This window comes from Mesoplodon bidens (assembly GCF_964165515.1).
Source record: "Mesoplodon bidens genome assembly, chromosome: 18".
NCBI lineage: Eukaryota > Metazoa > Chordata > Mammalia > Artiodactyla > Ziphiidae > Mesoplodon > Mesoplodon bidens.
This window is the reverse complement of record NC_138175.1, coordinates 4723044-4841343: the sequence shown is the minus strand read 5'-3', so window position 1 is coordinate 4841343 and position 118300 is coordinate 4723044. Positions and strand designations below refer to the sequence as shown.

The 118300-nt window shown below is 50.3% G+C and overlaps 2 protein-coding genes and 1 pseudogene across 3 annotated transcripts; 2 read left to right on the top strand and 1 right to left on the bottom strand.

Annotated features, from left to right (window-relative positions):
* Nucleotides 1-21358: 21358 nt before the first annotated feature.
* LOC308606501 (arginine/serine-rich protein PNISR-like) lies at nucleotides 21359-24048 on the bottom strand (annotated as a pseudogene). Its single transcript has 3 exons — nucleotides 23986-24048; nucleotides 23077-23140; nucleotides 21359-21629 (listed from the first exon to the last, which is right to left on the bottom strand). The product of its transcript is annotated as an arginine/serine-rich protein PNISR-like (transcript).
* Nucleotides 24049-34955: 10907 nt separating this feature from the next.
* CRISPLD2 (cysteine rich secretory protein LCCL domain containing 2) lies at nucleotides 34956-101031 on the top strand. Its single transcript, XM_081217741.1, has 15 exons — nucleotides 34956-35070; nucleotides 51480-51785; nucleotides 55039-55157; nucleotides 57953-58085; nucleotides 58538-58653; nucleotides 62461-62561; nucleotides 67823-67963; nucleotides 70166-70226; nucleotides 74141-74207; nucleotides 74694-74824; nucleotides 77184-77227; nucleotides 79348-79420; nucleotides 81823-81898; nucleotides 88790-88923; nucleotides 98651-101031. Exons 2-15 carry the CDS (start codon nucleotides 51546-51548, stop codon nucleotides 98703-98705), a joined length of 1491 nt encoding a protein of 496 aa, XP_081073867.1. The 5' UTR covers nucleotides 34956-35070; nucleotides 51480-51545; the 3' UTR covers nucleotides 98706-101031.
* A 16437-nt stretch (nucleotides 101032-117468) lies between these two features.
* LOC308606071 (V-type proton ATPase subunit e 1-like) lies at nucleotides 117469-118074 on the top strand. The gene has a single exon (XM_081216550.1). It carries the CDS (start codon nucleotides 117623-117625, stop codon nucleotides 117866-117868), a length of 246 nt encoding a protein of 81 aa, XP_081072676.1. The 5' UTR covers nucleotides 117469-117622; the 3' UTR covers nucleotides 117869-118074.
* Nucleotides 118075-118300: the final 226 nt, after the last annotated feature.

Sequence of the window (118300 nt, the reverse complement as noted above, 5' to 3'; positions counted from 1 at the left end):
CCTGTAACGTGTGGAGGTACTGCATTCACGTTTTAAAATTTATTTTATTTTTGGCTGTGTTGGGTTTTCATTGCTGTATGTGGGCTTTCTCTAGTTGTGGTGAGCCGGGGTTACTCTTCGTTTCAGTGCACGGGCTTCTCATTGCGGTGATTTCTCTTGTTGCAGAGCACAGGCTCTAGGCGCGCGGGCTTCAGTAGTTGTGGCACAGGGCTCAGTCATTGTGGTTCGCGGGCTCTCGAGCACCGGCTCAGTAGTTGTGGCGCACGGGCTTAGTTGCTCCGAGGTGTGTGGGATCTTCCCAGGCCAGGGCTCGAACCCGTGTCCCCTGCATTGGCAGGTGGATTCTTAACCACTGCGCCACCAGGCAAGTCCTGCATTCACTCTTCAGGCTGCTGTCCCCTCTGGCACATCAGACTTTTAGATTCAGCTGTCTGGTAGCCCTCAGATGGCTTCTCTATTACCCTGTACATGAGTGTGTTGTCTGAAAGAGCATGCATAATCCCACAACCCCCTAACAGCTCGAATTGTATTTATGACAGATAACAGCTTCCCAGTTTTCCTGTGCTTAAGTGGGATCAGCATGCCCAGCTGCAGACGAAGAGCAAAGCTCATAAAGGGGCCCAATATGTAGCAAGGAGATGCTAGCCTGGAGTTCACGATTATCTGCATTTGGTCCCTGCAGTGACAGATGGCCCTTGGATAGAAAACCCGATCATTCTAGCAAATCCAGTGCTCTCTAGGGTCCCAGGTGAATTGTGGGCCTATCCATGTTGTTCTTGACATTTTGAGCTAAATGTTTAGTGTCTCCTGCTGCAATTTTTAGTATTTTTATAATTCCAAGACTATTTCGTTGGCTTTAGGGTCATTTAGACTAAGAACTTGGCCCCTTAACCTTGGTGCTGGGGATACAAATTTAGTGATTTTCCTTCATTAGCATTTGACATGTCTTTCTCAGTGGCTTTTAAACCACTGTGAATGCTAGGGTACCGTCAGAAGTACATCACAGGGAGATTTTTCTTTACTGTGTGAAATATTGCTAACAAGACTTGGAAGTTCTCTTACACGAAGAATGTAATCAGGTTTATCTGGTTGGTGTATTGTTTGCCCCAAGCCAAGAAAGTGCACGTGCCTCTTTCAGAACGAAAGAATGAAGAATGGGTTCCATTCAGAATGAAAAATGGCGGTCCTTCCATTGTCCTGTTTGTACAGCCATCCATGTTCAGCTGCCCGGTGGCTCAGAGAAACTGTTTCTTTAATTTTTCAGGTGGTCAGTCATGTAGTCATGGTCTAATGTGTGGGTCCTACGAGTAGTAACTTTGTAACCAGCAAATGCATCATTTTATGTCTTTTCCTTAGTGGAAATTTCTGGTGATTGCTCTCATAGGGTGCTTGTACTTGACCGGGCCAACTAGTTAGAAAGCTAAGATTGCAGTCAAAATCAGTTGCTTTGGATTAACCAAGTAAACCTATGAGTTCAATGCTGCACAGCTCTCAGCTAACTTTGCAGGAGTCGGCGTCCTGCCAGTGTGGCCACTTCACCCATGGTTCGTGAAGCTTCTCTTTGGAAGTGCTTAGTCCATCAAGAGAGACCAAAGACTTTTCTATTACTTCTCTGGCTCAAGAAGGAAAGATACCTTGTCGACTGGCCCTGGTGAGGACAGTACCCATTACACCAATTTCCTGAGGGTCAGTGGGCTTCGAAAACATTAGGAAAAAAATCCTAGAGTTTAAAAAAAGTCTAACAAGTCCGTGTGTTAACAGCCTGCTCTACACATAATGCTATTTTTTCTTTTTAAAATGAATCACAGCAGATTGCCAGGCAGGTGTGCTTTTTCCTCATCAGACGTTAGCTCTTGCTTCCTATGATTTTTTTTTTAATTTGTTACTATTCATGTTTTGGACTGACTGTTCCCATCTTACTTATACCTTTTGGAGACGAATGTATTTGTTTGAAAAATGAGATTCACTTTGTAGCTTGGCTTCACCCTGTGGTGATGTTCGTTCTCTTCAGAAGTAAACGAACGAACCAGTGAACGAATGCTTGGTCCCTTTTCTGATCTTTCACTCTCTTTTCTTACCTCCCCCTACCCCCCACCCCTACAAGAAAGGGTATATCATCCTAGTTAGTGAGTGTGGGCTTCTTTTAGCAGATTTACACTGTAAATTTGTTTGCCAGTTGTGCTTCCCTTTTGTTTCTCAGACTTAGTCCGGTCATAATTAGGGATGACTTGCTAAGCTCTGATTTGCTGAGCACAGTAGCTTTTTGTCAGGTGTCTTCTGTTGGAAACAGCTGTCAAGTAAGCTTTTAAATTTAGTGGGGTTTTCTAAATGTCCATCGACAGAGGAGTGGATAAAGAAGATGTTATATGTATACACACACACACACACACACACACACATATACACACAATGGAGTATTACTCAGCCATAAAAAGCATGAAATAATGGCATTTGCAGCAACATGGACGGACCCAGAGATGATTGTACTAAGTGAAGTAAGCCAGACAGAGAAAGACAAAAACATATGATATCACTTATATGTGGACTCTAAAAAGATGATACAAATTAAGTTACAAAAGAGAAACAGACTCACGGACTTTGAAAACTTATGGTTACCAAAGGAGAAGGCAGGGGTGGGGGGATAAATTAGGACTTCGGGATTAACATACACTACTATATATAAAACAGATAATGGAGAAGGACCTACCGTACAGCACAGGGAGCTCTACTCAATATTCTGTAATAACCTATATGGGAACAGAATCTGAAAAAGAATGGATATATATATGTGTATATGTATACCTGAACCACTTTGCTGTACACCTGAAACAAACGCCAGTGTAAATCAACTATATCCCAATATAAAATAAAAAGTAAATTTAAAAAAATGAGTGTTTTTTTTTTTTCAATTAAGGGGAATGTACCTGATCCTAGCTGCCGTGCGATTTAGGAAGTGTTTTGACTCTAGGACCTCACATTGATTGAGTGATACCGTCCAAGATGTTTTCATCTTCATAAACTCCATTTCCTCCCAGATCCCATTTAAGTGCACGCTCTTTGTCTTATCTGTCATGTGTTGGAAGCATTTATTGTTGGTTTTCTAACAAGTAAATATTAGGGTAGCTTTGTTCATTCTATGGTATCCATCCAGTCAGATGCGTGTGTGCGTTTGAAGGGTTCCCGATCCCTTCCTGAGAAATCCCATGTCCCTGTCAGCACGTTCAGGAATCGGGTGAACCTCAACCCCGTGGGGTTTTTTTGTCCTTTTTTGAAATTGCAGTTGGTTTTTGTTTTTCAAGCATCTTTACCCATGCAGAGTGTTTTTGGTTTCAGCTGTTGGGCCCTCTGAGAGGCTTGCGCCGTGTTCGGGGTGGCCCTGGGATGCTGGGGTTGGGTCCGGTGAACCTGACCTTGAGCTCATCTGTCCTCCAAAGAAAACAGATCTCCTCACGCATTTTATGAGCATTGGGGGATTCTCTACGTGATTTAAGAAAAAAAATAATCCCTCTGCTTTAAAAAAAAAAAAAAAAAGATGGAAGGACTATTACGTAAGCGTGGATTTCCTGCCGGATGTGAAAATGGACTCATCCTCGGTTATTCCCTGTTGTCAGCAGTGGGCTCAGCTCTGGACTCTGATACCTGTGGGGTCGGATTTGCTTTGTGCTCAGTGAGCCCTGGTCACCTCTGTCCCTTCTGGCGTCATCACAGGGCTTGGGGCCGGGCCTCATCTCTGATCATTCACCTTTTGAATTTTCCATCTTCTTCCTGCCTCGACCTTTGGCCCTGCTTGCCTGTCCCCTCATTTGAGTTCTGCTGTCCTGTCCGTTCTGGATGCTTCTGTTGAAGCCAGGCAGCTGGGCACTGTCTCCTGCCTGGTCAGGGCCCCTCCAGGATAGGGAGATGTTTGCTTCTGGCCGAGTTTCCACTAGAAATTAGTGTGAGTGTCTGGGTAGTGGGCGGCCTGTCACCAACTGCCCCTGGTGCCCCCTAAATCGCTCAGTAGAAAAGTTCATTCCTCCCTCCCTGTCTTCCTTTTATGCAGATGCCCACCCAGGGCGAGCTGCCCACACACACCCTGGAGTTTTCTGTTACCGTTCTGTACAGCTATCATGGGACTTTTTAAAGAAAGAAGTAAAATTCATCAGCACACAGAAAAAATGAACCAGAGACTGGTCCAACCTAAGATTTGCATCCAACCTAACGTTTGTTTTCAAAGAAATAAAGTTTAAAAGTTCAACTCATGGGCTTCCCTGGTGGCGCAGTGGTTAAGAGTCCGCCTGCCGATGCAGGGGACACGGGTTCGTGCCCCGGTCCGGGAAGATCCCACATGCAGCGGAGCGGCTGGGCCCGTGAGCCATGGCCGCTGAGCCTGCGCGTCCGGAGCCTGTGCTCCGCAACGGGAGAGGCCGCAACAGTGAGAGGCCCGTGTATTGCAAAAAAAAAAAAAAATTCAACTCACCCACGTTTACAACTAAGAAGAAAACGTACACTTCATTGAGTAAACAGCAAACTTGAAATCTGGTTTTATTCTGTCTGGTGACCAGTTCAGGGCAGAGAAGGGATGATACTGTGGGAGAGGCAAAGGAGATGGAGGTTAAAAGGGGGAGGAAGCATGCCGGGAGGGGGGCGCGGACCCAGGGGAGCATGTGGGTCCAGCCTGGGCCTCCTGTGGAGACGGTGCTGACAGTGAACTCAACACTAGCCCCCGGTCTCTACAGGGAAGGGCCGGTCATCATTTCTCTTCTGGAAACAGTTTACTTCGAGCTCTGAAGGTCTCAGTGTCTTCGTTTAGACCTCCCTTTTGGGTGTAGGGAGCTGTCCACCTCCTCGGCCTGTTCACTGCTCATGGCGGGTGTGTCGCCTTCTCAGGCACCCTGTTAGATCCCTGTGCCTGAGGCTGTCCTCTGAAGCCCACGTTTATTCTGACCTCTGAGTGCTTCCCTCTTGAAACCAAGTCTGTTTCAGGGTTTTTGTCCTGTTAGTCCTAATGGTGACAGTATGTAATACGATTCAAAGGGAAAATAAAAGGCACTGCAAAAAGAATAGAATAAATGGGCAGCGGCAGCCACAGAAAGACATACTCACAGGGTCCGGCCAGTGCACCCTTCAGCCCATCCTTGCCCTGGGCTGGATGGGTGACATCACAGCTCATGGTGTGAGCACAGCCAGTGGCTGAGCTCTCAGATCTGACCTCCTGGCCCACTGAGCAAGTGACCCCCGGGTCTTTACACGCCCCCAGCGCTGACACCCCAAGCAGGTTTGCAGCCAGTGGAGCAGGAAGGGGTGGGCCAGACCCTCCCTGCCCCCTTTTCACAGAACTGCTGGCTGCGTCTGGGTGGTTTGGAAAATATTATGAAAAAGAACCGAGTGGCTACCACAAGTCTGCACGTTCACATGGTTTATGTTTGACTTGGAGTGCCCACAACCAAACCCTTTAATTTCACTTGAATAAAAAGTGGTGCATTGACGAAAATGCCTTGTCCTACTTAAGTGGGGGCTGTGGCGAGGGCGGTGATGTCACACTGGAGGGGACCCAGGCTGGGCCGGGCCTCGAGCTGTGACTTCCACGCGGCCAGGCACTCATGTTGAAATGGACAGCTCAGGAGCCTTTTGCATGTTTGTGCACCCGTGTAAATGTGTAGAGCATTTCCAGGGCCCCAGGGCCCCCGAGCTCCCTAAGGGTCACCAGTACCTGGCGTCCGTCATACATCAGTTCTCACCCTCGGCACCGTGGACACCTGCGTGCGGCCAGCTGTCCTGTGCATTGTGGGATGTGAGCATCCTGGCCTCACCTACTGGATACCACCAGTTGCACTCCCCCTCCAGTTGTGACAACCAAAAACATCACCAGACATGGCCGAGTGTCCCCTGGGGACCCAAATCACCCCTAGGTGAGAACCACTGCCATAGTGAATTTGACTGCTTAGGATTTCATAGAAACAGCATCATACAACACGTACTCCGTACCTTCCTTCACCCAAGATAATCTGCAGTTATAATTGTCCCCGTAGCAGCGTTAACACAATCCCTTTGTGTTGAAATCCCCAGGGGTCTGGGGCTGGGGCCGGGGCCGGGGCCGGGGTGGGAGGCAGATTTAAGCTCGCAGAAATAAATGCAGAGTGTGCCAGTTACTAAAGTATCAGTGTATCCACTGGTAAATGATTCTCAAAATGATAAACTCTCATAGTCCAGATAGAAAACCTTTTTATTCCTGGTTACTGGTGATTGAATGGTCACCTGATAAGCAAATGCCAGGGTAACCAGGTGACCTTGAGTTTTTGCACAGCATCTTCCTAATCCTCGCCAAAATCTTAGGAAGGGGGCCAGCTAGTCCCTTTGTTAAACGAGGAAGCAAGCTTAGCTGGTGGTGGTTTGCAGTCACTGCGTTCCATCCACCCTGGAGCGCCTCCTGTCACTCCACCTTGGAGAGACGGTCAGAAAACTGTCCCTGTTCTCTGGAGGATGCATGAGTGACAGTTCCGGGATCCTGCTTTCTGGTCCCCGGGCCAGCTCACCCTGCTGCCCACAGGAGGGTGACCAGTGCATCTTGGTGGCTCCACGCTTTAGTGGAGGGGCCAATGGCTGGTTAATCACACAGCCCTGCTCCTTCATCTCACCCATGCATTTGCCACCTTGAAAGCCAGTTCCCAAAGCCCAGTGCAAAAGAAAAACAGAACAACCCCCTTCCCCAGAAAACCTGAAAGCAAATACCCTCATCCAAACATCACCAGTGCTTGTCTCTGTAGGTACCTGCCCCTAGTCTATTTGTGTATTCCAGTTTTTCTACATTGGGCATTTACTTTCTAAGTTTAGAAATATTTTCTCCTCTGTGTCTCCAAGCCTGTGTTGCCAGACCAGGTAGCTGCTGTAGCCCCCCCTCCATCCCCCACTTCTCGAAGACCAAGGGTCCGGGGTTCTCTAAGTTCTGTAGTTTGGCCATGTCGCAATGCCAGAGGCTTATCTTGATTCCAGTAATTAGAGAAACACATCTGTCAAACCAGTACCCTCTTGGAATTCAAGCACTGGCTTGAGAATTAATACGACATTCAGTTGAGTGCACTCTAATGCAAGCATCTAAGTCCACGTTTGAATAAATACAGAGAGCACAAGTTGTCTGGACACCGCGGGCCGTTCTGTTGGGATGAGTTCAGCACAAACAAATCCTCAGTCTGAGGGTTAAATTCTTATGTAAATGCTTATGGGTTTACAACTTCCGGGGGAAATAATGCCTGGGAAAATGTCTTTGGGGTTTCATCGAACACTTGGAAAATAATCTGAAAACATTCTTCCAAACCCTAGGTAGTTCCAGCCCGGTCCTAATTGATAATAACTGTGTCTACGCGGCCTTTTCTCTATCCATTCTTAGTACCGTAAATGCCAAGGAGACCTCCGCGCTGAGAATTTATGCTGGTGCCAGTGGGGTCTGGGGATCAGGCTGCTCTGGCCAGTCTGTCTCCACCATCACAAAACAGTCTCCCCCTCCCCCAGAAATGCTCATAACTATTACGAGAATCAGATCTTGGGTTAATTTTAAGTGAATGTAATTCATTCATCAGACCATTATTTGGTACCGACTCAGTGCTAGGTTTTTCTTCTTGTCGCAGGCAGCTCATAAATGCAGTGAGGCGAGAGGTTTGACAGTTCCCATCTTGAAGGGTTCACAGTCAGTGGGAGAAAGCAGGACCTAGGCAGTGGGGTGGATAAAGCAGTGAGTGCTGGTCACAGAACAGGAGTTGGGGGCTGGGAGAGCTCAGAGGAGGGGCTGTCTGGGCAATGTGAGTTCAACCCTAGGCTTTATCCTAGGTCCTTTGCCTTTCCACATGGATTTTTTTTTTTTTTTAAGATGTTGGGGGTAGGAGTTTATTAATTTATTTTCGCTGTGTTGGGTCTTTATCTCTGTGCGAGGGCTTTCTCCAGTTGTGGCAAGCAGGGGCCACTCTTCATCGTGGTGCACAGGCCTCTCACTATTGCGGCCTCTCTTGTTGCAGAGCACAGGCTCCAGACGCGCAGGCTCAGTAGTTGTGGTGCACAGGCTTAGTTGCTCTGCGGCATGTGAAATCCTCCCAGACCAGGGCTCAAACCCGTGTCCCCTGCATTAGCAGGCAGATTCTCAACCACTGCGCCACCAGGGAAGCCCTCCACATTGATTTAGTATCAGTTTGCCTCTGTCTACAAAGACTCATGGTGGAATTTTGATTGGAAATGTCTTAAGCCCTAGAGATCGATTTGGGGAGAATTTACAACCTAATTGTGTCAAGTCTTCCAACCCCTAAACATGGTATATCTCTCCATTTATTTAGGTCTTCTTTGACTTCCTTTTTTAGGATTTCTTTGATTTTTTTTCATCAGCACTTCTGATAAAACATACAAATCGTGTACAAGTTTTGTTAGATTTATACCTAATTATTTCATTCTGGGGAGCAATTGTAAATGGTATTATTTAAAAATTTTCAGTTATCATTTGTTTACTGCTGATGAATAGAAATAGGGTTGATTTTTGTACATTGACTTTGTATCCTGAGACCTTGATAAACTCACATTAGCTTTTATACATGCCTTAAGATTTTCTACATAGACAAAGATGTATGTAAACAGGGACAGTTCTGTTTCTTCCTTTCCAGTCTGTATGCCTGTGATTTCTTTTTCTTGCCATATTTCATTGGCTAAACCTTCCAGTAAGATGAGGCATAAGAATGTTAAGAATATATATTCTTGCCTTGGGACTTCCCTGGTGGTCCAGTGGTTAAGATTCCATGCTTCCACTGCAGGGAGCATGGTTTCAATCCCTGGTAGGGGAAGTTTCACATGCCATACGATGCGGCCAAAAGAAATAAAAAGAGTATATATACTTGCCTTGTGTCTGGTCCTAAGGGAAGGCAGTTCTTTCACCATTAAATATGCTAGCTGTGGGATTTTTGTATATGTCTTTTACCAGATTAAGGAAGTTCCTTTCTACTCTGAGTTTTTTGAGCATTTTTAATCATGAATGGGTGTTGAATTTTGTCAAATGTTTTTTTCTGCACCAATTCATATGATTCTGTGTTTTTTCTTCTTTAGTCTATTAATATGATGGAGTGTGTTGATTGGTTTTTTAATACTCCACCAGCCTGCATTCCTGGGATAAACACCATTTGGTCATGGTGTAGTGTATTTTTTGTACATTGCTGGACTCTATTTGCTAATATTTGTTGAAGATTTTTGTGTCTGTGTTTGTGATGCACACTGGTCCATACACATTTCTTGTATTGTCTTTGTATGGTTTGGGTGTCAGAATAGTACTGGCCTCTTAAAATGAATTGGTAAGTATTCCCTCCTTGTGTAGGACTGGTGTTATTTCTACTTGAAATGTTTGGTAGTTTTCACTAGTAAAACCATCTGGGCCTAAAGATTTCTTTTTCGGAAAGTTTTAAACTACAAGTTCAATTACTTTAATAGATATAGGACTCCTGGATAATCTCTTTCATCTTGGGTGAGTTTTGGTCATCTGTGGCTTTTCAGGAATAGTTCTAATTCATCTAAGTTGTTGAGTTTAAGTGCAAAGAGATGCTCAAGGTGTTCTCTCATTATCCTGTTAGTGTCTCTGTGGTCTATCTATGGTGTTAACTCCTTTTTATTCCGCATATTGGCCATTTGTGTGTGTCTGTCTGTCTCTCTCTTTTGTCAGCCTTGTTAGAGATTTGTCAAATTTTACCGGCCTTTTAAAAGTTTTAGCCTTTGATTTCATTGATTTTCTCATTGGTTTTCTGTTACTGATTTCAGTGTCATTAATTTTTGCTTTTCGTCTTTATTATTTTGTTTCTTCTGCTTGCTTTGGGTTTATTTTGCTCTTGTTTCCCCAGTTTCTTAGGGTGGGAGCTTAAATTGTGGATTTGAGATCTTTATTATTTTTTTCCTAGTATTTTCTAATGCTATAAATTTCCCTGTAAAGATGGCTTTAGTTGCATCCCATCAATTTTGATACTTTGTATTTTCATTTTCAGTTCAAAACATTTTCTAATATGTCTTGAGAGTTCCATGCATGTGCAGCACAGAGATGAGCCTAGGAGTTCCACTGCCACTTCATTGGGTCACTTTCTTGAGTTCCCTCCTCCTCCCACCTCCCCTGACTCCGGTTCTCCTTCCCCCTCCCATGGCCACAGAACCTGGGCCTTAGTTCCTGGCTCTGCCATGCTCTTCCTGCCCCTGTCTGCCTCCAGGACCAAGTGGCAAGAGGTCAGAGTGAGGGAAAAGCTACAGGGGTGCCCCCGCATTCTCGGGACCACAGTTTTTCTGAGTAGAGAGAAGCTTTTCAGATTTTGAAGTTCCAGGTGCCTGCCCAACCACCTCCCTGCCGCAGACTCCCTGGGGGCCGGGACAGGAGACAACGGGAAAAACAGAACAAAGGGAGAACAACTCAGGGCACTCCCCACTCTCTCTAACTCTTCCCTTAGGTGTTGCCCAGTGCAGAAACAGAAGGGTTCTCTCGGAGCTCTCTCTGCCCCGCCTGGTGCACAGTTCCCTCCCAGCGCCTATGAGCTCAGGCCAGGAGATACCAGGAGAAGCGTGGAAACTCACCGCCGCCCCAGGATGCCTTGAGTTCTGGCTCCTCTCCCAGTCTGTCTGCCTCTGTTTACTTCTGAGTTGATTTCAGTGGGAGAGACAGGAAGGACAGTGCTGGTCATCTTGATAGCCCCAACCCTCCATGCTTTTATTTTTAATAATGGTAATCACTGTGGGAGCCCATGGCAGCTGAGGGTGTCAAGGAACTCAGCACGTCCTGGCGTCGCAGGGACCCAGAAGTCAATCAGGTTTAAGCTTAGAAGGCTTTTTCCTCTACAGTAGTGTAAGGTTCACCCTGAATTCAACTCTCCTGGGCGCGTGCGCATCCATCTCCATCCTGATTGTATGTGTTGAGCTGATTTTCGTTCTGCTTTTCATTGGAAAAGTGGAGACGGTCAGAGTGGACCGGGTTCTTGAGGAGCTGGCCGAGGCCTGTCATGTTACAGATGGAGAAACTAAGCCACAGAGAGGACAGGTGTGGCAGAGTGAGGGTCCTACCTGGTCTCTGCGTCCCAGGGCCAGGCTGTGACACCACTGGAGGGTGCTTGGGGTCTCGGCTAACAGAGCACCATGCACCTAGGCAGTGGAACACTTGGGTCAAATGCACGTGGCGCAGAGTCTGTATTTTAAGTACTAATCATAAGAGCTACCACTTAGTAAGCACTTAATGCGTCCTGACCATTATGCACTTCATAATCCTCTCATTTATCTCCACAGCGGCTCTTGGAGGTAGATCATGCTTACTATCCTCGTTTACAGAGGAGAGTGAGGGCCAGAGAAGGCAGGTGACTTTCTCAAGGGCACACAGCAAGGAAGCACCATGGCAGGGATTCAAACCCAGGCCCATTTTTACGGTGCCTCTTAGCCAGGATAAACTAAAAAATCAAATTCTGAAGACACGTCTTCCCGGTAAACACAGCGGGCTGGCTGGCTTATGTTTCAAGGGCGTACTTTCATAATTTCAGCGGTCACAGCCTTTCTGATGCATAACCGGTGGATCAGCCTCTGTGTCACAGAGACCTGATAAAGCAGCTAAGTCGTTAACCTCTCAGATGAGTTTTGTTTACTGGCAGGAAATGTGGTAAGAGAAGAGTTATCCTTGAAGAGTTTGTACGTTGATGACGTTTTGTTTTGATTAAGAATTCTGGGAGGCCAGAGATGCCTTTCTGTGTAGAGAGCTGCCGTTTCCCCGCCAGAGTTGGCTCCTTCCGCGGCTGCAGCAAGATCCCGTCACTCATGGGAACTTTAAAACCTTCTCTTCCGCTGACCCATCCCTGACCCATCCCTGTCCTGCTCAGCAAGACTGACTCAGCGGCCCAAACCCCGACCCGTCCCCTAGGGCTTGTCAAGAGGTGGAAGTAGGAATTTCCCTGACTCCTCATCATTTTTTTTTTTTTTAGATTTAAACTTTTTTTTTTAATTAATTAATTATTTTTTTAATTTTTGGCTGTGTTGGGTCCTCGTTTCTGTGCGAGGGCGTTCTCTAGTTGTGGCATGTGGGATCCTCCCAGACCAGGACTCGAACCCATGTCCCCCTGCATTGGCAAGCAGACTCCCAACCACTGCGCCACCAGGGAAGCCCACTCCTCATCATTTTGATCAATCTCAGAAACAGACCACAAGTAGGGCTACCCTGGGATGCCATCCACGCACCAGAAGCACTTGATCCCCATCATTTGTGCACGCGCCTGCACAGAGGCGGGAAGTGGATTTGGTTGCTGTTCTCACTTAATAGGAAAGTAGCACCATGCCTCCAGCTGCCTTCAGTCCATACGGAGGACAGACCAGGCGGCTCCAGGTGTGAACTGTTTGACAGGCACATGTCTCCTCCACGTTGACCGGATGCCCGGGTCTTGCAGGTACCTGGCAGGTCGTCGTACACTTGATGGTGCCTTAGAGGGCGGGGAAGCCCCCCTCCAGCTGCTGTCCAAGATCCCTGGCAAAAGGTGTTGCTTTGCGCCCTCTGTTCCTCGCTCTCTCCCTTCTCTCCTTGTTTTTTCTTTCTCTTCCCTCCCTCCTCATATTTCTTTCATTTTCCTGTTTTGCACATTTCCCCCTAAGGTAATACATGCTCACTGGAAACGTGTTTGTTGGTCATTGAACAGTAAGGAAAAAAAACCCAAACCTCTGTAATCTCAACATTCATATGTGTGAATATTTCTTTTTGGCCTTTTTATATTCACACACACACACACACACACACACACACACATATATGTATGTATATATATGTTTTTAGGCTTGTACCCTTATATAATGCTCTTTTTCTCTGTTTTTGCTTAGTATGTTTTAGAAGCATTTCCTCTTGTCATGGAAAACACCATTATTTTTAATGGCTGTTCTAGGGATTTCAATATGCATCTTTAACTGATCACAGCCTACGTAGTGTTCATATTGAATTACTCCAGGAGAATACAGGACCCTTGCGACAGTATATTTTCACGTACCCCTCCCCCATACTAAATGCTACTGTAGCCACATATATCATCTCTATACACATTGTAAACCAACAACTCAGTGTCATCCCATTTATCAACTTGTTCTTTTATGGATTGTGCTTTTGATATTGTATCTAAGAAATCACCTCCTAGCCCAAGGTGTCAGAGAGTTTCTCCTATGTTTTCTTCTAGAAGTTTTATGATTTTAGGTTTTACATGTAGGTCCCTGATTTGATTGAGTTCATTTCTGTATATGGTACAAGGTATAGATCAAAGTTAATTTTCTGCATTTAGATATTTAATTCTTCCAGCACCTTTTGTTGAAGGTACTCTCCTTTCCTCATCAAATTTGCTTTTGCACTTTTGCAGACAAAAAATTGACCATACGTGTGTGGGTCTTGCTTTCTGTTTTATGTTAACAATCTTGAATAGGAATGTAAACCTTCTAACTTTTATTCTTTTTTCAAACTTGTTTTGACTATTTTATATTCTTTGTGTTTCCATGTGTATTTTAGGATCTGCTTGTTAATGTCTACCCAAAATAACTTGCTGGGATTATTATTTTTTGTTGTTATTTTATAAGTATTAGGTATACAGCATTATAGTTCAACATCTATATATACTACAGAGTCATCACCACCATGAGTCTAGTTACCACCCATCACCATACAGTGGACCCCCTTCACCCTTTGCACCCACCCTCCAGCCCCTTTCCTCTATGGTAACCACTAAACTGTTCTCTGTATCTATGAGTTTTTTTTTTAATTGAAGTATGGTTGATTTATAATGTGATAGTTTTAAGTGTACAGTCTATGAGTTTTTGTTTGTTGGTTTTGTTTTGTTTTTTAGATTCCACATACGAGTGAAATCATATGGTATTCGTTTTTCTCTGACTTATTTCACTTAGCATAATACCCTCTAAATCCATCCATGTTGTTGCAAATGTCAGGATTTCATTCTTTTTTATGGCTAATATTCCATTGTATATATACACAGCATCTTCTTTATCCATTCATCCATCAGTGGACACTTAGGTTGTTTCCATACCTTAAGCTATTGTAAATAATGCTGCAATGAACGTAAGGGTGCAGGTGTCTTTTTTTTTAATCTTTTCTTTTTAAAAAAAATTTTTTAAATTTATTTTTGGCTTTGTTGGGTCTTCGTTGCTGCATGTGGGCTTTCTCTAGTTGCGGTGAGCAGGGGCTACTCTTTGTTGCGGTGCGTGTCTCATTGCAGTGGCTTCTCTTGTGTGGAGCACGGGCTCTAGGTGCACAGGCTTCAGTAGATGCGGCGCATGGGCTCAGTAGTTGTGGCGTGCGGGCTCTAGGGTGTGCGGGCTTCAGTAGTTGTGGCATGCGGTCTCAGTAGTTGTGGCTCGTGGGCTCTAGAGTGCAGACTCAGTAGTTGTGGTGCACGGGCTTAGTTGCCCCGTGGCATATGGGATCTTCCTGGACCAGGGATCGAACCTGTGTTCCTTGCATTGGCAGGCGGATTCTTAACCACTGTGCCACCAGGAAAGTCCCCAGCACCTTGCTTTTTTATACAATCTGACAACCTCTGCCTTTTAATTGGAGTGTTGAGATCATTTATGTTTAAAATAAATAACATCGTTGGATTAAAACCTGCCATCTTGCACTTTGCTTTCCATTTGTCTTTTCTTTGTTACCGTTTTTTCTTCTCTTCTTTTAGATTAATTGAATAGCTTGTCTGATTCTAATTTATCTCTTTTATTTGCTTGTAGATATTTAGAAAGTTGAAGTTTCATTAGGGATGTACAGAAAGTAGCCATTTTCACTAAAATAATGAGACCAATCATGAGACAATTAATTGGTTACGGAAAAGGTCAGTAATAATAAAAATGCATATTTGGGTTTGCCTCTGGTTACCAGTAGGAAACAGAGTAAACCTACCCCAGAAGCCAAGTGCCTTTTATTCCCCAAGCTCACAGGTGTGGTGTCTATGGTTTGAATTGTCAGAGGAGCAAAATGGAGAGTTCTGGAAATTTGGGAGGAATGAGGTGATGGCTAAAAGCCCAGCCCTCAGCAGTGACGAGCTCACCTTGGCTCCCCTTTTCCCTGTGGTTCTCCTCCCTTCCCTTGTGCTAAGCCTCTCTCTCCTGAGCGTCTCTCTCCGGAGCTGCGTGTTCCATGCTCCAAAACGTCCCCAGCCAAAGCATACTTCTGAGTAGTGTTTCCAGTAATTGCGAAGTCCAGCTCTTGGGTTAGCTGGCGTGTCTCTCCGGTGCATTGGTTTTAGGGCATGTTTTGGTGACGGACGTGAGTGCCAGCGCACCGGGCACCACACTCAGAGCTTTGTCTGCATCAGTCCATCTGCTCCTTCCAGCAGCACTGGGAGGTCCCCGCTGTAATTAGCCCCACTTTGTGGTTGATGAAACTGAGGCTCCAGCCCTTCCAGCAGCGGCTGGAATTCATGTCTGGGCTGTCCACCCATCAGAACCCATGCTCCAAGCCCCGGAGCTGTCCCCGAGAGGGCCCGTCGTGCTTGGATCTCCTATTTTTGTCTGTTCTTCCCCACGGCTGAGATGAACAATAAAGTATTTAACAGGGCCTTCTGAAACATCTTCCTCTTCAGGAATCAGCCCCCTGCTGGTGCTGAGCAGACAGAGGGAACGAGACACGGTCTTTGTCGTAGAGATGCTGTTGCTGGCGTTACCTGGTTTCCACGTCTGCAGGTAGCTGGGGATGGGGGTGGGGATCACCCGATCTGTGCCAGGTTCCGCTGGGCTTGCCTCCAGGCTGCAGGTTGGATCCCATTCCAGCTCCCACATCTTTGTTCTGTGCCCAGTCCCCCAAGTGTGGGGGACTGTTCTCCTTGTGGCCATCATAGAAGCCCTTTGAACAAAGAAAGTGATCAAACATGGCCAAGTTCAAAGTCAGGAGATGGGGAGTACTCTCTGCCCACCAGCCACGCAAGCCCCCAGGCCGTGCGGCCGCAGAACAGTCTTCCCGCCTAGTGACGAATCAGTAATTCAGTTGATTCCATTTACTTCATCCGTTTTGACAGGTGAGTAAAGTAAATTGCATGATAAATGCAAGAAAAGAGGAAGCACAAGGTGCCGCTGAGGAAGACAGTGACCTAAGCACCTGTGACCTGCCAACCATCTGTCTTCACAGAGGAGGTGGCATTTGTGCTGGGTGATCCGAGGCGGGAGCTCCCCAGGCAGAGGGGATAGAGCATGTGCCAAGGCCCAGGGGCATGGAGGCCCCTGTGGGCTCAGCGGCAGGAGGCAGAAGCATGGGCGGCCTTGTGTGTGAGGGGAGACGCAGGGAAGTGGGTGCAGTAGCGGGAGAGGACCCCAGAAGGCAGCCAGGGACAAAGCTGGAGTGTCTTGGTCAGGCTTGAACTTTCAGATGACAGTTCTGGCCGCAAAGTGGAGAAGAGAGGAGGCACAGCCATAATGACTGTCGCTTACAGGTTTTTAAAGGAGTGCTGGGCACTTTGCGTTTAAACCTCACAACAACCTCGTGACATCCGTATTATTATTATTGGCGGGGGGGTTAGTTTTTAATATTTTATTTTTTGGCCGCTCTGCTCGGCGTGGGGGATCTTACTTCCCCAACCAGGGATGGAACCCGCGCCCCCTGCATTGGAAGTGCAGACTCTTAACCACTGGACTGCCAGGGAAGTCCCTGGTATTATTTTTTTTAGCATACAAATCAATGAGTTTTAACTTATTGTAAAGGCTTTCCTCACTGGCCAGGCTTGACGAGCTGGAGGCTTGAATGTGCTCACCTGTAGGGGAAGGGAAGGGTCATCTCTTAATGCACTATATGATCCCATTTACAGGACCTTCTGGAACAGGCAAAGCTGGGGGAGGTGGGAGGGGGGTGGGAGGTGAGGGAGGGCCCAGGGCTGACTGGGGAGGGGCATGAGGTGGTGGAAACATTCCACCTGTGATTGTGGTTGTGCGGAATAGACGTTTGTTGGAACTGGTTGAGCTCTATTTGAAGTCGACCTCCTATAGGTTTGATTTTGAAACGCCTCTGAGGCCCCCTGCTGGTGAGTTTGGGTCACTGTGGGCGCCGCTAGTCCGTGGAAGGGGATCCTGTGAGAACACGCGGATGCCCCTCCCTCTTTTGTGTTTCGGGGTACCTGGCCTTTCCCCTTCTCAGCTGAGGCTTCTGTCTGCCTCTGGGGGACCAGGGATGCTTCAGGAGCTCAGCATGAGAGAAGAGTCGGAGTCTAGCTTTTAGAGTTCTTACTGAGATCAGAGGCCTGAAAGTGGACACCGGTAAAGACAAAGGTTTTCTAAATCCCTTTAGCTCCCACTTATGTGTCAAGAGCCAGGCCTGTTATCACCAAAAGTTCTACAAATAACAAATGCTGGTGAGGGTGTGGAGAAAAAGGAACGCTCCTACACTGTTGGTGGGAATTTAAGTTGGTACAGCCACTGTGGAGAACAGTATGGAGGGTCCTTAAAAAACTGAAAATAGAGCTACCATATGACCCAGCAATCCCACTCCTGGGCATATATCCAGAAAAGGTGAAAACTCTAACTCAAAAAGATACATGCGGGCTTCCCTGGCGGCTCAGTGGTTAAGAATCCGCCTGCCAATGCAGGGGACGTGGGTTCGAGCCCTGGTCCGGGAAGATCCCACATGCCGCAGAGCAACTAAGCCACTGCGCCACAACTGAGCCTGCATGCCACAACTACTGAAGCCCGTGTGCCTAGAGCCTGTGCTGTGCAACAAGAGAAGCCACCACAATGAGAAGCCCGCGCACTGCAACGAAGAGTAGCCCCTGCTCGCCACAACTAGAGAAGGCTCGCATGCAGCAGCGAAGACCCAATGCAGCCAAAAATAAATTAAAAAAAAAAAAGATACATGCACCCCAGTGTTCATAGCAGCACTATTTACAGTAGCCAAGACATGGAAGGAACCTCAGTGTCCATCGACAGATGAATGGATAAAGGAGATGTGGTACGTATATACAATGGAGTACTACTCAGCCATAAAAAAGAATGAAATAATGCCGTTTGCTGCAACATGGATGGATCTAGAGATTATCATACAAAGTGAAGTAAGCCAGACAAAGACAAATAGCATATGATATCACTTATATGTGGCATCTAAAAAAAGTGATACAAATGAACTTATTTACAAAACAGAAACAGACTCACAGGCATAGAAAACAAACTTATGGTTACCAAAGGGGAAAGGGTAGGGGGGAGGGATAAATTAGGAGCTTAGGGTTGGCAAAGACACACTACTATATATAAAATAAACAAGAAGGACCTACCGTATAGCACAGGGAACTATGCTCAATATTTTTAAATAACCTATAATGGAAAAGAATCTAAAAAACAATATATATATAACTGAATCACTTTGCTGTACACCTGAAACTAACACAACATTGTAAATCAACTGTACTGCAATTAAAAAAAAAAAAAAACGCATTGAACTTGGCCTCCAAGCTGATTATCAGCCATAGGGGAGTAAAGTTCAGGGCTTCGTGAAAGGGGCATCCTTGCAACACAAGAAGGTGGGAAGTCCATCCTTCCCAGCTCCAGCCGGGTGAGGGGGAATGAGAAAGAAATGGGGGTGGCGAAGTGCCCTGGGATGTCCCCCTGGGTGCCCCCCCCCAGCCAGAGCTGAAGGAGGGAGGGAGATTACGGGGGAGGCTGAAAGCAGAAGGACTCAGAGCCACCCCCAGTGCGACATGGAAGGGAGACCACCGTGCACCGGGTGAGCTCCAACATGGGGCAGCGCCGTGGGCCCAGGCTGCTGCAGTGGCCTGGCTAGGAGGGAGTGGCCAGAGGTGAGCCCAAGCTTGCTGGAGTAGGTTGAAGGGGGGCTGCTAAAAAGCTGTGTCCACGCGCCAACCCCCAGCATGGCGAATGTGACCTCGTTTGGAGAAAGAGTCTGCAGATGTGATCAAGTGGTCATGTAGCAGATCTCAAGATGAGATCATCCTGGATCACCCAGGTGGGCCCTCAATGCAATGACCAGTGTCCCTCTGAGAAGGGGAGAGGCTGTGTGAGGACGGAGGCAGAGATTGGGGTGATGCAGCCACAGGGACGAACGCCTGAGCCCCCAGAAGCTGGAAAGGGCAGGAAGGATTTTCCCCAGACCCTTTGCCCACACTTTGATTTCAGACTTCTGGTCTCCAGAACTGCAAGAAAATGACCTCCTGTTGTCTTAAGTCCCCCTGTCTGTGGTCATTTATTCTGGCAGCCCCAGGACACTAATCTTGGCTCCTGTGTCTCGTAAAAGGATCTGGGGGTTGGGTGGGTTCCCCTCCCCTCCCCTCCCCCGGGAAAACCACAAAGACCCTAAACTTTCCTCCCACCCCAGGAGGCATCACAGGAAGGAGAGAGTCAAGGAAGAAGCAGCCGTGAGAGGCTCTGGGTGGCGCATCTCAGATTAGCGACCTGAGACTTTTCAAATGAGCAGAGATGCTGTCAGGTGAGAGAAACTGGGATACTGCTTTTTGTCAAGTCCAAGTACCACTTCGCACATCACCTCCAACCGCCCCGTTATAGAAAATAGAGACACACCTCTGAGCACATGTGTGAGCATAGCTGTCTGTCCCATGGGGATGAGAAGTGCGAGGGGAGACGCCGAGGATGCCTGGAGTCTCTGCCCATGGTCTCGTCCAGTCTGGTCCGAGCTTCTGCAGGCGTCCTGGGGCTCCCCCAATGGTGGAGGGTGGTTGCTGCCCACGATGATGAAGGCTGAGCTAGGCCCCTGTCCGATTTTTGCGTCTGGAAAGTGTTACTTGATTGCTAGAAAAATAACCAGGTGAACCCGGGTTGTTTTCGGTGAAGAGGCTCTAAAGAGGCACCTCTGGAGCCGGATGACTCAGGGCTGAGCCGAGTGCTGTGTGGTGTGCGAGCCGCGTTGCCTAGAAGCCGTTCCCTCCGTTGCAGCTGATTCACAGTTGTTTCCCCTTTGAGGGGCAGCACGGGAGCCTGTGGCCCAGCTTCATGACTGCCCCGATGCCCTTTTGCAGTCACAGCGAATCATGGATCAGTGTTAGTGTCCTATGGCTGCTGTAATAAGTGAACCAAACCTTAGAGACTTAAAGCAGCATAAATCAACATAAATCTATGGTCTTGCAGGCCTGGAGGTCAGAAGACCAAAATGGGTCTCACTGGGCTACAGTCAGGGTGTCTCAGGGCTGGTTCCCTCTGGAGGTTCCAGGAGAGAAGCTGTTTCCTGGCCTCTTCCTGCTTCTAGAGGCGCCCGCATCCCTTGGCTCGTGGCCCCCTCCTCCAGCCTCAGAGTGCATCCCTCCAGCCTCTGCTTCTGCATCACACCTCCTTCTTCTCCGACTCTGACCCCCACCACCCTTTTCTTTTTTTTTTCCTGTTGAATTTTTCTATTTCTGTTCAGTAACAATACCATAAAAATAATACCTTGAGATTTTTATATAATTTCTTTCTTCCGTGAACGCATTTATCCTCACAACATCCCTGTGAGGTGGGAGAAATCAGGTACTCTTTTTGCCAATTTCAGGAAGGGAAACTGAGGCACACAGAGGTTAAATCACTTGCCTGGGACACAACACCAGCAGAGTAAGGTCGGGGAAGTGGGAATGCCAGGGTGAATCACTGCTGAGCTTAGGAACCAAAACATTTTGAAATGTGGGAAAATTTGGCACAGATTCCAGAAAACTAGAAATGAACTACTTCCCAGTATTAAAGATTAGAATATTTGTTATTCTTTTAAAAGTGATATCAGAGGATTACTTCCTGAGTTTTCCATTCTTACACTGAGAAACAATAGTAAGTACTAATAAGGAAAAGGAGCTATGACTTCACTATTAGCATAATCAAAATAAGATTCACCTATAAATAATTTGAAGTGACTGTTAAAAATAATAACACAAGTCATAGAAAACTGAACTAGCATCAAGGAACCTAGTCATACTGTGAAGTAAAAAAAGCAAACAAGTGGGCCTCCCTGGTGGCGCAGTGGTGGAGAGTCCGCCTGCCGATGCAGGGGACACGGGTTCGTGCCCCGATCCGGGAAGATCCCACATGCCGCGGAGCGGCTGGGCCCATGAGCCATGGCCGCTGAGTCTGCGCATCCGGAGCCTGTGCTCCGCGACAGGAGAGGCCACAGCAGTGAGAGGCCCGCGTACCGCAAAAAAAAAAAGCAAACAAGCAAAAAAAAAAAACCAGATAAAAACTTACGGAAGATCTTCACTATCTGAAAGAAAAGGGAGGAGAAAGGTGGGTGGATGGTAGGAGCAGAGTGTCTCTGACAGACTAATGTGTCACAATTTCTCTTTAATTGGAGACCAGACATGTTTTGCCAGTGCTGCTGCTAAAAAGGCCATAGGTTGCAACAGAGAGACCTCGAATGCTGTCTTCCCGAGATGCCAGGTGGGGTTTCCAGTGTTCCCAGCCCCTGTCAGCCTGGTTGCCACATTCTGTTAAAGTTTGAATCCCCTTGGAAATTCCCATGATGGTTTGGACCAGACTCCATGGTAGACATACCTTGTCCATTTGGCATCCTTCCTGGTGGTGGTTCTACCATGCTTTGCAGTCCTGAAGCTTCTCTTTGGGCGATCCAAGCTTGAGCCAATGCAGCCCCGTCAATCTGGCTGGGATCCTGCTGGTGCTGGACTGACTGCAGCCATTGTTGTTGATGCAAAAGGGCCACTGCTGCCAGGGCTGCCCTCCTTGAATCCACGTCCTGACTTTCTCAGAGGTTCACCTTCTGCTTAACATTTAGGTTGATTCAGAACTACAGCTTGGAAGCATAGCAGCAAGATTACTTGTGCCCCACTCTGGTCCCGGAACGCCGTGTCGCCACAGTTCCTGTCATACCCCGCCTCCCTCTTCTAAGGACGCCTGTGATCACACGGGACCCACAGGATAATTCAGGATGATGTCCTCATTTCCAGATCCTTAATCCCATTAACAAAGTCCCTTTTACAATGTGTAGTGGGTTGACTAGTGTTCCCCCAAATTCCATCTCCACCCAGAAAGTGATCTTATTTGGAAATGGGGTCTTTGCACATGGAATCAAGTTGGGGTCCTACTGGAGTAGGGTGGGTCCTCACCCAGTCACTGGTGTCTTCGTACAAAGAGGGAAATTTGGACACAGGCACACAGGGAAGATGGCCGTGGGACAATGGAGTCAGAGATTGGAGGGATGTAGAGCCTAGGAACCCCAACTTGCGACCAGCGGAAGCTGCCAGAGGCGTGGAACCCATCCTCTCCCAGAGCCTCAGAGGGACCAAGGCCCTGCTGACACCTGGATTTTGGACTTCTGGCCTCCAGAACTGTGAGAGCATAAGTTTCTGTTGTTTTAAGCCTTCCCATTTTTTGGTCCTTTGTAGTAGCCCTAGGAGGTTAATGCATCTTATAAATCAGCATTGATGGGCTTCAGGAATCAGGATGTGCACATCTTGGGGGGCCGTTATTCAGCCTGTCACAGAGCCTTGGAGGTGTGGAGAAACCTCCATGCTGGGGAGGAGATGGGTTGCTGGAAACTACAGTTAACCCAGGTATGAAGTCTAGGTTTGCTACCATGGGCTTTAGCGCAAGTGACGCCATTTCGAGCCCGCGGTTTACTTTTTTTTTTTTTTTTTGCGGTACGCGGGCCTCTCCCGTTGTGGAGCACAGGCTCCGGACACGCAGGCTCAGCGGCCGTGGCTCACGGGCCCAGCCGCTCCGCGGCATGTGAGATCTTCCCGGACCAGGGCACGAACCCGTGTCCCCTGCATCGGCAGGCGGACTCTCAACCACTGCGCCACCAGGGAAGCCCTGTGGTTTTCTTTTTAACAGACTCAACATGCAGATTTGGGGGGCGGGGTACACAGTTCAGCCTATAAGAGAAATACAAAATATTCCCTGGGATTCTTCCCTGGGAAAGTTGGCTGTTTGGAGGGGAAATGTATGGCTTTCAGAACACTCTATCCTTGACCAACAAAGCATCCCGAATCATAGGGGCTTCAAACAATGCAGTGTATTATTCTCAGGTTCTGTGGGGTGGTCCTTCTGTGGTGTCACTGCAGGGGACTGACAGCTTGGCTAGGGCTGAGGGTCCAAGGCCGCTCGCTCACGTGCCTGGCAGTTGGGCCTGGCTGTCAGCTTAGGTATTGGGGTCCTCCGCCCCCGTACTCCCCATCCTCTCATCCTCCAGTGGGCTAGACTGGGCTTCTTGGTAGCACAGTTGTCTCTGGGTCTGAGGGAGTGACGGCAGAAGCTGCAGACCCTGTGGGTCCCAAGCTTGGAGCAGGTTCCCCATCACTTCCACCGTAATCTGTTGTTCAAAGTAAACCACACAGCCAAGCCAGGTATAAGGGCGGAAGAATAGACTCCACCTGGTAAGGAGCTGAGGGGCAGAGTCACAGCGGGGCGAGGACACGGGGAGGTGGGAGGTCCCTGGGAGCCGTCATGCTAACGATTGACCACATGGTCCTGACTCTCCTGAGGAGACGATTCCAGCTTTGGCTTGGGTTGGAAGCAAGACCCAGTGAGCAACAGACCCAGGTCATTCAACTGACGATTGGGAACACATGCGCGCAGGGAGAGGCCATTCTCACAATTGTCCCCGGGTCAGAGACCCGCTAGGACTTGCACATCTGCACGAATCCACTGACTCACCCTGCCACAGCCTGCCAGGGACTCCAGAAGTCTGTCTTCCATTAGGGCTAGGATTTAATAGGAACACAGAGGGCACCCCATCATTTGGAAATAAGAATCTCAATCTATCTTGGTTTAGGCAGGAAGGAAGACAGATCCCTGTCACGTTCTATTCAATAGATCACAGGGTATTAATGACTTCGGTCGCTGCCATTGTCAAGTGCTTTCTTGGGAGTCAGAGATGATTCTGTTACAGTCAGCAAACATTTGGTGACCACCTTCTGTGTGCCCGGCCCCGTGCTGTAAAAGCAAAGAGCGGATTGACCCTTCCTGTTCCTGTTACCTATTGCTGCTGTACAAGAAACCACCACCAAACCTACCACCTCAGAACAACACCAATCATTGATTTTGCTCGTGCATCAGCTGGTTCTGGACGACCCGCACTTGCAACTGCACGTTGGTGCTGGCTGCCAGCTCTCCTCCCCGGGGCAGCTTGGGCTTCCTCATGGCATGGCGGTGGGCTTCCAAGTACAAGCGTCCCATGAGGAAGAAGTGGAAGCTACCAGGTTCTTAAGGCCTGGTGCAGCGTTACTTCTGCCATATTCTTGGCCACACAGTTCAGAGTCAAGGTAATAGTGTCCTTGCAAAACTCATGTCCACTGGAACCTCAGAGTGGGGCCTCGTTCGGAAAAAGGGTCTTTGCAGATCGAATACCATGAGGTCATACTGAACTAGTGTGGCCCTAATGCACTGTGACTAGTGTCCTTATATGGAGAGGAGGGGACACGGCAGATCAGAAGCTGGAAGAGGAGAGCAAGGATCCTCCCCTCCAGGTTCCAGAGGGAGCCTGGCCCTGCCGACACCTCGATTTCAGACTCTGGCCTCGGAAAGTGTGAGAGAACAAACTTCTGTTGTTTTGAGGCACCCAGTTTGTGGTCATTTGTTCTGGCACACCTGTGACACGGATACGCTCATTTACCCTGCTTTTCAAACTCTGACCACAGACTCCATTTATCTGATAGTTTTCTGGGGTGGGGGAGATTAGGGAGGGTGTCCCATAGGCGATAGTGCTTGGGAGGGACGGTATTTATAGAAACAGAAGTGGCAGGACTTCCGTGGTTAAGAATCCAATGCAGCAGACACGGGTTCAAGCCCTGGCCTGGGAAGATCCCACATGCCGCAGAGCAACCAAGCTCACGTGCCACAACTACTGAGACTGCGCCTCTAGAGCCCATGCTCCACAGCAAGAGAAGCCACCACAATGAGAAGCCTGCGCACCGCAACGAAGAGTAGCCCCCGCTTGCCACGAGTAGAGGAAGCCTGCGCACAGCAACAAAGACCCAGTGCAGCCATAAATTAAAAAATATATTTAAAAAAAGAAACAGGAGTGTTGACGACTCAGAGGACATGGATGAGAGGGATGATACTGAGAACTCTTGACAATTAACTCGTTACTACAGCAGCTCTGTAAAGTGGGTCTGTTACTATTCCCATCTCACAGATGGAGAGATCGAGGGACGGGGAAGTCAAAGCACTTGCCCAGGGTCTCAAGCCAAGAGGGACAGAGCTTGGATTCAAGGTCCAGCAGGAGATCTAGAGGCTCAGGGCCCCTCCCTAGCAGGAGGGCGCAGTGCTGTGATTCCCTTGCTGGGGGCTGGAGGGGAGACCAGTTTTCATTCTGTTCATCCCTCTCTCCCCTGGCTGGTGTGCAGGGGTCCAGCTCACGTAAGGACCCAGCACACACACTGGGGGATGCCGTTCCTGAGAGAACAGGCAGCATCGGGATGCTTGGCTTCCCCCCAGGCTGACAGGTTTAGAATCTTCCAGAAATGCCACACCCTGGGTGTGAAACCCAGGGCCCACCGGGGAGAAAGCAATCACCGTTGTAGCGTTTGCCAAAAGAGCTGCATTTCCTGAGGCGTTCCCAGCCACAGTCATCGGTGTTCTCTGGCTCTTCTCCTTGGATATTGGAGAGAAGAGAGGGGGGCAGAAACCCTGGTGATGGCGGGAACCCAGACGTGTTTCAGGTTAATGATTTCAAAGCAGTGTGAGCAAAGAGCCTCATGAAATTGTGAAATGTAGTCTTCCTGTTTTCGTAAAGATATAATCATACTTCCATTTTGTTGTTTGCCTCCAAGAATGAAGAGGTTCCAGACGGATGATTCAAAAGAGAGAAAACAAGGACTTCCCTGGACATCCAGTGGTTAAGATTCTGCACTTCCACTGCAGGGGGCACAGGTTCGATCCCTGGTCTGGGAACTAAGATCCCGCATGCCGCGCAGTGCGGCCAAAAAAAAAATAAACAAAAAAACTCAACCAACCAAACAAACAAAAAAACAAAAGAGAAAACAAAGAAACAATAACAGCAAAAAATAGACTCCCTTGTTCTAACGTTAGATTTATTATCACTTTTAAACTAAACTCGTTATCAGGATTGGCTACTAGGGAGGAACAAAAACCCCACCCCTCCTCCCCACCTAAATAAGGATAGAAGTTTATTTCTCTTTTATATAAAAGAAGTCTGACGTAGGTAGTAGAACTGATATAGAGACCTATATCAGTCATGGACCCAAGTGCCACCATTTATGGCTTCTGTTCCCAAGGTACCTCATGGTCCAAAGTGGCTGCTGCACTCCAGCCATCATACCCATATTCTAGGCAGGAAGGAAGAAGGAGAACCACGAAGGGCAAGCCTCCCCCTCCCTTTAGGGAGACTTCCTTGAAGCCACACAAAACTATTCCACTGACTCCTCTTTGACTTAGATGAAGTTCTACAGAAAGGAGAAGGTGCAAGGCTGGCTGCGAAGTATCATGTTTTAGCTGAGTGACAGTGCACTCGATTAGGAATCAAGAATCTTCCTATTCTTAAGGAAGAAAAGAGAGGAGCTATCTGGAGGCAACTTGAGCATTCTGTGTCGCTGCTGGCGAATTTTGTGTGAAAGGGATCTAGCACTGAGATGGAGCATTGGGAAGCTGTCATTATTGTCCCAGGATGGCCACAAACTGTGTCACCCTGGGTGTTGATGATTTGGCAACCTTATCACTTTTCGTAAGCTTTTTCTTGGTTGAGGAGGAAGGATTCATGAGTGTTCCAGGATAATTGTTTATACTTCAAAACCATTAAAGCGTTTCCATCCCAAATCCTGTAAAGAAAAGCTCCCTGAATGTTCCATTACTTTCTAACCAAAGAATTTAGTAGGTTACTCCCTTATGACCACCTCCTTGCTTCAACAGGTATCCCTTGCTAACTGGAAGCTCACAGTTGGAACTCGGGACCTGAATAGATTGAGGAAGAGAGGGAGGGTGGGAGGGAGTGAGGGAAAGAAAGACAGAGAGGGAGCCCCCCATTTGGACCTATGAGTGATCAATTACCACATTACAGATTTGTTAAAAGCCCAGGTTTTGGAGTCCACTGGGTTCACAGCCTCTTTATCTCTTTCTGTGAGATCCTGGGCCACCTATTTATGCGTGTGAACCTCAGTTTTCTTTTCAGTTTAATGGGGATGCTACATATCCCACCTCACAGTACCGGCATGAGGATGGGAGACAGGATTCATGTAAAGCACTCAGTAGATGATGAGCTTGGGTTCCTAGTTCCCTCTTGTGGGCTCGGGGTTCACCCAGCACCCAGGTGCCCAGAGAGAAAGGGAGCTGTTTGGGGGGCTGTGGCTGACCTCTTTGGTGCCAGGAGCTCCCCCCGAGACATCCATTCCAGCGCCCCTGGCCCCAGGCCGTCCTCCCCATGGCTGCTTCATGATCTGCCCCAGATGGAAGTCTGCCTTTTGGGGGCTCCTAATTCTCTCCGCCCAGGCTCACATCTACATTGCTTAGCAGCCTCGCTCAGGCTCCCACGCCCAGCCTCGCCTCCCCAATATGTCCCTGTGTCTCCTGTTCGTCCTTCTAGACCCGTCTCTCTGCCCAGCCCCCCTGCCTTGGATCCTCCCCCACTCGGATCAACAGCTCTGGCTGCCCCGGCCACTGGGTGCACACGTGAGCCAGGTCCTTTCCCCTGGCCACAGGCTTGTGCCGATGGCTGAGTGTATTAGTTTGGGTTCCCCCAAAACAGACTCTGAGACAGGATGTGAGTGCAAGTAGTTTATTGGGGAGATGATCCCAGGGAATACCAGGAAGAGGGGGAAAAGGGAAAGAGCAAACAAAGAGTGGGCATCACGTCAGCTATCACGGGGGCACCTGGAGTGTAGTCCCTTGGGTTCTCTGGGAGCAAGTGTCATCCCCTGAGCGGTGAGGGAGCTGGGGTACCTATACTCCAGGTCTTATTCAGTTATTGGTTGAGGGCTTCCCTGGTGGCACAGTGGTTGAGAGTCTGCCTGCTAATGCAGGGGACATGGGTTCGAGCCCTGGTCTGGGAAGATCCTACAGGCCGCGGAGCAACTAGGCCCGTGAGCCACAACTACTGAGCCTGCGCATCTGGAGCCTGTGCTCCGCAACAAGAGAGGCCGCGATAGTGAGAGGCCCGCGCACCGCGATGAAGAGTGGCCCCCGCTTGCCACAAGTAGAGAAAGCCCTCGCACAGAAACGAAGACCCAACACAGCAAAAATAAATAAATTAATTAATAAACTCCTACCCCAAACATAAAAAAAAAAATTTATTGGTTGATGCTGCCCCAACGGGTGTGATTCCATGCCAATTTTGACCTGCCATGGGCATCGTGCCCAGAGGCAAAGGAATGTCTGTGCCGGCAGGTGGAAGTCAGGCAGGCACTGCAGCCGTCAGGGTTCTAGGACCAGGATGGGGCATGACAGCATCTGCCAAAGTGGACATGTGGCCTGAGCTGGGCCAATCGTGTCTTTCCCTGGGATTTTACTTCTCAATTTGTAGCCAGGTGGAAGATGTGGCCTGTTGAATCATAGCTGTCAGTGGCCACCTTCTCTGCCTCGTGGGGTGACCAGAGGAGCCAGGCAGAGCCCAGAGAGAAGGGGGGAGGTCAGGGTTGGGGAGGGGGATGTGACCATCTTCTTTTGAGGCCCTGGTCCCAGGTGTACCTGAAACTGTCCCTCCCCTGGGCCTCCCACTCATAGTAGCCGATACATCACCTCTTTTTCTTCCTCAGTCCTTCCTAGTTACGTTTCCATAACCTGCATCTGGCCCTGCATCGCGTCCATCCGTGACGCCTCTGTTCACCCCTCGGTCCAGACACCCGCCCCCCCTGGGCTCCTTGGAAGCCTGTAGATCCCTGTCACTGCCCTCAGCACAGAGGATGCATTGACTGTCCAACCGGGGTCCCCCCATCAAAAGGCTTGTCTCATGTCTGCCTTATTCATCTCTTTATTCCCAGAATGCCTGGTCCAAAGGAAGTCCTCAGTAAATATCATCAAATAGAATAAAAAGTGAACTCCAGCATTCATTTACTTAAAAAATATATTTACATTTTCTGCCTGCATTACTTCTTGTGGGGTAACTTGAGGTGGATAAATTTGCTTTTCACTGTTGGCTGAAGAATTCCTTTAATTTGCTCTAAACTACCTCTCTCGAACTTTAAGGGGGTGCCCATCATATTCTGGGATTTGGTGTTCACTTTTCCTATGTGAGTCATAGTTTTTATATAGTTAAATAATACCACAGCTCTGCCTTTGGCTTCCCAATTTCTTGTAAAAAGCCCTCTTTATATGGCTAGACTTTTTCAGTTCTTTCCTATTTCTCTCCTATATTTGCCCACACTTTGTCTGGCATATAGTAGGTGCTCAACTAATATTCAGTGCATAGAAGAATGAAGGCACAGATATCCTCAGAGAATAGAGAGACTCCTGGATTCCCTTCCCCAGACTTCAGGGTCCTTGTCTTAGTTTGGGTTCCCAGAAGCAGACCCTGAACTGAGGATTTGAGGGCAGGCAGCTTATTTGAGAGATGCAAGGAATACAGGAAAGAGATACAGGGAAGGGAAGGAACGTGGTAAAGTGTACAGCATTAAGCCGACAACTATGTGATCAGTTAGAGAATCCTTCTGGGAAACATCCACCTCTGAATCATCTCAGCCGAGAGCACAGGATCTGGGGTATTTACACCCCCAGCCCTGTTAGCCTTTGTCAGCCGATGCCTCAGGGTCATTAAGTCCCAGGCATTTGGGGGCTTTGGTCTCATTTGATTGGCCATGGATTCACATTTGCTCCCAACAGGGCCAGTTAGATTCTCTCTCTACGAAGTTAGAACTGGGAGAGGATTGGGCACAACCTGAGCTGGTCCCTGGAACAAGGGAGATGTGAGCTCCCATGCTGGTGGGATGGTCATGTCCACAGGGAATGGGCGAGGCCTGGCTGCAGAGGGAGAAGGGAGGGACCCCTTTCAGAGTGTGAGAAATAGACAGTACTGCCAGCGTGCTTGATGCCCTTCCAGGACTCATGCTAGTTCTTTGAGGGTCTTGGCAGTCCTTGAATTCCACAGTAACCCACTATCCTACCAAGAACCCCCCTTCTGTGCTTAAGCTTACTGGAGTGGGTTTCTGTTACTTGCAACTTCAATTGATCAGGATCTTACCCTAGATTTATACCCCCTCCCCCAGAGAGTTGCCTGCAACTCACACTGGTACCCTTCCTCTCCAACAAGTCAAGCAAATCCACCCCACTGAGATCCCGGAGGACCACATGGTCGGCACCTGTCAACACAGAGGTGTCATCATCTTTCCCGGCCCTTTCGTTCCTCTTTCTAAGCCATGCCCATCACAAAATGGTGCGCCTGTGTCTCCTTGACTCAAATTGTTAGTGGTCTTTATTGAGGCTCAGCGGCTTTCTGCGGCTGCTGAATGGGTGCGGCAGGAACAAACGAGAAGCTAGAACTCCACAGCCTTGCCTGTTGGTGTCCAAATCAGAGATGCCAATCAAAACAACCGGTGAGAAGATGTTGGTGTGAGTTCAAGACCCATTAGTTTTCTGGCAACCACCTCACAAGATAGGAAAGAAAGACCTTGATGCCGTCTGGTGCAACCCCACCGTTTTGCAGCCGTGTGTGGTCCTCCCATCAGCCCACCTTGGTTCCAAGAGAGCGCGTGGAGAGACGGATGGAACCTCTCCAGGCCGGAGCGTTCCTTTTTTCCAGATTGGGCTTCATTATGACCAGAAGGGCCTTTTCCTTGGTCTCAAACTCTCCATGACTTAACTCCTGCCTGGGTACAAACGGGATCCTTTGCTGGGATTTCCAAGGATATAAGTGGCCAGTCCCTTCTCAGGAGGACTCCTGGGTGCCTCTCGGTTCTTTCCCATCCAGGACCTCCCAGGAGCCCATGTTGCCCATGACACACCATTTTATTCAGATTCAAATGTTATTTTTTGGAAATTAGAGTCTACGATTGCACAATGATGGAAAAGTTGATGGGAAGCAAACCTCTCTCTTTGTACCTTGTTGGCCCTTCGTAACCATAATGTTAACTAATACTTGCTAAGTGCCAGGCCCTGTTCTGTTTTCCACATATTAACCATTTAATGGCAGCCCTGAAGAAGGAAGATGCTGTTCTCATCACCCCACTTCACAGATGGGCACCTGAACACAGGCCAAGCTTGGAAGTAAAGGAGCCAGGATTTGAACTCAGCTCTACTGGTTCCAGAAGATGGCGCGACCCACAAGCAACAGACTCAGGCTCAACCTGCCCCTTGAGTGATCCAGCCTGGGAGGCACTTGCAGCTCAGAGAGGTCAGGTGACTTGAGCAAAGACACAAAGCTGGTGGAGTCAGGATTCAAACATCCATCTAGACCCTCCTTCCCCTGGACTAACTAGTTAGCTCCCTGAGAAGGACTGATTGTCTTTCACTGAGTGTCTGCTTGGTGCTTGGCACTGTCTGTGTGTTTTCACATATTGTGTCTGTTTTAATTAATTAATTAATTAATTAGGCTGCGTGGCACAGCTTGCAGGATGTTAGTTCTCTGACCAGGAATAGAACCCAGGCCCATGGCAGTTAAAAGTGCAGAGTCCTAACCACTGGACTGCCAGGGAATTCCCTATCGTGTCCGTTTTAAAACTTGGAGAGGATTTAAAACAAGCCTGCAGATTCTTTGATCTCTACCTGTTAAAAAATGTGGTCCGTGCCCTCTCTCCTTGACCCCAAGCAGGCTCTGGGTCTTGACCAAGGGTATGGCAGCCATGATGTTCTGTGACTTCCATTGCCAGGCCACTAAAGGTCCTGCATCTTCTGCCTGGTTCTCTTGGGAGGCTTGCTCTGGGGGAAGTAAAAAGTCTGACTACCCTGAGACTACCTTCCTGGAAAGGCCACGTGGCTCACCTACCACGTGGGTGACTCAGCTCGGATGACCAGCCCAGTGGAACCTTCAGACGTCTGCAGCCCAGCCAACATCTGACTGCAACCACACAATGAAGCAAGGAAGAACCATCCAACGGGGCCCATCCCAGATTCCTGAGCTACAAAACTACGAGCAAAATAAGATGGTTGTTTTAAGCCACTACATTTTGGGATGTTTTGTTACACAGCACCAGTGGCCATAACATCCCATTTGAGAAGTGTTAACCCCACTGAGATGTTAAAGAGAAATGAAGTCGCTCGGAATGCCCAACGGGTTCACACTGCAGGCAGTCCTGCTCCCTGTTCTCAGACCACCTGGTTCAGGGCCAAGGTCACAGGCGTGAGTGCTTGCTGGATGGAAGTGCTGGGCACGGTCAGATCCCATCTCTCAGCACGGCAGACGAGAAGCAGGTGGACAGATGAAGAGGAGACCACAGAGGGAAAGGAAAGGAAAAAAGGGGAGGTGGGGGCCTGGAAGTTCCTTGGTGCAGGGTGCTGGGGCAGCGGCTGCCAGTCTGGACAGGAGTTGACAGCTTGGCTGGGGGACGACCTTGTAGAGAGGTGCCCTCAAGTTGCAGCTCTGCCAACAGCCCCCCTGGAACATCTGAGCTGGGAAAGGTGTCCCCAGAGCCATCTGGGACCAGCGAGGAGCCTGCAAAGTTGCCACAAAAAGGAGGCGGAGGCCCAAGCAAGCTGAGCTGTGGATGTTTCGGTACTGACCACACCTCCTCACCCCCACCCAAATGCTGGGCCCATGCGAAATCTGATTCTGTGTGGCTTCCCTTCCCCTCTGCTGGGGCAGGGACCACTTTCTCCCACTCCCTCGGACCCCAGGTTTCATGGTACACAAGGTGGTGGCAGCTGAGTGGGGGTGAGCATGAGTTGAAATCCCAGTTCCTTGTGATGGGAGGCAGTGCGCGTGAGAGCAGGGAGCCAGCCGGGGAGGTGAGAGGTGAGTGAGGCCTTAAGAAAGCTGCTCAGTGTTCCTAAGATTCAGATACACGATCACTATTCTACCAAAGTTTAATTGAAATTGTAAATGTGAAATAAAATTTCTCCCCTGGTACAAAAACAAACAAAAAAACAGATCCCAGTTCCTCCACTAGGGAGCTGTGTAACCTTGGGAAAGCTTACCTCTCTGTGCCCAGTTTCCTGATGATGACTGCACCAGCCTCAGAGGGCCACTGGGAGCGGGGAGTTTGCCAGGATGATGGGTATGAGGCTGGGTACCTGAGAGGCATCTGTCAAGAATACAAATCTGGGACTTCCCTGGTGGCGCAGTGGTTGGGAATCCACCCACAAATGCAGGGGACGCGGGTTCAAGCCCTGGTCTGGGAAGATCCCACATGCCGCGGAGCAACTAAGCCTGTGCGCCACAACTACTGAGCCTGCGTTCTAGAGCCAGCAAGCCACAACTACTGAAGCCCGTGCGCCTAGAGCCCGTGCTCTGCAACAAGAGAAGCCACCCCAATGAGAAGCCCACGCACCACAACAAAGAGTAGCCCCCACTCACCGCAACTAGATAAAGCCTGCGCGTAGCAACGAAGACCCAACAATGAAGACCCAGTGCAGCCAAAGTAAATAAATAAGTAAATTTAAAAAAAAAAGAATACAAATCTCTTCTCCCCTTGGATTTGCTCTTTGTCAAACCGAGGACACTTGTTCTGCAGCAGTCTTTTGCTCACCACTAAATGCCCCAGTACTTGGGACAGAGCCTGGCATATAGTAGGTGCTTAATAAATATTGGATGAATGAATGTTGAGCTGAGAATGATGCTTCAAAAACTGAGAAAAGGAAGAAAAGTAAAAGAAATGAAAATAATATGAGTTTTAAAAAGATAACTATTTTTTTATCTGCATTTGAGCTGCACCAAAATCTTCAAGAGCTTCCAGCTTTCTGAATTCGTGTCACACATGCCTGGCCAGTCACTGAGATTCTTCCCTTATCTTTGCCCCATCCCTGTCCACACCCCCTCCCCGCCCCGTGTGCTCTGACCTGTCCGGGTGCCCCAGACTCAGATCCCCGCATAGCACAGGGGCGGGTGCAGAGTGAGTGGATGGGAACTGTGTGGGGGGAGTCGATACTGAGTGGGCTGATTCGGTGTCTTCATGCAGGAATAAGCAACATGGTGAGGACAGGCTCCATCTCGCCCTTGGGTACCACCAGCACACAGTAGGTCCACACTATGTGACTGAGTGGGGAGCTCGGGGGAGTCCTTTAGCTCCTGCAGCCTTGGTTTCTTCCCCTGCCAACAAGGGCATTGGCTTTACATCTCTCAAAGGCAGTTGCTTCTGGCTCTCAATTGATTAGAGTGTTAAACTGCCCTGTCCTCCGGGGACTTGGGGGCACTCGCTTTTCCAAGCCTCAGTTGCCCAATCTGTGAAATGGGATCATTTACATCTCACTGGATTCCTGTGAACCTGTAGTGGAATAATGACGGTAAAGTGCTTACTTAGCCTGGACCTCGGCTTTACTGCCTTCATCCAGTAAGGTCTTCCTGTCTTCATTCGCACCCTGGAAATTGTGTGTCTGTGTGTGTGTGTGTGTGTGTGTGTGTGTGTGTGTGTGTCAGGGTGGCAAGAGTGAAGTTTTCTATCCACGCGTAGAGGATGGAAATAAATTTAGCAAGTGTGTATTCTGCACCATAGTTGATGGAGCCCCCGCCCTTCCTGATTTCATTTGCTGCAATCCACGGGAGATAGCTTCCCTTTTTCCATTTTCCAGTTGAGCCGCAGAGAAGTGGAATTTGGTAAATTTGCACATCCCTTGTGGAAAGTGCCTGGCATCGCGCTGGTTGCATCGTTAAGCTGTCAGTGGAAACGATACTTTTATGGTCATGACGAGAAACTGAGCGCGTCCTCCTCTTGTCAAGCCGAGTTCTTTGGACGCGGGTGGTCCCGCCTTCCCTGCGACGCGCCCGACCCGACCCCAGGCGCCCGCGCCTCCGGGTGTCCTCAGGGCTCCTGGGGTGGGGCGAGGCCGGGAGGGGCGGGGCCGGTGGGGTGGGGGAGGACCTGGCGGGGCGAGGCCGGGAGGACAGGGGCGGAGCCGCGACGGCGCGGCCCCATCAGCGCCGCCGACCTCTGCGGGGCGTGGCCCCGGGGCTCCGGGCAGCCTACAAGAGGCGGTGCGCAGGGTCCTCGGACCCACTTAATCTCTCGGCGGCAGCGGTGTCCTGTGTCCCGCGACCTGCCCGCCGCGCCCGCTGTACCTGTGCTGCCGCTGCCGCCGCTCCACTCAGAAGACGCCGGCGAGGAGGTGACTGGAGCCCTGCGGAGGGAGGTAAGTGTGACTTAAATTGTGCTCCTCTCTGCGCTGTACGATCCGCTCCCGCAGTCTCCGAGGAGCTGAAATAGCCAGAGCAGATGCCGTCTCTTAGGGCTTACTGTGTGCAGGCACTTAGCTGAGCGCTCCACCTGCATCTCAGAACCATGCTCGGCAGCATGCCCGTCCACAGATGGAGAAACTGAGGCTCAGAGAGGGCAAGGTGCCTGAGACCTCACGTGCTGGAAGCTGGGGAGCCAGGACTCAAAGGCTGTCTGACCGCAGAATCGTGCTCCCTGAGGCTGTGTACTCCTCCCTCACCTGTGCAGTTCGCTAGCATCTGTTGCGTTCCCGTGTACACAGTGGGCGTCAATAAATAGAAAGCTGATGGTGTGTATGTGGCAGGACTTCGAATGTGTCCTGCCCACGTGTGGAGGGCCGGGGTGATCCTAACGGCGTGTGCGTTCTGCCCGGCAGGTTGACAGGGCCACGCCCCTTTATGATTTTGTTTGGAGCAGACCTTCCAGGTAGTCTTCCTGAGGGTCAGAGAGGTGAACTGTCCAGGCAGAGCGGAGGCTGGGGCCCAGTTCTGTCTACCTCCAAAGCTCCATATGGCTGTGGGTGCGTCCAGGCGTGGGGCATATCAGAGTTCCTACAGGTTTGGGAAGAGTTCCTGGGTCTCTTCAACCAGAGTGGATATCTGCATAAACTTCTTGTGGGGGGACGGCTGGGAGCTGAGGGCTCAGCTCTGGGGTCTAGGAGATCTGCAGCCCCAGGTGGAAGAGCCAGGGCGAGCCCTTCGTGCAGTGCAGACCCAGCACCTCCCTTGAAAGGGCTGGGCTGGTGGACAAGCCAGAAAGGGCTTAGCTGACGCCTGCTCATCGAAGTCCGATTTGAATGGGGTGTATTTTAGCCAGAGGTGAGTTACTCCTCTGGTCAAGAGAAACAGCTGGGAGTCTGGCAGGTGCCCAGCTCAACTTCCAACCAAGAGTGGGCTTGTGAGTTTCTACCTTGAACCTTTGGTCTCCTTGCCCGGGCAGAATAGGGTGAGCCTGCCTTCCCCAGTGGGGTCAGGACACCAAGGGTCTAGAGCCTGACAGATGAGAGACCATGTGAAGGACAAGGTGAAGGCCTTGCCCCCTTCTCCAGATAGACCCAGAGGGGAACTCTCAGGGCTCTTTGTCTTGTGCACCTGATTTTCTGTTTCTGCCCCTGATCTGGCTGTTTGCATGGGGGCAAGGAGCAGAAGGTATGGGAGCTGTGTTGCTGGTGTGCTGGCTCTGAGGGCCCTTGCCGTCCTCTTTACCTGCAACACACCTTTACCTGCGGCACAAGGCCTCTGGGTTTTCATTACAGATGAGGCAACCGAGGCTCAAAGAGGTGAAGTGCTTGCCCGAGGTCCCCTAGCTTGTGTGTGATGTTGTCACCCCAGGTCTCTCTGTCTACTTACCCTACACACTTAGCGGCTGGGTCCTGCCTCCTTTAAGGCACTTCTCTGCCCAACTGCTGACTCTACGTCTGAACCTGACCTTCAACGAGGAACCGTTTCATTTGAGAAATTTTCACACGTGAAACAGCAGCAGAGTTGAGCCCCAGCCTCGTCCCTGATGACGCAGCCAGGGAGGAGAAGGAAGAGAGTGATTTTGATTTTTACAGTCTCTTAAAAAACGGGAGTAGGAACAGTAATGATAGCATCTGTAATCCTACCAGCAGCTGACATTTATCTGGCACTTACTGTGGCCCAGATGTGCCTGAGGTTTTACATGGATGACCTATCCTGCTGACTCCTTTATGAGCTGGACTGTCCTCCTTTTTACAAGGAGGCAGTCGAGGCTCAGAGTGACTAAGGTATGTACCCCACGTGACACGGCCAGAGCAGGGAAGAGCTGCCATCCTGGCTGGACCCCACCCGAGATCCTGGAAGAAGATGCCGGTCCAGTGGCTGGCCACAGGACTGTCAACGCAGAGCATGCTGCTGCGCAAGGCTTCTGCCATGTGGGCTCTGAATCCCTGGCCCCGGTTAAGGGTGGGCGTGGAGAGGGGCTTGGGATCCACTCTGCTGACAGGTACCTGTATCAACGTGCAGAGGGCCCCGCTGGGGAGCCCAGAGCAATGCCAGCTGCTCCCACAGTCCTGCGTCTGGAAAGGAGAGCTGGCTTGATGGGGAGGGGCTGGAGCTCAGCAGAAGAGCATGAGCTTCTGAAAGCCCCCAAACTGCATCCCTCCCTCAGAGACCTCACGTTGGCTCTCTGGGGTTTGTGGTAGGTTGCATTTGAAAACTAGCTTTTAAAGGCAGGACCCCCAAATGCCGACCTCTTTGGCCTTGTGGGAGCTGGAACATTTCTTTTCTCTGTCACCAGAGTAATTTACTGCGTATGGGAGGTGCCTCTGTGTCTGCTTGCTCCCGACCTAGGAAGCTTTTTTCCCCCCCTTTTTTTGCAGACTCACTGGTTTTTGATCAGTCCCAGATGTGCAAACCCAGCATCACTCAAAGGGGCTCATGGCTTGTCAAGAAAGGAAAATATAACACAGACGTCATTTCATTTCATGTTCCGTTCACTGAGCTGAATAGCTTCTCAGACCTTCATGGGATAGGGCATCTGGAGCCCCTCATAAAATCCCAAAGGGAACACACTCTGTTCTGGAACAGGGAGGGTCAGGCAGATCTGGGTGGTGGTTGATAGGGCCAGCCATGCTCTTTTTTCTTTCTTTCTTTTTTTCCTTGAAAAAGAAAGGTTTTATTGTGGTAAAATACTCATCAACATAAGATTTACATTTTAAAGTGCACAGTTTGGTGGCATCTAGTACATGAACGATGTTCTGCAACCATCACCGCTGTCTAATTCCAAGAATGTTTTCGTCATCCCAAAAGGAGACCCCATAACCATTATTAGCAATCACTCCCCACTCTGTGCTCCCCGGCCCCTGGCAACCACTCATCTGCTTTCTGTCTCTCCAGGTTTGCTTATTCTGGGCATTTCATGTAAATGGAATCCCACAGTCCGTGGCTTTTTGTGTCTGGCTTCTCTCACTGAGCATAACGTTGCCAAGTTCATTCATGATGTAGCCTGTGTCAGTGCTGCATCCCTTTTTATGGCTGAGTACTATTCCAGTGTATGGATAGACCATCTTTCATTTATCCCTTCTTCCACTGATGGAAGTTTGGGCCATGTCCACCTTTTGGCTACTGTGCATAATGCTGCTACTCACATCTGTGTACACAGTTTTGTTTGTACACCTGTTTTCCGTTGTTTTGGGTCTACCCCTAGGAGTAGAATAGCTGGGTCACATGGTATTAAGGAACACGTGTCCCATTTTCTTGACTTCCCTCTGGAAGAAACATCAACTGAGATCATCTCATTCAGAAATGAGAATCTGGCACCTGGGTGTTTGGGGGGCGGTGTTCACAGCTCCCCTGCCTCTGCACCAGGAGAGCAACTGACAGAGATTCCTGTCGGAGATGTTGCCCCGGGGGAGCTCAGCTTTCTACCCCAGTCTGTGCAGTTGTGGGTACTCACCGACAGACACCCCCTCTTCAAGGCTGTAGGGATAGACAGTTTCTCATGATCCAGCCCGAGGGAGATATATCTTCTCTGATTGTCTCAAATGCTGTGTCAGCTTAGACAGAAACCACAGATTTAGGGGAAAAAGAAAAGTCCTAATGAGGATTATGCAACTTTTGGGCCATCATTTTTAAAAAATATAAATTATGAAATCCCACATTTTCAGTACAAGTTTCTGGATCGCATCCCACAGTGAGTACAGAATGGTGAAATCCCAGAAGGGAAAAGAATCCAGCTTCCATTTTGTTTGCAGTCAGGTGGTCCCAGAATGGACCCCGCCCTGAGGTTCTTTTGTATTGAAAACATCCTGGATCTCTCTAGAACTGGGAACTGGCATTCAGCTGGCAACTGCTGAGGCTGACTTGGTAAGATCCTAGAAGTCCTTTTAGAGCAAAGAGGCAGCGTTCTCTGGCAGGGAAAGGTGACTTGGGGGGGGTGTTGGGGGGTACACCAAGGGGAAGGACCAGGTATGTGCAAAGGCCTGGAGGAGGGGAGGGGCCTGGCACCCTGAGAATGACCAGAAGCTCAGGGTGTCTGGGGTCTAAGGGTCACTCAGGGCGGAGGAGCCTGCCCTGTGGTGGGGTCAGCTGTACTGAGCTTGGATTTTCTGCTCTGGGCTGCGGGGCACAGGAGAGTCACGGGGTGGCCTTTGTACCTGAGAACAGATCACTGTGGGATGAGCAGTATCCCCCAAAGTGTGGGGAGCCCATCCTGCTGGTCCCCGAGGTGACTGAGCGTGTCTAGTGACCCAGCAGCAAAGACCTCCCACCAGGTGCTGTTCTCTCCTCTGTGTCACAGCAAGGCGACCGTCTCAGGGGGTGCCTTCTGCCCTGAATGCCTCCCCACCCTGACCTCGCTACAACAGAGAGCGCCCTCTACGGTGAAGCCCCTGGCCCCAACTCTCTTCCGTTTTCCTCGTGTTCCGTTTTACTCCAGCCTCAGGTTCTCTGCACCTGCTGATGAGAGAAGGTTCCCTTTTTAAAGTAAATTTCTTTGAACCCCCAAAGCAAGCCAACTTCAATAAAATACGAAGTATGAACTAGAACAGGGAGATGGTAGGAAGGTGGGCAAAGCTTGGGGAAGGGGGTGTGCCAAGGGCTGGAGTTCGGGAAACACTGGTCTAAGGTGCGGCGTGAGAAGGTTTGAGAGGCTGTTACCACCTAGAGCAGCGGTTCTCAAAGTGGGGTCCCCGGACCAGCAGCGGCTCCCGGGAGCTCGTCCGAATGCCGATTCCCAGGCCCTGCCCCAGGCCTCCTAAAGCGATGGGGGTGGGGCCGGCAATCTGCGCTTTCACGCGGCTGCCAGCACTTTCTGGTGCGGGCTCCAGGGTGGGACCCATTGCCCTGGAAAGCCCAGAAGACTTGCCCTGGGCCCGGGCCCCAGAATGAGGTGGGCGGGGCTGGCTGATGGGGGCGGAAGGTTCTGTTTACAGGGCCTGGTGTGACCAGAAACAGGTCACGTGGCAAGAATGGAGCCAGTGGCTTGGGAGCTAGAATGACCTCTTCTGTCCAGAGCCGAGGCCCCTGAGAACAGGCTCTTGACGTGTGCCTAGGACTTTCTTCTGGAAGAGCGCTCGGCTTGTTGGCACCCGTTGCTCTGGGGCCCTAGCAAGCGTCCTAAGGATTCCCGCCTTTTCCTTCAGCCTGTATTTAGAGCCCCGTGTGCCCAGGAGCTTGTGAAGTCTGTCTGTTGTAACCCCCGGGCGGCCCCTGTGAAAGAATGGGTTGTTTCCTTCCCAGCATTTAAAATACATCTGTGTGTATGCACGTGTCCACTGCACTTCTCCATCCCACCCCCAAACCGGCTTCCAACACAGCCAGTCTGTTCTCATGGGGGAAGCACAGGCTGCTGTAAAAACACTGTTTATTCCCGGGAACCTTCAAGGCCGGGCTTCCCGGGGACTGAGATATTTTCAGCTTTGGCATCGCTGGACAAAGTGCCCTTCAGACTGGGGATGAACTGGGCCCTGTCTGGGAGAGTCGGTGTCTGGCCCAAGTGGGAGGCTCTGGCAGCACGGAGCTTTATCTGGGCTCCAGCACCTTCAAGTTCACTTTGAAGGGCTGTAGGAGACCAGGCCCCGGACTTGTCTCACTGCTGAGCCTCCTGGGGAGAGCCCTGGAGGATTTTCTCTTGCATAATCTGTTCTCCAGCTTCTCTGGAGAAGCCGTTCTTCCAACAGAAGCCAGAACTTCTTTAAATTTCTCTTAAACTTTTTATTAAAGTTCAACATGCTAGAGAAGAATGCACATGCATTCGTGCGTTGGGGGATGAATTTTCTCCAAGTGCACAAGCCCGTGCTATGGCCCCAGAGCTACAGAGCCTGACCGTCCCCCAGGAACCCTCCCATAGCCCCACCTCCGAGAGTAACCATTTCCGAACTTCTGATGGCATAGGTTTGTTTTGCCTGGTTTTGAACTTTACATAAATGAACCATGCATGTTTCATCACTGGAGTCTGGCTTCTTTGGTTCAGTGTTATGTCTGTGAGCTTTGTCTGCAATGCTACATCTGCCAGGTTCTCAAAGCATAAATCAGACCCTGTCACCATCGGCTTCATCTGCCCTACACCCGACACGCACGCACGCGCGCACGCGCACGTGCACACACACACACACATACCCCTCTTTGCAATTATGCTGTAAAATTTTTATTGTTTTTATTTTATGGCCATGCCGCATGGCATGCGGGATCATAGTTCCCCAGCCAGGGATCATACCTGCACCCCCTGCAGTGGAAGCGCAGAGTCTTAACCACTGGACCGCCAGGGAAGTTCCCCCTCTTTGCATTTAGAATAAAATCCTTGTCATGGCCCTCAAGGCCCCTGGCTCCTTGGCTCTGCTTGCCTCTGTGACCCCATTTCTCCCCGGCCACACTGGCTTTGCACCCCTCCTTGGTCAGGCCAAGATGGTGACCATCTCAGAGCCTTCGTCCTTGCGGTTTCTGCTGCCTGGAGTTCACCCCAGCCAGGGTGGTCCCTGCCTCTCCCTCTGCCCAGCCTCACCATCCCATGTCCCAGGGCTGTCTTCCTCCAGCCTCTGTATGTCTATTTGCTGCGATGTTCCCTCCCTCCCACCCCCACCCCCCCTGCCATTCCTGGGGACAGAGTCTCGTTCACTGGCCTATTCCAAGGCCTCCGTGGCCACCTGAGGGTTTGCCCTGGGGATATTCATCTGTGAAGCAGTGTGAAGATTCCAGAGCCTGCTGCTACAGAATTCTTGAGCTTGGTTCAAGGCTGTGACTCATCCTTGCAGGTACCACCCAATACCAATGAATCATGCATTTCAGGTGGGAGGCTGGTCCAGATGCTGTCAGCCTCATAGCCTGGAGCAGAGATGATCTGGGATGCCCGAATTCACCCAGGAGGAGGAGGGAAAGAAAACAGTCATTAAACACCGGTAAATCCTGGGGCTCTGCTGCTGAGCTCTTTAGAACCACTATCTCCATACTCTGCAAATCCTCCCCCAGTCCTGGGAGAAATTCAGGGCTTCGTTTTGCCCATGAGGAGTTGGAGACTCCACGAGTTTGAGGGACCCTCTGGGCAGCACCCAGCTCAATGATGTGGAGTCAGGATTCGAACCCGAACCGGGGTTGACCCAGTGTCCACGCTTATCGCCGCTGCCTCCTGGGAGTCCTTGCTTTCTTGTCCTTTGGAGGTGGAGGTTTCCTGCCATTTATGTAAAGCTTTGCTGGGAGCATTGTTTCCAAGGAAGCATCCACACATCTGCAAGAAGGGAGAAAGGGGCCCCAGGAGTTATGTACTGGGTATTTTAAGAACATAATAATTTATTATCCAGTCACTTTAAAGTGGCTTCTCTTATATATTATCTTGGCTTGCACTGAACAAACCTGGTTTTTAGTTCTTTTTTTTTTTTTTTTGCACAGAGTAGATTAAGTAAATGTTTGTTAAGCGAGTGTTCTCTTTTTGTTCAGAATTGTGTATATTCTCAGCATAGTATTTAAAAAACGGAATGGGTTTTGTATATTGTATTTGTTCAGTTAAGCATCCCGAGATACTGCCCTGTGTATCCCATAAGGACGTATCTCTGGCTGAGGGGACAGGAGGAAAGAAAGTGCCTGCAGCGGAGGGGGGGGAGACATTTTTGTTAAGCCTAGTGTCAATCTTTGTGGGGTTGAGGGCAGTGCAGTTGGCAAGGGAAGGGAAGGCCTGTTTCCTCCATTGTCCTGCCCTAATTCTGTTGAGAAGGGTTTAAGGAAAACTGGCTCCAATGGAGGAGGGAGATTCCCACCCCTGGGGTGTCTGATACTTACCCAGTCCTGGGATCTGCCTGAGACAGGCTGGGGTGTCCCGCCCCCCTCCTCCCAGCCACCACTTCATTCCTGGAATTTCTGGGTGGTTTGTGGGTCTGACTCTGCTCTGCCCTTGGCCTCGCTCACGTTTTGAGTTCTCCTTTGTGCTTCTGAAGAAGAGCGGAGGCTGGGGCACCCCGGGCTTGGGGGTTAGCCTCGGGGTCTCTCTCTGAGTCCGGCTGACGTCGGGGCACAGGTCAGAACTGTCCTGACGTTTTGGAGAGCAGGATGGGTAGGCGGTCAGAGTGTGGCAGGCTCCTCGGCATCGTCCGCAGGCACTCTGTGTGACCGTGAGCAAGCTGCTTGTCTGTGTTGAGCCTCAGTTTCCTCATCTGTAAAATAGGGATCATAATTCAGTGACCCCATCAGTCTGTGCAGAGGATGAAATACGAGATTCTGGGAGTAGAGAACCCAGAACAATGTCTGCCGCTTCGCCCTCACTCGTCACGTGTTGGCTGGGTTACTGGGGATAAGTGTTTGCTGGGCAGTTAATACGCGCTGAGGATTCAAGTTGAATAAGACCCAGTCGGCCAGTGCTGTGCTGGAACTGGCCGACTGGGTCATGCTGGCTTGTACCGGCTTGTCCCGGCTTGTGAGAGCCCATGGTTAAGTATTCAGAAAAGTTGTGGTTAAGTTTCCAAAAAGTTCAACCCAACCGTCATTTTTTAAAAATTGTATCGTTGATGTACAATGTACAATCATTGTATCATTGATGTACAATGTGGTGTAAGTTTCATGTATACAGCACAGTGATTCAGTTATATACACATATATACGTATATACACCCGTATTTTTAGATACCTGTTTTTTCCCTTATAGGTTATTACAAAACATTGAGTATAACTCCCCGTGAACACCACCAACATTAAATGTTATATAAACTGATAGTGAAATAAGTCTTATTTAAAACAAAGATAATAAATACTCAAAAGTTAGCGCATCCTATTTTATTTATTTTTTTTTTTTGCGGTACGCGGGCCTCTCACTGCTGTGGCCTCTCCCGTTGCGGAGCACAGGCTCCGGACGCGCAGGCTCAGCGGCCATGGCTCGCGGGCCCAGCCGCTCCATGGCATGTGGGATCCTCCCGGACCGGGGCACGAACCCGTGTCCCCTGCATCGGCAGGCGGACTCCCAACCACTTCGCCACCAGGGAAGCCCAGAGGTGGAGCTTTGAAATAATGTGATGAAGAGAGAATAGCCTTTTCACTGTGTTCCCTGTTATTAATTCCAGCCTTCCCCAAATCCCTCCAGACAACGCATCTGTGGAGCATTTAGCATCACCATCACTATTGTCATAGCCAGTGTACTATTAGCCACAGACCACGTAGCGAACCCTGTAATATTGTAACACTCGTGTTCCTCATCTCCAGCATTCCTCGGACCACGGCTCGTCCCTTGACCCCAGCCTGCCCCCTCCCCTGCAGGCTGCTCCATCCCTGCTCAGCAGTGAAGACTCAGCCGAAGGGTCGTTGCTTTCTGGAAGCCTCCTGGAGGTGAATCACACCTGCAGACCTGTCAGCCTTGTTCACCCACAGAGGCGCCAGCGGTGTTCAATAAATATTTACGTAGTGAATGTATAGACCTCCTCGTCCCAACGAGGTCAGACACTGGCGGTTCAACGGTGAGCGAGGCGGACAGATCTGGGGCCATGATTACGCAACGACCCTGCAGTTGAGTCTTAACCCACGAGCCGGATTTCATTCATCAGCGGGCCCCGGGCGGGGGAGGGGCAGGCTGGGGTCATGGGATGAGCCGCGAGAACAGCATGTGCAAAAGCAGAGAGCTTGGCACGATCCTGGGGCTGACGGCTGGCAGGTTCCGTCCTAAGAGTCATCTTTCTGGCAGGCTTTCTTCAACATAGGCGAGGGAGCCCAGGCGGGATGACATGGAACTCCAACCACGTTCTCTTTCTTTCTCTCATTCCTGAGAGTTGAATTTGGTGGCAGCATGCCCAGGAGCTAGCCCTCGAGGAGACCCCTGGCTAGATGGGGGACATGCGGGGCTGTGGATGCCCTAAATGTCCCCAGAGCCTTGGCCAGGGTAGAGGGGTGACGGCAGAGCTGACATCGCAGCAGCCACGTGCTCAGAGTTCCTCACGCTTCCAGAAAGCTGGATTTCAAGCCTTGGTTCCACCTCAAACCAGACCCACAACCTCACAGCTACCACGTAACGTCTCCCGGGCTCAATTTTGTTTTCCAGAAAATGGGGTAGAAAACAGCCAGAGTCCAACTGCATCTGAAAGCTGAGGCCGTGCTGCAGGAATCTGACCCCAGGTTGGGTCTGGCCGTTGACCGTGGGGCTCGAAAGCTTTCTTGGTGCCCTCCCCGCCCCCTGGTATGTGCTTATGGGACCCTGGCGCCGTTATCTTGTTTGTGGTCTCCCAGGCTGGGTTTTGCAACTGGGGCCAAGGAGACGATGTCTCCCAGACAGCGTCTCTGTGAATTGTACGGCCGTCCACGTGGGTGTTTGGGGCTTTTGGCAGGAGGCCAGGGACAGAGCGTGGAGAAGAGCTTCTCGAGAAATGAAGCTTGCATTTGGCCACCCTAGGAGAAAGCGGGGACAAAAGTGCGGAGTTGGAGAGTGTGGGCCTCCGTCTCCAGGAACCGAATGGAGCTCGGGTCGACCCCCTGAAGTGTGAGCGCCTCTGGAACGTGAGGAGGGCTGGAGGGTGCCCGGCAGAGAGGGTCCGTCAGTGCGGGCGTCATATTTTAGTCAAGGGTGCGTCAGCAGATAGAGACTGGGTGGGTGCCAAGCCCCATGACGGGGAGTATCTTGGTGAAATGTCACCGTGATGTAAAGGTTTCATTCCCCTGGGGGCGACAAATGGATGCCTTCTCTACAGAGTCACTGTCTGACCTGGGGTGGGGCACAGTGCCTGTCTCCACTGAGCCCCACTATCCATGCAGGAAGCAGAGAAAGGCAGGGAGGGTCGCAGTGAGTGCTGGGTTGTTTGTGGGCGGCCCTCCCCTGTGTGGGTAGTGACGGGAAATCTCCAAGGAAGCCCACCCCTCGGGAAGGCACGGTGGCATTGAGGAAGGGGCTTGGAGGTCACACGGAGCTGCGTTCCAGCCCCAGGTTTTCTGCTTGCAGGTGTGTGACCCTGGGCAGGTTCCTGACACTCCAGGGGCCTCAGTCTCCTCACCTGTAAAATGGGAGCAATAGACCCCAAACCTCTGAATCATCGGGAGGGTGAAGTGAGAAATGCAGCAACGGGCTTGTGGTGGGTCTCCCTCCGTGTAAGCCCCACTGGCCTCCCTGGTGGGGGCCTGTACGTGTCATTGGAAAGCCCCAGGTGGTGGTGGGCAGTGTGTGTGTCTCATTGGGAAAACTTTTTTTTAAATTTATTTTATTGAAGTATAGTTGGTTTATAATGTGTTAATTTCTGCTGTACAGCAAGGTGACTCAGTTATACAAATATATATTCTTTTTCGTATTCTTTTCCATTATGGTTTATCCCAGGATATTGAATGTAGTTCCCTGTGCTCTACAGTAGAACCTCGTTGCTTATCCATTCTCTGTATAATAGTTTGCCTCTGCTAAGCCCAGACTCCCACTCCACCCACCCCCCCATCCCCTCTACCCCTTGGCAACCACTAGTCTATTCTCTACGTCTGTGAGTCTGTTTCTTTTAAATTGTAGATGGAAAGGGGGCTGAAGTACTTTCTCCCTAAGCTCTTACCGAGCTGTTTCGGCAGTGGAAGCTGAATGCCAAGGGACTGAAGGCCAAGGCGGGCTGGCGTGGCCCCGGCGAAGTCGCCTCGGCTGGTGGGCTTGTGCTGTGACACAGCGCCGATGGCCACTGCCCAGGCTCCAGCCATGATCCCACCCTTGGCCTCCCCATTTGCCTCTCTGTCCCTCCCTTACCCGCTTCCATACAGCTGCCAGTGGGATACTTAGAACACAGTTCTCCTCACTTATTATCTGATGCTTGTATTAGTTTGCTAGGGCTGCCAGGATAAAGTACCACAGACTGAGTGGTTTAAACAGCACAAATTCATTTTCTCACACTCCTGGCGTCTGGAAGTCCAAGATCAAGGTGTCGGTGGGGCTGGTTTCTTTTAGGCCTTGCTCCTTGGCGTGTAGACGGCGGTCTCCTTGCTGTATCTCACACTCTCGTCCCTCCGTGTGTGTCTGTGTCCTAATCCCTTCTTCTTATAAGGACACCAGTCATACTGGAGCAGGGCTCACCCATATGACCTCGTTTTAACTTAACCACCTCTTGAAAGACCCTCTCTCCAATACAGTCACAGTCTGAAGTGCTGGGGGTTAGGACTTCGACATAGGAATTTGCAGGCCACACAACTCAGTCCAGGATTCTGTTTTTTTTCCCCTGTGTGCCAGCCCAGTGCTGTGCTCTGGAATGTAGATGTGAGATGCCAACCCTGTTACTGTTACAATTCTGCTTAAATCTTCAGTGTTCTCTTGTGGCCCAAACTTAGCAGAAGCCATCAAGGTACAGGGGTTGCCCCCTCCCCAGCGTGGACCCCACCAACCCTCCCTGAGCTGCAGCCAGGCCAGACCATTTTCAGGCCCAAAAGTGCCGCCCAGCACCATGTCCCGAATGGCCCAACCCAAGACAAGTTGGTGTGGTCCAGGCTAGCGACTGTCTCAAGTTGGAGAAGCCACTTGGAGAAACGCCTCTTTTCACTTGCGTTTCTCCCCATGGGAAGGTTTGACTAAACCCCATGGTTGGGAATTCCCTGGTGGTCCAGTGGTTAGGACTCCGTGCTTTGAGTGCTGAAGGCCCAGGTTCAATCACTGGTTGGGGAACTCAGATCCCGCAAACCACGCGGTGTGGCCATAAACAAACAAACAAACAAACAAACCCCATGGTTCTCCCAACTCTGAAGCTCCAGCCGAGGCTTTATCTGTTGTCTCCAGAACCTTGGAGGGAAGGACTCGTCTGCGGCCCATGGACCAAGCAAGGCCCTTGAATGTTCAGAGTGAAGGCGGCTGACCAAGTCTTCTGGAGTAAGGTCACCCTTGTTCAGGAGAACATGCCGGGAGAATGCACTTGGAACCAGCAGTGGTTTCACTGTCCTTTCATGCTTTGGCATTTTGCTTTGTTTTATTCATTAATATTTAAAAAAATTTAAAGTAGACAAGTCCAAAGGCTAGTATGCACTCACCTTCGAGGTCCGGCCCCAGAGGACACCCTCGTCTGGTGCCTACATCACATTCCTGCCAACTCAGCCTGCCCACTCAGTGTGAACGGAGCTTACACTTTGCCATATTTGCTTGAGAATTTTTTTTTTTGATAAATTTATTTATTTATTTATTTATTTTTGGCCGCGTTGGGTCTTTTGCTGCGCGCAGGCTTTCTCTAGTTGCGGGGAGCGGGGCTACTCTTCGTTGCGGTGCGTGAGCTTCTCATTGTGGTGGCTTGTCTTGTTGCAGAGCACGGGCTCTAGGCGCATGGGCTTCAGTCGTTGTGGCATGCAGGCTCAGTCGTTGTGGCTTGCGGGCTCTAGAGCACAGGCTCAGTAGTTGTGGCGCACGGGCTTAGTTGCTCCACGGCATGTGGGATCTTCCTGGACCAGGGTTCAAACCCCTGCATTGACAGGTGGATTCTTAACCACTGCGCCACCGGGGAAGTCCCGAGATTTTTAATAGAAACAATATGTTAGACATAAAGGTGAGTTCCCTCATATTCTCCTTCCTGGTTCAGTTTCCCTCACCCTGACATCATCTACCACCATGAACTTGGTCTGTTCAGTCCTGCTTTTACCGTACAAACACATGCAGGCGCACGTACACACACACACCATATACATATATGTACATACATGTATAATACATGTGTGTATAATACACACATATACACAGATGTATGTACATATACACATATCTATAAACTATACAGGGTATGGTTTATATGCCTTAAAACGCACACAAATAGTACCATTAGCGTAGTATTCTACAACTTGCTTTTTTAGCCCAATGTCAGATTTGAGCTTTGTTTATGCCAGCACTCACAGAGCTCCAGGTCATCGTTTTTACCTGCTGTATAATATTCCACCCACACTGACTCACAATTCATTTACCATCCCCCTACTGAGAGTCGTTTGAGCTGTGCCCGTTGGTGATTTAAACCAAGCCCAGTTTAGTTGAGTCATGTAAGCAATTCCTATTTCATGCCTTTTGGGGTGCCCTGCCCCTCGGGATGCTGAAGAGTAAAGCAAATCGGGTGTTGCTGTGACGCCCGAGTGGACACTCCGTGATGTCGATCCTGCTCCTTCTTTGTCCTAAATCTTAGCCCAGCGTCAGTGCGTTTTGGCATCCTTTTCAGCCTGGCCTCTGCAGCTGGGAAATGCTCATATATGGTGGTGTGACTAAGCAGGGAGACGTCAGGGACCCTGAGAGCATCTGCGTTTCTGGCTTGATCCCCGCAGGGCGAACGAGCACTCAGAAGTCTCCCACCGTCACCCAGGTCCCTGAGGCTCTGCCCCAGAGGGAACTCCTCGGGAGGGAGGCCACATCTCACCCACTCCAAGGAGTCAGGCCTCCCCCTAGATGGCGGTTATATTTATCTGAAGCGTAAGCTCGGTCAGGACCCTGGAGAGTTTCCAGGGCTGGAGATGGGAACTGCCGCGTTCCCATAGCTCCTCCACTGCAGCTGTGCCTCCTGGGATGCCCCGGACGCGCCCTTGAGGATGTCCTCCTCCAGCTGCCAGCTTGCAGCCCCAGACCACGTGCCCGGTGAAAACCCAGCTGTTGCCGGTATAGGAGAAGACCAGAGGGGCCACCCGGGGTTCCGGGTGGGTCAGCGTCCAGGCTTGGCTGCCTCTCCCCCCCTGGAACCCCTCCCTCCAGCTCCCAAAGCTGTCTTGTCAGGCCTGTCCCTCTGGGTAGGGGCTGTGGGTTTCCTCACCTGTCGCCCAACTGGGAGCTCCCTGAGGCCAGGACAGTGCCCTTTTCATCTTCGTGTCCCAGTGCCCAGCACAAAATAGGTGTCTAATAAAGGTCATTGGGTGACTGACTGCCTCTCCTTGGGAGTAAAGCAGAGGCAAGAGGGTGAATGAACACACTCATTCAAGCCCTGCCTTGTCTTCTTGGACCAGACAATAAGCCAGGAGGGAGACCATGCTTTGTGACCTTTAGTGTGACCCCATGGACCCAGGGTAGCACGATGGAAAATCCTGGACCCTCAGAGACACCACACCTGGGTTCGAGTCTTACCAGTAGAGCGGCCTTGGGATCAGCACTCAAGCCTCAGCCTCCTCACCTGTAAAATGGGAGTGATAACAGGCCGACCTCCTGGGTTGTCGAGAGGACTGGAAATGACATAATGAGGTGACTGGCCCACACAGATGCTCAGGAAGGGTTCTGGGAAGGAACACAAGGCACAGCGGAAATTCACCTAATAAATTAACTTCGGACCGTGGAATTTTAAAATTCCTAAGTGTATTCCAAGGCTAAGGCAGCTTTTCCTAAGACGCTAACTAAGAAAGGTTAGTGAGCGGTGTTATTTGGGAAAAGGGCCTGTAGCCCAAAGGCAAGGAGGGATCATCAAGGTCCTTGCTGGGTCATAAAGTGAGGGGTTCACCGCAGTCGGCACCGGGGGTCTCTGAGAGGGGTGAATCCCAACCAATGTGACCACGAGGCCGTGCGCCACAGCCCCCAGCCCGGCAAGTGTCAGGGTTAGGGTTCCAGAAATGCTCCTTGGGAAGTGCAGCTCCAAGATGGGCCCTGCAGGACCGGGAGTCCCAGCCACCATCTTCTGTCCCCTAGGCCCTAGTGATGCAGTTGTTGGGCACTAATAACCCATATGAACCACTAACTCAGCAGCCGACAGGGTGACACCCGGCAGTGCCTGTAACGGGCTCATTGTCAGACAGAAGCTGCCTGTGGGAGGCTGCACGCCAGGCTGTTTAGGGGGTTTGCCAGGCAGGGATGGGATGAGAGTGGGTACACAGATACCCCTTGGAGGTCCTCTCTCTTTCCACTGTCACTTTCTCCAAGGAGCAAATCGGCAGAGTGCACGGCTGGGTCCCTGGCTGGGTCCTGGGAGATTGTGTCGTAGTGTGTGACGGTTACACGGGTGGTGCCCGGTGGAAGGGCCGTGATAGGTGGGGCCTCATGTGGTGATGGGTCTGGGGATGCCTCACCGTCGCTTTGGGAACTGAGTCTTACTTCACAGGGACCAGGAAGTTTGCCACTCACGTTGGTTCACGGCACATCCTTTTGTGATGTGAAATGACTTTAGCAATCTCTTTTGGGGGCAGGAGGTAGAACTTAATTCAGGCCGTAGACCCACCGCAGTCCTGAATGAGTCCAAATGCTGACTCAGAGTGAGAATAGAAGGTGCCATGAGAAGTTGAGTCCAGGAGAGACCGAGCCAGGATGTCCCATGTGTCATCAGGCAGCTTGCCTTGCTGGAGACCCTTGGCTTGAATCCCAGCTCCACCACTTCCTGCCTGCGGGACCTTGGTGGTTTAGCTTCTGTGGCCTCAGTCTCCACATCTGCAAAGTGGGGAGAATGACATCCGGTCCGGTCAGTGCCGTCGTGGGTTTGACACTGACCGACTTCTCCCGCCACCCTCTGCTTCTTTTCAGAGCACACGAGCACCTCAGGAGCCCAGGCCACCCTGTCATCCCAGCCCTTGCTGCCAGCGTGGAGCCATGAGCTGTGTCCTGAACGGCATTGTGCCCTTGGGGCTGGTGCTGCTGGTCTGTGGAACCCAAGGCTTTTTCCTGCCCAATGTCACACACCTAGAGAAGCTGCTCAGCAAATACCAGCAGGACAGACCCCACTCCCGGGTCCGGAGGGCCATCCCCAGGGCGGACAAGGAGGAGATCCTCATGCTTCACAACAAGCTGCGGGGCCAGGTGTCACCACCGGCCTCCAACATGGAGTACCTGGTGAGCGCTGGGACACCACAGGGGCTGGCCCCATCAGTGGGGGGAGGGGTGGGGGATGGCAGGCTTGGGGACTCCTGGTGAGAGAGGGCCCCCTGCCTCTGTTCTGGATGCCCTACGTGATCAGCACAGGCTGCACCTCGCTGTAGCTCAGCCCGAGCTCCCCGGCCCTCCTGGAGGGGGAGGGGGAGGGGGAGGGTCAAGGGCCGGGCTTTGGTGAGTCCGACCCCAGCTCTGCTACGTCTTCACTGTGTGACCTTGACGTCTCCTTAGCCAATCTGAGCCTCAGCGTCTCCTTTGGAAATCCCACCTCATGTGGCCCCCCCGTGACCATCTAACGGCATATGTGTTGACTGCCTGGCACAGATGCTCAGCCCTGGGGCTGTGCTGTTACCGCTGTCCTTGTGTCACCCTTAGCTTCACCCCACCGTTTAGCTGCACCTTCCGTCTGAGTAGCGAGGGGTGGCTGAGTCCATGAGTGATGGGGTGTCTGCTGGGGAGGAGGAGTAGAGAAGGGACAGTGGCGGGTCCCCCGTGCGTCTGGACAAGCCCCGCATTTCGGAGCAGAAGGAGCAGCCGGCTCCCCGGTGCACATCCCCAGCTCTGCCCTCACTCATGTGTCTCCGTGTCCCATCCCCCCAGCCCTGTGAAACGGGCGCCGTGGTATCCCCCCACTTTATAGACTGGGAAACCGAGGCCCGAGGTCACACAGCTGTAGAGGCGGAGGCGAATGCTGACCTGGGTCCGGCTGAGTCCAGGACCCGTGCTCGTGTCCCCTCTCCATGCTCAGTTTAACCTTCCCCCCTACCCCGACCCCACCAGCCTTTTCCATCCTCTCTTGATTATCGGGGCAGCCTCAGCCCTGGAGTGGGGGCGGGGGCCGTTTCACCTCCCATCTTGCCCTCTTCCGGCCCATTCTGCTTCATGGTATCTCAGGATTGGAGCTGGGATCTGGCTCCTTCGGTCTCAACAGCCCCCCTGTGGGGGAAGTAGAGCCTTTAGGGGTGTTGTTGAGGCCGCCTCTGAGCAGGGAGCCTCGGGGCGGGGCTGGCAGTCTGAGGCTCAGCACCATCCCCTCCCTCCCGGCATCCTCCGCCCAGTGCTGCCCGGCCAGTCTCCACCCAGACAAATGGCACTGATTTGAGAAAGTGTCTCAGAGTCGTGGCTTCCTGCTCGGCCCTGCTTGCTGGGGCTTCGAGCCACAGTCCTTTGAAACACGCTCAGCACTGAGAGGTGGATTTTAACATTCCAGAAGTTAAGATACCCCATTTTGAGGTTTTATGAGTGGACAGGCTCTGGAGCCAGCCTGCCTGGGGTTAGGTAGCTGCCACGTGCTAGCTGTGTGACTTCGGCAGATTACTTAGCCTCTCTGTGTTTATAATTTCTCACCAAGCACAGTGGGGGACGACAAAAATACCTTTCTCACAGAGTTGTTTGGAGGAGTCAATAAGATAATGCATGATACTAAATAAATGTGAATTATACTGTTGCTATTATTTTAGTAACCATTATTTTAGTGGAATGGGACCAGCGCTTGGTGGCAACATGCAGAGCAGGAAGATCCCCCTTGGAAGCTGGGTGACCTTAGTCAAGTTACTTAACCTCTCTTAACCTCAGAGGTGTTTGTTTGTTTGTTTGTTTGTTTTATCTGCAACAATGGAGAGAGAAAACATACCTCCAGGGCTTGTTGGGGGAATTAAATAAGAAAATGGTGCTAATGTTCCCTGCAGCGGGCAGGTGTTCAGATGATGACTGCCCTGGCGGGTGCTTGAGAAAGTTAACTTCCTTAATATCCAGGTACCGTTGGCGGAGAGCTACTTTGCTTCTCATCTGGGGGCTCCATGCCTCCTCTCGTTCAACCTTCCCCCAAATCCTATTCCAGGTACCATTTGCCCATTTAGATAGGGAAACAGAGGCACAGAGAGGTGAAACCATTTGCTTGAAGTCACACAGCCAGCAAGAGGCAGAGCCTGGCACCACCCCCAGGTTCACCTGACAAGAACGAGACCTAACAAGAGCCCTCACTGCCCCCCCCGAAGGTGGGAGGTGCGAGCTCTTCTCAACAGGCCTGTCTCCCACTGACTGAGTGTGGCCCCCGGGGGTGTTGACCCCCTGTTTCAGGCCGTGCTTGGGCACTGGAGAAAGATCCGAGGCAGAAGTGGTACAGGGTTTGGTGGGCGCTGAAGGTGGGGCATGTCGGTGAGAAACCCAGAATGTCCCCTGCAGCTGAAATGGGCTGTGACCCTGGGCCCCCCGAGGCGACTGCCCTGGGGCAGGACTTGCCCCTGGGTGTTGAGGAGTCGCAGTTATCTTGGCCAGAAGGAGACAGCGAGACAGGAGGAGGAGAGGGCAGTGGGCAGCTTCCATTCAGGGGTCCGACAGTTGGTTCAACCAGTCTCCTGTTCCTGTTCCTGGATGGTCCCGGGGCTCTGCCTGGATAGGCTTTCAGTGAGCAACTACTGTGTGCCAGGGCTGGGGCTTCCCAGAGCGAGGGACAGCCCCTGGCTGCCCATGAGCTGGAGCATCTTACCCAAGACTCTGGGAGGGGGCGGGACAGCCGCTGGCTCGCAGCTGGGAGGGCCGCTTGGCATCTGTTCCTCCGCAGAAGAGAAGTGACCCTACTTGCCTTGTTCACCGTGTTCTTTCTTGAGGAGTTATGTGTGCTCCCTGGGCCGGCTGGGAGGTAAGAGGGCTGCAGATTCTTTGGCCCAGACCCCTGACTCAGGGAGGGCTGTGCCGGAGGGGAGCAGGACTGGGCGAGTTGAAGGCATTTCTTGCTACCTAAAAAAATATATATATACATATATATAATGGTAAAATATACATAATATAAAACTTACCATTTCAGCCATTTTTAAATGCACTATTCAGTGGCATTAACTACATTCACACCACTGTGCAACCATCACCGCCATCACCGTCATTCATCTCCAGGATTTATTCATCCTCCCATTTCACAGATGAGGAGACTGAGGCTGAGAGAAGGGACTTACCAGTGTCCCCAACAAGTTAGGGGCCGAGCAGGTGCTCTGAGGATTGGGGCTCCTCTAGGTTCTTTGCTGACCGGCCGCTTCCCACCTCCCGAGCAAGGAACCCATCGGAGACATGCACGAGGTCCCTGTGTCTAGTGTCACGGAAGCCGAAGCCCAGCCCTCGGGGTCTCCCAGGGCCTGAGCTGGGGGCGTCTCTGCAGTTTGGGTTCTTACACCCACCCCTGACCCTGACCTCCTGGTGCCCATTTCTCGTCCCCCTGCAGACCTGGGATGAAGAGCTGGAGAAGTCGGCGGTGGCCTGGGCCCAGGAGTGCATCTGGGAGCATGGGCCCCATAGCCTGCTGGTGTCCATCGGGCAGAACTTGGCCGTGCACTGGGGCAGGTAAGAGCCGCTGTGACCCCCTACTTGTGAGCAGGGGTCTCACTCATGCCGCCAAACCTTCAAGGCCTTGACAGTGTCTATTAAATGTCGCCCACGGACCTTCCCCCAGGTCAACCGGGCCACATTCCCGAGCACCGAAGCCAGCTGGCAGCCCCTCCTGGGCTGGGGGCTGTGGTTGCCTTAGAGGAAATGGACAAAATGTCTTCTGACCAGTTAAGACTCACTGACCATGTGCTGTGCACACGAGTCCTCCGAATGGGGGCCCGGGGGCCCAGGGTCTGCTTTCGTTGTGCCACACTTATTGAAAAGTTGGCCTGGACTGGAAACAGCCCCTCAAAGTACAGGTCAGGGTTTGCTTGCCTTCAGCCGCCCATTTACTCTATTTCCAGCTCTTTAAGCGTGGAGTGTACTGGGGCCACGAGCAGCTGCATTTTCCTTTAGCCAGTGCCCTTCTGGGGAGGACCTGGGCAGGTGTCACCATGGGTCCAGGGGTGTGACTTCGTGGAACCACAGCAACCCAGCATTCTCCTCCGCTTTTTATGAAGTCAGTCTTGCGACAGCATTAAGAGAAAATGTCTAAAGGGAACCAAACCCATCGAGCCACTGCCCCGGTTCAGCAATTTGCGTGTTCCTGGGCTCCTGGGCTGCATCTGGCTGTGGGCCGGCATGTTTTCACGTAGCTGTAATCGTGGCCAGGACAGCTGTTAATTCTTTTTTTTTTTTTTTCCTTCTCATACGACATCAAACAATTTTCTGTTACATAGTTGTCAAGGTTATTGCCTCGTCAAGGCTGCCTGTGGGCCATGAAGTTGACAGACTGGAATTTAGCCATTCCATTCTCCTTTTTTTAAATTAATTAATTTATTTGTTTTGGGGGTTTTTTTGGCTGTGTTGGGTCTTCATTGCTGCGCGTGGACTTTCTCTAGTTGCGGTGAGCAGGGGCTACTCTTTGTTGCCGTGCGCAGGCTACTCATTGCGGTCGCTTCTCTTGCTGTGGAGCATGGGCTCTAGAGCGCAGGCTCAGTAGTTGTGGTGTGCGGGCTTAGTTGCTCCGCGGCAAGTGAGATCTTCCCTGGCCAGGGATCGAACCCGTGTCCCCTGCATTGGCAGGAGGGTTCTTAACCACTGCGCCACCAGGGAAGCCCAAGCCATTGCATTCTTGTAGCTAGGTTGTTTTTTTTTTTCTTTTCCCCCTTGGCTCATTTGAATGATTTCAGTAGGAAACCTCTGAGGGGTAGGACTGATGGGTCCCAGGGCACAGAGACTGTCCCCCTTCTGGATGAATATTGCCAACTCACTTTACAAAAGAGACCCTTTTCTGAAGGCCCCTCTACAGCCAACTGTTCTCTTTGCAAAACCACCCCAGCCTGGCTGTGAGGTTCCAGGGAAGTAGACACACTGGTGACGGGTTCCCTGTGGCCCCAGAGCTCTGTTGCTGCATGTGTCTCTTGCCCCGAGCTGGCCCCAGGAAGGGAGGCTGCTTCTCCAGCCGCAGCACTGACCGCCACCATTCCCTGGGTCCTGACAGTAATTGTTACAAGACTTCTAACCACCCGGGTCCCCACGGTGCCCTCAGAAGTCACCAGTCGCCACCACATCTGTTCTCTTTATTGAAACCGCTTTGTTTACGCTTGCTGGTGACAGCGACCGGGGGTTCCAGTCTGGTTTATTTTCTTTCCCAGTGCCAACCTGGCAGACAGGGCTGAAGTGAGGGGGTGGTGGCCACCAGCAGTGGCTGGGGGCGTACTCCTCAGGGTTGGGGATGAGGGAGGGCTCAGGTGATAAAATCCCAAAGGGGAGCTTGGTACAAGGGTTTGCCCAGCTGACTGCAGGGCTCTGCACACCTGTGGGTTCCTGTGCCTTGAATGAGTTTTCTTCCTTGAGTCTGAGTCCTCGGGTCCCCAGGCAGCCAAGGAACGAAGCTGGTCATGACGTTACAGCAACGTGAGGCTTTAGGCCGCTCTTTGGCTGTGTGTGTGTGTGTGTGTGTGTGTGTGTGTGTGTGAGTGTGAGAGTGTGTGTGAGTGTGTGTGAGAGAGAGAGAGAGAGACAGGGACCTGTCTGCCCTGTCTGCCATAGCCAGCTGTTTCCCAACATCCTGATCCTCCCCTGCCACAGTTCAGTTATCTGGGCAGGATCTGTTCAGTTATCTACTGACTGTTTTTCTCTACATTGACTTTAAATGGACTTGCACCTTCAGTTTTTTTTTGTTTTTTTTTTTGCGGTACGCGGGCCTCTCACTGTTGTGGCCTCTCCCGTTGTGGAGCACAGGCTCTGGACGCGCAGGCTCAGCGGCCATGGCTCACGGGCCCGGCCGCTCCGTGGCATGTGGGATCTTCCCGGACCGGGGCACGAACCCATGTCCCCTGCATCGGCAGGCGGACTCTCAACCACTGCGCCACCAGGGAAGCCCGCACCTTCAGTTTTGTCTTAAGCAGTAATATCTGTGAAATATGGGATTTGTCTTAAGCGGTAATAGCTGTGAAATATGGGATTCCCCAAACGTATGTGAAAATTAATACATAATTATTAACATAAAAAAGAACTCACCGGGAGCCAGGTTAAAGTTTCCCACACACACTGGTGGCTTGTAGGTCACCCAGGGACACTCCTGGAGCCCAGAGGAGGCCAATTTGGGTTTTAAGCACTTTTAACAGATGCTGGGTGGGATATGGGGCTGTTGGCCCAAAGAAGCGCCCCCTCCAGCTGCCCCATGGGTGGCAGTGCTGCCAGCGGGGGTCTCTGTCGTTGGATGCTTGGTGGCTGGCACGTAACAAGCTGATCTGCCCCTGCAGGTATCGCTCTCCTGGCTTCCACGTGCAGTCCTGGTATGACGAGGTGAAGGACTACACCTACCCCTACCCCCACGAGTGCAACCCCTGGTGTCCAGAGAGGTGCTCTGGGGCCATGTGCACCCACTACACACAGGTAAGGCTGAAGATCAGGTGTGACCTCAGCCTGGCACCCCCAAACACTGTCACTCACCTGGCCCTGTGGGACTGTTGCCCAGTCAGAAAACCTCTGCTCTATCATTGCCTTAATTTTTTCCTTTAATTCAGCACCACTCAAAGTATAGCTGGTGGGCCAGGCTGTTTGTGGCCAGTTCACAAATATGGAAACTGAGAGTAAGCACTAGAAACTTCTATGGCAGCTTTACATTGCTGGGGAATTTTCCTTGTGTGTTTTTTTGTTCTTTTGTTTGTTTGTTTGCTTTTGTTTTAAAGAAATGTGTGGATCTTTAATGGGTTAGGGGAAGAATCTGGTCCTTCACCTCTTCACCACACACCCCTTTAGTGCCAGCACCTTATGGATCCAGACCAGATTATGTCACCCTGGTCATTTGTCCCTTGAGCTCAGATGTATGGATGTCATCTTTTCAGATAGTTTGGGCCACAACCACCAAGATTGGCTGTGCTGTGAACACCTGCCAGAGGATGAATGTCTGGGGAGATGTTTGGGAGAATGCGGTCTACCTCGTCTGCAATTACTCTCCAAAGTAAGAACAAGTGACATGGTTTTATGGGTTGGGGTGTGTTTGCCTGCTATGGAAGACCCAACTAAAACCGGCTTCAGTGGTAAAATCTCTTTATTATTTCACCTAACAAGGCATCTAGAGGTTGGTGCATCTAGGTTAGCTTACTAGCTCAGCATGTCAATGAGAACTTTCTGTCTTCTTGCTGTATTGTCCTCTCCTCATGGTCCCAAGATGGCTGTAGAGCCCCAGGCATCACATCTTCCCAACAGAAGGGAAGAGGAGGGTAGAAAAGGCCTGTCTCCTTAGGCTTTTCTCACCCCTGGCCCACTTTCTCCTTATGTCATTGGCCAGAACTAGACCACTCATGGACAAGGGGGAACAAGACTGCCCCAGTTGGCTTTGACCAATGAAATTGCCCCAGTTGGCTTTGCAAGTCCTCCCCTGGGGCTACTTGAATAAGTCAGAAGCAGGAGTAGTTGGCTGGGCAACCAGTGGGGTCTGTCATAGAGATTCTTTTTCTCTGAAAGTACGCAGCAGATAGCACTCTAGAAAATAGGTGTTCATGCTAGTCCTAGTTTTTGCATCTTTATATTTCCCCTTCCAGAAGGGACCTCATCACACCTTTAGGTCATAGTCCCTCTTCCTCTTGACAGCATCCCGATGTCATCAACATATCACTTATCCCTTTACTCATTCACCTCCGTTGCTCATCAGACAAGTATGTGCTGATTCTCAGAGACCGGCTTACCCAGTTTACAGCCTATGGTTTGCACACTGGCCACTGGGCTGGCCGCCATCCTAGCACTGGGCCCTGCACGCAGTGTGCCCTTGAGGCATGTTTTCTCCATCACTGCATGAAACAGGAATGACCTCATTTACTGCGTTGGATCAGGAGTGGCCGTGAGGAGGTAGCATGAAGAGGGAATCGCTGAGGTTGGGAGGAAAATAGAAACTCTCTGTAAACCATCTGGCATGCCTGTGGTAATGGTGTCTCAAGCAGCCCACAGGGATAAGGGCAGGGGGGTTACATCATCCATGGGAGGGTCCTGAGCCCCATGGAAGAGCAGTAAGGTGGTCCCCATGGTGGAACTCCTTGCAGAGGGGCAGGTGGGGAGCGAGGAATCATTTGATTTGTCTTTATATTAAAAAATACACCAGAAGATCCAACCAGAAATACCATTCTTCCCTTATTTAGTCTTTACCGCTTTCTTGAAAAAATAATGACTTGTGTACAGCAAAGTACACTGATCATAAGAGCACAGCTGGATAAATTTTCATACATACAGACGTGTATTAGTCAGCTCAGGCTGCTGTAACACAATACCGCAGATCGGGTGGCTTGAGCAATGCACATTTATTTCTCACAGCTCTGGAGGCTGGAAGTCCAGGTCAGGGTCCAGCAGGGTCAGTTTCTAGTGAGGAGTCTCTTTCTGGCTCACAGATGGCCGTGTTCTCCCTGTGTCTCCACATGGCGTTTCCTCAGTGTGTGCTGGGGGTTGGGGGGGAGGGAGAGGGAGGGGGAATTGAGCTCTCTGTCTCCTCTTATAAGGACACTAATCCTATCAGAGTCCCACCCTTGTGACCCTTTAACCTTAATCACCTCCCCTGAGGCCCCATCTCCAAATGCAGCCACGTTGGAGGGTTAGGGTTTCATCATACGAATTGGGGGGGTGGGCACACACGTTCAGTCCATGCATATGTACATGCATTATGTATGCATTATGTATACCTGTGTAACTAGCACCCAGGTCAAGGGAGGGAGTATTTCCAGGGCCCCAGGCTGGAAGGGGGGGGCTCCCTCATGCCCCCCAGAGTGGCTGACATTCTGACACCCCTCCCCGTCGGTCAGTCTGTCTGGTTCGGACCCTCCTGTGAATGGACAGATATGCCCTCTTGTGCCTGCCGTCTGCCTCTCAACACCGTGTCTGGGAGATTCGTCCGTGGTGTTGTGTGTTCGGTGGGCAGTTTTTTTCAGGTGTCTTTGTGGTTTTCCGTGATGTCCATAGCCTCTTTCTTCAAGAGTCCGAGCCCCCGGCCGTGCAGGGGGCAGTGGCTGAGAGGGTGGGCCCTGGGGTGGTGTCTGGGCTCAGGTCTCTTTGGGAGGGGGTGGGGTGGGGTGGTCTTGCACCTTGACGGCCTCATGGATGGGGGGAGGGTGCTCACTTCCTGGGGCTGTTGGGAGTGGGGAGGTTGCCCATCTACAGGACGCCTAGCACCCAGCCCGCATCCACGACCGGTAACCCGGAGGGTTACTGCTCCAGCTGTGTGGGAGACTTGGTTTGTCGCTGAGGAAATGTGGAACCTACCTGTGCTGGTGAACTTGGCTGGGGGAGGGGAGGAGCCTGTCTGGGAGGCCCGGAGGGTCTGCAGAAACCTACTGAGCCCCACCCGGTGACAGGGCAGGTGCTGGGGTACCCTGGGTCCGCCTGGTGATGGTCCGTTTGGGAGGGTCATCCCGAAGCCCCCCGTGAGCCCCTAGCCAGCCTGCACATGGGGCAGAGGTGCTCAGCGGAGCAGGGTCTGCAGCCTGGTGGGGGATGTTATTTTACCATCCGTGGGTGCAGATTATAACAGTACCCCCAGCCCCCCTCCCACCATCCCCAGGCCCGATGCCCACGTGGCCCTGGGTGATGCCGTTCCGCTATTTTGAGCCGTCCGGGGCCAAACAGAGCGTGTGTTTTCTGCAGTTGTCTCCCGGCCATCACTCTCAGGACCCCTCCTTGGCCACCCTGGACAGCCGTCAGAAACGTCACCCAATGAGGATGTTGATTTAGCAGATGCTCAGAGAGCATGTTGCCGTCACCAGGGGCCGGCCCCAGTCGGAGGCATCCACACAGTCGCCCCCTTCATCTCATGACCACCCCACTACAGAGAAGGGGTCAGAGGCTCAGGGTCGAGGGGTATTGGCTGGGGTCACCCGGCTGGCAGGGCCAGGTCCAGCCCCGGGAGTCTGCTCATCACCACTCGTCCATGCTTGGCCCAGGCTCGGGGCTGCGAATCTCTTTCCTGAGTGGACAGACAGGTGACGGGGCACCCATGAAGGAAGTTTCTAGAACAAATCACGGAGACTGGCTCCCAATCATTCACCTCTCCAGCTTGTGCTGCTAAAGGCCCAGGTGCTGGGAGAAGGGCTTGGGAATTCCACTCACCACCTGCAACCCGGCCCCTGGAGAAATCCCACTGACCGGCCTCTGGTTTTCCTGCCCTGGGAACTTCAAAGGCAGGCGGATGGCACCTGCAATGCCCAGAGGGACCTTGGTCCCAGCCCCGAGAGCAGAGTGTGGTCAAAGGCTCTGAGCCCCACGGCCTGGGTTCAAATCCCAGCCCTCCCACTCCCTCGTTGTGTGACCTTGGGCAAGTCCCTGAACCTCTCTGAGCCTCAGTTCCCTCTTCTGAAAAAGGATTGAACTCCAGCACGTCCCTCCTGGGGTGTTGGAAGGATGGAGTGAGCAGGTAGGTATGTGGTAAACACGAGGCACTCCCTGGAACAGGCTGACCTTTACTCATTTGAGAAATGGCTTCAGAGGATCCCAGCAGCTTCCAGTGCAGAGGCACTGGGGCTGGGACTGGGGGTGGCTGACAGCATTCAGAGTTGTGTGAGGCCACAGGACAAAGGTGCAGGGAGAAGGATGCTTCTCCCAACTGGAATTCTTCTGGAATTCTCTAGACTCTGTACACAGGAGGGGCTCAGGGCAGGTGCCTTTCCCTCTTCACACCTTCCTTCCTCCCTGACCGTGTCTGGGGTCCCGAGAGGCTCCAGAAGGGAGAGAGAAGCCCCCCGGGCCCTGGCGTGGCGGCCCCCTGACGGTGTTTCTGGTCTGTCCTCAGGGGGAACTGGATCGGAGAAGCCCCCTACAGAACTGGCCGGCCCTGCTCCGAGTGCCCGCCCAGTTACGGAGGCCGCTGCAGGAGCAACTTGTGTTACCGAGGTAGGAAACGACTTCAGAACCCTTTGGAACGGGTGTCCCCTCCAGTCCCTGAGTCACAGAGTGGCTGACGTGAAACGGGGAAGTTGGACAATTTGGGGGGGAAATTGGTCCCTCCTGCCCTCACCCTCGGCCCTCCCCTCCTCCCCTCCCTATCTCTGGGCTCAGGGTTCAGCCCCAGCTCCCCGGGGATACGGCTGCCCCTGGGACATCCCCCCAGTGGGCGTCTCCCTTGGGAGGCATCCGTGCCCTCTTGGTGCTCAGAGTTTGGTATAAAACAGACAGCAAACAAGGAATTTAAAACAGCCACGTGATTGATGGTCCAGGCGAGCTGCAGGCCGGGCAGGGGCCGCCCCCGTGGGTTGTCAGAGCCCCTCCTGCCCGTCCTTGTCCCCCGCCGGCCACCCAGCCGCATGTGCAGCTCGTCCAGCCCTTACTCGTCGGAAACCTCTGTTTCCCCTACCCCACAGCGCAGGCCAAGCCGGAGCTCTCAAAGGCCGTGTTTTCGGGCGATGCCAGCATTTGCTTATTGCCTGCCGCTAAGAATGTTCCCACGTTCCCCGCTCCTGTGAATAATGCACGTTTTTCGTGCCTCAAGTGCTCCTGGCATTTGGGACTGTTCCCTCCGGCTCCGTCCCAGAAGGAGGAGAGCCCGCCAAGGAGCTGACCGTGTCTTTGAGGCTGAGATGTGTTTTTCTTCCCGTGGCTCCATCAACAGGTCTCGTGATGGCTGAGAGGGGTCTTTCAGGAGAGGTGGGATTGGCGGGGGGGCGACGCAGGGTCAGTCCAGTGGGCTCCGGGGTGAAGAGTGGGGCCCCCAGACCCGGGATCCCACGCCTGCTGTTCGCTACCGGTTCTGCCCCCTGCAGGACGGGCGTGGGGGTCGTGCAGGTGGGGAGAAGCAAGGATCTTACAGTCTGGGGTCCCCCGGGTCGTGAGTTACGTGCGGGTGGCGGAGCCTCCGGGGGAAACTCAGGGCGCTCAACCCAAAGTCCGGACACGAGGCTTCTGGTCCTGGCTCTCCATGATTGGAGGCTGTTTGCTCAGACCAGCTGATCACTCTGCCCATCAGCAAAATGGCTATGATAACTCCAGCCTTCCGTGACGTGTCTCAGGCTCAGATGAGAGAGTCGGTGCATTTAGCGTGAATGTCCTGAGCGCCAGGACGTTGCTAGGTGACAGGGATGGGGATGACCGTGGGGACCCGACAGTCACGGTCCTGCCCTCGGGAACATGAGGTCCAGTGGGGCCACTGCCCCGAGGAGTGACACGCATCTTTCAGGGGAAGTAACAGGCGATGCCTCAGGGCTTAATAGCAGGAGTATCCACCACCAGCCAGGTCAGGGAAGGCTTCCCAAGCAGGCGGCTATTGAGGAAGAGGACATGGCCTAGTAATGAGAGAAGGGAAGGGTGTTTCTGGCAGGCAGAACAGCATGTGCAAAGGCCTGGAAGATGAGGCATCGTGGTCATGAGACTGCGAGGCAGAGGGGGGCCCACAGGGATGTGCAGGTCCCCGCAGTGCCTGCCACGCAGCAGGGGCTCGGTAAGCATTCGTTAGATGGAGTTTCTCCTGCCCTCCCACCCCCTCTCAGGCAACACCTCTTCACTGTCTCCGAGAGGGAGGTGCCCACACCTGTCCTTAGTGAAATATTCCCAGAGAGCCCAGCTCCGATTCCTGGATTCGTGGGACACGCGTGGGTTTTAGAGTGCGACACAGCTGCCTGAGGAATATCGACCCTACATGTTCCAGCGGAGAGGACCTAAGCAGGGCATTCCATCTCTCTGAGCCTCAGTCTTCCTGTGTGAAAATGGGGTGATGTGTCGGCCCCTGGGGGTCGTAGGAGGGCTGAGAAGAATGCAGGCTGACACTCCAGGCATATCAGGTCGCAAATCCCCATTCAGGCAGGTCCTGTGCCTGCTGTCCAGTCACCCAGAGGGGCACATCCCCCCATCAGATCCTGAGTGCTCATTTGGGGACCGTGAGGGAGGGATGCCCACCGGGGCTCCCCCTTGGCTCTCGCGTTAGGAGGGGGCTCCGTGTGCGCACGAGGCAGGCTGTCAGGGTGCAGGGCAGGCAGAGCGGGGCGTCTCTGCGTTCCTGGACGTGTGTGCTCAGGCACACTGCTTGCCTTCTTTGAGCCTCGGTTTCCCCATCTGTAAGCGTGATGACATCGCTGTCCCGCAGATGATTTGCTGGGAGGATGCAACAAGGAGGATGTGAGTTGCTAGGACAGCAGCCTGCACATAGTCAGTGCTTTATGAACACAGCTCATTACTTCCTTGGAGAGGTGGGAGTGGGGAGGTATGACTGCGCTTATCACCTGGCATGGGGTTCTTCCTCACCTGGGAGGTACCTGGAGCCCTCTCCCAGCCTGGGGGCCCCATCCATCTCAGGATCCTGGCAGACCCCTTCTCTTCTCGGGAAACACAGCTCTGGTGTCACACCTCCTCCAGGGAGACTTCCCTGAGTCCACAGACAGGCAGCCCACCTGCCTCCGTGCTCTTACTGCACCCAGACTCTCCTTGAACTTGATTCACCTGTAGTTGCAACTGCTGGTTCACTCCCGGTCCTTCAGGGCCACGTAGCAGGTGTGTTCTGTATGTTGTCTGAATAAACAGACCCCCGATATCCACAGAGGGTCATTTTCAAAGAACAAATGCACACAAAGATAGCCTAGATGCTGGTTAACCCACCCAATGAAGCCTCCTGGACTTGTTTCTTTATTTTTGGTGGAAAATGCGCAACTTTGCTTGGCGGGCATCCCGATTTTCTTAGCTAACCATGCAGAAAGTCTCTTCTAAAGCAGCTTATCTGCATAAGCTACTTAATAAGCGTTTATTGAGGTGTGCCTGGCAAGGCCTTGACCTATAATGGAGATGGAACAGGGATACGGATAGACCGTAAGAGAAGATTCCATCCCTCCAGCCTTTCCCTGTGTGGCGATGAAGGGTGTGGACTTTGGGGAAAGGTGATTCGACTCTCAGCTGTGTGAGCTTGGGCAGGTCACATAGCCTCTCTGAGCCTCGGTTTTCCCGTCTGTAAAATGGGGCTGCTCATGCCTCCCAGGGCAACGAGAGGATGAGGTGAGAGCTTGACATTAGTTATGAGCTTCGTCCCCACTTATGGAACCAGGTGGGAGTCTGCAGAATGATGGAGCAATGCTGTGTGCCTTGGGACCCCTGGTCCGGAGCTGGACGGTGCACAGGGTAACCTTGCAGCCAACTTGGGCACGGAATTTCCCCAGGCCTATGCTGGTCCACACAGGGTATCTTAATTAGGATGTGATCCAATACAGCCCGTCCTCCGGGTAAGCATTCCACTTTTCATGTGTGTGTCTGAGGGCGAGGACCGTCTACCCATTTTCTTAAATAGTGAGCCCTCAAATGCTTTAGACTGCTTTACCCAACTATATTTGGCTAAATAAAGCCACGATTATGAGGTATAAAAATCCTAAAGGCCAGTGGAAGAAAACCCAGCTTATTCCAGAGACAGCTCTGGCTTTCAGTGAAGGACAAACCTGAATAGCCACATTGACGGGAAGACAGACAAGAGACAGCCGCTGGGTCCCAAGTGGTGTTTGCAAACCCAGCGTCTTCATAAAGATTTCACCTATAGCGTTTGGCTATGCATGATGTTTTCAGAATTCCCTTCCTGAATGTCTTTAAGCTTTGCTGGGACTTTTTTTTTTTTTCTTTTCCCAAAAGAGTTCAAAGACAGAATTTGCTGGGCGTTTTGATCATCCTTCACTCAGCAAATTTTGTTGAGCAGCTACTATGTTTTGGGAGCTGGGTATAGTGTGGTGTGAAGCAGGCTGGCTGCTGGCCTCAGGGAGTTTACAGCTGGTGGGGGAGGTGGGTGGTGGTGAGCACGCCGTCCAGGGGCAGTACACGGAGGTCCATGAGCTCTGATAATGAACTTGGGACTCAGGATTGCTGTTCTCCTCCGGCTTAAATCCTGTCCATCCTCCTCATGGGTCAGGGTAGTGGTTGTGCCATGAGGAATCGGCCAGTGAAACAGCTGCAGAGTATCCCAGCCTTGAAAAACATCAGAGAAGATGTCACTTGCCCTTCATATTCTTGAATGTCTTGTATCAACACAAACCCTTGGTCTGCTTTTTGGAGAAAAGTTGTTGCTCTTCAGAAGAAGGATGAGGCTGGGGATTGGTGAACACGTGATGGGACTTGAGTTTTAATCCGTTGACACAGAGAGGCCGCGAGGGCGCTTCATTCCTGCTCCTTGGAATCGTTCTTACCCAGACACATCTGTTATCTTTTCTCACCGGAGGAGCTTGGAAGGCAGGGGTTTCCAACTTGGGTCCACAGACATCCTTGGAGGGGCGGGGGTCCCCCAGCAGAGTTGCGCACCGATTCTTCTTTGGTAAGGGTGCTCAAGCAAACTCAAACAGCAATACTTTGCTTTACTTTGGCTGGAATTCATGCTTTGGTATCCAGCTGGCCTGATTGCAGACCCCAGTGAGTGGTTAATAGTTGACTTTCATGATGAAAACTGGAAGATAAACTGATGCTTAATAAATGCAATGTATGCGGTGAATTAGAATGTTCTGAAACAGGAAGCTCATGGTCATGGTTGGAGAAATAATAATATTTGGGTGGGGAAGATATTGGGACCCGAAGAACTAAGTTTTTTAACCAAGAGTTGGGTCTTTGGCTCATTCTAGATGATGGTTCCAATGTTATTGGGCTTCGAAACTTCAGTGCAGAGAAAGGTTAAGTGATCTTGGCCTGCAGGGGTGGGGAAGGAAGCATAATGTGCTGGCGGTGAGGGGCAGTGGGGTCCAAGAGCATTGATGAGGGTCTTCGTGTGCCATGACGGCGTGTAAATGAGGCGGACCCCTCCTCCAGTGAGAACCTAGGGCCAGAGGCACCTCAGCGGAGACAGCTACGGTTTGGGGTCAGAGGATGAGGCAGCTTCCTGAAGCTGCTTCCTTGGGCAGAGACGGGACAAGAAACCATTCTGATGATCCAGGGGTGGGCGCCAGGGCCTTCTAACCTCTGTTCAGCCCAGCCACTCTTGCGTCCAAAGCAAACACAGTGAGCAGAGAGCCATCCATCGCCCCTTGGCGGGGAGAATTCCACCTGGCCAGCGCTGTCCTGAAATGTAACTTTCTCTTTGCCACTGAAATGACCCTTTGTGAAGCCAAACCTCAAACAACTTGAGTTTCCAAATTGCTTCTTTATTTTTTCCTAAATGCGTTTTGGTTGAATCCCAGCATGTTGCTTTTCTCTCCCTCTTCACTATTAAGAGACATACGACCAAAAACCTGAAACGGACGAGATGAACGAGGTGGAAATGGCCCCCATTCCTGAAGAGAAGCACATCTGGGTCCAGCCGAGGGTGATCCGACCCACGAAGCCCAAGAAAGCCCCCGCCGTGAACTACATGAGTGAGTGGGGCTCTGCCCTCTGCCAGCCACCTCTGGAGGGGGCACCTTTCTTTGGGGTGGGCAGAGGAGGGAAACTGGTGGGTTGAGAGGTCTCCAAGTCGACAAACAGCAGGGAACAGGGTGGGGTGTAGCTTGCAAAAAGCACAACCTGAAGATGTTTCTAAAAAATGTTCAAAAGAAGCATTATAGGAGCTGTGCTTGGGTGGCCTTTTCCCCCCTGGCAGGTATTTTAAGGTTAGACCTTCTCTTGTCCTTTCAAAGAGGACTTGGGCTGAAATTGGGTTCCTATTGGAAGTGCCTGGCTCCCAAAGGGAGAATGAATGTGCAGCGTGGAGCCCGGCTCCCGTGGTCATCATGCACCAGCCCTGTGACTCAGACAGTCACCCGACTCTTTGAGACTTGATGTGCTCATCCGTAAAGTGGGAGCAGTGATGCCTCTGTCAGCATTTTTTTAAATCAGTGAGATATGGACCTGTGCATTTCATATGTCCATATTTTACAAGAGGCATTGGGTTCCTTTTTTTAAAATTTATTTTATTTACTTATTTTTGTCTGCGTTGGGTCTTCGTTACCACACGCGGGCTTTCTCTAGTTGTGGTGAGCGGGGGCTACTCTTCGTTGCGGTGCACGGGCTTCTCACTGCGGTGGCTTCTCTTGTTGCAGAGCACGGGCTCTAGGTGCGCGGGCTTCAGTACTTGTGGTGCGCAGCCTCAGTCGTTGTGGCTCGCGGGCTCTAGAGTGCAGGCTTGGTAGTTGTGGCGCACGGGTTCAGTTGCTCCGCGGCACGTGGGATCTTCCCGGAGCAGGGCTCAAACCCGTGTCCCCTGCACTGGCAGGTGGATTTCAACACTGCGCCACCAGGGAAGCCCGGCATTGTGTTCTTGACAAAGGATAACTGCAGCAATTACTAAGGAACAAGGCCGTGGATTCTAGACCTGGGACAAACCTCCTGGGCTGTATGTCAACGTTCTCATCTGTTAGTCCTCACGCATCTCCTTACCAGAGCTGTTGCAGCTCTGTCAGCTTGCTGTGGGGATTATTCGCAGTAAACGGGGGCCACCCAGCGTCAGCTGTGCTTTGAGCTCACCATCAAGTTGCCTCCGACACCCCCCTTAAGGCCGGAAGTTGCATGTTCTCCCAGAGACTTCCGGAAGTCCCCAGATGTCTAGTGTTCTCACGCACACCTCTGTCCCTCTTTCTTCTCCCTGGTCTCCCAAGACGCTTCGCCTGCTAGGGCTCGCTCCTTTCTTTCTGCCCTCCCCTGCCCGGCTCCGATTACCCCCTCCCCTGCTCACCTGTGTATGCGGCACCTTTACTGGAGGGTTGAGGCTCTGGAGGGCATTTTCTTACGGACACGGCACCAAGTGTGGGTTCTCTGCCCACCGGTGTCTCTCTTTTCCCTCCAAACCTCACACAGCGTAAAACTGGACTCACCCCCGAGTAGGAGGCCAGCTCATGGCCATGTTTCTCAAAAATCCTCTGCTGTTTTGTCAACTGCCCTGCCCTCAGCCCCCACCAGTCTCTAGCCTCTGGGCCTTCAAATGTCTTTCTCCTGGGCTTCCTGCCTGTTTAGTCAGCTGTGGCTTTCTTTGACCAGGAAATACGCTGATGTTCTTGTCTGTCCAGAAATTCCAAACACTTCAGTTGTTTTTTTCTTTAATAATGTAACATCACAAAGTAATATGTAACTGTGACACGACTGCAAGATTCTGATATGTCCCTATAAAATAAACCAAAAAGGAAAGCTTGGCAAAGTCATCTTGGCTGAGGGCGGGGAGACGACACTGGTGAGAATGGCTGGGTCCCCGCCAACCGGGCTGGACAAGGCTCGCCCTCCAGAGCCCTGGGAGGCTATGGGGCACTTAGTGTACCAGGCTCCCTTCCAAGCCTACATTTACTTTCTCATTTAAGGCTCACAGCAACCGTTGGAGGTGGATACTGTACTCACCCCGATTAGTAAGCAGAATTTGAACCTCAGAGAGGGGAAGTAAGGTGTCCAAGGTGACAGTGCTACTAGAAAGAGGATCTGGGATTTGAACCTCACCCTAAGCCTGCAGCCACTGGGCCATGCTCCTGCTCTCGTTATGACATGGATTCCAGAACGTTCCAGAGAGTTCCTCCGAGGGGGGGGATGGGGTCTTCTAACTCAGACTCGTCCTCCCACTTCTCGCCTTGACAAGTATTTCTGCATTTCTCTCCTAGCCCAAGTCGTCAGGTGTGACACCAAAATGAAGGACAAGTGTAAAGGGTCCACGTGCAACAGGTAAGGCCTGGCCCATCCCTGTCCCGCCGCCTACAGCCCTCTGAAGCACCTGCTCTCCGTCATGGGTCACATCATGATCTGTCACCTGATCTACATCTGTAGAAATGCCAGATGTGCTATCGACAGGGAGATCTTGACCGAGGTTTTTGTGAGGCTGGGGGCTCCCTCCCATCTCTCTGCATGAAGGGGTTACCCCAGAGCTAGCCCAGGCTAGCCCAGAGCTCTGTGCCGGCTACGACTGGGGCTGCGGCATCGTTAGGGCAGGTGTGGCCGTGGACGGGTCCAGCACGGCTGCTGTGGAATCCAAGTCGGCCTGCTTCCCGAGGGGCCCCACCAGACAAAGAGCGGCCTGTGTGTCCCCAGCGTTGAACAAATTTATGTAGCTGATGGAGTCACTTAGTATCGTCCATTTCAGATGTTGAAAAACATCTGCCAAGAAGAACAAGCTTGCTTTTGGCAATGTAGCTGCTGGGCTGTTCCTTCTGGCAGTGAGTGGCCAACAGGTGTAGCGGCCCTACGTAGATCCTCAGGTTCACGGCAGGAAACTGTGTTATCGGTGGAGGGGCCCTTAATCTTCTTCCTATGGATTCTGGCATCCATTTTTCTAAAGCTGAATTGCATTTTTTTTTCATTTATTTATTTTATTTATATTTATTTTTGGCTGCATTGGGTCTTCGTTGCTGCACACGGGCTTGGTCCAGCTGTGGCAAGCGGGGGCTACTCTTTGTTGCGGTGCGTGGGCTTCTCATCATGGTGCCTTCTCTTGCTGCGGAGCACGGGCAGTAGTGTAGTTGTGGCACGCGGGTTCAGTAGTTGTGACTTGTGGGCTCTAGAGCGCAGGCTCAGTAGTCGTGGCGCATGGGCTTAGTTGCTCCGCGGCGTGTGGGATCTTCCCGGACCAGGGCTCGAACCCGTGTCCCCTGCATTAGCAGGTGGATTCTTAACCACTGCGCCACCAGGGAAACCCTGAATCGTGTTCTTTAAAGCACACGCTAAAAGAGAAGGTATATTGTATTACCTAAAAGAGAGGGTCCTATTTTATACCACGGGGACTTTGGGATCTGGTTTGCCGGGACAATGCATCACTCAGACTTTGGCAGGAGTGGCCTGGGACAGACAGAGCAGCCCAGGCTCAGATGTTCATGGGGCTCATACGTCATCCCACGAGCAGCTGGCGATGGGCCAGCAGGTACTACAAAAGTAGAACCAGGCAGTTTGTTGGTGAGATGGGCAAGACGTGGCAGTGAGGGTGGTGGAACAACCGTCTGTCCCCTCGCACCGGGAGGGGTCTCCACTCTGCAAACTCACAGGTCTGGGGTTCCCGGAACGCCCCCGAGTTGCCCCTTGGTGGTGATGTGCCTTTCTGAACCGCAAGCTTGTTACAAGAGCATCACGCCTGAATATTCAGTGGGGAAAAAAATGACAAGGTCTGGAGAGCATTTGTTGTTAGCATCAAAAGAGCTACAGGGTTGGGGGTAGAGGGGACCCTCCCCAAGCACGGAAAAGGCAGGGGTCTGTCCACAGGAAGACTGTGAGATGCCTCCAGTCAAGATATAGAACTCAGCCCACCTGCAACCACAAGAACGCTCACAGTGCAGCTCCTGGAAGCTCTCCCACCATCTGGCACGTCAGTTTTCTGTACGTGGTGCTTTTACAAAAATAATATTTACTGGACTTTTTTTTCTGACTTTGAAAGGTATTCTTGTTCATTGTAATTCAGGAAAACAACAACCAAAACAAAGTATAAAGGAAAGAATAAGTGTCCCAGAATCTCGTGAATATCAGTAACCATTCTATGTAGTTTCTGTGCACTGATTAGGCTAATACTGCTTAGGCTATACTGTTATGCGATCTTGTGTGTTACTGGTTTCACTTAAGGTTTTCCAAAGTCAATAACTATTCCTCAAAAACTTCACTTCTAGTGGCTGCATAATACTCTGACATTTGGCCACACAAAAATATATTTGGCTATTCCTTTGACACCTGCTGACTTATTTCCAGTTTTTTCCTATTACAAATGGTTGGAATAACATGGAGATCTGACTTTCTGTCTTTTTGCTTGGGAGGTTCAAGAATCAAGGGATATGAATTTTTTTTTAAATTGAAGTATAGTTAATTTACAGTGCTGTGTTAGTTTCAAGTGTACAGCAAAGTGATTCAGTTATACATATATATATTGTTTTTCAGATTCTTTTCCATTATAGGTTATTACAAGATTTTGAGTATAGTTCCCTGTGCTATATAGTAGGTCCTTGTTGGTTATCTGTTTTATATATAGTAGTGGGTATATGTTAATCCCAAACTCCTAATTTATCCCTCCCCCTGCTTTCCCCTTTGGTAGCCATAAGTTTTCTATGTCTGTGAGTCTGCTTCTGTTTTGTAAATAAGTTCATTAGTATCATTTTTTTAGATTCCACATATAAGTGATATCATATACTTGTCTTTGTCTGACTTACTTCACTTAGTATGATAATCTTTAGGTCCATCCATGTTGCTGCAAATGATATTATTTTATATTTTTATGGCTGAGTAATATTCCATTATATATATATACATATATATATATATATATATATATACACATATATATATATATATATATATATATGCCACATCTTCTTTATCCATTCATCTGTCGATGGACACTTAGGTTGCTTCCTTGTCTTGGCTATTGTGAATAGTGCTGCTGTGAAAATTGGGATGCATGTATCTTTGTAAATTAGAGTTTTTCATCTTTTCTGGATATATGCCCAGGAGTGGGATTGCTGGATCATATGGTAGCTCTATTTTTAGTTTTCTTGTTTGTTTGTTTTTTTGCTGTACGCGGGCCTCTCACTGTTGTGGCCTTCCCCATTGCGGAGCACAGGCTCCGGACGCACAGGCCCAGCAGCCATGGCTCACGGGCCCAGCCTCTCCGCGGCATGTGGGATCTTCCCAGACCGGGGCACGAACCCGTATCCCCTGCATCAGCAGGCGGACTCTCAACCACTGTGCCACCAGGGAAGCCCTATTTTTAGTTTTCTGAGGAAGCTCCATACTGTTTTTCATAGTGGCTGCACTAATTTACATTCCCACCAACAGTGCAAGAGGGTTCCCTTTTCTCCACACCCTCTCCAGCATTTTTTATTTGTAGACTTTTTAATGATGGCCATTCTGGTTGGTGTGAGGTGATGCCTTATTGTAGTTTTGATTTGCATTTCTCTAATAATTAGCAATATTGAGCATCTTTTCATGTGCCTCTTGGCCATCTGTATGTCTTCTTTGGAGAAATGTCTATTTAGGTCTTCTGCCCATTTTTTGATTGGTTTGTGGTTTTTTAAAAAATATTAAGCTGTATGAGCTGTTTGTATATTTTGGAAATTAATCCCTTGTCGGTAGCATCATTTGCAAATATTTTTTCCCAGTGCAGAGGTTGTCTTTCCGTTTTGCTTATGGTTTAAGGGATATGAATTTTGAAGGCTTTCTGGAAAGATTAACTGTTGTTTGTGCACATGACCACCATCATTTAGTTTTATTCTATTAAAAAACCCTTGACGCCTGGAAAATGCCACCTCCTTTCAGTCTGCACATCTTTGGTGACTGATGTCTGAGGATTTTTTTTGGTGCCTTTGAAGCCACTTGTGTTTATTCTGTGAATTGTCTATCTATTCATAGAATTGTCCATCTATTCAATTTGAACCTGAAGCACATGAAAATAGTCTTTAAGGAGGTCAAGTTGAATCTAGTTGTGTCTGTGTGACTAGAAACTTCAGCCTGGGTGAATTGCCACTTGCTCCAAAACAATGCATGCTGTATCACTGACGCTTTTCTATATGTAATAATAGAGCTGTTGAAGGGAAAAACCCCAATAGATTCATGATGAGGTTTCATGAACGTGTTTACCTCTGAAAATCATCTTCTTTCTTCTGCATCAGGTACCAGTGCCCAGCAGGCTGCCTGCACAACAGGGCAAAGCTCTTTGGGACTCTCTTTTATGAAAGTGTAAGTATGGCCAGCATTTCTTTAAATGGCTTGTGTGGACTCCTGTCTATGTTTTAAAAGCAGGTGGCTGGTTTTCAGGTGAACAGATTTTCTTTCCACTCCTTAGTCAAACCCCCCTTTTTGTAGAGCTGATCCATGTGTGTTTCTAGGGTCACAAACTTGTGAAGCCACTTTTGGGAACTGGGGATGACCCTCGAGCAGACCAGTCTTCATTTTAGCCCGAGCATAAATGCTCCACTGGATGGGGAGAAAGGGCTGTTTGTCCCTGTTCTTAGTTTGTAAAGCAACTTGGATGAGTTCTTAAAGATAAGCACGCCCTGGAACAAAGACATGTTATAGAGTGCAGTCAGAGTGAGAAGTGGTGTGAGCCTTGGCCCGACTTTTTGGCTTTTTGTGGGTTGAGGACAAACATCTTGGGTGTTTCTGGAAATGATCGCAGACAAAGATGAATTCAGATGTACTTACAATCTGGCCTGTCCCCCGCAGGCGTCCAGCATCTGCCGGGCCGCCATTCACTACGGGGTCCTGGACGACAAGGGAGGCCTGGTGGACGTCACCAGGAATGGGAAGGTCCCCTTTTTCGTCAAGTCTGAGAGAAACGGCGTGCAGTCTTTGAGGTAACTATTTGGTGATCAGGGTTCCTGAAAGCTTCTTTTCTGATTATGAGAGTACTATCAAAACTTTGAAAAGTACTGAACAATATAAAGAAGCAGGAAAACAGTAAAGATGACCTTAATCCCATAACTCAGAAATCGTCCCCATTGGCCCTTTAGCCTATTTCATCCCAGTGGGTTTCGGTGTGTGTGTTTAATGTGGTTGAGTTTTGTTTCTTGTTTGTTTTTGTAGGTTTTAGGAAAGTTTATTGTGTATTTAAAATTAACACTGTTCTTAATTATGAAATGTACACATAGCCATTAAGATACAGAAAAACGGAAATAAAGAAATATTAATCTCTTCATTCCCACTTCCCGGAGATAATCTAGGTACATGACCTTCAAAAGCATACAGTCTTGCAATCTGAGTTCTGAATCCTGCTTTTTCTCCCTTCCTTGTCCCTGAGAACTCTTCAGACACTTCAGTAATGATTGATGTTATCTTTGAGTTTGTAGGCTAATTCTTTTTTTTAAATACATCTTTATTGGAGTATAATTGCTTCACAATGGTGTGTTAGTTTCTGCCGTATAACAGAGTGAATCAGCCTCCCCTCCATATCCCCTCTCTCTTGAGCCTCCCTCCCACCCTCCCTATCCCACCCCATAGGCTAATTCTTGATTGGCACTTTTTTTTCCCCCTGAGAACGAGGCTTTTCATTTTTTAAATATACTTACTTGTTTTCGCAAGGTGTTTTTCGTGTAAGGTATGTGGATGGCTGACGGGGCAGACCACCTTCGCCATTCTGACTTTTGGGGGTTGATGGGATGGGGGGACCGTGAAGAACCACGGCAGGTCGTGTCTTGATCTGTCCAGGGCATCTGAGGCATAAGGTGACCAGGAGCTGGTGGGACCCACTGGGGGCTCTAGGGTCAAACAGACCTGGCTCTGACTTCTCCCTTTGCGTGACCTGGGCTGGCTTCTTCATCCCGTCAGGGTGACAGTACTTTCATTTATAAATGAGGGCCACGGCAGGACCCGGGGCAGACACCCAGCTAAACCACCACGAGGCAGCATGTCAGGGACCCCTGTGTCAGTGCCCATCCCAGGGTCTGCAGCAGGAAGGCACCCAGCAGATGCTCCTGTGACAGTTACAAGGTGGCATGTCCATGTCCCTTCCAAATAGTGAGGCCACTCAGAACATTTCAAAAACTACGTGAGTCATTCTGTTTGGAAAGGCCTGGTTCTTCGGGCAGTGTTGCAATATTCCTTCTTCTGTCTTAGCTGGGGATTTTATGTAAACAAAAAGAGAGCAAGGAAGTTTAAACGAAAGCAAAGAAAATATTCATGGAGAGATCGGTTGGGTGACCTCAACCCCAGCCTTGATGAAGCTCAGCCCCGCCACCGATGGAGCTGTGGGCTTGACCAAGGGTTCAGGTCCTGCATTGCCTGGGACCCTTGTCCTGAATCCATTTCTGGTCCCTTCCAATGGCCAACTTTACATCTAGAGTGGGGTTCTTCACGTCTTAGAATTAGAGTCGGGGAGTCTGTGAACGCAAAGCAAATGAAAGCTTTAGTTTTACTAACCTCTAATTGGAATGTGGTATTTTCTTCTGTGATGGATGTTAGCCCTCAATCTGAGTAGCACTCGTAGGGCCAGCAACTTTCTCACGGGTAGGAATCCACGTGATGGAGACGCCTTGAAACAGTCTCTGCTGTCATGATCCCCAAATGACAGTAGTTAGAAGACCTGCCGCTAGATTCTGTTTTCAAGACGTCAATAAAGATGCACAGCTATTACGCTAACACAAATTTGTTTTAATACTTTGATAATGATATTAATAATACCTGATTTCCTTCTAATCTTTTAAACTTATCATTGCATTTTTTTTTTTTTTTTTTTTTTTTTTTTTTTTTTTTTTGCGGTAGGCGGGCCTCTCACTGTTGTGGCCTCTCCCCCTGCAGAGCACAGGCTCCGGACGCGCAGGCTCAGCAGCCATGGCTCACGGGCCCAGCCGCTCCGCGGCACGTGGGATCCTCCCAGACCGGGGCACGAACCCGTGTCCCCTGCATCGGCAGGCGGACTCCCAACCACTGCGCCACCAGGGAAGCCCCATCATTGCATTTTAAAATCATTGTTCTGAGAAGGTGTCCGTAGGCTTTACCAGGCTGCTAGAGGGCTCCTTGGCACAAAGAAAATTAACGAGCCCTGCTCTAGAATGTTCTCATTCTAGATCCTGCTCTAGAATGTCCCAAGGGCTTTCAGGCTGATGGGAAACAAGTAGGAAAATGTAAAGTTGAGGCCATAAATAAAATAAGTGCAGGAACAAGCGTGTACTTTTAGACGCATTTCTGTTTGCATTTACCTAATGATTCCTTTTACAGCAAATACAAGCCCTCCAGCTCATTCACGGTGTCAAAAGTAAAAGGTAAGCTGGCCAGTCTTTTCTTATATGACTGCAATACACAGGTTATCTTGGGTTTCCCTGGAATTTCATTCCTCTTAGTTATTGATTTAATGTTTACCATGTCTGCTGATGTTGCTGTTCTCAGCATTGTAAAGAGGTTCCTGAGGAGGTCTATTCTTTAACTAGTTTTTTAAAATATCATAACTTAGGGGGAGTTCCCTGGCAGTCCAGTGGTTAGCACTTGGAGCTTTCACTGCTGTGGCCCAGGTTCAATCTCTGGTTTGGGAATTAAGATCCCGCAAACCGTGGGGCACGGTAAAAAAAAAAAATCTGAACTTGGCAATGGACCTAGATAGCTAACCTGACACACAGGCATGGGTTCCCAGCTGACTGTCACAGAAATACTAATGCCTGGGTCTAGAGTAGCTAATAGGTTGCATAGGGAGTGTCAATTTCTAGTGAGTGATAGTGGCTACCTGGAGCCTTGTTTTGAGAAGGATTCTGAGGTCTCATTCTGGGTTCAGCAGAGCACGGAGCTTGATAGATTAGTAATGTCTGCCATGGACAAGAGGGAAACGTGGGGAAGTCCGTGGCCCATACTTGCTGTCTCTGGCCCAGCTTTTTGTATGGCCTTCGGGATGTTCATTTGGCAGGGTGGCATGCATCCATGGGACAGCATGCTGTAACCAGAATTGGGGTCTGGGTTATAGTTGCCCAGACTGGACACTTGACTGGAATAGCCTCAGGCAGGCGGGCATGCCAGGGTGCCCCACCCAGCACCCTCCCCTGGACCCTCTCCTTGATCCTTGCCCACTGACCCTTTCTTCTTTTGGGAAACCAATTCTTGTCATTTACCCTGGATACAAGAATATCTGGTTAGATATCTTTATAAAAACATATAGCAGCTTTTCCCCCTATTACAAAAATAATGCCTGTTTATTCCAGATAATTTAAAAATACAGAGAATTGTTGAAAAAAAGACCTAAATTCCACCATTCAGAGATGACTGCTCTGAATATTTTTGTGGACATCTGTAGTGTTTCTTTTCCCTCTGCATTAAGAGTATGTACATTGGTAATGTATACATTGATATGTTTTTAAAAATTGAAATGGAATTGGTAACCTGATTTTTTGATTTTTTTTTCAAATAATAATATATCAAGAATAGTCTTCTATACCTTTAAGTGGACTTCTAAACCTCATTTTAATGATTTCCCCAGCATCCCATTGTATAGCAGACCCTTGGTGTAGTAAACCAGTCCCCTTGTTGGATTGCTGCATAGACCCCTGGCCCATCCAAGTGATAGTCTGGACCAAGAGTGGGCCAACTACAACCCTCAAGGCCAAATCCTGTCTGCTGACTGTTTTGTAAATAAAGTTTTAGTGGCACCTGGCCGCACCCATTCCTTTCCACATTGTCTGTGGCTGGTTCCTGCTACGATGGCAGAGCTGAGTGGTTATAACACAGACCGTAGGGCCCACAGAGCTGGAAATGTTTACTCTCTCGCTCTTTAAGGAAGAGTTTGCCGAGCCCTGGACTGGACAAGGACAGGCTGTCAGAGACTACAGGTGGCCAGTGTTAGAACCGCTTTCTTACATCTGTTGTTAAAACACAACATGTGACCTTGAAGGAAAGGGTCACCTGCCCCTTGGGAAGGGTGTGAGCAAAGAGCTCTAGGCTGGGAATCAGAAACATGGACCCTCAACCATGTCCTGTGCAGCCTCAGGAGGTCTCTTAGCTCTTCTGGACCTCAGTTTCCCCATCTGTATCATTAGTATAGTACACGCCATGAGGCTCCAGCAGGATAAAGTAGAGGCAGAGGCTTCCAGGTGGAAAAGCACGACGCAACTGAAAAGTTTGCTCGCCCCACAGAGAAACTGTTTAGGGTGATGACACCTTTGACCTGTAAAAACACTTGGGTCTCGGGTTTTATCTCATCCCTAGAGTGCTCCTGGGGGGTGGGGTGCCAGGAGCACTGGGGCCTGCCACCTGCCGGGGCCTCATCCCAGCTCTCATCCCAGTTCGGGGGCCCAAGGAACCCCTAGGACCCGTTGTCCAGCAGCCTGTTTCACAGGCCAGTAGCCTGAGGCTCAGGCTTGCCCGTGACCTGACCCTTCCCCCTACGTGTTCCTATTCACAGTGCAGGACCTGGACTGCTACACCACCGTGGCCCAGCTCTGCCCATATGAGAAGCCGGGGACCCACTGCCCAAGGTAAGGCTCCCTGGCATCTGGATTGGCAAACATGGGGGCCGAGAGAAGAAGGACCAGGTTGGGTTGCGGTCCCTGCCCGGAGCCACGCACAGCTGAGTTCTAGACGTGGCCCTGGTGTGTGTCCGCCCAGGAAGTCAGTCGCTTTGTGCTCCGAGTCAAGGACCCACTTGGCCTCTCCCTGAGACCACTCGTTCTCAACCCTGGCTGCACATTGGAATTGCCTGAGAGGCATTAAAAGAACAAATCCCAGTCTCCGGGCGTGGCCCAGCAGGACATCCACATCTTTAGAAGCTTCTGGGTGAGCCCCGTGTGTAGCCAGGCCCCAGGGCCCTGCTCTGGGAACTTAACTGAAAAGATGACTTTGCCCTTTTAGATGTCACCTCCACTCGAAGGAGAGAGTATTTGACTTCATTTGCCACCAAGCTCTTCCCAAGCCCCCCAGACAGACCTTGGGACCTGTCATTCTTGGCCTCTTAGATCAGTAGAGAACTGTGGAAGCTGGGTGCCACTGGTCCCCTTGGAATCAGCTCTTTGATTCTTGTACTTGATCTGTTATGCTTTCTATGGGTCCCTTTAGAACGAGCTCGTTAAAACTCAGCTTTTTGGAGGTATAATTTACACACAACAAAATCCACCTGTTAAAAGTATACAGTTCGATGTGTTTGACAAACGTACACCACGATCCAGGCAGAGAACATTTTCAGCACCCCAGCAGGTTCTCTTGTAGTCCCGCCCCCCTCCCTCCAACTCCCACCCACATCCCTGCCAACCACTGACCTCCTTTCTGTCCGTATAATCGTGTCTTTTCTGGAATCTCATGTACATGGAGCTGTCACACCACGGAGACTTGTGTATCTGGCTTCTTCCACTCTGCACAGTGCTTTGCGATGCCTCTGCGTTGTTGAGTGAATCGGTGATTTGTTTATCCTTTCATGTGGCCAAGTGGCGGGCGTTCCATTCTGTGGGTGTACCGCAATCTGTTTGTCTAAGGAGTGGGTTTTCCATGCATCTGCCCAAACCTGAATTGGCTGAGCTTTGGGAGGATGGTGCATCAGAACAAAAGAAGGGGTATCTCCAGCGTACCTGTTAGATCCTGTCAGAAGCCGGGTTATGTAGCTCTGAGATTCCACAAGCTGTGCGGCATGGCCCAAACAAAAACAAAACAGAAACCTAACAGGTGGAGAACCCCGAGGTGTGAGCAGGGAAGAGCCCCGGGAGGGGCCCAGTGAGGGGACCAGATGGGGTTCCTGAATCCTCCCCTTTGCTACTCACAAGCCAGAGGGCTTCCGGCTGCCATTTTGGCTCCTTGGTCCCTGGGCTCCAGCCCATGGTGTACCTGTTCCGGATAAAGACAAAAGACCTTTGTTTAAGTAAAGCTCATACTCTTTCCTGGTGTGAGAGATTCCAGTTTGAGGCCCTCTCCTCATCCCCTATGGCAGGGATGTGCTGACTGACACAGCAGTGAGCTGACCCTTCCTGCCCCGGGTTATCAGCGCCCCCTGCCTGGAATATTCTGTGACTCACGGAGGTGAAGGCCTCCACCCTTTCCTCCCCTACACAGGGAAGTGGCCTTCCAAAAAATCTATTGATCGTAATCTCCATAATGTAGCCACAGTATGAACCAGCCAACATCCAAGAATGGGAGGAACAACCCCTTACAATCCCATACTCCCCTCTCTTAGATTTGTATTTCCTTTCACCTTGCTGTTTGTACATGTCTTGTCGTATGGCTCTTTTTTTCCATAAAGATATTCCATTTTATTAATAAGTGACTGGTCAGAAAAAAGAAACAGAAAGCATGCATTACTAAGGTACACTGAGTAAACCAGCAATTTTAATCAAGTAATCAACCAGCAAATGACCCAAAAACTTTTAATTCCTTTCATTTTAGTTACAGTTTTTAAAATTTTTATTTATTTATTAAAAAAATTTTATTGAAGTATAGTTGATTTACAGTGTTGTGTTAGTTTCAGATGTACAGCTAAGTGAATCAGTTATACATATATATATATATATATATATATATCTCCACTCTTTTTTAGATTCTATTCCATACAGGCCATCACAGAGTATTGAGTAGAGTTCCCTGTGCTATACAGTAGATCCTTATTAGTTATCTATTTTATATATAGTAGTGTATATATGTTGATCCCAATCTCCCAATTTATGCCTCCCCGTATGGGGTTTTAAAATTCTATATGCACTTTTAAGGAAGAATATCTTTTTATCACTGCTAGGGTAGGAGAGGCGTATTTTTTTCTTAAAGAGTAAACCGTGTGGTAGTTGCCTTTCACCTAAGTACTTAAATCTTGACGTTCAAATAAAGAGGGCCAGCTGCTTTTCTCAAGAAATTTTGTTTTCTGCTGATTATAACCATCCCCTAAATGCTTCTTGTTTTCCAGAGTTCATTGTCCGGCGCACTGCAAAGATGAGCCATCCTACTGGGCTCCCGTGCTCGGAACCAACATCTATGCAGACGTGAGTATTCTGGCCTTTTCAGCTGCCACCCCACAAAAACCACATTCCAAGGTCTGGACACCAGAAACTTGAGATCCCATTCCTGTGTCTCTAGCTAAATTTAGATCACTCATTTTTGCTACCATTGCCCTAGTTTCTCCATGTACAGAAATCTTTGAACTTCCACCAATGTGTGCTAATGAATAGACACAGGTATACCTCCTCGTACACAGGTGGCTTCAGAGTTTGGTAAATTGAATTCTGCTTCTCTACTGACATGCTTTTTTCATGTGAAGGCTTCCGTGCATCACACACTTCATTCCCCCAGATATTTAATAACCTTTCTGGCTCTCCTGATGCATTTATAGCTATTCATCCACTCTACTCACTGCGTTTCTTTGTGGCTGTGTACACACTGAGCTAAGAGCACATGGAAGAAAATACAAACTACCTCCAATTTACTACTTGTCAATAACCACTCTTATTATATTGGAGTCTTTTCTTCCATTTTTCCCTCCTAACTTTAGCAAGGAAGCTTTAGCCTGATTTTTCTTTTTCTTTTCCTTTTTTAAAATTTTTATTGAAGTATAGTTGATTTACAGTGTTATGTTAATTTCTACTGTACAGCAGAATGACTCAGTTACACATATATATTTTCATATTCTTTTCCATTATGGTTTTTCACAGGATATTGAATATAGTTCCCTGTGCTATACCGTGGGACCTTGTTGTTTATCCGTCCTATATATAATAATTTAGTTATAGCATAGGCTGATGTTCCTGAAGTGAATCCTACAGAAAGCAGTCGGCTCCCTCCGGTGGTCCAGGCTTTAGGGACATGGTGACCCAGAAGATGTGACTGTGGTCACAGTTCTGACCAACAGACTATTTGATCTTTTTTTGTTTTTTTTTTTGCGGTACGCGGGCCTCTCACTGTTGTGGCCTCTCCCATTGCGGAGCACAGGCTCCGGACGCACAGGCTCAGCGGCCATGGCTCACGGGCCCAGCCGCTCCATGGCATGTGGGATCTTCCCAGACCGGGGCACGAACCCGTGTCCCCTGCGTTGGCAGGCGGACTCCCACCCACTGCGCCACCAGGGAAGCCCTATTTGATCTTCTTGACAAGTTGTTTATCTCTCTGTAGAATGAGCCAGAGCTGGGATTTTCTAGTCCAGGAAACCTTCTAGATTTAAAAGTCCATGATGAGATCAGCATCGCTCATCCCCAGCTGACATTTTTGCTCAGCCTTCAGTTTTACTGTTCTCCCTCCCTCACCCACGACCATCACCTTCACCCCCATCTGCCTTCATTTATTCTGGATTCCTGTAAACGTGAGCTCACTGAGTTCTGCAAAGTCAAAGCAACCTTTGTGGCTACCTGCCTCCCACTCCCATCTTTTTTTCTTTCCCGATTAAATAAGTTTTTTTTTCTCCTTGAAAGCTGCTAATTCAAAATTGAGTTCTAAAAGTTTAATGAAGGAGTAAAATAATGTATATCAATTGTTATAGTAAATGTTTGAGCCCAAATCTGCTACTAAAAGATAGCATCTTCGATTTTCAAGTGCTTGAAGTATAAAGGGATGAGCAAAATGATTCCAGCAAAATACAAAAAAACAGACAGATAAAGCAGGAGTGGCAATATTGCTATCGGAGGAAGTGGAATTTAAAGTTAAACTTACTGAACGGGACAAGACAATTCGTTATGCAGTGGCACAAAAGGTACAATTTATGAAGATATGAAAATCAAATGTGTCTGCTCCAAACAGTGTAGCAGCTAAACGTATAAAGAAAAAAAGAAGAAAAAGAAAAGAGAAAAAAAAAATTTTAGAAATACAAGGAGAACTTGATGAAAATTTAGTAATATTATAAGGCTACTTTTTACTATATCTTAGGCTCTTAAAAAACACCATCTCAGGCTTCCCTGGTGGCGCAGTGGTTGAGAGTCCGCCTGCCGATGCAGGGGACACGGGTTCGTGCCCCGGTCCGGGAAGATCCCACATGCCGTGGAGCGGCTGGGCCCGTGAGCCATGGCCGCTGAGCCTGCGCCTCCGGAGCCTGTGCTCTGCAATGGGAGAGACCACAACAGTGAGAGGCCCGCGTACCCAAACAAAACAAAACAAAACAAAACACCATCTCTAGGTATTGTTATCCCCATCTTACAGAGAAGGAAAGTGAGGCTCAGAATAACCTGCCCCAAATCACACAGCTAGTACATGGCAAAGGCGAGATGCAAATGAGGGTGTAGTTTGCCTTAGGGTCTGTTCTTTCCCTACCCTGTTCTGCCTTGTTTGAATGCACCCACACTCATAAATACACAGGTGTGAACAGGCCTGTTTGTGAAAACCTGTATACAGTCTCTTACTTCTTCACTAGGGTTTTGAGCTTTTGGAAGCACTGTGCTCATGACAGGGCTTGGCACACAATAATTGTTCTATTCATGTTTGTTGAAAGAATAAATCAGCAAAAATACTACAGTAGTCAGTGCTTAAACAGCTCTTCAGAGAATAAAAGAAGGAAGGAAGAAAGGGAGAAAGAGAAAGTTACCTCCATTTCAGAGGTTCTTTTCTGGCCTTGGTTTCTAGGTCACTCTGTATTCTGGGAAATGATGATGCCTTTTGGAAAATGTCTGTTTAGCTGAGAGATTTATTTTGGGAGAGTTGTCTCCAGACCTTCGAAGGGCCTAATAGCGCCTGCAGTTCCCGCCTGCTCCCCCGGAGTGCATTAGCTGGCAGGGCCCGTACTTTGTGGTGAGCTGCAGGCAGGAGAAGCAGCAGGGTGTAGCCTACGAACGAAGTCTGGGTCAGAAGATGCAAACTGAAGCCCCAGCTGTGACATTTACCAGTCGTGGGATGGTGGACAGGCCTTTCCCTGCTCTGAACCTGAGTTTTCTTATCTGTCCTATCTCCCTCCGTGGCTGGATAAATTCTCACACTCGTGCATACATCAGAATCCCCCAGAGGGCTGTTCAAACAGTTCCGGGTCCCACCCCACGCGTTTCCGACTCACGGGGTCTGGGGTAGAGCCAGAGAATCTGCATTTCCAACGAGTTCCCAGGTGACGCTGATGTTGCCGGTCTGGGACTACACGTTGAGGACCACGGGTTAGAGATGACAGTCCCTTGAGAATTTTCGATAATGGTGATGGTGATGGTGATGATTATGGTGATATTTGCCTTATTAACTAACATCTATTGAGCACTTACTGTGTGCAAGCCTGCATTTAGCCCTTGATCTTACTTAATCGTCTCGATAGGCCCTCTTAGGTTCTTACTGACCCCTGTAGAGTAGTATGCAGCTTGCTGGCTCTGGGTGGCAGTCGCAGCTCTGCTGTTTGCTAGCCCAGTGATTTGGGGCAAGTCAATTAACCCCTGTTAAGAGGGAATAATAATAATAATAATAAATACCTACCTTGTAGGTTATTGGGAGATTGCCATATCAGTCATGTGAAACACCTAGAACTGGGCCCACCGTGGTTAATGCTCAAAAGGGTTACCAATGATGATCCTCACTTTATTAATTAATTAATTTTCTTTTTGGCTGCGTTGGGTCTTCTTTGCTGCGCGCGGGCTTTTTCTCTAGTTGTGGCGAGCAGGGGCTACTCTTCGTTGCGGTGCACGGGCTTCTCACTGCGGTGGCTTCCCTTGTGGCGGAGCCACGGGTTCTAGGTGCGCGGGCTTCAGTAGTTATGGCACGTGGGCTCAGTAATTGTGGCTCACGGGCTCTAGAGCGCAGGCTCAGTAGTTGTGGCACACGGGCTTAGTTGCTCCGCGGCATGTGTGATCTTCCCGGACCAGGGCTTGAACCCATGTCCCCTGCACTGGCAGGCAGATTCTTAACCACTGCGTCACCAGGGAAGCCCCTGATCCTCACTTTATACTGAGAAAATAGAGGCTCCGGGGGTTAAAATAGGTCATCCAAGACCACACAGCCAACACGTGGTGGGGACAGGGTTGCTGAGACCAGATCTTTGTTGATAGTGGTTGTTGATAAATATTCAGATATCGGTGTTGCCTTGGGTCCTGAGGAGAGCAAGCAGATAACTTGTACCTCTGGGGAAGAAGCAGGAGAGGAGAGGGGTGGGAAGAGGTAGGGGGAAAGGGGAGGAAAGGGTTTGTCCAGCATCAGCGGTGGAAGACGCGTGCAGTGATCGCTGGGCCCGTGCTGTGCGTGTGTGGTTTCCGTTCCCACGGCTTGATGTTATCATGGGAAACTTCTGTGCCTCTCGTGCCCAGAAATCCTCCGGGGACGGGGCACAGGACCGTCACAGAGGCCACAACACCAAAGCGCCCACCTCCTGGCAGCTACCATCAGAGGATTTGCCTACCCAGGCAGGCCCTGGGGCTGGTAACTCAGAGGGTGAGCAATACTGAGGGAGACAGAAAAAAATCCCAGCTCTGCCTGCCGGTGAGAAGCCCCACCCACGCTCGCTTCCACAGCTCAGCCCCGCTCGCAGCGAACTTCGAAGGATTCCACAATGATCATTTCATTTCCGAAGTCTCCCTGCCTCTCTTTTAGATGGTGGCAGATTTATTGCTGCTTAATCTTTTGGGGGCACAAACCCTTCTGAGAACTGAAAAGCTGTGGATCCTTCCTCCAGGGGGATAAAAAGGCTTCCTTGTGCTGACAGGGTTGACCAACCATCCCAGTTTGCCTGAGATGCGGGGTTTCCTGGGCTCGATGCTAAAACCTTGAAAGTTCTTGCTGACCCTGTAGGTCCACAGAGTTATGCCTGTAGCCTCAGGGCCTCACAGACACCCCCCCCCCCACCACCAAGAGTCCACTTCAGGCTAAGGAACCCTGCCCTCATCCATTTAATTTATTTACTGAAGACAAGACATGTTTGTGCGGGGTTAGAAAAACTGGCCTTCAGTTACTCAAGTCAATTAGTGGTGGAAACCAAGAAATCCAATTCTCCCGTCTTTAGCATGAGGGGGCCTTTCAACTCTGAGACTCTCCGCCTTTTAACAGCAGTATTAACTTCCCAGGGAGCAGGCAGGGCGGGGCCTTCTGCTGTGAGCGTTTTTTCCTTCTTCTGCAAAACCAGTAACTTGTCTGGAATGACCTGGATTTTGAAGGGACGTGGCAGGAGCTAACAGTCTGGAAGGCTGTTGGGTCTTTCCCATGCTGCTTCTGTCTGCCTCTGACCCTCCCACCTCCCACCTCCCTCTTGTAAGGACCCCCTTAGATTCCACTGGGCCCACTTGGGTAATCCAGGATCCTCTCCCATTTCAAGGTCCTTAACTTAGTCACATCTGCAAAGTCCTTGTGCCATGTCAGGTCACACATCCACAGGTTCCAGGGATGAGGATGGGCATTTTGGGGGCCTTTATTCTGCCAACCGTAGAAGCACAGCCTTTGCCGTCCGCCACATCTCATTTGGAATCACTGCCAAACCATGAACTGTCCTCAGGGCGTTGGCAGCGTCATCTAATCTCGCTGAGCCTGTGCTTTCTGGCCTGTAAAGTGGGAATAACAGTAGTCACCCATGTCATTGGAAGATTAAATGAGATGACAAACAAAAGGCAGCCCAGGCTGGTATTTAATAAGCTCAGAGTCGACGATAGCTCCACTTACCATGAAGGAGGCTGTGCACCCCACAGATGGATTAGCTCCACTCATGTCTGCAGCCCTGGCTGCACCTGACCATCACCCAGCAAGTGTTTAAAATACTCAGTCTCGGGCTTCACCCCAGAGCAATTGAATCTGGGGGTGGGAGGGATGGGAAGGGCGGGGACCTGGGCATCATCTTCACGTAAAGATGCTGCAGGTGGCTCTGAGCTGCAGTGAGGGTGGGGACTCGCTGCCAAGGCCAGTGTCAGGTTCCAGCACAGGCCAGACGCAACGACCGTGGAAGAGGCAGGAGGGTGCTACCCACCTGGTTCTTAACCTTGAGTGTGTGTCAGGGTCACCTGGCCCTCACCTGGGGAGGTTCTGAGTCAGTAGCTCAGGGTGAGGCCCAGGAGCCTGCATCTTTAGCAGGTACCAGCCATCCCACCCCTGAATGAATTTCCCCAACTTTGGGAAATGTTGATTAGTTACTCTCAGACAGTCCAATCTGAGGACCATTTTTCTATTGGATAAATGAAGACCCTAATGAAAGTTTAACTTGACAATTTTGTTACCCAGGAATTAGATGATTTGATGACTTTAGAAAACAACACATCCTACCCTTGCTTGAAAACCCAGTGGCTCCTCTGGCACCTGGAATGAACCCAGACCCCACCCTGTGGCCCTCACAGACCCACGTGACTGGCCCCTTCTCACCTCTCCCCCTCTCCTGCCACATTCTGCTGGACTCACTGTATTCCAGCCACCCTGTCCCTCCTTCTGTACTTTGGACATGACAAGTTCATTCCCACTCCAGGGCCTTTGCACGAGCTGCTCCGTCTGCCTGGGACACTCTGCCCAGAGATATTCCCATGGCTGTGGCTGGTTCCCATGTTGTCACTCTGATCTGAGCTCAAATGTCACATCAAGAGCAGTCTTCCCTTGTTAACCGTTCTAAAAAGCGTTCCCTCCACCAGCCATTTTATCTCATGGTCTGGTTTTGTTTTCTTCATAGCCTGAGTCCCTTGTTTGTGTTTGTCCATCTCCCTTGACTCCATGAAGGCAGAGTCTTTATTTTGTTCCCCGCTGAATCCTCCTATATCCAGTACAGTGCCCGGCACATAGTAGGTGCTCAGAAAATATTTGTTGATAAAATGAACAAATGAATGAATAGATGGATGAGGCCAGGTCTCCCTGGAGAGACCACTGAGGAATCCAGGTAGCCATGGTTACTTCCTAGGCCGTGGTTACTTCCTAGGGGTTCCTTGGCCACCAGCCAGGAGGCCAAGTAACGGTTGACCCCAGCAGGGCTCCTTCACCCGAGCACCTGACCTTGACACTGATCACACCTCTTCCTGGACTTTCAGACTTCAAGCATCTGTAAGACCGCTGTGCATGCAGGAGTCATCAGGAACAAGAGCGGGGGTTACGTGGACGTGATGCCCGTTGATAAAAAGAAGACCTACGTGGGCTCTCTCAGGAACGGAGTTCAGTCTGAAAGGTAGGGCTGCGTCCTCAGACCCTCGACACCCAAGGCCAGTGAGGGGCGTTGGAGGAGGGCCAAAGACAGTGCCCTTTAAAATATCAGAACACCCAGGACAAGCCTGTCCTTCTCTTTTCTCTTCCTTTCTTTTTTCACAGTAAGAACTTTTCTCTATGACCAGCACATGTTTTGTAGACAATTTAGAGGCATCAGATAAGCCCAAAGGAAAACAACCATCTGTTACCTCTCACCTGGGAGAGTTGCTGAGATTTTTGTTGCGTGTCCCAAAAAAGGGTCTTTTTTCTATATGTGTGTGTGCGTCCCCCTGCCCACGTCCCCGACAAAACAGTGGGATCAAATTATAGTCACACAGTGGTTATGTATAGCTACATCAGAATGTAGTTGCATTTCGTTACATAAATAAGAGCCGAGTCTGGAGTGCAACAGACCTAGGCTCTGCTTCTTACCAGCTTTGTGACCTTGAGCAGGGCACCGGAGCCTCCCTTTCCTCGCCTGTGACATGGGGATAACCACAGTCTCCACTTTAGGGGGCTATTGGGAGGCTTGATGGAAATGTTGTCTAGTTCTTATTTATTTATTTATTTATTTATTTATTTATTTATTCATTCATTCATTCATTCATTTATGGCTGCGTTGGGTCTTTGCTGCTGCGCGGGCTTTCTCTAGTTGCGGTGAGCGAGGGTTACTCTTCCTTGCGGCGCACGGGCTTCTCATTGCGGTGGCTTCTCTTGTTGCGGAACACGGGCTCTAGGCACGTGGGCTTCAGTAGTTGTGGCACGCGGGCTCAGTAGCTGTGACTCACGGGCTCTGGAGCACAGGCTCAGTAGTTGTGGCGCACGGGCTAAGGTGCTCCATGGCATGTGGGATCTTCCTGGACCAGGGCCCGAACCCGTGTTCCCTGCATTGGCAGGCGGATTCTTAACCACTGTGCCACCAGGAAAGTACCCTGCCTAGCTCTTCTTGCCAGGACACCAGTCACGTTGGATTGGGGCCCACGCTAATGACCGCATTTTAATTTAATCACCTCTTTGAAGTCCCTGTCTCCCAAGTACAGTCATATTCAGAGGGTACCGGGGACTAGGACTTCAACAGATAAACTTGGGGGGCCACAGTTCACCCATACCAGAGGGGAATGCTGAAGATTTTATATTTGAGGGACCGCTTTAGAAAAGGAATGTAAAATCAAGAATACAAAATTTGTCGGGTCCCTTGAAGCCTGGGCTTTCACGGCTCCAGGGAACTTCTCGGCTGTCCCCACCCTCCCAGCCTCCTGGGGCGCTTTGAGCCTCAGGATGGTGCTTCCCAGGTATGGGAAGACCCTGCAAAATCAAGTGACACAGAATCCCAGGGTTCTGAGCTAGAGTTAAGAGCTTCTGCATTTTCTCCTTCAAAGTCTGCAACCTCTGTTTGGGAAAAGCGTAATGAAGGGAAATTCCATTGATTTAATGGGAGGGAAATGAAGCAGCTGATTAGGTGGAATTTCCTGGCCAGGCTGGAAAGAAATCCCAGGACACCAATCTCTTGAGCTCTTTGTGCCCCTTTAAGAGAAACTGTCTTGGTGAGAAGCTGGTAGGCTGGGCTTTGTTTTCTATTCCCACCTTAGAGAGAGAAGACCCCAGCAGCCGCCACCCCCATCCCAGGGCTGGGACACAGGTGGGTGTCTGGGGAGGGTTAGGGACTGAGAGGGGCTCCCCGAAAGTGTCTTCTTCCCCACTGTTAACTCCCCCGCCACCTGTAGTTCTCCCTGCCCAAAGGACCCGCCCAAATTGCGCTGTCATTATAAGTAGAGTGGCCCCTTGGTATCTATGGGGCCTTGGTTCCAGGATCCCCCAAAGATACCCCAATCTGCGGACGCTCAGGTCCTTATATACAGTGTCAGAGTACAGGAGGCTGTCTACATCCACGGACTCCACAGCCGTGGATGATTGAATCGTGGGTGCGCGGATGCCGAGCCCGCGGATACAGAAGGCTGACTGTATCTTCTTCCAGGCGGCCTTTCCCAGGCCCCAAGGTGGCTGATGCCCACCGCACTATTCAGAAAAGTTTTAGCAAGTGGAGATTCTGCTCCCTTCCTTCTCGAACCCTTTCCCCCTGAGTAGGTCCTGCGTGCTGAAATCTGTGGTGATGTCTGGGTGAGTTTCCCAAGCTTTGGAGGGGAAAATGATAGCACCTACCCCCTGGGGTGGTGGTAAAACAGTGGGTCTCCAAGTGGCTCCCAGGCCAGCAGCATCCAGATCAATGGGGGCTTACTAGAAAAGCACATTCTGCGGCCCACCTCAGACAGACCCTCGGGGAACGGGCTGGGCGGTCTGCGTGGATCTGCCCTCTGGGAGTCCTGATGCCCACTGGAGGGTGAGAGCCGCTGCTGTGAGGGTGATGCAAGGGTGACCACGTCCCTGGCACACAGTCGGCACTGTCCATGATTCTGAGAGTTTGTGATGAAGAGTCATTGATTTACTACATATTCAGGGTGGCCTGGACCGGTGCTAGGATCCGTGGGCACCAGGATGATAGAGTCCACCCTGCACGTACAGAGGGAAGAGGCCAGGCCAGGAGGGCACACAGCGTCCGATGGCGTTGGCGAGCCCGCTGCGCTGCTCACCAGCTGGGTGTCCTTGGGCATGCAGTCTCCCCACGCTTCGGTCCCTCCTCTGTCAGTGGCTACTGTGAGGATTAAATGAGACAGTATGTGCAAAGCACTCCCGCAGTGGCTCTGAGTAAGTGTCCGATAGATCCGCTGGCCTCGTTGCTATGACATAACCTCTAAGGCCTGTTGCAAACCTCAAGACGCTATGGTTCTTTTCACGTAGGGGCAACTAACTCGATTGTAGGAAATAACCTACATGGATTATCTTCTGGACAAGGGCAAAAGCATCCTACAGGAATTATTTTTTCGCCCTGGCATCCATCCTTTCCACCTGCACTCACCCATCAGGTGGCATATGCGTGGTGAGCCCTTACGATGTCCCAGGCACTGGGACCTAGCAGGGAACACACAGGCTGATCTCTGCCCTGGTGGGGCTTATCATCTAGCTGGGGGACAGACCATGCAGAAATGACAACATCAGTAGCAGGGCACAGGCATCATGGCTATGGAGGGAGGTACCAGGGAGCTGAGTACACCAAGTGGTGCCCCATCTTACTCTCTGGAGGTGCCTCCCCGGCGACGTGGCTCCTATAGAGACATCTGAATGCCCCAGGCAGGGCCATGCCCCATCCTCCCCTTGTTTAGATGGGACCTCAGTGGCCCTCTGCGTAGAAATGAGGGCTGAGAAATTTCCCCAGAGCCTGTTCCCATTACGAGCTCTGGGAACCCAGCCTGGGGCCGGAGGGTGGCTCTGTCCCCAATGTCTGCTGAGACCCTGGAGTGGTCACAGCAATCCCAAGGGAGATGTGGACACTGGACATATGGCAACCCGTTCACAGTAAGCTGCATTCTAAATTTAGGGAATCCTTCAATCCATCAAACAAACAAACAAAACCTCCTATACAGAATTCTCAGGATACGGGCCAAAAGTTGTTTCTGCTTCAGAGTGGCTTTGGTTTAGCAATTGTCTGTTTTTAGAGGATTTCCTGAAAGTTTTGAAAGATGACCATGCATAATTGGGATAATGTAAGAGGACAGGCACTTTCTCTCTCACGCACATGCCCATGAAGGAAGGGAAGGAAAAGGGGTGTGGAAGAGCTTCAGATGTTGGGACCAGGATTTGTCCAGATGTTCTCAGAAAGAAGCTGGACATCGGGATGAATATCAGTTCAGGATTTTTTCTGAGACCAGGGCCATTTTTTTTTTTTTTTTTTTTTTTGCAATACACAGGCCTCTCACTGCTGTGGCCTCTCCCGTTGTGGAGCACAGGCTCCAGACACGCAGGCTCAGCGGCCATGGCTCACGGGCCCAGCCACTCCATGGCATGTGGGATCCTCCCAGACCGGGGCACGAACCCGTGTCCCCTGCATCAGCAGGCGGACTCTCAACTACTGCGCCACCACGGAAGCCCCCAGGACCATTTTTTAAGGCAGATTTTACAATGAGATTGGGAAATATACCACACAATGACAGATAACATCCTTGGTCCCTTGGTTTTAACAGATATAACCTATTTACAGAGGTTGATGGTATATATGTGGATGGACCTTTATCCAAATAGTAGACTCACTGAACTAGCATTTATGGGGCAGCTCCTGTGTGCTGGGCACTGTCCTCGGGGCTGGAGCCATGGCAGGGACGGAAGAGACAAACATCTTCATCCTCAGGGGCCTCTGTTTACTGCGGCACGTCCCAGACGCGTGCCGCGAGCCACATATGGGATTTTAAAGTTTCTAGTAATCACAGTAAAAAGAAACAGAAGGGAGAATTTAGAGTATATTTCATTTAATCCAGTGTATCAAAAATATTATCTTCAATACGTATGAATAGAAGAAGTATTGATGAGAAACTTGCGCTCTCCTTTATTCATAAAGGAGACCTACCGGGTGTTTGCACACAGAGCATGTCTCAGTTTGGGCAAGCTGCATTTCAAGCACTGGGTAGCCACTGTGAGCTCCGGGAGTCTCAAGGGTTGGGCGTCTGAAAATCTCTTGACATGTCCAGAAACTCTGGGAAGCAGAAACCATTGAGCTGTTAGTTCCAGACCGAATGAGCTTAGCACTCTCCCCCAGGCCGGCTGGACCCAGGCTGCACTGGTTTCCTCTGCCATCTCCCTCCCTCCCTGTACCCACTTCCTAGCACTCTTAAGATCTGTACACACATTAGCTCATCTCGTCCTCCCAACAGCCCCATGCGGCGGGGACCACAGTTTATCAGTAAGGAAAGGGAGGCACAGAGAGGTAAAGCAACTTGCCCAAGGTCACTCAGCCAACAAGCAGCAGGGCCAGGACTTGAACCCAGGATGCCTGCTGCAGCACCCATGCTTGTCACCAGCACACAGGACTCCTCACGGCAGCCAAGTCGTTGACCTTGGGACACAGGCCCTTCCCAGAAGGGGTTGGGGTGAGCCTTACAGTCCTAAGGTATACTTGTTTGTCACCCTAAAAATATTTATTAGAAAAGAAATACATACTTATTATTTAAATAATATGTCTAGGGATTAGAAAAAAAGAGTTCCTGCAGGCACCCCATTAACCTCTGTGAACTGCTTATTTAGAGCCCTTCCAGGCCTTTTTTTCCCCCTGGGCAACACACATAAAAATGAAAATGGAGATTATGTATACACCCTGCTCTGAAATTTTTTTCTCTAAAAAATATTTCAGATTTCATGAAATAAGATGAAGAGGTTTGATGATTCCTTGGGGATTGGGCTTTTGTGTGGATAACTTGTTCATTGCTGTGCATGTACCCACCGTTCTCCTGATGGGAGAATGAGGCTTAAACCTAGCAGGGTGACGGTATCCATGGGGCTTTGAGCGCCTGCTAAATGCGAGGCACTGACTCAGATGCTTTCCCTGGATAAGCTCATTCACTTCCTACCGGGTCCCTGAGGAGGGGGTACTTTTATGGACCCTGTTTACATACGTGGGAAGTGAGACTCAGAGAAATAGATTAACCACCCCAAGGTCCAACAGATAAGATCTGAAACTGTGTCCGACTCTTGAATTTTCCTGGAAGATCAGTAGAGGGTGAGACTGGGGGAGAACAGGGTTAGAATCTTAAAAAGAAAAATTGTGTATGTATGTATAACACACACACATATATAAATACAAATATGTACGTGCATACATATAAGTGATATTAATAATAAACAAGATATTGCACATTTAAAAGCCAGAAGAGCAATACTCTGCCATCCTTTTTTTTTTTTGCGGTACGTGGGCCTCTCACTGTTGTGGCCTCTCCCGTTGCGGAGCACAGGCTCCGGACGCGCAGGCTCAGCGGCCATGGCTCACGGGCCCAGCTGCTCCGCGGCATGTGGGATCTTCCCGGACCGGGGCACGAACCCGTGTCCCCTGCATCGGCAGGGGGACTCTCAACCATTGCGCCACCAGGGAAGCCCACTCTGCCATCCTTTTATCGCTGGGTTCCATGACTCCATGGGGTCAGCGGCCAACCGGTGGATGACCCCTCCGTCCCTCCCAGGACGGATGGCTGGCTGTCCTCTGTCTTTAATCCAGTCTGTGTTGTGTGCTGCCGCACGCCGATCAATTCCTGCCTGAGTAATTTTCACCAGCAGGAGTGAGCCTCCAGGACGCAGCCTTATGCCTTGCAGCTCCTGGAGGACCTGCAACTTCCCGCCTCCGAGGGGCTCCCAGCCTCTGAGTCCCCCGACTGCGATGCGGGGTTGGCCAGCGTGGTCCTCAGGGATGGCATGGCCACAGCCCACCCATTTAGGATAAGGGTTAGGAAAGGGTCCCAGAACATCGACAGACCTGCGTCCACCTCCCAGCTGTACCTGGAACAGGCGTTGGATTTGGGGCAAATCGCATCCCCTCTCAGAGCCTTGGTTCCCTCTCTGTAAGTGGAAGGAGCCCTAGATATCTCGTGCAGGGCTGTGAGGCATGGACGGGGTAAGATTACTTAAAGGATGGAGGCGGCGTCTGAGGTATGGTGGTGTGTGTGCCGGGTACAGCTGCTGGCACGAAGAGTTGAGCCCTGGAGCCGAGGGCAGGGTGAGTGGCCATCAGAAGCCTGCAGTCACTCACCGGGACTGGGCTGGTGTCACCGCCCGAGGCTGCAGACACTCGACCTTTCCCAGAGCACCCATCCCAGCTCATCCAGTAGGTCAGCGACCCTTGGGCACTAAGTCAGCCCAAGGGGATGCCCCAGAAGCTTCTCAGTCCAGCTGAGGTTCTTTCCCAGTTCTGCGAGGGGATTTTTGTGCTGGTTTTCCCTCCCTTCCATCCATCCCGCCCTTCCTCCCTCCCTCTCTCCCTCCCTCTCTCTTCCTCTCTCTCTCTTTCTTTCTTTTCCTTTCTCTCCTTCTCCCTTCCTTTTTTCCCCCCTACTTTTCATAATAAGATTAGAGAAACTTCAAGAAATAGCGAAAATAATATTAAGAAATTACTATCATGGGACTTCCCTGGCGGTCCGGTGGTTAAGACTCCGTGCTTCCACTGCAGGGGGCAAGGGTTCGATCCCCGGTTGGGGAACTAAGATCCCGCGTGCCACACGGTGTGGCCAAAACATTTTTTTAAATTAAAAAAAGAGAGAGCAAAGAAATGACTATCATGGAAAACCCCATAGCCAGGAACACCCACTATAAACATTCTGGTATGTTCCCTTCCAGATTTTTCCTGTTTACACACTAACAGCTCATTTCTTATGTGTTTGTTTTGTTTTTTGTTTTTGTTTCTACAAAAAAAAGGGATCAGACTCTCTGCATCGTTCGGTTCATTATTTTCTTTTCAATCGGCAACAGGTTGTGAGTGTCTTTCCGACATTTCCAATGCGTGGCATAGCCATGCTGTCATTTCTGTGGCTCCACGCTATTCCATTGTGTGGCCAGACCATCGTTGCGTTACCCAGAGGACTGACATCTGGGTTGTTTCCTTTTTCTCTTTTGCTCTTGCAAACAGCACAGCAAAGAACATCTTTGCACAAGCCCGTGTGCTTTCCCCACACTTTTCTTAGGTAACTTCCTTTTATCAGAGTAGCCACAGCTACCAAATCGACTTCTTTCTGGGATGCACAGTGTGTCTCTCTCCTGTTGATACCCTGCCCCCTAGGGCTGAGAATAAAATCCTCGCCCCTTACCGGGCAGTCCACACCTACCACCACCCCACCCACTTCTCCAACCTCCTGGTGCATCACCCTCCTTGTCACAGCAGTGCCTGTCACTAGCCTTCTCCAAGATCTCGCCTCAGGGCCTTTGCACCTGCCGGTATCCAACCCCAGACCCTCCCAGCTCCTATACCTCCCATGGCTGGGCCCGCACGTCGTTCAGACCTACATACAAATGCCACCTGCCCGAGGAAGCGTCCTCCTGCTGTTGGGTCTCCAGTAGCCCTCCTCCCCGATCTAATCTGATCCCGTCACCCTGTGCTGTTTTCCTCCCAGGACCCACCACTGTCTGAAATTATTGTATTTCTCACACATATTTAGCTGTTGATCTCCCACCCCCCAGACTGTATAAGCTCCATGAAGGCAAGCATCCCATCGGTCTGGTTAACCCTGTGTCCCTGACACCCAACTTGATGCCTGTACATAGTAGGTCTTCAGTCAACACTGGTTGAATGACAGACAAAATGCTGAGTTCAGCTATTTGTTCAGAACTGCTTGTAGGAGTTTTAATGCCCATTACGAAAATTGTTCAATATCTTTTAGAAAATTCATCCAGTACCTTTTGTGAAAATTGTCCAGAAATGCTGTGCCAATTTACATTCCTTTTCGACACCTGTGGGAGCTACAAACTAGGCTAAAAAGAGTCAGAGGGCAAGATTTAATAAAGGAGATTATTTTATAATTTATCCGATCACACTTGTTTTTCATCAGACACACACAACTGGCAACTTTTCTAGCAGAACCAGAGCTCAGTAAATGTTTGAAGCTTGAACAATAGGGACCACCCCCCCTCCCCGGCCTTGCCTGAAGCAGTGGAAGGGACCACAGCTGGTGTCACATGACACCTAGTCCGCCAGCTGTGTGATGTGTTGAGAAATCCACACCCGGTTGGTTCAGCGGGGCCTGCTCATGCCTTCCGGGTGGGCCAGTTGTTCATTGGGGATGCTTGGTAGGACTGGGCAGGACCTCCAGGAACCTTAGGGGACCAGCCTGGACGACAGCCTGAGTGGCCCCTTGTCCCTGGGTTGTCGGGGGGCCCTGTGCGTGGAGGCACCCACTGCCCCGTCTGTAGAATTGCTGGTAGTGAGTCAACATCACAAAGCCTGGCAGTGGTCCCCAGTGTGGCTTACCCACCACGTGGAACAGCTGAGTGCCTCGTAGCTCCGGGTGATTCTCCCAGACTAGTCATTTGGGCAGAGGACCCAGGGAAATCCTGTAGCCCAGAGGCCTGAGGAGGGCCCTGGAATCTGAGCTTTCGAGAAACGAGCGGGGCGGCCCGGGGTCACTCCACAACTGGATCGTGGAGATGATTGCACTCGCCCCGCCCCCCCATCACTAAAGATCATTGAATGTACACTTCAGAAGTGTGAATTTCATGGCATGTTATATCTTAATGAAGTTTTGGTTTGTTTGTTTGTTTGTTTGTTGTTTTTTAAAGGCGTTCAGTTAGCTAAAGGATTTAGCTCCTATCTTGAGTGGGTGGTTTTTACTGGCTGTGTTGACCTTGCAGAAATTTAATTTCTCCTTTGCCTGCAAAATAGGGATACTAATTGCTCTTCATTGGAAGGAGGTAAAGGCGTATAGAAAATCCTTTGCACAATATCTGAGCCCAGTCGGATCAGTGCGCCCATTTTAGTAACAGGAGCACGTGCATTATTGTTACAATGCCATCCTATTCATCGGTCAAGCAGGTGGCCACTCTCTGGGTTGACAGGTGGTACCAAAAACCAGGCAGAAGTCTTGGAGGCTGGGTTCAGTTCAGGCAGACGGGGGCCAGCAAATTCCAAGTTAACGACCCTGACCTCAGTTGAGACCCAGGTGCATCTGCAGAGGCAAAGGGCTTTGCCGGCTGCTCCCGGCTGGGGCATTCTCTGCTCCCAACAGCTTGGCCAACTGTCCCTCGGCCATGCTTCTTCCACCGCAGGGACTTGGGGACACCCAGTTCCCCCCCTCCTCCCCGCTCCATCCCTGCAGATCTTTCGGTAACATGTGCTCTCCCTTCTTTTTCAGCTTGAGGACCCCTGGAGATGGAAAGGCCTTCCGGATCTTTGCCGTCAGGCAGTGAGCTTGTAGGGTCGGGGAGAAGGGGGCGTCTTCAAGAGGGCTTCGGGGGTTCGCTTTTTATTTTTATTTTGTCATTTGGGGGGTGGGCCGCGGATGTGGAGAGTCAGGAAACTTCCTTTGATTGGCGTTGTGTCCCATCCACCGTGCCTTGGTCTCAGCTCCACACAGGGGAGCATCCTTGGGGTCCTGAGCAGACAGCCGGTGACCATGCTGCTGAGGCCTGGGGGCCTCCCCCTGAGAGGTGTTCTTCTGTGGATGGAGAGAGGATTCCAAAGGATTTGGAGCTGATGCTGCGAGGCATTCAGGGGTGTGGGAAGGGGCGAACTGAGAACGCTCAGGGGAGTTTCAGGGATGGAGTAGAAGGTACCTATTTAAAACATTAAAAAACCCAGGCCGTCCCCACCAATGGAGAAAAATGGGTTTCATGTTTGCTGGTCAGACAAACGGGCCGGAACGAGGGGACTCTGCCCTGGCATCTGTCCTGTTCCCGTCCTGCTCTGTGCAGGCTGGTTCTATACACAGCAGTGCTGGTTTACTTTGAGTTCAGCCGTAACGCCAGAGATGTATCTTGTCTTGGTCCTTCCCTTCGTCCACGTGGCCCATCTCTTTGCTGCCGTGACCTTTGGTCTCACTGAGGACTAATGAACCAGGACCCTTTCTTGATCCCCTCCCTGCTGTAGTTCACGCCCTGCCCAGACTGGTTTCTGTGTCTCCCACCAGGGTCTTTGCTTGGCAAACAGTTCTGTTTGCAGCCCACTTTTTTCTTTCCAACTCCTTGTCTCTATGGGTTCCACTGAGATGTCTAAGAACAGCCAAAGAAGGGCTGTTTTGTCGCTGCCTTTAAAAAATGGCCTTGAATTGTGCAGATTTCCCATCCGTCGGATGACCTATTTTTTAGCAATGAGAGGCATGGTTTCATTCCTCAGTACATTCCTCGCCGAGGTTAGCAGCTCTGGGAAGAGGGACAGCCTGCCGTTATGAAACCATCCTGCGGCATAACAGCAAGAGATGGTAACACACTTGAAGGATTTCTCTTCCTATTTTTGTGAAACAGTTCTTGCCAAATGTTCCTGAGGCTCCGAGGAGTGCGGTGCTCTCTGGCTGCCATCACTGTACAAAACTTTATCATCAGCCTAGACCCAAAACCCACAGTGAAATAAAATACCCTTTTGTAAATAGCATTTCTTTGCAGAAGGTAAAATTCCACCCTCCTCCACCAGGCTGGCCGGTAGATCACTTTTGTGGATGCTGATTTCAAAGTTGATTTCACTCTCCCTCAGAATATTTCAAAGGCAAAAGAACTAGCAGAAGGTTTAAAACGAACCAAAAAACAAACAAAACCTAAGATAGTCTGGACAAGGAACTCCACCTGGGGAACCAAGTTGGTGTGTTGTTTCAGGGCAACCCTAATTAGTGAAGAAACAGAAGGTAAATAGCTTTCCCCCCTCCCACCGAAGGAGTTTGTAAAAGTAATGAAACTCTTAGCTTGACCGAGCTGAAATGAGCAGGACTGTGTTTTTGCTTCGTGCATTGTGGCTTCTTATAATTCGTAAGTACTGACTGTTCGACTCCAAATGTCAGCGCGGAAGAATTTGGTCAGACTGTCAGATACCGCGTCTAGTGCCTGCCAAAGAACCCTCTGGATGCTAGGTATTATGCTGTCGGACTTTCGCTTGTCACCAGGCTTTTATGTCTGTGGCCACGTCCAGACTGCAAACTTGGGTTTTTAGAATTAGTGACGGTCCCGGGGAATTTCAGTAGGTTTGCTTTTGAAGCATCCTGCCGGAGGAAGAATCTGAAACGTCCAATATGAGTGGACACTCTCATTTTGAAATAAAATTCCCGAGTTCCTCATTAACCGGCCCGTCTAATGGGCTAGAAACTCCTCGCCCAGAACCAGACCTTGCTGTCTTTTTCACCTTCACAAACATTTTGAAACTGGAACCATTTATCTTCCGGAAATGGACACAGTGCTACAAAGTATAAGACCTTGTAATCAGGGACCCCCTTCTAATTTAGCGTGTTTAAAGGACCATCGTGCCTTCAGCACTTCACCCATAAACACATGATAACTCCGGCCAACAGTGCTACTGGGCCCCCCAAAATGAACATTTCTGGTGTCCTGATTTGTTCCCCGTCGTGTTCTGATTTTTCATACTGTCTGTAGGCTCACTCAGCCCGCAGCTTACGTGTGTGCTTTTTTCTGTGAAAAATGATGTATTTTACTACTTCCTATGTACAAAAGTTTATTGTAAATGTTGTGTGTGCTTCGCATGAACAGGGACCACGTTGCTGTCGTTTCAATAAAACTGGTTTGATTTCTAAAACGTTTCTGGGACGTATCTTTTACGGACACATCTCAACGGTTTGTGGAATAACACAATGAAAACCTCCTTGCAGGCTTGTTACTTTTTTCTACGCCACCCCTCCCAGGAACGCGGCTCTCGGGGCGTCCAGATGCTAATTGTTGCAGTATTTTCACCTGAGATGTGCGTGAATCATGTGGGGCGGGGGCGGGGCTTGTCGAAACGCAAGTTCCGGTTCCGGGTCCGTCAGGTCTGGGCTGGGGCCTGAGGGGCTGCAGTTTCCACGGGCTCCTGGTGGCGCTGAGACTGCTGACCTGAAAATCACACTCTGCGTGGTGAGTATGACAGGCTTAGCCTCATTCCAGCACCGTCCTAGTCAGCTTGGGCCGCCGCGACAAAGCGCCGCAGGCGGGGGAGCTCACACCACAGAGATTTATTTCCCCACGCTTCCAGAGGCTGGCGGTCCAAGGTCAAGGGGCCGCCGGGCTGCTTTCTCCTGAGGCCTCTCTCCTTGGCTTGCAGATGGCCACCTTCTCACTGTGTCCTCTTCTTTGTTCGCGCATCCCTGGTGTCTCTTCCTCGTCTTATAAGGACACGGGTCCTATAGGATCAGGGCCTTATCCTGTAGACTCTATTTAACTTTATCTCCTTAAAAGGCTCCATCTCCAAATACGGTCATATCAGGCGTTAAGGCTTCAACCTATGCATTTGGGGAGGGGGGACCCCAATTCAGTCCTTAACAGTCACCTTCTTCCCAGGCATCAGCCCCTTTTTGTCCAGTTGAGTCGTGTGTCCCCCTGTGTTCCAAACGCTGTCACCTACAAGCGATTTTGGGAGCTCCTTGCTGACTTTTTCTTCTCGCCATCCACCCTCTGCCTTTTCTTTCATGCGCCTTCTATTTATAACAAGTGCTTCTCATTTTCATTGATGGCGGGGTTAGCTTTCCTTTTTTTTTTTTTTTTTTTGCGGTACGCGGGCCTCTCACTGTTGTGGCCTCTCCCGTTGCGGGGCACAGGCTCCGGATGCGCAGGCTCAGCGGCCATGGCTCACGGGCCCAGCCGCTCCACGGCATGTGGGATCTTCCCAGACTGAGGCACGAACCCGTGTCCCCTGCATCGGCAGGCGGACTCTCAACCACTGTGCCACCAGGGAAGCCCTCCCAGCTTTCCTTTTTAATAAGTATATCTAAGGCTTTTTAAATGTTGATTCTAAAATATCACATAAGCAGGTGTGCAGGTGGGCCGCAGAACCCACGAACATGGGGTAGTAGTGACTGATGTTTGGGAAATGCTGGTTTCTGACGAATGCGTTGTCAAGGCTGTAGAAATGCCCTCCCCATCCCCACTGACAGCAACCCCAGGGCATTGGGAGCCTTCCTTCCGGCTTTCCTCCCGCAGAATCTGCAGCCTTCCTTGGTGTACCTCTTCCTCCTGTTTCTGGAAGTTCTTCTGAGCTCCCAGGATGCCACAATCCTGGGCCCCAAACTTCTGGGCCCCAAACCTCCAACCTACAAACGATGTACTGGCAGCTGAGGAGGGAGCTGGCCCTTCCTTCTTGCAGAATCCGTCTGAGACGCAGCAAAGGTCTGCAGGAGTGCTGTAAGCAGGCTGAATGCCAGCACCACACTGCTTGGGAACCCCCGACAGGGGGCTCTGGCACAAGGTGACACAGGGACAGAGCACGGACTTGGGAGTCCCTGGGTTGCTCCACCTCTTACCCATCGAGGGACCTCAGACAAGTCACTCTTGCCTCTTTGGACCTCAGGCTGCTCATCTAGGAAATGGGAATTTCTCACAGCATCCTCACTGCAGCGCAGAGATTACAGGGGAGCTGTAGGCTGAAAGGTGCTTGACTAATAATGGCAACTCTGTGTACTGGTTGGCATGCTTTGGGGCTGCAGATAACACAAAGGCCATCTAACAGCCCCGGGACTTGTCAGAAAGACAGATTCTCAGGCCCCAGCCTAAATCCAGTGAGTCAGACCTCTGGGAGTTAACAAGCCCTCAGGGTGATTCTGCTGCTGGTTCACTTGCAGAATCATTGCTCGGAAAAACGTTCAGATATCTTACGTGAGAAGTCAGGAGGGAGATGATTCGGGGACAGCAGCTCACAGATGTCGGGACACCTGGTCAGCATCCCTGCAAACCTCGCCCCGTCCTCTGTGGTCAGGACGGCCACTGGCCGCAAACTGTCCCCACACTGAGTCTGAGACGGGACGAAGGGAAGAGAGGGCGGGTCCTCCTTCTCACAGTATTCTCTCTTTTCTCAGGGAAGAAAATCTTTCCCGGGATCACCCAGCAGACTTGTTTCTAAATCCCTTTCATCACTGATGGGTCACGTGCCCATTCCTAGGTTTATCACGAGGAATCGTGATAGAACAGGAAGGTTTAGAGTAAAGAGAGGCTGACCGGGGGCCATGAAGGGGTCATGTGGTGTAAGAGAGAAGAGCTAGGACGCAGACATGCCGGAGTTTGACTCCCACATCAGCTCTCACCAGCTGTGTGACGCCGGGCAAGTCGCTCAACCTCTCTGTGCATCAGTGGCCTCCTCCGTTAGAGGGAAATAATAACAGTGTCTGCTCCAAGGGGTGGTTATGCGGATTACATGAGGTCGAACTTGAGACGTGCTCAGCCCTTGGTGGGCACACACAGCTGCCCCGTTTGATCACTATATTGCTTTGCGGCATGGAACTGGTGCCAGTGGTTACATGCCACAGGGAGACAGATTTCTACCAAACACAATAAAGAAGATTCAAATGGGTGGAACTTCCAAACATGAAATGGCCCTTGTGAAGAGGGAGTGAGCTCCTCATCCTTGGAAGAATACAAGCAGAAGCTGGAAGATCCTCAGACTAGATCTACTTTAAATCCTCTTTCCTGATTCTGGCTCCCAGCAGAGACCTGCCTTTCCCTCCTCCGCCCTGCCCAGAGGGCCCTGGGGACCCACGGAAGGGGTGACCTGAGCTATGGAATCTTGGCTCCTCAAACCATGGCCACTTCATTCTATAAAGGAAAAACAAAAACCCTACAGCTTTGTAGGTGGTCCTGAAACCGTTATGTCTTACTGGGTTCAATTTTGTTTGTTTGTTTTATCCATTTTCCTTCCAGTTTTTCACACCAAACCAAAACCTGTCCTAGACGACCACCGGGCCTTAAAAGGTCTTTTAGCCCCTTAAAAAAATAAATGTGTTGCCAAAGGCCCAGGTGTTGAAAACCTCATGGCATTCCTTTGACTCTTTCATCTTGGCCAACTAAACTGGTAGCAGCCTTCACCCAGGGGCCAGGGAGACAGACCATTAAACCAATTCTTCTGTCAGTGCCTGGCCTGCCTCCGAGGTGGGCAGAAGGCCTCCCTGTGGGGCCCGGCTGCCACCACGCTGGACGGGGATGGGCTGGCTCATCGGGCAGCAGGCTCCCCGCTCACCTGCTCTCACCTTACACCAGACATGGCTGTGGTCCCAAGGATATTTCCTCTCCATCCTGCTGTCACTAGCCCAGGCCCACTGCCCCCGCCCCTATCTGACCCAGGAAGATGGCAAAGGAACTCACCTGTGCCAAGTGCCACTATGTGCCAGGACTGAAGGGGCACCAGACACATGCTGGCTCATCTACTAAGCACACGTCTCCATCAACAACTTGCTAATTCAATATACTTGTCAAATATAATAATTCAAATCCTAATTAGATTTTCTTTGTCAAAATGTCAGCTAGGAGTGTGTTGGGCTGCAGGTAACAGAGACCCAGCCACAGTGGAAGGTAGGAGGGTGAGGATGCTGTGAGAAGTTCCCATGTCCTAGATGAGCAGGGTGCAGTGCTTGGGAAGTTCTCAAGGACCAGGTTCCTTCCCACTTACTGCTCTGCCATCCTCAGCACATGGCACGTGTCCTTGTGGTTGAAAGATGACTGCTTTGGACTTCTCTGGTGGTGCAGTGGTTAAGAATCTGCCTGCCAATGCAGGGGACACAGGTTTGAGCCCTGGCCCAGGAAGATCTCACATGCTACAGAGCAACCAAGCCCATGAGCCACAACTCCGGAGCCTGCGTGCCACAACTACTGAAGCCAGTGCGCCTAGAGCTTGTGTTCTGCAACAAGAGAAGCCACCGCAATGAGAAGCCCACGCATTGCAACAAAGAGTAGCCCCCGCTCGCCACAACTAGAGAAAGCCCACGCGCATCAACAAAGACCCAGCGCAGCCAAAAATAAATAAATTAATGAATCAGTTAATTTTTAAAAAAAGAAAGATGACTGGTTCCCTCCAGCAAGTCATAGACATTCCAGAAAGGAAGAGACATTTCAAAAGGCAGAAGGCATATGGCAGTTGATTTTGCCCCCTTTTATTATAGATATTGTATTTTTCAATTCTAGAATGTCCAGTTGGTTCTTTTCCTAATTTTCTAATTCTTGGTGAAATTTCTCATTTTTTCATTTATTTTGAATGTATTTTTGTTTATGACTTCAACATAGATATAGATCAGCTAATCCCTGTATCTGGACCATTCACCATTTACTGTCTTTTCTCTTGAACAGGGCTTGGCATACTTTTTCTTAAAGGATCCAATTGATAAATATTTTAGGGTTGTGAGCAATAGCATCTCTGTCACGATTTAACTTTGTGGTTGTAGTCTGAGAGCAGCCATAGACGATATGTAAGTGGATGAGCATGACTGTGTTCCAGTAAAACTTCATTTTTAAAAGTAAACCAAAAAAAAAAAAGAAAAAAAGAAAAAGCAGACGGCCATCCCCTGGGCCATAGTGTGCTGACCTCTTCTCTTGAGGATGGACACATTTTTTGGTTTGTTTATTTCTTTGTATGTCTAGTAATTTTAGAGGATATCTTGGACATTGTCAGGAAGGCCTCCTGGAGATTCTAGATTGTTACATTTCGTTTGAGCAGGGAATTAACTTGTCTGGACTCAAACTCTACTCGGCTGCAGTGGCCGGTAACTGAAATCACTCTCGGTTCTGTTGGCCTTCGCCGAGCTGCTGGGAGTCTGCTGTGTGCCTGCATGGTTCAGGGGTCAGCCAGAGACTTGGGCAGAGCTTGTACCCAGAATCTGGCATTCCCCTTCTGCAACCCTCTCCTTTGTGGAGGTTCCCTTCTCACTTTCCAGCTGCTGCATCCTCTGGTTCTTCAAGATCTGAGGCCTCTTTTAGACGTTTAGCCACCCCTATAGGATGCTGACTAGGGCTGTGTTCAGGCAAAAAGTTGAAAAACACTGGAGACTCACACAGTGCAGTCGCCTTCCTCCAAGTGTTGACTCCCATGCAGTTTCTGCCTGCCTTTGCTTCTCCCAATAACCATCAGAGAGTTGTATTTTTATATTTTGTCTGGAGTTTGTGGTTGCCACATATAGAATGGTTGGTCTGATTTTAGCTACTCTGCCATCGCTGGGTGAGTAGAACCCAAGTCTGACGCACCCAGAAAAACAATGGAAGCATAGCTTTCCCAGAAGTCGCAGCCGGTAAATTTCCACTGACAACTTGTTGGTCAGAATTGGGTCCCACAGCCATTCCTAGCTGCAAGGAAGTTGGGAGAGATGCATATTTTTTCCTGAGCACATTGCAAATCCAACTGTAAAGCGGGTCCTATGAAGAAGAATGGGAGAAGGGACCTTGGGTAGTTAAGGTGCAGCTCACTTGTGAACTTCCACAGGTGTAGTTCCTTAGAGCTGCTGTAACAAATGACCACAAGTCCCGTGACTTAAACAACAGCAATGTATTCTCTCACAGTTCTGGAAGCCAGAAGTCTGAAATCAAGGCGTGGGCAAGGCCATGCGCTCTCTGAAGATTCCAGGGGAGGGTCCTTCCTGCCTCTTCCAGCTTCTGGGGGCCCCAGGCATCCCTTGGCTTACGACCGCATCACTCCAGTCACCCTGCCCCAGCCTACATGGCCATCTCAAGATCCTTAACTAATTACATCTGCAAAGATCCCAGTTCAAAACAAGGTCACATTCTGAGGTCCCAGGAAGGCATGAATTTGGGAGGGATACTGTTCAACCCAGTCTAACAGGTAGACACACCAGTCCTGCAGGCTGAGCAGTGGTAGCTGGTTGTCCACGTGATAGCTTATCTCCGTGGACACTTGGATTTGCCACCATTCACTCTTTGGGGTCTTTGCCCCAGCCCCTCTGTAGCTCACTGTTGGGGCAGCACTCTGGGAATGAGTGAGTGATGTAGCTCCAGTCTCCAGTCTGTGCCCTGTCCCATTTTCCCTTTTCAGCCCCTCATAGTTTGAATCTTTAAATCTTCCCAATATGACACTTTTGAGGGGTGGGAAAAGAATCTGGAGCCAGTGGGCCTGGGTTCAAATCCCAGCTCTACTACTTATACTCTGTGAAACCTTGGACGGGTTACTCAACCTCTCTGTGCATCAGTTTCCTCATATATAAAATGGGAACAATAATAGCAGCTACTTTGTTTTTTTTAAAATTTATTTTATGGAAGTATAGTGGATTTACAGTGTTGTGTTAATTTCTGCTGTACAGCAAAGTGACTCAGTCATACACATATATATGTTTTTTCATAGTCTTTTCCATTATGGTTTATCACAGGATATTGAATATATTTCCCTGTGCTCTACAGTAGGACCTTGTTGTTTATGCATTCTCTATATAATGGTTTGCATCTGCTCATCCCAAACTCCCACTCCATCCCTCCCCCACTCCCCCCCCACCTTGGCAACCACGAGTCTGTTCTCTATGTCTGTGAGTCTGTTTGTGTTTCGTAGATAAGTTCGTTTGGGTCATATTTTAGAGTCCACATATAAGTGATATCGTATGGTATTTGTTTTTCTCTGTCTGACTTCACTTACATGATAATCTCTAGGCCCACCCATGTTGCTGCAAATGGCATTATGGTTTTTTTTATGGCTGAGTAGTATTCCGTTGTATATATGTACCACATCTTTATCCATTCCTCTGTTTACATTTAGGTTTCCATGTCTTGGCTAATGTGAGTAGTGCTGTAATAGCAGCTACTTTGTATGGTTGTTACGAGATTCAAAGAAGTTAGTACAGTTTTTAAAAAACATTTGGAAGCCTGGTACGTAATAAGTGCTGTATACAGGTTAGTTGTATACCATCATTTTAACAAATATGTTGTGCATTCCTGGCGTTTTTTTCCATCTAAAACCCTGCCCTGAGCCTTCAGGCAGCAGCCCCTGCTGTCCTCAGGGAAGGGAGACCACAGCAGAGCAGCAGGAACAAACAGGTGCATTTTATTTAGCTTTAGATTTGCTAGACAGATTTCTGGTTTTTAAATTTTTTTCTTTTGACGTCATTTCAGACTTGCAGAAAAGCCACACAGATGCTCCAAAGAATTCCCCTCGACCCTTCATGCAGCTTCCTCAGATATGAACATTTACTGCATTTCCTTGATCATCTTCTTTGCCTTTTTTCTTTTCTATTTAAGAGGGAGTTGCAGACATGAGACCCACTTTATCTCTAAATACTTCAGTATTTCCTAAGAACAAGGACATTCTCTTCTGAGGAAGGAGACATTTTCTTACAACACCTGGTATAATTATCTGCATCAGGGAAGTTAACATGGATGCATTATGTGATCTAATCTACAGACCTTATTCAGATTTTGCTGATTGTCTCAGGAATGTCCATTATGGCAAAAGAAGATCTCAGATAATGAATCACATTCGGTTTTCGTGTCTTATTAGTGTCCTTGAATCTGGACAACTCCTCACTTTATGTTCTTTTATGATGTTGACATTTTTTAAAAGATGACTGACCAAATATTTTGTGGAGCATTCCTCAAATCAAGTTTGTCTTATGTTTCTTCCTTATGAGATTCAGATGACACATTTGTGGAAGGAATCTCACAGAAGTGACATTGTAAGCTTCTCAATGCCTCTTACCAAGGGCATATGTCTATTTGCTGTGGGCTCTGATGTCAATTTTGAGATCTTGATTAAGGTGGTGTCTGCCAGATTTTTCCACTGTGAAGTTCCTATATTTTTTGGTAATAGATAATTATCTTGCAGAGAGATACATTGGAACTATGTAAATATCCTATCCCCAGAAAACCTTCAGTCACCAGTTTTACCCTCTAGTGGTGCCTCTTCCCTGAAACAAGTATTTTATGATGGCTGTCAAATGGTAACTGCTCTAATTATGCTACACCTTCCACATTTATCAGTTGGCACTTTTCCTCTAAGGAAGAGGTTTCCCTTCTCCCGTATTCGTTTACTTATTCACACACACATTGTAGTTTATAAACGTATATTCCAAGTGTATTACTTGGAATATACATGTTATATACAATATATATACACGCATGTTATATACGCATATATATACACACAGGCATATATTGTTGTGGACTCATTAATTCTTATTTTATGCAGTGCATTACAATGTTGGTTTTTTTTGTTTTTTTGTTTTGTTTTTTTGATGCTCAAATCATCCCAGATTCGAGCGGCGGGAACCCCTTCCAGCTGGCGCGTGTCCTTTTCACACAGCCCATCAGTTTGGGCTCAGCTTTTCTGGCACAGCGTGTTCCTGGCTCGCCTTGTACTTTCCTTGCTCTAGTCCTGGAATCAGTCATTTCTCCAAGGAGCCCTACTTCCTTTTGGTGGAGACTGTATCTAAATAGATACGTGAAACTCTCTGGTGGAGAAAATAGGTTGAGGAAAAGGATGCTCGGATCTCAAAAGCCACATCTCATGGACCACACAACAGATTTGGGGAGAATCTGGTTCTTCACCCTGCCCAGCCTCTGCAGATAATGGGAGAGCAGCAGCCTAAACCCAGCTGCTGGCCATGGTCTGAGGGGCTCCCCAACCCCAGGAGGCTGAGCCCACCTCGTGCTGTAGAAACTTGGAGACACTTGCTTTCCCAGAATCCCTTGCAGCTAGGGTGTATGCATGGGACGTGTTTCTATAACTTCCAATTGGGAGCCCCTGGTGCAAGGAAGCTGGTGTCCAGAGACTTTTCTCGGGGGAGCAGTGGGACTTCAGGGATAGCAGGTAGGGGTACCAGATTTAGACAAAGTAAAATAATAATAATAACATTAAAATATTGTATGGAACATACCTCTACTAAAATACTATTGTTTTTGTGCGGTTCAAAGTGAACTGGCTCACCTCTGTTTCATCTGGCAACCCTAGACATGAGATAACAGGAGAGTCTGGACTCCCACCCCGGCGGGCTGTATGGCAGCCACCCACAGGTAGGTCCCACCAGACCATTCTGTGGAGTGATTTTGGGTGTCATTTCTGGCTGCAGAACCCTCCTGCCTGGTCCTCCAGCCCTCCTTGATATTCTGTGGGAACCACAGTGTTCTTGTAACAAGTCCCTTTTTTGCTTAAATAGGTACAGGGTGCTGTGAAGGGCCACCTGTGCCTGCCTCTCATTTTGCTGGAGTCAGGTGGGGACAAAGGGAGGAAACCCCCAGGTCAGTTCCAGGAAACTGGAGAGTAGAAGGGACTTGTGCCCCACTTCCTTCCAGAACTTGCAGGATTCCCCAGCCTGCAGCCTGAAGACAGCCACCCACCCATCCCTCCATCATCCATCATCTACCATCCACCCATCTACCCATCCACCCATCCATCTACCCACCTATCCATCCAGCATCCACCATCTACCATCTACCCACCCACCCACCCATCCATTCATCTGTCCATCCATCCATCATCCATCATCTACCATCTACCCATCCATCTTTGCATCCATCCACCCATCCATCCATTCGTCCATCCATCCATCATCCATCATCTACCATCCACCCATCCATCCATCCATCCACCCATCCATCCATCCACCCACCCATCCATCCATCCACCCACCCATCCATCCATCCATCCACCCACCCATCCATCCATCCACCCATCCATCCATCCATCCATCCATCCACCCATCCATCCATCCATCCATCCATCCATTCATCCATTCCTCCCTCCCTCCATCCATCTGACATTTATTGAACACCTACTGTGTGTTGGGCACGGTCTGGGTCCTAGAGACACTACAGATGAAAAAAAACAATAGATACAAGTGTGTCTGCTCCCACATGGAGCTTACCTTCATGTGGGGGAGGCAGGCGTGAAACAAGACAAGTTACACACGTTCTGTGTCAGTTGGTGAGAAGTGCTGTAAAGATCAAAGAACGAGGAAGGGAGCAGGGAGTGCCGAGGCTGGGGCTGTTGGTATTTTACACTGAGTGGTCAGGAAGGTGAGGTCAGGTCCCTGAGAAGGTGACCTTTGGAAAGGGGGATGGAGGGGAGGGAGGAGCGCAGTGGCATCAGAGGGCGGAGAGTTGCAGGTGGAGGGCGCGGCGAGCCCCAAGGTGCCGGGGAGAGCGCGTGCCTGGTCCAAGGGCCCAGCGGAGGCCACAGGGAGGGAGGGCACGGGCAGGGGCGGCGAGAGCCGAGGACAGACTGGGGACAACCTTCGGGCCGTGGGAAGGACTGGGGTTTGACTCCAGGGGAATGGGGGCCACAGGTGGGTCCAGGGCCATGGAGGGCTGGGCTCTGACTTCTGTTTTCAAAGGCCATTAAAAGCCACCTCAAGGAGAAGGGGGGAAGGAGGGCCTTCTGAATGAACTGATTTAAACTTGAAACAACAAGGAAACCCAGGATGCCTTTCCCTGAATGACCAGTTTTATTCTACCAAGTTCATTAGTTGGCGGGGAGGGGGGGGACTTGAGATCTAAAGGTCAAGTTTCCTCACAGGAGCGGGTGGCTGGAAAATTCACCGCACCTCACAGGCATCCCCTATTTATTCCTTGGCACACCCCACAATACCCCATTTACAGGTGGGGAAACCGAGGCCCAGCGCAGCCGAGCACCTTGCCCAGGCCCCCAGGCCACGGGTCCCACCCAGGCCTATCTGTCCCCTGAGCTCAATCCCAGACCTGCCTTCATCACGAGCTTCTTTCCAGCTTGAGTTGCCTGTGGTGAGCCCTTGCACTCTGTGGGACTACGGAAATCAAGACGGAAATGACCAGAAGCCCAGCCTGCCCTTCCGGCTGCCGGTATGGCCCGACCCTCCCTGCTGGGCTGGCCTGGAAGCACCAGCCCTGGCCCATGGGTGGATTGAGATGAAGCATCTCTACTGATGGGCATGGACCTGGGCTAACACGGTTTTGCCCCCCAAATAAGATGGCCTTGTCACGCAGGGGTGCGTGTGGACACAGCGGCGAGGACAGCAAGTCCCAGAGAGGCCTAGGTGAGGTCAGTGAGCACTGTCTTCCCCCCCCTCCCCGGGCTGGTCTGGTGGCGCAGGCAGGCCAGGCCTGGAGCAGACAGGAGGATCAAGACCCACCTTCCCCCCTTCCCAGGGCTGCTAGGACGACCTACCCACTTCCGGACAAGGCTGGCAGAGCCACGAGACGTCTGATCCCAGATGGAAAATTGAAACCACGCTGCTCCGTCACTACAGCCATTTGTCACTGGACAAGGGTGCATATAAACAGCTTAATTCAAACCACACTGCCACCCCCTCCACTCCCGCCTTTCCTGAGCTTTCCCTTGGCTTGCTTCAAGGTAACAAATACAGTGCAATGTCAAAGTGAAGGGCCCTCTTTCCTCCTCCTTGTTGAGATGAGCGTGCTGAAATGCTTTATCTTGTCTTCACGTCAGCCCCATGACATAAGAATTGTTATTATGCCCACTTGTCAGAGGCCCGAGTTAAATCATTGGGCCAAAGTCATGCAGACAAGAGGCAGCACCAGATGCTAGCCAAACCTTCCCGTAGACCCAGCTGCCCCTCTGTGACCGTGGCCGCTACGCCGGGGCACACAGCACCCAGGTGCACAGCCAGAACCGCAAACCTGCGCTGGATCCCAGGTCCACTCCACTTCCTGAGTGTAGGCGGTCTTTGAGGTCCCTCTCTGAGCCCCAGTGGGAGACCCACCCGCCTTGGACACTTGTCCCACAGCTGATAGGCCTGAGCTGGGCTTCGTCCTCAAACCACGTGACCATTAGCTTCTCTCACCATCTCAAAAATCTTTTTCAACTCTGGTATCATCAAGCAAGGGAGTATAACTAAAGTATGAGGAGCCCCCGGGTTAGAGTCCCTGCGGGGTCTCTTCTAGCTGTGTGATCTTGGGCAAGTTCCTTAACCTCTCTGTGCTTCCATTTCCTTATCTGTACAAGGGGCCCAATAATAGTACCTATCTCATAGAGCGGTCACAAGGAGTCGATGAGATAGTGTGTGTAAGGTGTTTAAAACAACACCTGGACTATTTACTAAAGGCTGATGAATAACAAAGGAAGCCCTGCAAATGTGTCTGATTGTATCACAATAATAAGTGAATGGTTATAAAAATAGCTGAGCAACAAAAAGTGCTCATACCAGCAACACATGGATGAACAAATGAGTGAATGAATGAACATGAAACTGACCAGACTAGACCAGCAGAAGCCCATGGGAGCCTGGCCCTGTTTTCCGGTGTCAGGAGCCCTGGGCTGTAGGTGAGGATGTGTGTGGTTGTAAACCGAGCCCACACGGTTGGAAGGGGGAGAATTTGATTTCCCTGTGCAGGAAGCCTGTGAGCTGGATCCACAGGCTGCTTCCTCTGCCCTATGAGAAGAGGACTTGTTTCTGCAAGGCCCCCTTCCCCACGTTCACCCTGCCCGCCTCGTTCAGTGATTCTAGCTAAAATAGTGAAAACAGTGAAGAGGAAGAATTCTCCCGGTGAGTTGTCTGGGGAGTGGCGACCAATCCTTTTCCAGCCAGAGTCTCAGAAGGCAGTGGATTGGAGGCTGGGAGCCTCAGGTGACAGTTTAAATGTCCTTCCCGCCTGGTGTTCTGGGCTTAGAAAATCAACGGAGGAAAGAAGGTCGTGTGTGTGTGTGTGTGTGTGTGTGTGTGTGCGTGTGCGTGTGCGTGTGCGTGTGTGTGTAAAGGGAGAGTCCAGGGTAAAGGAATAGCGGGGAGCACAAATACTTTCATAAGACCGAGCCACTGTACCCAGAATTAATGTGACACACACTGCATCTTTAAGATTGTATGGTTGAAACCAGACAACCACCATATTCCAAAAATCCTCCCCATTTCACCCGAGCCAGGCACTGTTCTCAGCTTTTTACAATTATCAACTTATCAGTCCTCAAAACAGCCTCGTGTGGTAGCTACCAGTATTATCTCCATTTCACAGATGAGGAAACTGAGGCACAGAGAGGGTAGGTGACTTACCCAAGGTCACACAGGCTGGAAGGAACAGAGTCAGGATTTGAGCCCGAGCAGTGGGTTAAACTGCCTGCTCCTGACCGCTAGGCCACGCCACCCTCGGAGTCCCTGACCCAGGGTCGCTCACAGCCACATTTCAGGGCCACGTGACAGGATGTGACCAGAAAGGTGGGCATCAGTTTCATAACACACTTAATTCTCCAAACTTGGCCCCAAATGGCTTTCAGAGTTCCCAACTCATGCGTCAAAACAAGAAGGGCACTCTCCTTGTTGTTATAAATTTATTCATTTATTTATATTTATTTTTGGCTGCGTTGGGTCTTCGTTGCTGCATGCAGGCTTTCTCTAGTTGCGGCGAGCGGAGGCTACTGTTCATTGCGGTGCGCGGGCTTCTCATTGCATTGGCTTCTCGTGGAACACGGGCTCTAGGCATGCGGGCTCAGTAGTTGTGGCACATGGGCTCAGTGGTTGTGGTGCACGGGCTTAGCCGGTCCGTGGCATGTGGCATCTTCCCGGACCAGGGCTCGAATCTGAGTCCCCTGCGTTGGCAGGTGGATTCTTAACCACTGTGCCACCAGGGAAGTCCCAGAAGGACACTCTTAAAAGCAAGTCAAGAAAGAAGGACAGTCCAGGAAACCATTCCAAATCGGAGGGGACAAAGGAACGGGGTAACTACACACAAGTGGGTCCTGAACCCCGGAAATAAAGGCTTCTTAGAGGCTTCGCTGGGATGACCTTGAGAGTGAGCTGTGGGTTACACAGTAGTATTGTGACAGGTTAGAGTACACGAAATATACTACGATGCCCTAATAGTACAGGCCAACCTTGGTTTAGTGCACTTCACTTGACTGCGCTTCGTGGATACTGTGTTTTTTACAAATTGCTGGTTTGTGGCGACCCTGTGTCTAGCAAGTCTATCAGTGCCATTTTTCCAACAGCATTTGCTCACTTCCTGTTTCTGTGTCATATTTTGGTAATTCTCACAATGTTTCCAACTTTTCCATTGTTGTTATATTTGTTATGGTGATCTGTGATCAGTGATCTTAATGTGAGTCTTGTAATTGCTTGGGGGCACCACAAACCACACCCATATTAGAAGGCGGACTTAATCCATAAATATCACGTGTGTTCTGACCAGTCCATAGACCAGCCGTTCCGCCCTCTCTCCCTCTCCTCGGGCCTCCCTATTCCCAGACACAACAATATTGAAATTAGGCCAATTAATAACCCTGCGATAGCCTCTCAGTGTTTCAGGAAGAGTCGTACGTCTCTCACTTTAAAGCAAAAGCTAGAAACGATGAAGCTTAGTGAGGAAGGCTTGTTAAAAGCCAAGACAGACCAAAATCGAGGCCTCTCTTGCCAAACTGTCAGCCAAGTTGTGAATGCAAAAGAAGGTTCCTGAAGGAAATTAAAGTGCTGCTCCAGTGAACACACGGATGGTAAGAAGGTGAAACAGGCTTACTGCTGATATGGAGAAAGTCTGAGTGGTCCTGATAGAAGATCCAACCAGCTACGTTCCCTGAAGCTACAGCCTAGTCCGGAGCAAGGCCCCAGCTGTCTCCAGTTCTACGGAGGCTGAGAGAGGGGAGGGAGCTGCAGGAGGAAAGTCTGAAACAAAGGTCGGTTCGTGAGGTTGAAGGACAGAAGCCGCCTCCGCAGCACGAAAGTGCCAGGTGGAGCCGCAGGCGCTGAGGGGGAAGCTGCAGCAAGTCCTCCAGAAGCTGTGGCTCAGGTCATCCGTGAAGGTGGCTGCACCAAACAAGAGATGATCCCTGTAGGGGAAACAGCCATTAAGAACATTCATGGTTCATGGGAAGAGGTCCAAATATTGACATACACAGGAGTTTGGAAGAAGTCGATTCCAGCCCTCATGGACAGCTTTCAGGGGTTCAGGATTTAGTGGAGGAAGGCACTGCAGATGTGGTGGAAACAGCAAGAGAACTAGAATTAGAAGTGGAGCCTGGGGGCTTCCCTGGTGGCACAGTGGCTAAGAATCCGCCTGCCAGTTCAGGGGACACAGGTTCGAGCCCTGGTCCGGGAAGATCCCACATGCCACGGAGCAACCAAGTCCACACTCCACAACTACTGAGCCTGCGCTCTAGAGCCTGCGAGCCACAGCTACTGAGCCCACGTGCCACAACTACTGAAGTCCGCACGCCTAGAGCCCGTGCTCCACAAGAGAAGCCCCTGCAATGAGAAGCCCGCGCACCACAACGAAGAGTAGCCACTGCTTGCCACAACTAGAGAAAGCCCGTGCTCAGCAATGAAGACGCAAGGCAGCCAAGAATAAATTAATTAATTAAGAAAACAAAAGTGCGCTGGAAATAACGTTAAAAAAAAAAAAGTAGAGCCTGAAGACGTGACTGAATTGATGTAATCTCCTGATAAAACTTGAACGGATGAGGAGTTGCTTCTTATAGATGAGCAAAGAAAGTGGTTTCTCGAGATGGAATCTACTCCAGGCGAAGATGCTGTGAAGATTGTTGAAATGACAACAAAGGATTTAGATTTTTTTTTTTTTTGGCCACGCCGCTCGGCATGCAGGATCTTAGTTCCCCAACCAAGGGTGGAACCTGCGCCCCCTGCAGTGGAAGCGCGGAGTCCTAACCACTGGACCGCCCGGCATGTCCCAAGGATTTAGAATATTATATCAACTTAGTTGATAAGGCAGGGTTTGGGAAGACTGACTCCAATTTTCAAAGAAGTTCTACTGTGGATCAAATGCTATCACACAGCACTATATGCTACAGAGAAATTGTTCACGAAAGTCAATCGATGCGGCAAACCTGACCTCTTTTTTTTTTTTTTTTTTTTTTTTTACGGCTGTGTTGGGTCTTCGTTTCTGTGCTAGGGCTTTCTCTAGGTGCGGCAAGCGGGGGCCTCTCACCATCGTGGCCTCTCTTGCTGCGGAGCACAGGCTCCAGACGCGCAGGCTCAGTAACTGTGGCTCACGGGGCCAGCTGAGCGTGGCCACGGAGCGTGGCATGTGGGATCTTCCCAGACCAGGGCTCGAACCCGTGTGTCCTGCATTGGCAGGCGGACTCTCAACCACTGCGCCACCAGGGAAGCCCCTGACCTCTTATTTTAAGAAATTGCCGCGGGACTTCCCTGGTGGCGCAGTGGTTGAGAGTCCGCCTGCCAGTGCAGGGGACACAGGTTTGGGCCCTGGTCCGGGAAGATCCCACATGCCGCGGGGCAACTAAGCCCGTGCGCCACAACTACTGAGCCTGCTCTCTAGAGCCCACGAGCCGCAACTACTGAGCCCGTGCGCTGCAATAAGAGAAGCCACCGCAATGAGAAGCCCATGCACCGCAAAGAAGAGTAGCCCCGCTGGCGGCAACTAGAGAAAGCCTGCGCACAGCAACGAAGACCCAACGCAGCCAATAAATAAATAAATTAATTAATTTAAAAAAAAAAAGAAATTGCCGCGAGGGAGGCGGCGGGTCAGGGCTGGCACCTCCCGCAGCAGCCATGGCGTATGCCGGCCGCACCGTGCCTCTCGTTGTGACGAGCGTGTTCTGGGGCTCCGTCGGTTTCCTGGTGCCCTGGTTCATCCCTAAGGGTCCCAGCCGGGGAGTTACCATCACCACGTTGGTGACCTGTTCCGTTTGCGGCTACCTCTTTTGGCTGATTGCAATTCTGGCCCAACTCAACCCTGTCTTTGGACCACAGTTGAACAATGAAACTATCTGGTACCTCAAGCATCATTGGCCTTGAGGAAGAAGACCTGCTCGCCAGTGCCCAGTCATTGAGGTCACGAAGAGAACTCCTCTAGATGCGAAGTCACCTCCAGACCCAGGCCACCTTCCTTGACTCGCCCACTTTGGCCGTCAGCTGCCTTAAACGTTCCCACCACGTTTGAATATCTTATTCTGCAATGCAGTATTTTTTCCTGTCGCCCTTTTTGCACTTTGATGAATGATGTGCCTGTTGAATCTAAACTGTGCTGCCTCTATAAAATGTTTATGTACTCTTCCGAGATAGAAATGCTGTTCTTCTGAGAAATAACATTACTCTCTCCTTGGAAACTGGATTTGAAGATGGCTCTGCCTGCTCACAACATGGGAATCCGTGAAGTGTTTAAAAACTGTTACATGGGTTTCCCTGGTGGCGCAGTGGTTGAGAGTCCGCCTGCCGATACAGGGGACA

Coding starts and splice junctions, on each gene's coding strand:
- CRISPLD2 (XM_081217741.1), top strand. CDS start 51,546: ATGAGCTGTGTCCTGAACGGCATTGTGCCCTTGGGGCTGGTGCTGCTG. Junction 62,562..67,822: donor GAGCAACTTGTGTTACCGAG/GTAGGAAACGAC, acceptor TTCACTATTAAG/AGACATACGACCAAAAACCT. Junction 74,208..74,693: donor GGACTCTCTTTTATGAAAGT/GTAAGTATGGCC, acceptor TGTCCCCCGCAG/GCGTCCAGCATCTGCCGGGC.
- LOC308606071 (XM_081216550.1), top strand. CDS start 117,623: ATGGCGTATGCCGGCCGCACCGTGCCTCTCGTTGTGACGAGCGTGTTC.